The sequence below is a fragment of the Coffea arabica genome, chromosome 4e (assembly GCF_036785885.1).
Source record: "Coffea arabica cultivar ET-39 chromosome 4e, Coffea Arabica ET-39 HiFi, whole genome shotgun sequence".
Lineage (NCBI taxonomy): Eukaryota > Viridiplantae > Streptophyta > Magnoliopsida > Gentianales > Rubiaceae > Coffea > Coffea arabica.
In genome coordinates this window covers 16,124,613-16,267,005 of record NC_092317.1, presented here as the reverse complement: position 1 = coordinate 16,267,005, position 142,393 = coordinate 16,124,613, and the positions used below count along the sequence as shown (strand labels likewise).

The 142,393-nt window shown below is 42.4% G+C and overlaps 9 protein-coding genes and 3 long non-coding RNA genes across 16 annotated transcripts; 10 read left to right on the top strand and 2 right to left on the bottom strand.

Moving 5' to 3' along the window:
- Positions 1-12,775: 12,775 nt before the first annotated feature.
- On the top strand, positions 12,776-19,101 carry LOC140005507 (uncharacterized). The gene is made up of 4 exons (XM_072046508.1): positions 12,776-13,011; positions 13,208-13,414; positions 13,495-15,390; positions 15,462-19,101. The coding sequence occupies exons 1-4, from the start codon at positions 12,776-12,778 to the stop codon at positions 19,099-19,101; spliced, it is 5,979 nt and encodes a 1,992-aa protein (XP_071902609.1).
- A 3,600-nt stretch (positions 19,102-22,701) lies between these two features.
- Positions 22,702-28,624, top strand: LOC140005506 (uncharacterized). Its single transcript, XM_072046507.1, has 3 exons — positions 22,702-22,937; positions 23,018-24,913; positions 24,985-28,624. Exons 1-3 carry the CDS (start codon positions 22,702-22,704, stop codon positions 28,622-28,624), a joined length of 5,772 nt encoding a protein of 1,923 aa, XP_071902608.1.
- Positions 28,625-32,224: 3,600 nt separating this feature from the next.
- On the top strand, positions 32,225-38,147 carry LOC140005505 (uncharacterized). Its single transcript, XM_072046506.1, has 3 exons — positions 32,225-32,460; positions 32,541-34,436; positions 34,508-38,147. The coding sequence occupies exons 1-3, from the start codon at positions 32,225-32,227 to the stop codon at positions 38,145-38,147; spliced, it is 5,772 nt and encodes a 1,923-aa protein (XP_071902607.1).
- A 3,193-nt stretch (positions 38,148-41,340) lies between these two features.
- LOC140005504 (uncharacterized) lies at positions 41,341-47,652 on the top strand. Its single transcript, XM_072046505.1, has 3 exons — positions 41,341-41,570; positions 42,046-43,941; positions 44,013-47,652. Exons 1-3 carry the CDS (start codon positions 41,341-41,343, stop codon positions 47,650-47,652), a joined length of 5,766 nt encoding a protein of 1,921 aa, XP_071902606.1.
- Positions 47,653-51,252: 3,600 nt separating this feature from the next.
- Positions 51,253-57,175, top strand: LOC140005503 (uncharacterized). Its single transcript, XM_072046504.1, has 3 exons — positions 51,253-51,488; positions 51,569-53,464; positions 53,536-57,175. Exons 1-3 carry the CDS (start codon positions 51,253-51,255, stop codon positions 57,173-57,175), a joined length of 5,772 nt encoding a protein of 1,923 aa, XP_071902605.1.
- Positions 57,176-65,682: 8,507 nt separating this feature from the next.
- Positions 65,683-66,972, top strand: LOC113741547 (uncharacterized). Its single transcript, XR_003460647.2, has 3 exons — positions 65,683-65,883; positions 66,279-66,440; positions 66,522-66,972. It is a non-coding gene; the product is annotated as an uncharacterized lncRNA (long non-coding RNA).
- A 15,004-nt stretch (positions 66,973-81,976) lies between these two features.
- Positions 81,977-87,887, top strand: LOC113742344 (calmodulin-binding protein 60 A). Of its 2 annotated transcripts, none has more exons than XM_027270174.2 (7): positions 81,977-82,553; positions 83,114-83,192; positions 83,924-83,976; positions 84,063-84,553; positions 86,153-86,313; positions 86,767-86,973; positions 87,077-87,887. In XM_027270174.2, exons 1-7 carry the CDS (start codon positions 82,444-82,446, stop codon positions 87,638-87,640), a joined length of 1,665 nt encoding a protein of 554 aa, XP_027125975.1. In that variant the 5' UTR covers positions 81,977-82,443; the 3' UTR covers positions 87,641-87,887. The 2 variants fall into 2 exon arrangements, with proteins under 2 accessions (XP_027125975.1, XP_027125974.1); XM_027270173.2 differs by having other exon boundaries at positions 82,137-82,553; positions 83,119-83,192.
- A 2,407-nt stretch (positions 87,888-90,294) lies between these two features.
- On the top strand, positions 90,295-92,937 carry LOC113741815 (UDP-glycosyltransferase 74B1-like). Its single transcript, XM_027269458.2, has 2 exons — positions 90,295-91,022; positions 91,997-92,937. Exons 1-2 carry the CDS (start codon positions 90,384-90,386, stop codon positions 92,741-92,743), a joined length of 1,386 nt encoding a protein of 461 aa, XP_027125259.1. The 5' UTR covers positions 90,295-90,383; the 3' UTR covers positions 92,744-92,937.
- A 2,972-nt stretch (positions 92,938-95,909) lies between these two features.
- Positions 95,910-101,070, top strand: LOC113741745 (calmodulin-binding protein 60 A). 4 transcript variants are annotated; one of them, XM_072047726.1, is made up of 8 exons: positions 95,911-96,544; positions 96,677-96,767; positions 97,627-97,694; positions 97,817-97,926; positions 98,014-98,295; positions 99,526-99,686; positions 100,205-100,303; positions 100,442-101,070. In XM_072047726.1, the coding sequence occupies exons 1-8, from the start codon at positions 96,447-96,449 to the stop codon at positions 100,877-100,879; spliced, it is 1,347 nt and encodes a 448-aa protein (XP_071903827.1). In that variant the 5' UTR covers positions 95,911-96,446; the 3' UTR covers positions 100,880-101,070. The 4 variants fall into 4 exon arrangements, with proteins under 4 accessions (XP_027125158.1, XP_071903827.1, XP_027125159.1 ...); XM_027269357.2 differs by having other exon boundaries at positions 95,910-96,544; positions 97,817-98,295; positions 100,205-100,285; XM_027269354.2 differs by having other exon boundaries at positions 95,912-96,544; positions 97,817-98,295.
- A 6,466-nt stretch (positions 101,071-107,536) lies between these two features.
- On the bottom strand, positions 107,537-112,273 carry LOC140006077 (uncharacterized). The gene is made up of 2 exons (XR_011813672.1): positions 110,498-112,273; positions 107,537-107,759 (listed from the first exon to the last, which is right to left on the bottom strand). It is a non-coding gene; the product is annotated as an uncharacterized lncRNA (long non-coding RNA).
- Positions 112,274-121,653: 9,380 nt separating this feature from the next.
- Positions 121,654-127,649, bottom strand: LOC113741975 (uncharacterized). Its single transcript, XR_003460769.2, has 2 exons — positions 127,289-127,649; positions 121,654-124,002 (listed from the first exon to the last, which is right to left on the bottom strand). It is a non-coding gene; the product is annotated as an uncharacterized lncRNA (long non-coding RNA).
- LOC113741974 (calmodulin-binding protein 60 A-like) lies at positions 125,319-131,074 on the top strand. The gene is made up of 8 exons (XM_027269648.2): positions 125,319-125,446; positions 125,583-126,056; positions 126,172-126,274; positions 127,947-128,014; positions 128,130-128,620; positions 129,294-129,454; positions 130,008-130,100; positions 130,240-131,074. The coding sequence occupies exons 2-8, from the start codon at positions 125,959-125,961 to the stop codon at positions 130,774-130,776; spliced, it is 1,551 nt and encodes a 516-aa protein (XP_027125449.1). The 5' UTR covers positions 125,319-125,446; positions 125,583-125,958; the 3' UTR covers positions 130,777-131,074.
- The last annotated feature ends 11,319 nt before the right edge of the window (positions 131,075-142,393 follow it).

Genomic DNA, 142,393 nt, shown 5'->3' with positions numbered 1-142,393 from the left:
CAGGTTTCGAACCCGAAACCTGCTTAAGCGGAACCAAGCTGCTTACCACTTGGCCCAACCCCAGTTGGTTATACTATTCATTTTACTACCATCTATAAGCAATCATAAAACATTCTCCCATACATTATGGTTGTGATACAGCTAATCCTGACCCCTTATTTTAGGTGGTTGCAACCTAACAAACCTGATTAAGCTTCCGCAGCTATCCAGACCAGCTCCACCCCCAATAAGTACTTCCCCTAAACTTTTCTTGCTCCTCTTTTTCTTATCCTTGTTCAATCTAGTGCTCCTCTGAGGCACATTAGTTGGAGTATCTACTGGCAAATCATCTTCTTGTTCATTGACCTCTAAGGGTTGGGAAACAGTGTGTCAGCTTCCTGATTTCATTGTGGGGTGATGGGGATTTTTTCCTACTAGCCTCTCTAGCTCCTGTGGTCGCCTTTCCTGTGACAATTTATGGAAGAGTTAATTAGCAGTTGATGTATGAATTAGATCCAACGAGTTACACATGAGTAACCAAAACATATAACTTTTACATACCATATTGTAGAACCAATTACATTATGCATATTGAACTAGAGAATAAAGATGAGCTAATGATATTTGGCTCCACCAAGCAAGGGTCCAATCACTGTCCTATCAAAGAATTATGTCAAATAAAAATTTAATGAACAGTTTTGTTGAGGAATTCTCTTACCATGTCATCAACATATTCAGGCAAGAGCAAACCCAAAATATCGCCAGACAGTAGGAATTGACTTTTCTAGAATGATTTCATCCCTTTGTAAGCATGTGATAGACCGGGGAGTAGTTAGGTGGCACTCTATTTGGACATTGTATTGATGATTCAACCCCATCCGTTTTCCTCTTGTCACCTCGTCGTCGAGTAATAGGCATGCTAATCGATCCAATAATGAGAAGGCGCATCAAGTGTCTACGAACAAACTCCTAATAGCTATGGAACTCAGGCTGCAAGGAGTAAAGTTTTCGAAGTCAATGCTCGAAAATAGTGTATTAAATCTATCACTTATGGTATACGCAATTATGTATTATAAAAGATTTTTTTTCATAAAACTATTTATGCAAACATTGAGCCAACATATCTTGTTTAAACAAATAAAAAGGTAATACATGATATATATTCTTTGAACTAATTAAAACGCCACTCCAAATTAAATTGAACTCAAAACTAGTTTCATATTTTTTTTATTTTCAAAGATAGTACAAATAATATCAATTCCTAACCAAATCCAAAACTAATTTCATACTTTCGAACTCTAAAACTATTTCCATTCAAACTTGAAGCTTTATTTATCTCATACTTTTGAACTCTAAGGTTATTTCTATTCAAAATTGAAGCTTTATTGATTTATTTGACTAGTTAGTGATACATTCATAGAACTTTTATAACACATTTTTTGTTTTATTTAAATATCACCTTATTTTGGTCATCTCCAAGGGTTAAATGCAAAGCAGTATTTTGGTTCAAACCTATATGTATAAGCTTAATATGGATGCATTCATTTATTCCTCTTCACCAGCTATTGGATGTATACTTCATTACCAATTTAGTTTTTGCATTTTATAAGGAATTTTATGACTTTGATGTGGTCTTAGTTAAAGAATGAGCACCTTTGTTTGGTTTATCTTTATATCTTTCTCATAGGTTTTCTAACCTTCAAGTGATAGAATCAGAATTTTTATTTGGGAGTAGGGGGCAAACACCAAATATATGATATTGCGAGCCTGCCCAGTTTTAAGCTAAAATTTTATTAGTTTTGTTAGGTCAATACAATATTAAGAGAGAAGTACATTAAACACTGGTTATGAGATTCGTGGTTCAATTCTTAAACTCTTCTTTTGTAAGGTTTGGAGTCTCCCATGAACACTCAAGCTCTTTAAGTTCTTCTAAATTAGAAGATTAATAATAGTGCAACTTAGAAGACTAATAATGATGTAACTTTCTATTTAAACCATCTTTTAACGTATATTAAATTGATTTACATGAAATGAATCTTTTCAACAAAGATTATCCAAAACTACAGAATAAAGAGAAAAAAATGATCAATTGAAAATGTTCCAAGAGAAAAGATAAACTTTAGGTGAAAAGTTAGATTCTAATTGATGCAACATTGAAGTGAAATTTGTTCTTTTGCCAACTCATATCTCACACCTTAATTTTTCTATTTATTATACATTTTTCTAATATTAAAATTTTAGTTTGGCAAGGTGTTAGTTTTTTCTTTAAAGAAAAGTGTGGTTAATTCATGAAAATCTCTAAATGCGAAGAGTGCAATTATTGTGATTGTGTGTATTTATATAGTAAGATAGGTGTAACTTAGGTGTGTTAGAAAAAAATTCTTAATACTTTTAAAAGATTTACCTTATTTATTATCCAAATTCTTAGCTCCTTGATTGTTTACAAATTCTACCTTCCTTATTTACCGATTACGTAATTTATCTCATAGAATAGATAATTCAAAAAACTTGGAATGGTAGAGAGAAGATGAATAAAGGATAAACATGAAAAATATTTGAGGGGGCAAGAATTATAAAATGGGATTTTCTAATAGATTACCATGGGCATTTGTTAATATGGATGAGAAACAACCTACTTAATTAATGTATCAATTATTTCATATTTTGAAAAGCTATTTTAATGTATTCACATGCTAAATGACATACCTAACCTTTTCTCTAAAAATAGATATCACAAAATAAAAATTTCAGAAAATTTTTAGGGGAGGGAGGACTGCCCCTTCCCACCCCCTAAATCATCCTTGCAAGTGGTGGGATTTCATTTCTTATGGGTTTTCTAACATACAAGTGGAGTTTGATTTTGATGCTCTTATTCGGATGGTGACCAAGTTGGACATTGTTAAATGACCTCTTTCCAGTGTTGTTTGTTGAAGAGGCGATTTTTGGTTGGTAGCTGAACCGACCTGAATCAGTCCTCTCTGAGATGAGGTGAGGTGAACTCCTGGATCCGAAGTCAACCTCCTTGTCCGAAGTGAATGGCGGGGCTTCTCCCCTGGGATCACTCCGACGATCAAGTTAGTATGAGAACGAGAAATATGCTAGAGTATGAGCAAATGAACAGTGTATGTGAAGAGGCGATTTTTGGTTAGTAGCTGAACCGACCTGAATCAGTCCTCTCTGAGATGAGGTGAGGTGAACTCCTGGATCCGAAGTCAACCTCCTTGTCCGAAGTGAATGGCGAGGCTTCTCCCCTGGGATCACTCCGACGATCAAGTTAGTATGAGAACGAGAAATATGCTAGAGTATGAGCAAATGAACAGTGTATGCTTACTTGCTAGGAGTGTATGTGGGGTATTTATAGGAGGGTAGAGGACAGAGCGGAGAGCTCATGCTGGTGGGACCCATTCTCTGGTCATTACGGCTCTGTCCCGTGTCAGGAGGCCTGACTCTGACACTGTAGCCGCCTGAGTGTGATGACGGAGAGTATTGAGCAGGTTCCATTAAGAGTCTCCAGTGCTTTTCAGATAAAGCACTGGACCTGGGTGATATCAGGGGCCGTGACCTCATCAGCGTGCGGCCGAAGTGGGTGGTGCCGAGGTCACCTACACGGTAGGCTAGGGAAGTGGCCGAGCTCAGGGGTTATGCCCAAGATACGGATGAGCTCTGATAAGGGACGAGGTGAGTTCACCTCGGACACGCAGGATGGCCGAGGTGAGCATCCTCAATAAGCCCCCCAAGCCTCGGGTGCTCCGGGACTGAGAGGTGCCGAGGCTTCCTTGTGCCGAACTCATGAAGAGTCGGGGTCCTGAGACTGCTCCGGAAGATGCGGGGACTTGACACGTGGTCGAGTCAGTTGACAGGACGTGGTCAGAGGTAACCGTCGCGTCGTGAAGTGGTGGGACGTTTCGTGCAGAGGGTGTCAGCCGAAAGGACGGGCATTAATGAGGAGAGATGGACAGAAGGGCAGGTACACGGTATCCTGAATTCGAATCGTTGCCGCCTTTTCGTATTCTGGCTGCCTCTTCGGGTTCTGGCTCTCCCCTATAAATAGGGGGTCCCTTTCATCGTATGGCCCATCACTCTCTTTCTTCGCTTGTAACTTACAAAATTCGCGAGTGTAGCCGAAGTCAATCCATTAGCCGAGATCACAGCCGAAGTCATCGTCTTCGTCCGAGATCGTAGTCAATAGTAAGTATCTTTCTTTCCCTTCATATCGTCTTTCACTCATGGCCAAAACCGCTAAGACCCATAAAGAAACTGTGACCCCGAGCTACCAGACCGAGGTGAGGCCGGATCCTGAGGAAGAAGCGACGACGTCCAGCTCTGAGGGGTCGACGCAGGGTTCTGAGGAAGGATCAGCCGAGGTGAGAGCCGACGTGACGGGCTCGGAGTTGGAGTCGTCCGGGATCAGCGAGGGTGGTTCCGAGGTCGAATACGATACCGAGCTCGGGACCGAGATACCTCATGACGAGGGTGTCCTGGAGCCAGTCGCTCCAAAGGACGTGGACAACATCGACTTCGGTCAGATGCCGAAGTTTAGAAGTCGTATAGGAAGGGATAGGGCCACGAAGGTGATAAACAGGTACCCTTTCCGGTCGGGGTACGAAATTCTGCCGCCCGAGGCGAATGACACAGCCGCGAACCCCCCCTTCGGCATGGTGGCTGTCTACGTTCAACAGCTGGAGGCCGGGCTGAGGATGCCGACGTCGAGGTTCCTCCGGGACTTACTTCGTCACTTCCACGTGAGGATCACCCAGCTTGCCCCGAATGCGGTCCGCATCATTGTGGGGTTCGAGATGCTGTGCCGACATCAGGAGGTGACTCCCTCCGTCGACCTCTTCCGCCGATGCTATACTCTCAAGGCACACGGGACGGATAAAGGATGGTTTTATGTTGGCAATCGAAACAATGCTATCCCGATGTTGGTGATCGGTGCTCCCAGCTCGATCAAGAACTGGAAGCGCGACTACTTCTTCGTGTCCGGAGTGGACTTCCCGAGGGGTTTTTGGTGGAGGCCAATTAAGGCGAAGGCCGACCCCTCTGCGGGGGATGCCGAAGAGGAATCCTTCCAGAAGTTGATGAAGTCGGGACTTCGGCTGTTCAGCCATGACTACCCCGAAGCCGTGCTCGTGGATGGGGGGATAAGTCGAGCCGTGATCAATACTACCAAGCCTCCCTTCTTTTCCACTGAACTTGAGATACCTTGTAATTTTTCTTTCGTAGCTTTGCTTTCACTTCGGTTAAGGCATATGATAATATTTATTTTTGTGCAGTGACTAAACTGTCCGACCTCGTCGTCTCTGGCTCGTCCGAAGTGGCCAAGAGGCAGAAGAGGAAGAGCACTGACGAGACATCGGCACCTCCGCCAAAGAAGAAGAAGTCACAAGGACCAGCCGCTAAGACTTCGGCGTCTAAAGGCACTCCCACCAAGGTTGGCCAGAGCAGCTCGGCCACGGCGGCTACTGGGTCCACCTCGTCTGTGCCAGAGGGAGTTCCCCTTGGAGTTGTTACAACAGTCACACCTCCTTCTGGCCGAGGCAAGCAGCTGAAGCCTCCAGTTAATCCGGTGTCGGGGACCTCGCTATGGAATCGTTTCCATAGCCCCCCACTGTTTCCCGGAGACGATAAGACGCACCCCGGCGGGCATTGGTGTCCGGACTGGAAAATTTCGGTCAACGACAGGTGCCAGCATCCTCGGGTTGCCCAAGAACTAGTGATGCACTCCCCCTTGCCGAGGGACTTGGAGTTCATGAAGAAGCTGAGCCCGGCCGAGATGGTTCAAAGTCTCATGGTGTCCACAGCTTCCACCTCGGCCTTTGTGGCCGAGATGGCACACCGCTACTGTGCTCTGGTCGAGGAACAGGACACCGGCAAGTTGCAGAATCAAATCTCCAAGTTGGAGAAAAAACTGTTGGTGTCCGAGTCTGAGAAGGCCGAGCTTGAAAGGCGGCTTAAGGAAGCCGAGGTGAAGGATGAGGAGGCCGTGGCTACTATCAACAGTCTCCGATCGGCCCTCGAAGAGGAGCAGAAGAGGGGGGACGAGGTGAAGGCGTCCCACGAGCAAGCTCTCGAGGGTGCCGGAGCCTCGGCCGTAGACGCTTTTCGGAAGTCCGAGGCCTTCATCAAGGAACTCGGCCAACTACTTACGCCTAACTTCATGTTTGGCTTCACATCGGCCGTTGACGAGGCCGCAGCTCACCTCTCCTCCGAGGCCTTGGAGTCCTTAAAAAACCATACCAGCTACAATGAGGACTGCAAGGAGTTATGCGATCGGATGGCCGAAGGCATTCAGGCAGGAAGGAATTTGGCCGAAATCCAGGTCGAGTTCAACAAGTGGCTGTCCGAACTCGACGAGGTGTTCGAGGACGTGGAAGTGGAAGAAGCTGGAGGAGAGGACGCTGAGGGAGACGAAGCCGGAGGGGACGTCGGCAAAGAGCATGGAGATGAAGTTCACCCCGGCGGAAAAGAGGCCGAAGAGAAGGATGCCCAGGCGGGAGCCAAGACCGGGGATGGAGCCGAGACGGGGGTCTAGGCTCGCGGCTTTAAGGGGGTGGCCGAGGTGGAGAGTGCTTAGTAGCATTCGGACCTCGGACTTGTACTTTTGTAACGCTCTTTCTTATTGAATTAAAGCATATTTCTTCTCGTCTCAGTGCTTTAATTTCTTGCTTTGACTTCATCCCTTGCTTGTCCCCCTTATTTTTTAATAGCGTAACAACGATATTGAAGAATAACATAATAGCTGAAGTCATTACTTGATTAAAAATTCAGGCGTAATACAATCTGAGGTTCTCGGCGTGCCAAGACCTCGGCACTAATGAGCCATCTCGGTAACTCAGTTTACAATACCCCTTAGGGTCAGATTCCACAACTCGGTAAGGGCCTTCCCATTTCGGGCATAATTTCCCTTGCGGTTCAGCTCGGCTGACAGAGTTTTTTCTAAGAACCAAGTCTCCAGGCTGGAATCTACGATGTCTCACGCGGGCATTGTAGTAGTGTGCCAGTGTGTTCTTGTAAGAAGCTATCCGGGCTGAGGCGAGGTTCCTTCGTTCTTCGACGAGGTCGAGGTCCAGCTGCCTCTCTTCGTCGTTCACCTCGGCGGCATAGGCTGCCAGCCGAGGGCTAGGGGTAAGGATCTCAGCCGGGATGACCGCCTCGGCGCCGTAGGTCAGGGAGAACGGGGTCTCTTGCGTCGCTGACCTCGGCGTGGTCCGATACGACCACAGGACACTGGGGAGTTCCTCCACCCAAGATGACCCAACTCGGTCTAGTCGGGTCTTGAGACCATGTAGGAGAGTCCGGTTGAAGTTTTCTGCTTGACCATTGGCCTGGGGGTGGCCTACCGAAGTGAAGTGTTGTTTGATGCCGAGGTTCTCGCACCAAGTCTTGAACGGGTTCTCGGCAAACTGTCTCCCATTGTCCGAGATGATGACCCGCGGTATGCCGAAGCGGCAGATAATGCACTTTCAAAAGAATTTTTGAATGGCCAGCCCTGAGATGGTCCGAAGTGGCTCGGCCTCGACCCACTTGGTGAAGTAATCCACAGCGGTTACTAAGAATGTATAACCCCCGACGGCTTTGGGGAAGGGACCTATGATGTCTGTCCCCCATTACTCAAACGGCCAGGGTGAAGTAATGGGGACCATGAAGTTTGAAGGCTGGTGGCGCTCGGGTGCGTGGACTTGGCAGGAAGGGCAGCCGAGAACGAGGTCCTGGGAGTTTTGCCGAAGTGATGGCCAGAAATATCCCAGGAGCATAGCTTTCTTAGCTAGCATCCTGTGGCCGATGTGAGCCCCACATAGGCCCTCGTGGATCTCGTGGAGGACCTCGCGTCCTGCCTCGGGGGTGACACACCTCAACCATGGGCCGAGGTAGGAGCGCTTATATAGTTCTCCATCGCGGAGTGCATACCGAGCGGCTTTGCGTTGTATCTTCCTTGTTTCAGCTCGGTCTTCGGGAAGGACTCCTTGACCCAAGAAAAGGATGAACGGGGTCATCCAAGTTTCTTCAGAGTGCACGGGGCAGGCCGCCTCTTCCACGTATCCTGGTTCACTCAGGACCTCCACCAAGACGGTTTTGTTGAGGTCAGAGAATGAAGTGGAAGCCAGCCGGGATAAGGCGTCGGCTCGCTTATTCTGGGACCGAGGGATCCTTTGGAGTCCTTTGGATCCTTTGGATCCCTGAGCTTTAAATTCCCAACATCTGCGGGGATCCAAAGGATCCCTCGGTCCCAGAATAAGCGAGCCGACGCCTTATCCCGGCTGGCTTCCACTTCATTCTCTGACCTCAACAAAACCGTCTTGGTGAAGGTCGTGAGTGAACCAGGGTACGTGGAAGAGGCGGCCTGCCCCGTGCACTCTGAAGAAACTTGGATGACCCCGTTCATCCTTTTCTTGGGTCAAGGAGTCCTTCCCGAAGACCGAGCTGAAGCAAGGAAGATACAACGCAAAGCCGCTCGGTATGCACTCCGCGATGGAGAACTATATAAGCGCTCCTACCTCGGCCCATGGTTGAGGTGTGTCACCCCCGAGGCAGGACGCGAGGTCCTCCACGAGATCCACGAGAGCCTATGTGGGGCTCACATCGGCCACAGGATGCTAGCTAAGAAAGCTATGCTCCTGGGATATTTCTGGCCATCACTTCGGCAAGACTCCCAGGACCTCGTTCTCGGCTGCCCTTCCTGCCAAGTCCACGCACCCGAGCGCCACCAGCCTTCAAACTTCATGGTCCCCATCACTTCACCCTGGCCGTTTGAGCAATAGGGGACAGACATCATAGGTCCCTTCCCCAAAGCCGTCGGGGGTTATACATTCTTAGTAACCGCTGTGGATTACTTCACCAAGTGGGTCGAGGCCGAGCCACTTCGGACCATCTCAGGGCTGGCCATTCAAAAATTCTTTTGGAAGTGCATTATCTGCCGCTTCGGCATACCGCGGGTCATCATCTCGGACAATGGGAGACAGTTTGCCGAGAACCCGTTCAAGACTTGGTGCGAGAACCTCGGCATCAAACAACACTTCACTTCGGTAGGCCACCCCCAGGCCAATGGTCAAGCAGAAAACTTCAACCGGACTCTCCTACATGGTCTCAAGACCCGACTACACCGAGTTGGGTCATCTTGGGTGGAGGAACTCCCCAGTGTCCTGTGGTCGTATCGGACCACGCCGAGGTCAGCGACGCAAGAGACCCCATTCTCCCTGACCTACGGCGCCGAGGCGGTCATCCCGGCTGAGATCCTTACCCCCAGCCCTCGGCTGGCAGCCTATGCCGCCGAGGTGAACGACGAAGAGAGGCAGCTGGACCTCGACCTCGTCGAAGAACGAAGGAACCTCGCCTCAGCCCGGATAGCTTCTTACAAGAACACACTGGCACACTACTACAATGCCCGCGTGAGACATCGTAGATTCCAGCCTGGAGACTTGGTTCTTAGAAAAAACTCAGTCAGCCGAGCTGAACCGCAAGGGAAATTATGCCCGAAATGGGAAGGCCCTTACCGAGTTGTGGAATCTGACCCTAAGGGGTATTGTAAACTGAGTTACCGAGATGGCTCATTAGTGCCGAGGTCTTGGCACGCCGAGAACCTCAGATTGTATTACGCCTGAATTTTTAATCAAGTAATGACTTCAGCTATTATGTTATTCTTCAATATCGTTGTTACGCTATTAAAAAATAAGGGGGACAAGCAAGGGATGAAGTCAAAGCAAGAAATTAAAGCACTGAGACGAGAAGAAATATGCTTTAATTCAATAAGAAAGAGCGTTACAAAAGTACAAGGCCGAGGTCCGAATGCTACTAAGCACTCTCCACCTCGGCCACCCCCTTAAAGCCGCGAGCCTAGACCCCCGTCTCGGCTCCATCCCCGGTCTTGGCTCCCTCCTGGGCATCCTTCTCTTCGGCCTCTTTTCCGCCGGGGTGAACTTCATCTCCATGCTCTTTGCCGACGTCCCCTCCGGCTTCGTCTCCCTCAGCGTCCTCTCCTCCAGCTTCTTCCACTTCCACGTCCTCGAACACCTCGTCGAGTTCGGACAGCCACTTGTTGAACTCGACCTGGACTTCGGCCAAATTCCTTCCTGCCTGAATGCCTTCGGCCATCCGATCGCATAACTCCTTGCAGTCCTCATTGTAGCTGGTATGGTTTTTTAAGGACTCCAAGGCCTCGGAGGAGAGGTGAGCTGCGGCCTCGTCAACGGCCGATGTGAAGCCAAACATGAAGTTAGGCGTAAGTAGTTGGCCGAGGTCCTTGATGAAGGCCTCGGACTTCCGAAAAGCGTCTACGGCCGAGGCTCCGGCACCCTCGAGAGCTTGCTCGTGGGACGCCTTCACCTCGTCCCCCCTCTTCTGCTCCTCTTCGAGGGCCGATCGGAGACTGTTGATAGTAGCCACGGCCTCCTCATCCTTCACCTCGGCCTCCTTAAGCCGCCTTTCAAGCTCGGCCTTCTCAGACTCGGACACCAACAGTTTTTTCTCCAACTTGGAGATTTGATTCTGCAACTTGCCGGTGTCCTGTTCCTCGACCAGAGCACAGTAGCGGTGTGCCATCTCGGCCACAAAGGCCGAGGTGGAAGCTGTGGACACCATGAGACTTTGAACCATCTCGGCCGGGCTCAGCTTCTTCATGAACTCCAAGTCCCTCGGCAAGGGGGAGTGCATCACTAGTTCTTGGGCAACCCGAGGATGCTGGCACCTGTCGTTGACCGAAATTTTCCAGTCCGGACACCAATGCCCGCCGGGGTGCGTCTTATCGTCTCCGGGAAACACTGGGGGGCTATGGAAACGATTCCATAGCGAGGTCCCCGACACCGGATTAACTGGAGGCTTCAGCTGCTTGTCTCGGCCAGAAGGAGGTGTGACTGTTGTAACAACTCCAAGGGGAACTCCCTCTGGCACAGACGAGGTGGACCCAGTAGCCGCCGTGGCCGAGCTGCTCTGGCCAACCTTGGTGGGAGTGCCTTTAGACGCCGAAGTCTTAGCGGCTGGTCCTTGTGACTTCTTCTTCTTTGGCGGAGGTGCCGATGTCTCGTCAGTGCTCTTCCTCTTCTGCCTCTTGGCCACTTCGGACGAGCCAGAGACGACGAGTTCGGACAGTTTAGTCACTGCACAAAAATAAATATTATCATATGCCTTAACCGAAGTGAAAGCAAAGCTACGAAAGAAAAATTACAAGGTATCTCAAGTTCAGTGGAAAAGAAGGGAGGCTTGGTAGTATTGATCACGGCTCGACTTATCCCCCCATCCACGAGCACGGCTTCGGGGTAGTCATGGCTGAACAGCCGAAGTCCCGACTTCATCAACTTCTGGAAGGATTCCTCTTCGGCATCCCCCGCAGAGGGGTCGGCCTTCGCCTTAATTGGCCTCCACCAAAAACCCCTCGGGAAGTCCACTCCGGACACGAAGAAGTAGTCGCGCTTCCAGTTCTTGATCGAGCTGGGAGCACCGATCACCAACTTCGGGATAGCATTGTTTCGATTGCCAACATAAAACCATCCTTTATCCGTCCCGTGTGCCTTGAGAGTATAGCATCGGCGGAAGAGGTCGACGGAGGGAGTCACCTCCTGATGTCGGCACAGCATCTCGAACCCCACAATGATGCGGACCGCATTCGGGGCAAGTTGGGTGATCCTCACGTGGAAGTGACGAAGTAAGTCCCGGAGGAACCTCGACGTCGGCATCCTCAGCCCGGCCTCCAGCTGTTGAACGTAGACAGCCACCATGCCGAAGGGGGGGTTCGCGGCTGTGTCATTCGCCTCGGGCGGCAGAATTTCGTACCCCGACCGGAAAGGGTACCTGTTTATCACCTTCGTGGTCCTATCCCTTCCTATACGACTTCTAAACTTCGGCATCTGACCGAAGTCGATGTTGTCCACGTCCTTTGGAGCGACTGGCTCCAGGACACCCTCGTCATGAGGTATCTCGGTCCCGAGCTCGGTATCGTATTCGACCTCGGAACCACCCTCGCTGATCCCGGACGACTCCAACTCCGAGCCCGTCACGTCGGCTCTCACCTCGGCTGATCCTTTCTCAGAACCCTGCGTCGACCCCTCAGAGCTGGACGTCGTCGCTTCTTCCTCAGGATCCGGCCTCACCTCGGTCTGGTAGCTCGGGGTCACAGTTTCTTTATGGGTCTTAGCGGTTTTGGCCATGAGTGAAAGACGATATGAAGGGAAAGAAAGATACTTACTATTGACTACGATCTCGGACGAAGACGATGACTTCGGCTGTGATCTCGGCTAATGGATTGACTTCGGCTACACTCGCGAATTTTGTAAGTTACAAGCGAAGAAAGAGAGTGATGGGCCATACGATGAAAGGGACCCCCTATTTATAGGGGAGAGCCAGAACCCGAAGAGGCAGCCAGAATACGAAAAGGCGGCAACGATTCGAATTCAGGATACCGTGTACCTGCCCTTCTGTCCATCTCTCCTCATTAATGCCCGTCCTTTCGGCTGACACCCTCTGCACGAAACGTCCCACCACTTCACGACGCGACGGTTACCTCTGACCACGTCCTGTCAACTGACTCGACCACGTGTCAAGTCCCCGCATCTTCCGGAGCAGTCTCAGGACCCCGACTCTTCATGACTTCGGCACAAGGAAGCCTCGGCACCTCTCAGTCCCGGAGCACCCGAGGCTTGGGGGGCTTATTGAGGATGCTCACCTCGGCCATCCTGCGTGTCCGAGGTGAACTCACCTCGTCCCTTATCAGAGCTCATCCGTATCTTGGGCATAACCCCTGAGCTCGGCCACTTCCCTAGCCAACCGTGTAGGTGACCTCGGCACCACCCACTTCGGCCGCACGCTGATGAGGTCACGGCCCCTGACATCACCCAGGTCCAGTGCTTTATCTGAAAAGCACTGGAGACTCTTAATGGAACCTGCTCAATACTCTCCGTCATCACACTCAGGCGGCTACAGTGTCAGAGTCAGGCCTCCTGACACGGGACAGAGCCGTAATGACCAGAGAATGGGTCCCACCAGCATGAGCTCTCCGCTCTGTCCTCTACCCTCCTATAAATACCCCACATACACTCCTAGCAAGTAAGCATACTGAGGATGCTCACCTCGGCCATCCTGCGTGTCCGAGGTGAACTCACCTCGTCCCTTATCAGAGCTCATCCGTATCTTGGGCATAACCCCTGAGCTCGACCACTTCCCTAGCCTACCGTGTAGGTGACCTCGGCACCACCCACTTCGGCCGCACGCTGATAAGGTCACGGCCCCTGACATCACCCAGGTCCAGTGCTTTATCTGAAAAGCACTGGAGACTCTTAATGGAACCTGCTCAATACTCTTCGTCATCACACTCAGGCGGCTACAGTGTCAGAGTCAGGCCTCCTGACACGGGACAGAGCCGTAATGACCAGAGAATGGGTCCCACCAGCATGAGCTCTCCGCTCTGTCCTCTACCCTCCTATAAATACCCCACATACACTCCTAGCAAGTAAGCATACACTGTTCATTTGCTCATACTCTAGCATATTTCTCGTTCTCATACTAACTTGATCGTCGGAGTGATCCCAGGGGAGAAACCCCGCCATTCACTTCGGACAAGGAGGTTGACTTCGGATCCAGGAGTTCACCTCACCTCATCTCAGAGAGGACTGATTCAGGTCGGTTCAGCTACCAACCAAAAATCGCCTCTTCAATTGGCGCCGTCTGTGGGAAAGAGATAGCTATTAAAATGAGATCCACGCGCTCCAGAAGCGGAAGAGTTCCCTCAACTGGGGCTGGGCAGACCTCGGGTGCCCAGCAAGACCGCATATCTGAAGAGCCAGGGTCCCAAAGGACCCAGCCCAACAATGAGGACGCCATCGCCAAGATGGCCGAGTTTGTATCAGACAACCCTAACATTTTTGAGGAGCTAGGAAGGTACCTCAAAAGGCAGGGAAAAGAAAAAGCCGAGTCTTCCAAGAGGAGACCGACGAAGTCCCCTGAAGTGCCCTCAGGCGAGGACTCCGAAGATGGGCGTCTATCTCGGAGCACCTCCAGGCGAGTCTCATCCAAGGCAACCTCCAAGATTGCCTCCATCTCCCGAGCGTTTTCTCGGGGACTACTGGGAAAACGAGCCGAGGACCCACCTCGGCGTCCCGGAGGCCTAGCTTCTGATTACATGAGGGCTCCGCCCTTCACTGATGACATCAACGGGGAAATGGTGCCCCCGAACTTTAAGCTTCCAAATTTGCACACCTATGACGGTCGAGGTGACCCCGAGGATCACCTCCGCGCCTTCATCTCCGCATTCCGACTCTACTGCGTCCCCGACGCCGTGATCTGTCGGGCTTTCCCCATCTTCCTGCACGGGACCGCCCGGAAGTGGTTCTGGAGTTTAGAACCGGGGAGCATTACCTCTCTGGATGAGCTGATAGACCGGTTCATCCACCGCTTTGTGTCGTCTCGACCAATAACGAAAACTTCAGCTTACCTCTTGAACCTGCAACAGGGTCAGGGCGAGTCACTTCGCTCGTACGCCCAAAGGTTCAACGAGGAGAATGTACAGATACCTGACCAGAACGAGCAAGTAACTATTGCTGCCTTCACCAACGGGTTAGTAGCAGGGATCTTTAACACCGAAATCCATCGGCAGTACCCCCGTACACTCCGGGAGCTCTGGGAAAGAGTGGACCAGGGAATCCGAAGTGAAGATGTAAATCGCATGAAGCGAGAAACCCAAGCATCTCGTACGGGGCAAGATCCCCGGAGGAGGAAAGACACTGGCCGAGGTGAACCAGGCCCAAGTGGCACTTCAAACCAACCCCGAGACCGCCGAAGTGTCTTCGACCGAATCGTGAAAGGCAGATCGTCCACCTCGGACGCCGAGCTGACGCCCCTCAATTCGAGCCGGACCCACGTCCTGGCTGTGATGAGGCAGAATCACCTCGGCCGCAACCCTCCCGAAATTCCGGGGAGGAGAGATAAGAGGAACTCGAACCTCTACTGTGCCTACCACCGTGATGTAGGGCACGAGACTGAAGACTGCAATAAACTGAAGCGGGAAATCGAAAATTTGATCCGGCAGGGATACCTGAAGCAATTCGTCCGCAAGGATGGAGGCTTCAACCGAAGCGTCTCCCACCGGGAGAACCGAGGCCCCCGCCGAGACGACCGACGGGACACGAACATGCATTGCCGAGTTCCCGAAGATCGTAGGGAGGACAAGCAGCCCCCACGCGATGGCTCACCGGGCTACGGCCCCAACATCGCAGGGGTGATCAACACCATCGCGGGAGGACCAACGGGAGGAGACAGCCAGAACTCCCGGAAGCGGACCTACCGCCAGGCCGAGATGGAGGTGGCCGAGCCGAGCTCTCGGCTGTCCGAGGTCATCACCTACGGTCCCGCTGACCCCGTTCCTGCGGCCTCCAGCAATCATGAACCTCTTGTGATTGAAGTCCTCACCAACAACTACGTAGTCAAAAGGTCTACGTAGACCCCGGAAGCTCGGTAGACGTCTTGTACTACCGGACTTTCGAAAGTTTGAAACTGACCAGGGAGCAACTCACTCCTGTCAGGACTCCCCTCGTGGGATTCGGGGGACACGTCGTCCACCCGGAAGGCATGTTGACCCTGGTAGTAACAATCGGGCGTCATCCACGCTGCCGAACTGTGCCTGTCAGTTTTGCGGTGGTCAAAGCAGACTCCCCCTACAATATGTTGATAGGCCGGCCCACGCTCAATGCCTTGAGAGCCGTATACTCCACCTACCACCTGAGTTTTAAATTCCCAACATCTGCGGGGGTGGCCGAGATAAGCAGCGATGTGGGCGCCGCCCGGGAGTGCTACCTCGCCACCATTCAAGCAGCAGTCACCCCCCGGCCCTCACCGAGGTCAGAAGAAAAGAGGCCAGCGGTCCTCTCCATAGACTGCATCGACCCTCAGAAGGCAGAAGAGCCCAACAGGCTGGAGCCCGGGGATGAGGTGGAACTGGTGGTAGTGGATGAAGCGAAACCTGACCAAGTGGTCCAAGTAGGGGCTGGACTACCCTCACCCCTGAAAGAAGAAATGATCTCCCTGATCAAAGACCACCGAGACGTCTTCGCGTGGTCCGCGGATGAAGTGGTCGGAGTGCCACCCGAGCTCATGATTCACCAACTCAACGTTGACCCACAGGCTCGACCTGTGCGACAGAAACGAAGGCACTTCGGCCCCGAACGTAGTCAGGCCATATCGGATGAGGTCGACAAGCTCTTGCCGGCCAAGATGATCCACGAAGTTCAATATCCCGCCTGGCTGTCCAATCCAGTCATGGTCAAAAAGGACACCGGTGGATGGAGAATGTGTGTCGACTTCACCGACCTCAACAAGGCCTGCCCCAAAGATTGCTATCCTCTGCCGAGAATAGACGCCCTCGTCGACGCGGCGATGGGGTATGAAATCCTCTGCTTCCTAGATGCCTTCAAAGGGTACCATCAAATAGGAATGAGTGAGGAGGACCAAGAGAAAACGGCGTTCTACACCGACCGAGGTACTTATTGTTACACCACCATGCCCTTCGGGCTAAAGAACGCCGGGGCAACCTACCAAAGGCTGATCAACCGACTCTTCCAGAATCAGATCGGCCGCAATGTGGAGGCCTATGTGGATGACATCCTCGTTAAAAGCCTCGCCACTTCATCCTTTCTGTCAGACGTGAGGGAAGTCTTTGGTGTCCTGCGAGACTCGAGAATGAAGCTGAATCCCAAGAAGTGCGTTTTCGGCGTCACCTCGGGAAAATTCTTGGGGTATCTGGTTTCCCACCGGGGAATCGAGGCCAACCCCGACAAGGTGAAGACCATTCAGGACATGTCCCCACCTCGGAACATCCGAGAAGTCCAACGGCTGAATGGACGCCTGGCCGCGCTGAATCGCTTCCTGTCCCAATCAGCCGAGAAAGCTCTGCCTTTCTTTAAGGTGCTGAAAAATGCTGACCAGTTCGCCTGGACTGAGGAGTGTCAGGCTGCTTTCGACCAGCTGAAGCAGTACTTGCATCACCTACCAACTCTCGCTTCACCTCGGCCCGAGGAGAAGCTCTACCTCTACCTCTCCGCAGCCGACGAGGCTGTCAGCGCTGTGCTCATCCGAGATGAGGGCACCCAAGTGCCGGTCTACTACGTCAGCAGAGCCCTCCGCGGGCCGGAGACCCGATACACGCAAGTGGAAAAACTTGTGCTGGGGCTCGTCCACGCAACTCGGCGGTTGAAACCCTACTTCTTAGCCCATCCCATCTCGGTCAGGACCGACCAGCCCATTCGGCAAATATTGGTGCGACCCGAAGCTTCTGGTCGCCTCACCAAGTGGGCTGTCGAATTGGGAGAATATGACTTGTCCTACGAGCCACGCACCGCCATAAAAGCTCAAGCTTTAGCTGACTTCCTTGCTGAGCTCACTTTCACGGAAGGTCCGGAGTCCACCTCAGCCTTACCCGAGGTGTCCACCTCATCCCTGTGGACATTGTATGTCGATGGATCCTCTAATGGAGACGGCTGCGGAGCCGGACTGCTCCTGGAAGGACCTCAGGGGGAGGTTTGCTCTTACGCCCTCCGCTTTGACTTCCCGGCCACCAACAATGAAGCCGAGTACGAGGCTCTAATCGCTGGACTCCAGCTAGCCCGCAAGCTCGGCGCCCAGCAAATCCACGTCCGCAGTGACTCCCAGCTCGTGGTACGCCAAGTTATTGGTGAGTACGAGGCCAAGGATGAGACCATGCAACGGTACCTCTACAAAGTTCACCAACTCACCGCGTACTTCAAGTCATTCGAAATCCAAATGATCCCTCGGTCCCAGAATAAGCGAGCCGACGCCTTATCCCGGCTGGCTTCCACTTCATTCTCTGACCTCAACAAAACCGTCTTGGTGGAGGTCCTGAGTGAACCAGGGTACGTGGAAGAGGCGGCCTGCCCCGTGCACTCTGAAGAAACTTGGATGACCCCGTTCATCCTTTTCTTGGGTCAAGGAGTCCTTCCCGAAGACCGAGCTGAAGCAAGGAAGATACAACGCAAAGCCGCTCGGTATGCACTCCGCGATGGAGAACTATATAAGCGCTCCTACCTCGGCCCATGGTTGAGGTGTGTCACCCCCGAGGCAGGACGCGAGGTCCTCCACGAGATCCACGAGGGCCTATGTGGGGCTCACATCGGCCACAGGATGCTAGCTAAGAAAGCTATGCTCCTGGGATATTTCTGGCCATCACTTCGGCAAGACTCCCAGGACCTCGTTCTCGGCTGCCCTTCCTGCCAAGTCCACGCACCCGAGCGCCACCAGCCTTCAAACTTCATGGTCCCCATCACTTCACCCTGGCCGTTTGAGCAATGGGGGACAGACATCATAGGTCCCTTCCCCAAAGCCGTCGGGGGTTATACATTCTTAGTAACCGCTGTGGATTACTTCACCAAGTGGGTCGAGGCCGAGCCACTTCGGACCATCTCAGGGCTGGCCATTCAAAAATTCTTTTGGAAGTGCATTATCTGCCGCTTCGGCATACCGCGGGTCATCATTTCGGATAATGGGAGACAGTTTGACGAGAACCCGTTCAAGACTTGGTGCGAGAACCTCGGCATCAAACAACACTTCACTTCGGTAGGCCACCCCCAGGCCAATGGTCAAGCAGAAAACTTCAACCGGACTCTCCTACATGGTCTCAAGACCCGACTACACCGAGTTGGGTCATCTTGGGTGGAGGAACTCCCCAGTGTCCTGTGGTCGTATCGGACCACGCCGAGGTCAGCGACTCAAGAGACCCCATTCTCCCTGACCTACGGCGTCGAGGCGGTCATCCCGGCTGAGATCCTTACCCCCAGCTCTCGGCTGGCAGCCTATGCCGCCGAGGTGAACGACGAAGAGAGGCAGCTGGACCTCGACCTCGTCGAAGAACGAAGGAACCTCGCCTCAGCCCGGATAGCTTCTTACAAGAATACACTGGCACACTACTACAATGCCCGCGTGAGACATCGTAGATTCCAGCCTGGAGACTTGGTTCTTAGAAAAAACTCAGTCAGCCGAGCTGAACCGCATGGGAAATTATGCCCGAAATGGGAAGGCCCTTACCGAGTTGTGGAATCTGACCCTAAGGGGTATTGTAAACTGAGTTACCGAGATGGCTCATTAGTGCCGAGGTCTTGGCACGCCGAGAACCTCAGATTGTATTACGCCTGAATTTTTAATCAAGTAATGACTTCAGCTATTATGTTATTCTTCAATATCGTTGTTACGCTATTAAAAAATAAGGGGGACAAGCAAGGGATGAAGTCAAAGCAAGAAATTAAAGCACTGAGACGAGAAGAAATATGCTTTCATTCAATGAGAAAGAGCGTTACAAAAGTACAAGGCCGAGGTCCGAATGCTACTAAGCACTCTCCACCTCGGCCACCCCCTTAAAGCCGCGAGCCTAGACCCCCGTCTCGGCTCCATCCCCGGTCTTGGCTCCCTCCTGGGCATCCTTCTCTTCGGCCTCTTTTCCGCCGGGGTGAACTTCATCTCCATGCTCTTTGCCGACGTCCCCTCCGGCTTCGTCTCCCTCAGCGTCCTCTCCTCCAGCTTTTTCCACTTCCACGTCCTCGAACACTTCGTCGAGTTCGGACAGCCACTTGTTGAACTCGACCTGGACTTCGGCCAAATTCCTTCCTGCCTGAATGCCTTCGGCCATCCGATTGCATAACTCCTTGGAGTCCTCATTGTAGCTGGTATGGTTTTTTAAGGACTCCAAGGCCTCGGAGGAGAGGTGAGCTGCGGTCTCGTCAACGGCCGATGTGAAGCCAAACATGAAGTTAGGCGTAAGTAGTTGGCCGAGGTCCTTGATGAAGGCCTCGGACTTCCGAAAAGCGTCTACGGCCGAGGCTCCGGCACCCTCGAGAGCTTGCTCGTGGGACGCCTTCACCTCGTCCCCCCTCTTCTGCTCCTCTTCGAGGGCCGATCGGAGACTGTTGATAGTAGCCACGGCCTCCTCATCCTTCACCTCGGCCTCCTTAAGCCGCCTTTCAAGCTCGGCCTTCTCAGACTCGGACACCAACAGTTTTTTCTCCAACTTGGAGATTTGATTCTGCAACTTGCCGGTGTCCTGTTCCTCGACCAGAGCACAGTAGCGGTGTGCCATCTCGGCCACAAAGGCCGAGGTGGAAGCTGTGGACACCATGAGACTTTGAACCATCTCGGCCGGGCTCAGCTTCTTCATGAACTCCAAGTCCCTCGGCAAGGGGGAGTGCATCACTAGTTCTTGGGCAACCCGAGGATGCTGGCACCTGTCGTTGACCGAAATTTTCCAGTCCGGACACCAATGCCCGCCGGGGTGCGTCTTATCGTCTCCGGGAAACACTGGGGGGCTATGGAAACGATTCCATAGCGAGGTCCCCGACACCGGATTAACTGGAGGCTTCAGCTGCTTGCCTCGGCCAGAAGGAGGTGTGACTGTTGTAACAACTCCAAGGGGAACTCCCTCTGGCACAGACGAGGTGGACCCAGTAGCCGCCGTGGCCGAGCTGCTCTGGCCAACCTTGGTGGGAGTGCCTTTAGACGCCGAAGTCTTAGCGGCTGGTCCTTGTGACTTCTTCTTCTTTGGCGGAGGTGCCGATGTCTCGTCAGTGCTCTTCCTCTTCTGCCTCTTGGCCACTTCGGACGAGCCAGAGACGACGAGGTCGGACAGTTTAGTCACTGCACAAAAATAAATATTATCATATGCCTTAACCGAAGTGAAAGCAAAGCTACGAAAGAAAAATTACAAGGTATCTCAAGTTCAGTGGAAAAGAAGGGAGGCTTGGTAGTATTGATCACGGCTCGACTTATCCCCCCATCCACGAGCACGGCTTCGGGGTAGTCATGGCTGAACAGCCGAAGTCCCGACTTCATCAACTTCTGGAAGGATTCCTCTTCGGCATCCCCCGCAGAGGGGTCGGCCTTCGCCTTAATTGGCCTCCACCAAAAACCCCTCGAGAAGTCCACTCCGGACACGAATAAGTAGTCGCGCTTCCAGTTCTTGATCGAGTTGGGAGCACCGATCACCAACTTCGGGATAGCATTGTTTCGATTGCCAACATAAAACCATCCTTTATCCGTCCCGTGTGCCTTGAGAGTATAGCATCGGCGGAAGAGGTCGACGGAGGGAGTCACCTCCTGATGTCGGCACAGCATCTCGAACCCCACAATGATGCGGACCGCATTCGGGGCAAGCTGGGTGATCCTCACGTGGAAGTGACGAAGTAAGTCCCGGAGGAACCTCGACGTCGGCATCCTCAGCCCGGCCTCCAGCTGTTGAACGTAGACAGCCACCATGCCGAAGGGGGGGTTCGCGGCTGTGTCATTCGCCTCGGGCGGCAGAATTTCGTACCCCGACCGGAAAGGGTACCTGTTTATCACCTTCGTGGCCCTATCCCTTCCTATACGACTTCTAAACTTCGGCATCTGACCGAAGTCGATGTTGTCCACGTCCTTTGGAGCGACTGGCTCCAGGACACCCTCGTCATGAGGTATCTCGGTCCCGAGCTCGGTATCGTATTCGAACTCCGAACCACCCTCGCTGATCCCGGACGACTCCAACTCCGAGCTCGTCACGTCGGCTCTCACCTCGGCTGATCCTTCCTCAGAACCCTGCGTCGACCCCTCAGAGCTGGACGTCGTCGCTTCTTCCTCAGGATCCGGCCTCACCTCGGTCTGGTAGCTCGGGGTCACAGTTTCTTTATGGGTCTTAGCGGTTTTGGCCATGAGTGAAAGACGATATGAAGGGAAAGAAAGATACTTACTATTGACTACGATCTCGGACGAAGACGATGACTTCGGCTGTGATCTCGGCTAATGGATTGACTTCGGCTACACTCGCGAATTTTGTAAGTTATAAGCGAAGAAAGAGAGTGATGGGCCATACGATGAAAGGGACCCCCTATTTATAGGGGAGAGCCAGAACCCGAAGAGGCAGCCAGAATACGAAAAGGCGGCAACGATTCGAATTCAGGATACCGTGTACCTGCCCTTCTGTCCATCTCTCCTCATTAATGCCCGTCCTTTCGGCTGACACCCTCTGCACGAAACGTCCCACCACTTCACGACGCGACGGTTACCTCTGACCACGTCCTGTCAACTGACTCGACCACGTGTCAAGTCCCCGCATCTTCCGGAGCAGTCTCAGGACCCCGACTCTTCATGACTTCGGCACAAGGAAGCCTCGGCACCTCTCAGTCCCGGAGCACCCGAGGCTTGGGGGGCTTATTGAGGATGCTCACCTCGGCCATCCTGCGTGTCCGAGGTGAACTCACCTCGTCCCTTATCAGAGCTCATCCGTATCTTGGGCATAACCCCTGAGATCGGCCACTTCCCTAGCCTACCGTGTAGGTGACCTCGGCACCACCCACTTCGGCCGCACGCTGATGAGGTCACGGCCCCTGACATCACCCAGGTCCAGTGCTTTATCTGAAAAGCACTGGAGACTCTTAATGGAACCTGCTCAATACTCTCCGTCATCACACTCAGGCGGCTACAGTGTCAGAGTCAGGCCTCCTGACACGGGACAGAGCCGTAATGACCAGAGAATGGGTCCCACCAGCATGAGCTCTCCGCTCTGTCCTCTACCCTCCTATAAATACCCCACATACACTCCTAGCAAGTAAGCATACTGAGGATGCTCACCTCGGCCATCCTGCGTGTCCGAGGTGAACTCACCTCGTCCCTTATCAGAGCTCATCCGTATCTTGGGCATAACCCCTGAGCTCGGCCACTTCCCTAGCCTACCGTGTAGGTGACCTCGGCACCACCCACTTCGGCCGCACGCTGATGAGGTCACGGCCCCTGACATCACCCAGGTCCAGTGCTTTATCTGAAAAGCACTGGAGACTCTTAATGGAACCTGCTCAATACTCTCCGTCATCACACTCAGGCGGCTACAGTGTCAGAGTCAGGCCTCCTGACACGGGACAGAGCCGTAATGACCAGAGAATGGGTCCCACCAGCATGAGCTCTCCGCTCTGTCCTCTACCCTCCTATAAATACCCCACATACACTCCTAGCAAGTAAGCATACACTGTTCATTTGCTCATACTCTAGCATATTTCTCGTTCTCATACTAACTTGATCGTCGGAGTGATCCCAGGGGAGAAACCCCGCCATTCACTTCGGACAAGGAGGTTGACTTCGGATCCAGGAGTTCACCTCACCTCATCTCAGAGAGGACTGATTCAGGTCGGTTCAGCTACCAACCAAAAATCGCCTCTTCAATTGGCGCCGTCTGTGGGAAAGAGATAGCTATTAAAATGAGATCCACGCGCTCCAGAAGCGGAAGAGTTCCCTCAACTGGGGCTGGGCAGACCTCGGGTGCCCAGCAAGACCGCATATCTGAAGAGCCAGGGTCCCAAAGGACCCAGCCCAACAATGAGGACGCCATCGCCAAGATGGCCGAGTTTGTATCAGACAACCCTAACATTTTTGAGGAGCTAGGAAGGTACCTCAAAAGGCAGGGAAAAGAAAAAGCCGAGTCTTCCAAGAGGAGACCGACGAAGTCCCCTGAAGTGCCCTCAGGCGAGGACTCCGAAGATGGGCGTCTATCTCGGAGCACCTCCAGGCGAGTCTCATCCAAGGCAACCTCCAAGATTGCCTCCATCTCCCGAGCGTTTTCTCGGGGACTACTGGGAAAACGAGCCGAGGACCCACCTCGGCGTCCCGGAGGCCTAGCTTCTGATTACATGAGGGCTCCGCCCTTCACTGATGACATCAACGGGGAAATGGTGCCCCCGAACTTTAAGCTTCCAAATTTGCACACCTATGACGGTCGAGGTGACCCCGAGGATCACCTCCGCGCCTTCATCTCCGCATTCCGACTCTACTGCGTCCCCGACGCCGTGATCTGTCGGGCTTTCCCCATCTTCCTGCACGGGACCGCCCGGAAGTGGTTCTGGAGTTTAGAACCGGGGAGCATTACCTCTCTGGATGAGCTGATAGACCGGTTCATCCACCGCTTTGTGTCGTCTCGACCAATAACGAAAACTTCAGCTTACCTCTTGAACCTGCAACAGGGTCAGGGCGAGTCACTTCGCTCGTACGCCCAAAGGTTCAACGAGGAGAATGTACAGATACCTGACCAGAACGAGCAAGTAACTATTGCTGCCTTCACCAACGGGTTAGTAGCAGGGATCTTTAACACCGAAATCCATCGGCAGTACCCCCGTACACTCCGGGAGCTCTGGGAAAGAGTGGACCAGGGAATCCGAAGTGAAGATGTAAATCGCATGAAGCGAGAAACCCAAGCATCTCGTACGGGGCAAGATCCCCGGAGGAGGAAAGACACTGGCCGAGGTGAACCAGGCCCAAGTGGCACTTCAAACCAACCCCGAGACCGCCGAAGTGTCTTCGACCGAATCGTGAAAGGCAGATCGTCCACCTCGGACGCCGAGCTGACGCCCCTCAATTCGAGCCGGACCCACGTCCTGGCTGTGATGAGGCAGAATCACCTCGGCCGCAACCCTCCCGAAATTCCGGGGAGGAGAGATAAGAGGAACTCGAACCTCTACTGTGCCTACCACCGTGATGTAGGGCACGAGACTGAAGACTGCAATAAACTGAAGCGGGAAATCGAAAATTTGATCCGGCAGGGATACCTGAAGCAATTCGTCCGCAAGGATGGAGGCTTCAACCGAAGCGTCTCCCACCGGGAGAACCGAGGCCCCCGCCGAGACGACCGACGGGACACGAACATGCATTGCCGAGTTCCCGAAGATCGTAGGGAGGACAAGCAGCCCCCACGCGATGGCTCACCGGGCTACGGCCCCAACATCGCAGGGGTGATCAACACCATCGCGGGAGGACCAACGGGAGGAGACAGCCAGAACTCCCGGAAGCGGACCTACCGCCAGGCCGAGATGGAGGTGGCCGAGCCGAGCTCTCGGCTGTCCGAGGTCATCACCTACGGTCCCGCTGACCCCGTTCCTGCGGCCTCCAGCAATCATGAACCTCTTGTGATTGAAGTCCTCACCAACAACTACGTAGTCAAAAGGTCTACGTAGACCCCGGAAGCTCGGTAGACGTCTTGTACTACCGGACTTTCGAAAGTTTGAAACTGACCAGGGAGCAACTCACTCCTGTCAGGACTCCCCTCGTGGGATTCGGGGGACACGTCGTCCACCCGGAAGGCATGTTGACCCTGGTAGTAACAATCGGGCGTCATCCACGCTGCCGAACTGTGCCTGTCAGTTTTGCGGTGGTCAAAGCAGACTCCCCCTACAATATGTTGATAGGCCGGCCCACGCTCAATGCCTTGAGAGCCGTATACTCCACCTACCACCTGAGTTTTAAATTCCCAACATCTGCGGGGGTGGCCGAGATAAGCAGCGATGTGGGCGCCGCCCGGGAGTGCTACCTCGCCACCATTCAAGCAGCAGTCACCCCCCGGCCCTCACCGAGGTCAGAAGAAAAGAGGCCAGCGGTCCTCTCCATAGACTGCATCGACCCTCAGAAGGCAGAAGAGCCCAACAGGCTGGAGCCCGGGGATGAGGTGGAACTGGTGGTAGTGGATGAAGCGAAACCTGACCAAGTGGTCCAAGTAGGGGCTGGACTACCCTCACCCCTGAAAGAAGAAATGATCTCCCTGATCAAAGACCACCGAGACGTCTTCGCGTGGTCCGCGGATGAAGTGGTCGGAGTGCCACCCGAGCTCATGATTCACCAACTCAACGTTGACCCACAGGCTCGACCTGTGCGACAGAAACGAAGGCACTTCGGCCCCGAACGTAGTCAGGCCATATCGGATGAGGTCGACAAGCTCTTGCCGGCCAAGATGATCCACGAAGTTCAATATCCCGCCTGGCTGTCCAATCCAGTCATGGTCAAAAAGGACACCGGTGGATGGAGAATGTGTGTCGACTTCACCGACCTCAACAAGGCCTGCCCCAAAGATTGCTATCCTCTGCCGAGAATAGACGCCCTCGTCGACGCGGCGATGGGGTATGAAATCCTCTGCTTCCTAGATGCCTTCAAAGGGTACCATCAAATAGGAATGAGTGAGGAGGACCAAGAGAAAACGGCGTTCTACACCGACCGAGGTACTTATTGTTACACCACCATGCCCTTCGGGCTAAAGAACGCCGGGGCAACCTACCAAAGGCTGATCAACCGACTCTTCCAGAATCAGATCGGCCGCAATGTGGAGGCCTATGTGGATGACATCCTCGTTAAAAGCCTCGCCACTTCATCCTTTCTGTCAGACGTGAGGGAAGTCTTTGGTGTCCTGCGAGACTCGAGAATGAAGCTGAATCCCAAGAAGTGCGTTTTCGGCGTCACCTCGGGAAAATTCTTGGGGTATCTGGTTTCCCACCGGGGAATCGAGGCCAACCCCGACAAGGTGAAGACCATTCAGGACATGTCCCCACCTCGGAACATCCGAGAAGTCCAACGGCTGAATGGACGCCTGGCCGCGCTGAATCGCTTCCTGTCCCAATCAGCCGAGAAAGCTCTGCCTTTCTTTAAGGTGCTGAAAAATGCTGACCAGTTCGCCTGGACTGAGGAGTGTCAGGCTGCTTTCGACCAGCTGAAGCAGTACTTGCATCACCTACCAACTCTCGCTTCACCTCGGCCCGAGGAGAAGCTCTACCTCTACCTCTCCGCAGCCGACGAGGCTGTCAGCGCTGTGCTCATCCGAGATGAGGGCACCCAAGTGCCGGTCTACTACGTCAGCAGAGCCCTCCGCGGGCCGGAGACCCGATACACGCAAGTGGAAAAACTTGTGCTGGGGCTCGTCCACGCAACTCGGCGGTTGAAACCCTACTTCTTAGCCCATCCCATCTCGGTCAGGACCGACCAGCCCATTCGGCAAATATTGGTGCGACCCGAAGCTTCTGGTCGCCTCACCAAGTGGGCTGTCGAATTGGGAGAATATGACTTGTCCTACGAGCCACGCACCGCCATAAAAGCTCAAGCTTTAGCTGACTTCCTTGCTGAGCTCACTTTCACGGAAGGTCCGGAGTCCACCTCAGCCTTACCCGAGGTGTCCACCTCATCCCTGTGGACATTGTATGTCGATGGATCCTCTAATGGAGACGGCTGCGGAGCCGGACTGCTCCTGGAAGGACCTCAGGGGGAGGTTTGCTCTTACGCCCTCCGCTTTGACTTCCCGGCCACCAACAATGAAGCCGAGTACGAGGCTCTAATCGCTGGACTCCAGCTAGCCCGCAAGCTCGGCGCCCAGCAAATCCACGTCCGCAGTGACTCCCAGCTCGTGGTACGCCAAGTTATTGGTGAGTACGAGGCCAAGGATGAGACCATGCAACGGTACCTCTACAAAGTTCACCAACTCACCGCGTACTTCAAGTCATTCGAAATCCAAATGATCCCTCGGTCCCAGAATAAGCGAGCCGACGCCTTATCCCGGCTGGCTTCCACTTCATTCTCTGACCTCAACAAAACCGTCTTGGTGGAGGTCCTGAGTGAACCAGGGTACGTGGAAGAGGCGGCCTGCCCCGTGCACTCTGAAGAAACTTGGATGACCCCGTTCATCCTTTTCTTGGGTCAAGGAGTCCTTCCCGAAGACCGAGCTGAAGCAAGGAAGATACAACGCAAAGCCGCTCGGTATGCACTCCGCGATGGAGAACTATATAAGCGCTCCTACCTCGGCCCATGGTTGAGGTGTGTCACCCCCGAGGCAGGACGCGAGGTCCTCCACGAGATCCACGAGGGCCTATGTGGGGCTCACATCGGCCACAGGATGCTAGCTAAGAAAGGTATGCTCCTGGGATATTTCTGGCCATCACTTCGGCAAGACTCCCAGGACCTCGTTCTCGGCTGCCCTTCCTGCCAAGTCCACGCACCCGAGCGCCACCAGCCTTCAAACTTCATGGTCCCCATCACTTCACCCTGGCCGTTTGAGCAATGGGGGACAGACATCATAGGTCCCTTCCCCAAAGCCGTCGGGGGTTATACATTCTTAGTAACCGCTGTGGATTACTTCACCAAGTGGGTCGAGGCCGAGCCACTTCGGACCATCTCAGGGCTGGCCATTCAAAAATTCTTTTGGAAGTGCATTATCTGCCGCTTCGGCATACCGCGGGTCATCATTTCGGATAATGGGAGACAGTTTGACGAGAACCCGTTCAAGACTTGGTGCGAGAACCTCGGCATCAAACAACACTTCACTTCGGTAGGCCACCCCCAGGCCAATGGTCAAGCAGAAAACTTCAACCGGACTCTCCTACATGGTCTCAAGACCCGACTACACCGAGTTGGGTCATCTTGGGTGGAGGAACTCCCCAGTGTCCTGTGGTCGTATCGGACCACGCCGAGGTCAGCGACTCAAGAGACCCCATTCTCCCTGACCTACGGCGTCGAGGCGGTCATCCCGGCTGAGATCCTTACCCCCAGCTCTCGGCTGGCAGCCTATGCCGCCGAGGTGAACGACGAAGAGAGGCAGCTGGACCTCGACCTCGTCGAAGAACGAAGGAACCTCGCCTCAGCCCGGATAGCTTCTTACAAGAATACACTGGCACACTACTACAATGCCCGCGTGAGACATCGTAGATTCCAGCCTGGAGACTTGGTTCTTAGAAAAAACTCAGTCAGCCGAGCTGAACCGCATGGGAAATTATGCCCGAAATGGGAAGGCCCTTACCGAGTTGTGGAATCTGACCCTAAGGGGTATTGTAAACTGAGTTACCGAGATGGCTCATTAGTGCCGAGGTCTTGGCACGCCGAGAACCTCAGATTGTATTACGCCTGAATTTTTAATCAAGTAATGACTTCAGCTATTATGTTATTCTTCAATATCGTTGTTACGCTATTAAAAAATAAGGGGGACAAGCAAGGGATGAAGTCAAAGCAAGAAATTAAAGCACTGAGACGAGAAGAAATATGCTTTCATTCAATGAGAAAGAGCGTTACAAAAGTACAAGGCCGAGGTCCGAATGCTACTAAGCACTCTCCACCTCGGCCACCCCCTTAAAGCCGCGAGCCTAGACCCCCGTCTCGGCTCCATCCCCGGTCTTGGCTCCCTCCTGGGCATCCTTCTCTTCGGCCTCTTTTCCGCCGGGGTGAACTTCATCTCCATGCTCTTTGCCGACGTCCCCTCCGGCTTCGTCTCCCTCAGCGTCCTCTCCTCCAGCTTTTTCCACTTCCACGTCCTCGAACACTTCGTCGAGTTCGGACAGCCACTTGTTGAACTCGACCTGGACTTCGGCCAAATTCCTTCCTGCCTGAATGCCTTCGGCCATCCGATTGCATAACTCCTTGGAGTCCTCATTGTAGCTGGTATGGTTTTTTAAGGACTCCAAGGCCTCGGAGGAGAGGTGAGCTGCGGTCTCGTCAACGGCCGATGTGAAGCCAAACATGAAGTTAGGCGTAAGTAGTTGGCCGAGGTCCTTGATGAAGGCCTCGGACTTCCGAAAAGCGTCTACGGCCGAGGCTCCGGCACCCTCGAGAGCTTGCTCGTGGGACGCCTTCACCTCGTCCCCCCTCTTCTGCTCCTCTTCGAGGGCCGATCGGAGACTGTTGATAGTAGCCACGGCCTCCTCATCCTTCACCTCGGCCTCCTTAAGCCGCCTTTCAAGCTCGGCCTTCTCAGACTCGGACACCAACAGTTTTTTCTCCAACTTGGAGATTTGATTCTGCAACTTGCCGGTGTCCTGTTCCTCGACCAGAGCACAGTAGCGGTGTGCCATCTCGGCCACAAAGGCCGAGGTGGAAGCTGTGGACACCATGAGACTTTGAACCATCTCGGCCGGGCTCAGCTTCTTCATGAACTCCAAGTCCCTCGGCAAGGGGGAGTGCATCACTAGTTCTTGGGCAACCCGAGGATGCTGGCACCTGTCGTTGACCGAAATTTTCCAGTCCGGACACCAATGCCCGCCGGGGTGCGTCTTATCGTCTCCGGGAAACACTGGGGGGCTATGGAAACGATTCCATAGCGAGGTCCCCGACACCGGATTAACTGGAGGCTTCAGCTGCTTGCCTCGGCCAGAAGGAGGTGTGACTGTTGTAACAACTCCAAGGGGAACTCCCTCTGGCACAGACGAGGTGGACCCAGTAGCCGCCGTGGCCGAGCTGCTCTGGCCAACCTTGGTGGGAGTGCCTTTAGACGCCGAAGTCTTAGCGGCTGGTCCTTGTGACTTCTTCTTCTTTGGCGGAGGTGCCGATGTCTCGTCAGTGCTCTTCCTCTTCTGCCTCTTGGCCACTTCGGACGAGCCAGAGACGACGAGGTCGGACAGTTTAGTCACTGCACAAAAATAAATATTATCATATGCCTTAACCGAAGTGAAAGCAAAGCTACGAAAGAAAAATTACAAGGTATCTCAAGTTCAGTGGAAAAGAAGGGAGGCTTGGTAGTATTGATCACGGCTCGACTTATCCCCCCATCCACGAGCACGGCTTCGGGGTAGTCATGGCTGAACAGCCGAAGTCCCGACTTCATCAACTTCTGGAAGGATTCCTCTTCGGCATCCCCCGCAGAGGGGTCGGCCTTCGCCTTAATTGGCCTCCACCAAAAACCCCTCGAGAAGTCCACTCCGGACACGAATAAGTAGTCGCGCTTCCAGTTCTTGATCGAGTTGGGAGCACCGATCACCAACTTCGGGATAGCATTGTTTCGATTGCCAACATAAAACCATCCTTTATCCGTCCCGTGTGCCTTGAGAGTATAGCATCGGCGGAAGAGGTCGACGGAGGGAGTCACCTCCTGATGTCGGCACAGCATCTCGAACCCCACAATGATGCGGACCGCATTCGGGGCAAGTTGGGTGATCCTCACGTGGAAGTGACGAAGTAAGTCCCGGAGGAACCTCGACGTCGGCATCCTCAGCCCGGCCTCCAGCTGTTGAACGTAGACAGCCACCATGCCGAAGGGGGGGTTCGCGGCTGTGTCATTCGCCTCGGGCGGCAGAATTTCGTACCCCGACCGGAAAGGGTACCTGTTTATCACCTTCGTGGCCCTATCCCTTCCTATACGACTTCTAAACTTCGGCATCTGACCGAAGTCGATGTTGTCCACGTCCTTTGGAGCGACTGGCTCCAGGACACCCTCGTCATGAGGTATCTCGGTCCCGAGCTCGGTATCGTATTCGAACTCCGAACCACCCTCGCTGATCCCGGACGACTCCAACTCCGAGCTCGTCACGTCGGCTCTCACCTCGGCTGATCCTTCCTCAGAACCCTGCGTCGACCCCTCAGAGCTGGACGTCGTCGCTTCTTCCTCAGGATCCGGCCTCACCTCGGTCTGGTAGCTCGGGGTCACAGTTTCTTTATGGGTCTTAGCGGTTTTGGCCATGAGTGAAAGACGATATGAAGGGAAAGAAAGATACTTACTATTGACTACGATCTCGGACGAAGACGATGACTTCGGCTGTGATCTCGGCTAATGGATTGACTTCGGCTACACTCGCGAATTTTGTAAGTTATAAGCGAAGAAAGAGAGTGATGGGCCATACGATGAAAGGGACCCCCTATTTATAGGGGAGAGCCAGAACCCGAAGAGGCAGCCAGAATACGAAAAGGCGGCAACGATTCGAATTCAGGATACCGTGTACCTGCCCTTCTGTCCATCTCTCCTCATTAATGCCCGTCCTTTCGGCTGACACCCTCTGCACGAAACGTCCCACCACTTCACGACGCGACGGTTACCTCTGACCACGTCCTGTCAACTGACTCGACCACGTGTCAAGTCCCCGCATCTTCCGGAGCAGTCTCAGGACCCCGACTCTTCATGACTTCGGCACAAGGAAGCCTCGGCACCTCTCAGTCCCGGAGCACCCGAGGCTTGGGGGGCTTATTGAGGATGCTCACCTCGGCCATCCTGCGTGTCCGAGGTGAACTCACCTCGTCCCTTATCAGAGCTCATCCGTATCTTGGGCATAACCCCTGAGCTCGGCCACTTCCCTAGCCTACCGTGTAGGTGACCTCGGCACCACCCACTTCGGCCGCACGCTGATGAGGTCACGGCCCCTGACATCACCCAGGTCCAGTGCTTTATCTGAAAAGCACTGGAGACTCTTAATGGAACCTGCTCAATACTCTCCGTCATCACACTCAGGCGGCTACAGTGTCAGAGTCAGGCCTCCTGACACGGGACAGAGCCGTAATGACCAGAGAATGGGTCCCACCAGCATGAGCTCTCCGCTCTGTCCTCTACCCTCCTATAAATACCCCACATACACTCCTAGCAAGTAAGCATACTGAGGATGCTCACCTCGGCCATCCTGCGTGTCCGAGGTGAACTCACCTCGTCCCTTATCAGAGCTCATCCGTATCTTGGGCATAACCCCTGAGCTCGGCCACTTCCCTAGCCTACCGTGTAGGTGACCTCGGCACCACCCACTTCGGCCGCACGCTGATGAGGTCACGGCCCCTGACATCACCCAGGTCCAGTGCTTTATCTGAAAAGCACTGGAGACTCTTAATGGAACCTGCTCAATACTCTCCGTCATCACACTCAGGCGGCTACAGTGTCAGAGTCAGGCCTCCTGACACGGGACAGAGCCGTAATGACCAGAGAATGGGTCCCACCAGCATGAGCTCTCCGCTCTGTCCTCTACCCTCCTATAAATACCCCACATACACTCCTAGCAAGTAAGCATACACTGTTCATTTGCTCATACTCTAGCATATTTCTCGTTCTCATACTAACTTGATCGTCGGAGTGATCCCAGGGGAGAAACCCCGCCATTCACTTCGGACAAGGAGGTTGACTTCGGATCCAGGAGTTCACCTCACCTCATCTCAGAGAGGACTGATTCAGGTCGGTTCAGCTACCAACCAAAAATCGCCTCTTCAATTGGCGCCGTCTGTGGGAAAGAGATAGCTATTAAAATGAGATCCACGCGCTCCAGAAGCGGAAGAGTTCCCTCAACTGGGGCTGGGCAGACCTCGGGTGCCCAGCAAGACCGCATATCTGAAGAGCCAGGGTCCCAAAGGACCCAGCCCAACAATGAGGACGCCATCGCCAAGATGGCCGAGTTTGTATCAGACAACCCTAACATTTTTGAGGAGCTAGGAAGGTACCTCAAAAGGCAGGGAAAAGAAAAAGCCGAGTCTTCCAAGAGGAGACCGACGAAGTCCCCTGAAGTGCCCTCAGGCGAGGACTCCGAAGATGGGCGTCTATCTCGGAGCACCTCCAGGCGAGTCTCATCCAAGGCAACCTCCAAGATTGCCTCCATCTCCCGAGCGTTTTCTCGGGGACTACTGGGAAAACGAGCCGAGGACCCACCTCGGCGTCCCGGAGGCCTAGCTTCTGATTACATGAGGGCTCCGCCCTTCACTGATGACATCAACGGGGAAATGGTGCCCCCGAACTTTAAGCTTCCAAATTTGCACACCTATGACGGTCGAGGTGACCCCGAGGATCACCTCCGCGCCTTCATCTCCGCATTCCGACTCTACTGCGTCCCCGACGCCGTGATCTGTCGGGCTTTCCCCATCTTCCTGCACGGGACCGCCCGGAAGTGGTTCTGGAGTTTAGAACCGGGGAGCATTACCTCTCTGGATGAGCTGATAGACCGGTTCATCCACCGCTTTGTGTCGTCTCGACCAATAACGAAAACTTCAGCTTACCTCTTGAACCTGCAACAGGGTCAGGGCGAGTCACTTCGCTCGTACGCCCAAAGGTTCAACGAGGAGAATGTACAGATACCTGACCAGAACGAGCAAGTAACTATTGCTGCCTTCACCAACGGGTTAGTAGCAGGGATCTTTAACACCGAAATCCATCGGCAGTACCCCCGTACACTCCGGGAGCTCTGGGAAAGAGTGGACCAGGGAATCCGAAGTGAAGATGTAAATCGCATGAAGCGAGAAACCCAAGCATCTCGTACGGGGCAAGATCCCCGGAGGAGGAAAGACACTGGCCGAGGTGAACCAGGCCCAAGTGGCACTTCAAACCAACCCCGAGACCGCCGAAGTGTCTTCGACCGAATCGTGAAAGGCAGATCGTCCACCTCGGACGCCGAGCTGACGCCCCTCAATTCGAGCCGGACCCACGTCCTGGCTGTGATGAGGCAGAATCACCTCGGCCGCAACCCTCCCGAAATTCCGGGGAGGAGAGATAAGAGGAACTCGAACCTCTACTGTGCCTACCACCGTGATGTAGGGCACGAGACTGAAGACTGCAATAAACTGAAGCGGGAAATCGAAAATTTGATCCGGCAGGGATACCTGAAGCAATTCGTCCGCAAGGATGGAGGCTTCAACCGAAGCGTCTCCCACCGGGAGAACCGAGGCCCCCGCCGAGACGACCGACGGGACACGAACATGCATTGCCGAGTTCCCGAAGATCGTAGGGAGGACAAGCAGCCCCCACGCGATGGCTCACCGGGCTACGGCCCCAACATCGCAGGGGTGATCAACACCATCGCGGGAGGACCAACGGGAGGAGACAGCCAGAACTCCCGGAAGCGGACCTACCGCCAGGCCGAGATGGAGGTGGCCGAGCCGAGCTCTCGGCTGTCCGAGGTCATCACCTACGGTCCCGCTGACCCCGTTCCTGCGGCCTCCAGCAATCATGAACCTCTTGTGATTGAAGTCCTCACCAACAACTACGTAGTCAAAAGGTCTACGTAGACCCCGGAAGCTCGGTAGACGTCTTGTACTACCGGACTTTCGAAAGTTTGAAACTGACCAGGGAGCAACTCACTCCTGTCAGGACTCCCCTCGTGGGATTCGGGGGACACGTCGTCCACCCGGAAGGCATGTTGACCCTGGTAGTAACAATCGGGCGTCATCCACGCTGCCGAACTGTGCCTGTCAGTTTTGCGGTGGTCAAAGCAGACTCCCCCTACAATATGTTGATAGGCCGGCCCACGCTCAATGCCTTGAGAGCCGTATACTCCACCTACCACCTGAGTTTTAAATTCCCAACATCTGCGGGGGTGGCCGAGATAAGCAGCGATGTGGGCGCCGCCCGGGAGTGCTACCTCGCCACCATTCAAGCAGCAGTCACCCCCCGGCCCTCACCGAGGTCAGAAGAAAAGAGGCCAGCGGTCCTCTCCATAGACTGCATCGACCCTCAGAAGGCAGAAGAGCCCAACAGGCTGGAGCCCGGGGATGAGGTGGAACTGGTGGTAGTGGATGAAGCGAAACCTGACCAAGTGGTCCAAGTAGGGGCTGGACTACCCTCACCCCTGAAAGAAGAAATGATCTCCCTGATCAAAGACCACCGAGACGTCTTCGCGTGGTCCGCGGATGAAGTGGTCGGAGTGCCACCCGAGCTCATGATTCACCAACTCAACGTTGACCCACAGGCTCGACCTGTGCGACAGAAACGAAGGCACTTCGGCCCCGAACGTAGTCAGGCCATATCGGATGAGGTCGACAAGCTCTTGCCGGCCAAGATGATCCACGAAGTTCAATATCCCGCCTGGCTGTCCAATCCAGTCATGGTCAAAAAGGACACCGGTGGATGGAGAATGTGTGTCGACTTCACCGACCTCAACAAGGCCTGCCCCAAAGATTGCTATCCTCTGCCGAGAATAGACGCCCTCGTCGACGCGGCGATGGGGTATGAAATCCTCTGCTTCCTAGATGCCTTCAAAGGGTACCATCAAATAGGAATGAGTGAGGAGGACCAAGAGAAAACGGCGTTCTACACCGACCGAGGTACTTATTGTTACACCACCATGCCCTTCGGGCTAAAGAACGCCGGGGCAACCTACCAAAGGCTGATCAACCGACTCTTCCAGAATCAGATCGGCCGCAATGTGGAGGCCTATGTGGATGACATCCTCGTTAAAAGCCTCGCCACTTCATCCTTTCTGTCAGACGTGAGGGAAGTCTTTGGTGTCCTGCGAGACTCGAGAATGAAGCTGAATCCCAAGAAGTGCGTTTTCGGCGTCACCTCGGGAAAATTCTTGGGGTATCTGGTTTCCCACCGGGGAATCGAGGCCAACCCCGACAAGGTGAAGACCATTCAGGACATGTCCCCACCTCGGAACATCCGAGAAGTCCAACGGCTGAATGGACGCCTGGCCGCGCTGAATCGCTTCCTGTCCCAATCAGCCGAGAAAGCTCTGCCTTTCTTTAAGGTGCTGAAAAATGCTGACCAGTTCGCCTGGACTGAGGAGTGTCAGGCTGCTTTCGACCAGCTGAAGCAGTACTTGCATCACCTACCAACTCTCGCTTCACCTCGGCCCGAGGAGAAGCTCTACCTCTACCTCTCCGCAGCCGACGAGGCTGTCAGCGCTGTGCTCATCCGAGATGAGGGCACCCAAGTGCCGGTCTACTACGTCAGCAGAGCCCTCCGCGGGCCGGAGACCCGATACACGCAAGTGGAAAAACTTGTGCTGGGGCTCGTCCACGCAACTCGGCGGTTGAAACCCTACTTCTTAGCCCATCCCATCTCGGTCAGGACCGACCAGCCCATTCGGCAAATATTGGTGCGACCCGAAGCTTCTGGTCGCCTCACCAAGTGGGCTGTCGAATTGGGAGAATATGACTTGTCCTACGAGCCACGCACCGCCATAAAAGCTCAAGCTTTAGCTGACTTCCTTGCTGAGCTCACTTTCACGGAAGGTCCGGAGTCCACCTCAGCCTTACCCGAGGTGTCCACCTCATCCCTGTGGACATTGTATGTCGATGGATCCTCTAATGGAGACGGCTGCGGAGCCGGACTGCTCCTGGAAGGACCTCAGGGGGAGGTTTGCTCTTACGCCCTCCGCTTTGACTTCCCGGCCACCAACAATGAAGCCGAGTACGAGGCTCTAATCGCTGGACTCCAGCTAGCCCGCAAGCTCGGCGCCCAGCAAATCCACGTCCGCAGTGACTCCCAGCTCGTGGTACGCCAAGTTATTGGTGAGTACGAGGCCAAGGATGAGACCATGCAACGGTACCTCTACAAAGTTCACCAACTCACCGCGTACTTCAAGTCATTCGAAATCCAAATGATCCCTCGGTCCCAGAATAAGCGAGCCGACGCCTTATCCCGGCTGGCTTCCACTTCATTCTCTGACCTCAACAAAACCGTCTTGGTGGAGGTCCTGAGTGAACCAGGGTACGTGGAAGAGGCGGCCTGCCCCGTGCACTCTGAAGAAACTTGGATGACCCCGTTCATCCTTTTCTTGGGTCAAGGAGTCCTTCCCGAAGACCGAGCTGAAGCAAGGAAGATACAACGCAAAGCCGCTCGGTATGCACTCCGCGATGGAGAACTATATAAGCGCTCCTACCTCGGCCCATGGTTGAGGTGTGTCACCCCCGAGGCAGGACGCGAGGTCCTCCACGAGATCCACGAGGGCCTATGTGGGGCTCACATCGGCCACAGGATGCTAGCTAAGAAAGGTATGCTCCTGGGATATTTCTGGCCATCACTTCGGCAAGACTCCCAGGACCTCGTTCTCGGCTGCCCTTCCTGCCAAGTCCACGCACCCGAGCGCCACCAGCCTTCAAACTTCATGGTCCCCATCACTTCACCCTGGCCGTTTGAGCAATGGGGGACAGACATCATAGGTCCCTTCCCCAAAGCCGTCGGGGGTTATACATTCTTAGTAACCGCTGTGGATTACTTCACCAAGTGGGTCGAGGCCGAGCCACTTCGGACCATCTCAGGGCTGGCCATTCAAAAATTCTTTTGGAAGTGCATTATCTGCCGCTTCGGCATACCGCGGGTCATCATTTCGGATAATGGGAGACAGTTTGACGAGAACCCGTTCAAGACTTGGTGCGAGAACCTCGGCATCAAACAACACTTCACTTCGGTAGGCCACCCCCAGGCCAATGGTCAAGCAGAAAACTTCAACCGGACTCTCCTACATGGTCTCAAGACCCGACTACACCGAGTTGGGTCATCTTGGGTGGAGGAACTCCCCAGTGTCCTGTGGTCGTATCGGACCACGCCGAGGTCAGCGACTCAAGAGACCCCATTCTCCCTGACCTACGGCGTCGAGGCGGTCATCCCGGCTGAGATCCTTACCCCCAGCTCTCGGCTGGCAGCCTATGCCGCCGAGGTGAACGACGAAGAGAGGCAGCTGGACCTCGACCTCGTCGAAGAACGAAGGAACCTCGCCTCAGCCCGGATAGCTTCTTACAAGAATACACTGGCACACTACTACAATGCCCGCGTGAGACATCGTAGATTCCAGCCTGGAGACTTGGTTCTTAGAAAAAACTCAGTCAGCCGAGCTGAACCGCATGGGAAATTATGCCCGAAATGGGAAGGCCCTTACCGAGTTGTGGAATCTGACCCTAAGGGGTATTGTAAACTGAGTTACCGAGATGGCTCATTAGTGCCGAGGTCTTGGCACGCCGAGAACCTCAGATTGTATTACGCCTGAATTTTTAATCAAGTAATGACTTCAGCTATTATGTTATTCTTCAATATCGTTGTTACGCTATTAAAAAATAAGGGGGACAAGCAAGGGATGAAGTCAAAGCAAGAAATTAAAGCACTGAGACGAGAAGAAATATGCTTTCATTCAATGAGAAAGAGCGTTACAAAAGTACAAGGCCGAGGTCCGAATGCTACTAAGCACTCTCCACCTCGGCCACCCCCTTAAAGCCGCGAGCCTAGACCCCCGTCTCGGCTCCATCCCCGGTCTTGGCTCCCTCCTGGGCATCCTTCTCTTCGGCCTCTTTTCCGCCGGGGTGAACTTCATCTCCATGCTCTTTGCCGACGTCCCCTCCGGCTTCGTCTCCCTCAGCGTCCTCTCCTCCAGCTTTTTCCACTTCCACGTCCTCGAACACTTCGTCGAGTTCGGACAGCCACTTGTTGAACTCGACCTGGACTTCGGCCAAATTCCTTCCTGCCTGAATGCCTTCGGCCATCCGATTGCATAACTCCTTGGAGTCCTCATTGTAGCTGGTATGGTTTTTTAAGGACTCCAAGGCCTCGGAGGAGAGGTGAGCTGCGGTCTCGTCAACGGCCGATGTGAAGCCAAACATGAAGTTAGGCGTAAGTAGTTGGCCGAGGTCCTTGATGAAGGCCTCGGACTTCCGAAAAGCGTCTACGGCCGAGGCTCCGGCACCCTCGAGAGCTTGCTCGTGGGACGCCTTCACCTCGTCCCCCCTCTTCTGCTCCTCTTCGAGGGCCGATCGGAGACTGTTGATAGTAGCCACGGCCTCCTCATCCTTCACCTCGGCCTCCTTAAGCCGCCTTTCAAGCTCGGCCTTCTCAGACTCGGACACCAACAGTTTTTTCTCCAACTTGGAGATTTGATTCTGCAACTTGCCGGTGTCCTGTTCCTCGACCAGAGCACAGTAGCGGTGTGCCATCTCGGCCACAAAGGCCGAGGTGGAAGCTGTGGACACCATGAGACTTTGAACCATCTCGGCCGGGCTCAGCTTCTTCATGAACTCCAAGTCCCTCGGCAAGGGGGAGTGCATCACTAGTTCTTGGGCAACCCGAGGATGCTGGCACCTGTCGTTGACCGAAATTTTCCAGTCCGGACACCAATGCCCGCCGGGGTGCGTCTTATCGTCTCCGGGAAACACTGGGGGGCTATGGAAACGATTCCATAGCGAGGTCCCCGACACCGGATTAACTGGAGGCTTCAGCTGCTTGCCTCGGCCAGAAGGAGGTGTGACTGTTGTAACAACTCCAAGGGGAACTCCCTCTGGCACAGACGAGGTGGACCCAGTAGCCGCCGTGGCCGAGCTGCTCTGGCCAACCTTGGTGGGAGTGCCTTTAGACGCCGAAGTCTTAGCGGCTGGTCCTTGTGACTTCTTCTTCTTTGGCGGAGGTGCCGATGTCTCGTCAGTGCTCTTCCTCTTCTGCCTCTTGGCCACTTCGGACGAGCCAGAGACGACGAGGTCGGACAGTTTAGTCACTGCACAAAAATAAATATTATCATATGCCTTAACCGAAGTGAAAGCAAAGCTACGAAAGAAAAATTACAAGGTATCTCAAGTTCAGTGGAAAAGAAGGGAGGCTTGGTAGTATTGATCACGGCTCGACTTATCCCCCCATCCACGAGCACGGCTTCGGGGTAGTCATGGCTGAACAGCCGAAGTCCCGACTTCATCAACTTCTGGAAGGATTCCTCTTCGGCATCCCCCGCAGAGGGGTCGGCCTTCGCCTTAATTGGCCTCCACCAAAAACCCCTCGAGAAGTCCACTCCGGACACGAATAAGTAGTCGCGCTTCCAGTTCTTGATCGAGTTGGGAGCACCGATCACCAACTTCGGGATAGCATTGTTTCGATTGCCAACATAAAACCATCCTTTATCCGTCCCGTGTGCCTTGAGAGTATAGCATCGGCGGAAGAGGTCGACGGAGGGAGTCACCTCCTGATGTCGGCACAGCATCTCGAACCCCACAATGATGCGGACCGCATTCGGGGCAAGCTGGGTGATCCTCACGTGGAAGTGACGAAGTAAGTCCCGGAGGAACCTCGACGTCGGCATCCTCAGCCCGGCCTCCAGCTGTTGAACGTAGACAGCCACCATGCCGAAGGGGGGGTTCGCGGCTGTGTCATTCGCCTCGGGCGGCAGAATTTCGTACCCCGACCGGAAAGGGTACCTGTTTATCACCTTCGTGGCCCTATCCCTTCCTATACGACTTCTAAACTTCGGCATCTGACCGAAGTCGATGTTGTCCACGTCCTTTGGAGCGACTGGCTCCAGGACACCCTCGTCATGAGGTATCTCGGTCCCGAGCTCGGTATCGTATTCGAACTCCGAACCACCCTCGCTGATCCCGGACGACTCCAACTCCGAGCTCGTCACGTCGGCTCTCACCTCGGCTGATCCTTCCTCAGAACCCTGCGTCGACCCCTCAGAGCTGGACGTCGTCGCTTCTTCCTCAGGATCCGGCCTCACCTCGGTCTGGTAGCTCGGGGTCACAGTTTCTTTATGGGTCTTAGCGGTTTTGGCCATGAGTGAAAGACGATATGAAGGGAAAGAAAGATACTTACTATTGACTACGATCTCGGACGAAGACGATGACTTCGGCTGTGATCTCGGCTAATGGATTGACTTCGGCTACACTCGCGAATTTTGTAAGTTATAAGCGAAGAAAGAGAGTGATGGGCCATACGATGAAAGGGACCCCCTATTTATAGGGGAGAGCCAGAACCCGAAGAGGCAGCCAGAATACGAAAAGGCGGCAACGATTCGAATTCAGGATACCGTGTACCTGCCCTTCTGTCCATCTCTCCTCATTAATGCCCGTCCTTTCGGCTGACACCCTCTGCACGAAACGTCCCACCACTTCACGACGCGACGGTTACCTCTGACCACGTCCTGTCAACTGACTCGACCACGTGTCAAGTCCCCGCATCTTCCGGAGCAGTCTCAGGACCCCGACTCTTCATGACTTCGGCACAAGGAAGCCTCGGCACCTCTCAGTCCCGGAGCACCCGAGGCTTGGGGGGCTTATTGAGGATGCTCACCTCGGCCATCCTGCGTGTCCGAGGTGAACTCACCTCGTCCCTTATCAGAGCTCATCCGTATCTTGGGCATAACCCCCTCGGCCACTTCCCTAGCCTACCGTGTAGGTGACCTCGGCACCACCCACTTCGGCCGCACGCTGATGAGGTCACGGCCCCTGACATCACCCAGGTCCAGTGCTTTATCTGAAAAGCACTGGAGACTCTTAATGGCTCAATACTCTCCGTCATCACACTCAGGCGGCTACAGTGTCAGAGTCAGGCCTCCTGACACGGGACAGAGCCGTAATGACCAGAGAATGGGTCCCACCAGCATGAGCTCTCCGCTCTGTCCTCTACCCTCCTATAAATACCCCACATACACTCCTAGCAAGTAAGCATACTGAGGATGCTCACCTCGGCCATCCTGCGTGTCCGAGGTGAACTCACCTCGTCCCTTATCAGAGCTCATCCGTATCTTGGGCATAACCCCTGAGCTCGGCCACTTCCCGCCTACCGTGTAGGTGACCTCGGCACCACCCACTTCGGCCGCACGAGGTCACGGCCCCTGACATCACCCAGGTCCAGTGCTTTATCTGAAAAGCACTGGAGACTCTTAATGGAACCTGCTCAATACTCTCCGTCATCACACTCAGGCGGCTACAGTGTCAGAGTCAGGCCTCCTGACACGGGACAGAGCCGTAATGACCAGAGAATGGGTCCCACCAGCATGAGCTCTCCGCTCTGTCCTCTACCCTCCTATAAATACCCCACATACACTCCTAGCAAGTAAGCATACACTGTTCATTTGCTCATACTCTAGCATATTTCTCGTTCTCATACTAACTTGATCGTCGGAGTGATCCCAGGGGAGAAACCCCGCCATTCACTTCGGACAAGGAGGTTGACTTCGGATCCAGGAGTTCACCTCACCTCATCTCAGAGAGGACTGATTCAGGTCGGTTCAGCTACCAACCAAAAATCGCCTCTTCAATTGGCGCCGTCTGTGGGAAAGAGATAGCTATTAAAATGAGATCCACGCGCTCCAGAAGCGGAAGAGTTCCCTCAACTGGGGCTGGGCAGACCTCGGGTGCCCAGCAAGACCGCATATCTGAAGAGCCAGGGTCCCAAAGGACCCAGCCCAACAATGAGGACGCCATCGCCAAGATGGCCGAGTTTGTATCAGACAACCCTAACATTTTTGAGGAGCTAGGAAGGTACCTCAAAAGGCAGGGAAAAGAAAAAGCCGAGTCTTCCAAGAGGAGACCGACGAAGTCCCCTGAAGTGCCCTCAGGCGAGGACTCCGAAGATGGGCGTCTATCTCGGAGCACCTCCAGGCGAGTCTCATCCAAGGCAACCTCCAAGATTGCCTCCATCTCCCGAGCGTTTTCTCGGGGACTACTGGGAAAACGAGCCGAGGACCCACCTCGGCGTCCCGGAGGCCTAGCTTCTGATTACATGAGGGCTCCGCCCTTCACTGATGACATCAACGGGGAAATGGTGCCCCCGAACTTTAAGCTTCCAAATTTGCACACCTATGACGGTCGAGGTGACCCCGAGGATCACCTCCGCGCCTTCATCTCCGCATTCCGACTCTACTGCGTCCCCGACGCCGTGATCTGTCGGGCTTTCCCCATCTTCCTGCACGGGACCGCCCGGAAGTGGTTCTGGAGTTTAGAACCGGGGAGCATTACCTCTCTGGATGAGCTGATAGACCGGTTCATCCACCGCTTTGTGTCGTCTCGACCAATAACGAAAACTTCAGCTTACCTCTTGAACCTGCAACAGGGTCAGGGCGAGTCACTTCGCTCGTACGCCCAAAGGTTCAACGAGGAGAATGTACAGATACCTGACCAGAACGAGCAAGTAACTATTGCTGCCTTCACCAACGGGTTAGTAGCAGGGATCTTTAACACCGAAATCCATCGGCAGTACCCCCGTACACTCCGGGAGCTCTGGGAAAGAGTGGACCAGGGAATCCGAAGTGAAGATGTAAATCGCATGAAGCGAGAAACCCAAGCATCTCGTACGGGGCAAGATCCCCGGAGGAGGAAAGACACTGGCCGAGGTGAACCAGGCCCAAGTGGCACTTCAAACCAACCCCGAGACCGCCGAAGTGTCTTCGACCGAATCGTGAAAGGCAGATCGTCCACCTCGGACGCCGAGCTGACGCCCCTCAATTCGAGCCGGACCCACGTCCTGGCTGTGATGAGGCAGAATCACCTCGGCCGCAACCCTCCCGAAATTCCGGGGAGGAGAGATAAGAGGAACTCGAACCTCTACTGTGCCTACCACCGTGATGTAGGGCACGAGACTGAAGACTGCAATAAACTGAAGCGGGAAATCGAAAATTTGATCCGGCAGGGATACCTGAAGCAATTCGTCCGCAAGGATGGAGGCTTCAACCGAAGCGTCTCCCACCGGGAGAACCGAGGCCCCCGCCGAGACGACCGACGGGACACGAACATGCATTGCCGAGTTCCCGAAGATCGTAGGGAGGACAAGCAGCCCCCACGCGATGGCTCACCGGGCTACGGCCCCAACATCGCAGGGGTGATCAACACCATCGCGGGAGGACCAACGGGAGGAGACAGCCAGAACTCCCGGAAGCGGACCTACCGCCAGGCCGAGATGGAGGTGGCCGAGCCGAGCTCTCGGCTGTCCGAGGTCATCACCTACGGTCCCGCTGACCCCGTTCCTGCGGCCTCCAGCAATCATGAACCTCTTGTGATTGAAGTCCTCACCAACAACTACGTAGTCAAAAGGTCTACGTAGACCCCGGAAGCTCGGTAGACGTCTTGTACTACCGGACTTTCGAAAGTTTGAAACTGACCAGGGAGCAACTCACTCCTGTCAGGACTCCCCTCGTGGGATTCGGGGGACACGTCGTCCACCCGGAAGGCATGTTGACCCTGGTAGTAACAATCGGGCGTCATCCACGCTGCCGAACTGTGCCTGTCAGTTTTGCGGTGGTCAAAGCAGACTCCCCCTACAATATGTTGATAGGCCGGCCCACGCTCAATGCCTTGAGAGCCGTATACTCCACCTACCACCTGAGTTTTAAATTCCCAACATCTGCGGGGGTGGCCGAGATAAGCAGCGATGTGGGCGCCGCCCGGGAGTGCTACCTCGCCACCATTCAAGCAGCAGTCACCCCCCGGCCCTCACCGAGGTCAGAAGAAAAGAGGCCAGCGGTCCTCTCCATAGACTGCATCGACCCTCAGAAGGCAGAAGAGCCCAACAGGCTGGAGCCCGGGGATGAGGTGGAACTGGTGGTAGTGGATGAAGCGAAACCTGACCAAGTGGTCCAAGTAGGGGCTGGACTACCCTCACCCCTGAAAGAAGAAATGATCTCCCTGATCAAAGACCACCGAGACGTCTTCGCGTGGTCCGCGGATGAAGTGGTCGGAGTGCCACCCGAGCTCATGATTCACCAACTCAACGTTGACCCACAGGCTCGACCTGTGCGACAGAAACGAAGGCACTTCGGCCCCGAACGTAGTCAGGCCATATCGGATGAGGTCGACAAGCTCTTGCCGGCCAAGATGATCCACGAAGTTCAATATCCCGCCTGGCTGTCCAATCCAGTCATGGTCAAAAAGGACACCGGTGGATGGAGAATGTGTGTCGACTTCACCGACCTCAACAAGGCCTGCCCCAAAGATTGCTATCCTCTGCCGAGAATAGACGCCCTCGTCGACGCGGCGATGGGGTATGAAATCCTCTGCTTCCTAGATGCCTTCAAAGGGTACCATCAAATAGGAATGAGTGAGGAGGACCAAGAGAAAACGGCGTTCTACACCGACCGAGGTACTTATTGTTACACCACCATGCCCTTCGGGCTAAAGAACGCCGGGGCAACCTACCAAAGGCTGATCAACCGACTCTTCCAGAATCAGATCGGCCGCAATGTGGAGGCCTATGTGGATGACATCCTCGTTAAAAGCCTCGCCACTTCATCCTTTCTGTCAGACGTGAGGGAAGTCTTTGGTGTCCTGCGAGACTCGAGAATGAAGCTGAATCCCAAGAAGTGCGTTTTCGGCGTCACCTCGGGAAAATTCTTGGGGTATCTGGTTTCCCACCGGGGAATCGAGGCCAACCCCGACAAGGTGAAGACCATTCAGGACATGTCCCCACCTCGGAACATCCGAGAAGTCCAACGGCTGAATGGACGCCTGGCCGCGCTGAATCGCTTCCTGTCCCAATCAGCCGAGAAAGCTCTGCCTTTCTTTAAGGTGCTGAAAAATGCTGACCAGTTCGCCTGGACTGAGGAGTGTCAGGCTGCTTTCGACCAGCTGAAGCAGTACTTGCATCACCTACCAACTCTCGCTTCACCTCGGCCCGAGGAGAAGCTCTACCTCTACCTCTCCGCAGCCGACGAGGCTGTCAGCGCTGTGCTCATCCGAGATGAGGGCACCCAAGTGCCGGTCTACTACGTCAGCAGAGCCCTCCGCGGGCCGGAGACCCGATACACGCAAGTGGAAAAACTTGTGCTGGGGCTCGTCCACGCAACTCGGCGGTTGAAACCCTACTTCTTAGCCCATCCCATCTCGGTCAGGACCGACCAGCCCATTCGGCAAATATTGGTGCGACCCGAAGCTTCTGGTCGCCTCACCAAGTGGGCTGTCGAATTGGGAGAATATGACTTGTCCTACGAGCCACGCACCGCCATAAAAGCTCAAGCTTTAGCTGACTTCCTTGCTGAGCTCACTTTCACGGAAGGTCCGGAGTCCACCTCAGCCTTACCCGAGGTGTCCACCTCATCCCTGTGGACATTGTATGTCGATGGATCCTCTAATGGAGACGGCTGCGGAGCCGGACTGCTCCTGGAAGGACCTCAGGGGGAGGTTTGCTCTTACGCCCTCCGCTTTGACTTCCCGGCCACCAACAATGAAGCCGAGTACGAGGCTCTAATCGCTGGACTCCAGCTAGCCCGCAAGCTCGGCGCCCAGCAAATCCACGTCCGCAGTGACTCCCAGCTCGTGGTACGCCAAGTTATTGGTGAGTACGAGGCCAAGGATGAGACCATGCAACGGTACCTCTACAAAGTTCACCAACTCACCGCGTACTTCAAGTCATTCGAAATCCAAATGATCCCTCGGTCCCAGAATAAGCGAGCCGACGCCTTATCCCGGCTGGCTTCCACTTCATTCTCTGACCTCAACAAAACCGTCTTGGTGGAGGTCCTGAGTGAACCAGGGTACGTGGAAGAGGCGGCCTGCCCCGTGCACTCTGAAGAAACTTGGATGACCCCGTTCATCCTTTTCTTGGGTCAAGGAGTCCTTCCCGAAGACCGAGCTGAAGCAAGGAAGATACAACGCAAAGCCGCTCGGTATGCACTCCGCGATGGAGAACTATATAAGCGCTCCTACCTCGGCCCATGGTTGAGGTGTGTCACCCCCGAGGCAGGACGCGAGGTCCTCCACGAGATCCACGAGGGCCTATGTGGGGCTCACATCGGCCACAGGATGCTAGCTAAGAAAGGTATGCTCCTGGGATATTTCTGGCCATCACTTCGGCAAGACTCCCAGGACCTCGTTCTCGGCTGCCCTTCCTGCCAAGTCCACGCACCCGAGCGCCACCAGCCTTCAAACTTCATGGTCCCCATCACTTCACCCTGGCCGTTTGAGCAATGGGGGACAGACATCATAGGTCCCTTCCCCAAAGCCGTCGGGGGTTATACATTCTTAGTAACCGCTGTGGATTACTTCACCAAGTGGGTCGAGGCCGAGCCACTTCGGACCATCTCAGGGCTGGCCATTCAAAAATTCTTTTGGAAGTGCATTATCTGCCGCTTCGGCATACCGCGGGTCATCATTTCGGATAATGGGAGACAGTTTGACGAGAACCCGTTCAAGACTTGGTGCGAGAACCTCGGCATCAAACAACACTTCACTTCGGTAGGCCACCCCCAGGCCAATGGTCAAGCAGAAAACTTCAACCGGACTCTCCTACATGGTCTCAAGACCCGACTACACCGAGTTGGGTCATCTTGGGTGGAGGAACTCCCCAGTGTCCTGTGGTCGTATCGGACCACGCCGAGGTCAGCGACTCAAGAGACCCCATTCTCCCTGACCTACGGCGTCGAGGCGGTCATCCCGGCTGAGATCCTTACCCCCAGCTCTCGGCTGGCAGCCTATGCCGCCGAGGTGAACGACGAAGAGAGGCAGCTGGACCTCGACCTCGTCGAAGAACGAAGGAACCTCGCCTCAGCCCGGATAGCTTCTTACAAGAATACACTGGCACACTACTACAATGCCCGCGTGAGACATCGTAGATTCCAGCCTGGAGACTTGGTTCTTAGAAAAAACTCAGTCAGCCGAGCTGAACCGCATGGGAAATTATGCCCGAAATGGGAAGGCCCTTACCGAGTTGTGGAATCTGACCCTAAGGGGTATTGTAAACTGAGTTACCGAGATGGCTCATTAGTGCCGAGGTCTTGGCACGCCGAGAACCTCAGATTGTATTACGCCTGAATTTTTAATCAAGTAATGACTTCAGCTATTATGTTATTCTTCAATATCGTTGTTACGCTATTAAAAAATAAGGGGGACAAGCAAGGGATGAAGTCAAAGCAAGAAATTAAAGCACTGAGACGAGAAGAAATATGCTTTCATTCAATGAGAAAGAGCGTTACAAAAGTACAAGGCCGAGGTCCGAATGCTACTAAGCACTCTCCACCTCGGCCACCCCCTTAAAGCCGCGAGCCTAGACCCCCGTCTCGGCTCCATCCCCGGTCTTGGCTCCCTCCTGGGCATCCTTCTCTTCGGCCTCTTTTCCGCCGGGGTGAACTTCATCTCCATGCTCTTTGCCGACGTCCCCTCCGGCTTCGTCTCCCTCAGCGTCCTCTCCTCCAGCTTTTTCCACTTCCACGTCCTCGAACACTTCGTCGAGTTCGGACAGCCACTTGTTGAACTCGACCTGGACTTCGGCCAAATTCCTTCCTGCCTGAATGCCTTCGGCCATCCGATTGCATAACTCCTTGGAGTCCTCATTGTAGCTGGTATGGTTTTTTAAGGACTCCAAGGCCTCGGAGGAGAGGTGAGCTGCGGTCTCGTCAACGGCCGATGTGAAGCCAAACATGAAGTTAGGCGTAAGTAGTTGGCCGAGGTCCTTGATGAAGGCCTCGGACTTCCGAAAAGCGTCTACGGCCGAGGCTCCGGCACCCTCGAGAGCTTGCTCGTGGGACGCCTTCACCTCGTCCCCCCTCTTCTGCTCCTCTTCGAGGGCCGATCGGAGACTGTTGATAGTAGCCACGGCCTCCTCATCCTTCACCTCGGCCTCCTTAAGCCGCCTTTCAAGCTCGGCCTTCTCAGACTCGGACACCAACAGTTTTTTCTCCAACTTGGAGATTTGATTCTGCAACTTGCCGGTGTCCTGTTCCTCGACCAGAGCACAGTAGCGGTGTGCCATCTCGGCCACAAAGGCCGAGGTGGAAGCTGTGGACACCATGAGACTTTGAACCATCTCGGCCGGGCTCAGCTTCTTCATGAACTCCAAGTCCCTCGGCAAGGGGGAGTGCATCACTAGTTCTTGGGCAACCCGAGGATGCTGGCACCTGTCGTTGACCGAAATTTTCCAGTCCGGACACCAATGCCCGCCGGGGTGCGTCTTATCGTCTCCGGGAAACACTGGGGGGCTATGGAAACGATTCCATAGCGAGGTCCCCGACACCGGATTAACTGGAGGCTTCAGCTGCTTGCCTCGGCCAGAAGGAGGTGTGACTGTTGTAACAACTCCAAGGGGAACTCCCTCTGGCACAGACGAGGTGGACCCAGTAGCCGCCGTGGCCGAGCTGCTCTGGCCAACCTTGGTGGGAGTGCCTTTAGACGCCGAAGTCTTAGCGGCTGGTCCTTGTGACTTCTTCTTCTTTGGCGGAGGTGCCGATGTCTCGTCAGTGCTCTTCCTCTTCTGCCTCTTGGCCACTTCGGACGAGCCAGAGACGACGAGGTCGGACAGTTTAGTCACTGCACAAAAATAAATATTATCATATGCCTTAACCGAAGTGAAAGCAAAGCTACGAAAGAAAAATTACAAGGTATCTCAAGTTCAGTGGAAAAGAAGGGAGGCTTGGTAGTATTGATCACGGCTCGACTTATCCCCCCATCCACGAGCACGGCTTCGGGGTAGTCATGGCTGAACAGCCGAAGTCCCGACTTCATCAACTTCTGGAAGGATTCCTCTTCGGCATCCCCCGCAGAGGGGTCGGCCTTCGCCTTAATTGGCCTCCACCAAAAACCCCTCGAGAAGTCCACTCCGGACACGAATAAGTAGTCGCGCTTCCAGTTCTTGATCGAGTTGGGAGCACCGATCACCAACTTCGGGATAGCATTGTTTCGATTGCCAACATAAAACCATCCTTTATCCGTCCCGTGTGCCTTGAGAGTATAGCATCGGCGGAAGAGGTCGACGGAGGGAGTCACCTCCTGATGTCGGCACAGCATCTCGAACCCCACAATGATGCGGACCGCATTCGGGGCAAGTTGGGTGATCCTCACGTGGAAGTGACGAAGTAAGTCCCGGAGGAACCTCGACGTCGGCATCCTCAGCCCGGCCTCCAGCTGTTGAACGTAGACAGCCACCATGCCGAAGGGGGGGTTCGCGGCTGTGTCATTCGCCTCGGGCGGCAGAATTTCGTACCCCGACCGGAAAGGGTACCTGTTTATCACCTTCGTGGCCCTATCCCTTCCTATACGACTTCTAAACTTCGGCATCTGACCGAAGTCGATGTTGTCCACGTCCTTTGGAGCGACTGGCTCCAGGACACCCTCGTCATGAGGTATCTCGGTCCCGAGCTCGGTATCGTATTCGAACTCCGAACCACCCTCGCTGATCCCGGACGACTCCAACTCCGAGCTCGTCACGTCGGCTCTCACCTCGGCTGATCCTTCCTCAGAACCCTGCGTCGACCCCTCAGAGCTGGACGTCGTCGCTTCTTCCTCAGGATCCGGCCTCACCTCGGTCTGGTAGCTCGGGGTCACAGTTTCTTTATGGGTCTTAGCGGTTTTGGCCATGAGTGAAAGACGATATGAAGGGAAAGAAAGATACTTACTATTGACTACGATCTCGGACGAAGACGATGACTTCGGCTGTGATCTCGGCTAATGGATTGACTTCGGCTACACTCGCGAATTTTGTAAGTTATAAGCGAAGAAAGAGAGTGATGGGCCATACGATGAAAGGGACCCCCTATTTATAGGGGAGAGCCAGAACCCGAAGAGGCAGCCAGAATACGAAAAGGCGGCAACGATTCGAATTCAGGATACCGTGTACCTGCCCTTCTGTCCATCTCTCCTCATTAATGCCCGTCCTTTCGGCTGACACCCTCTGCACGAAACGTCCCACCACTTCACGACGCGACGGTTACCTCTGACCACGTCCTGTCAACTGACTCGACCACGTGTCAAGTCCCCGCATCTTCCGGAGCAGTCTCAGGACCCCGACTCTTCATGACTTCGGCACAAGGAAGCCTCGGCACCTCTCAGTCCCGGAGCACCCGAGGCTTGGGGGGCTTATTGAGGATGCTCACCTCGGCCATCCTGCGTGTCCGAGGTGAACTCACCTCGTCCCTTATCAGAGCTCATCCGTATCTTGGGCATAACCCCTGAGATCGGCCACTTCCCTAGCCTACCGTGTAGGTGACCTCGGCACCACCCACTTCGGCCGCACGCTGATGAGGTCACGGCCCCTGACATCACCCAGGTCCAGTGCTTTATCTGAAAAGCACTGGAGACTCTTAATGGAACCTGCTCAATACTCTCCGTCATCACACTCAGGCGGCTACAGTGTCAGAGTCAGGCCTCCTGACACGGGACAGAGCCGTAATGACCAGAGAATGGGTCCCACCAGCATGAGCTCTCCGCTCTGTCCTCTACCCTCCTATAAATACCCCACATACACTCCTAGCAAGTAAGCATACTGAGGATGCTCACCTCGGCCATCCTGCGTGTCCGAGGTGAACTCACCTCGTCCCTTATCAGAGCTCATCCGTATCTTGGGCATAACCCCTGAGCTCGGCCACTTCCCTAGCCTACCGTGTAGGTGACCTCGGCACCACCCACTTCGGCCGCACGCTGATGAGGTCACGGCCCCTGACATCACCCAGGTCCAGTGCTTTATCTGAAAAGCACTGGAGACTCTTAATGGAACCTGCTCAATACTCTCCGTCATCACACTCAGGCGGCTACAGTGTCAGAGTCAGGCCTCCTGACACGGGACAGAGCCGTAATGACCAGAGAATGGGTCCCACCAGCATGAGCTCTCCGCTCTGTCCTCTACCCTCCTATAAATACCCCACATACACTCCTAGCAAGTAAGCATACACTGTTCATTTGCTCATACTCTAGCATATTTCTCGTTCTCATACTAACTTGATCGTCGGAGTGATCCCAGGGGAGAAACCCCGCCATTCACTTCGGACAAGGAGGTTGACTTCGGATCCAGGAGTTCACCTCACCTCATCTCAGAGAGGACTGATTCAGGTCGGTTCAGCTACCAACCAAAAATCGCCTCTTCAATTGGCGCCGTCTGTGGGAAAGAGATAGCTATTAAAATGAGATCCACGCGCTCCAGAAGCGGAAGAGTTCCCTCAACTGGGGCTGGGCAGACCTCGGGTGCCCAGCAAGACCGCATATCTGAAGAGCCAGGGTCCCAAAGGACCCAGCCCAACAATGAGGACGCCATCGCCAAGATGGCCGAGTTTGTATCAGACAACCCTAACATTTTTGAGGAGCTAGGAAGGTACCTCAAAAGGCAGGGAAAAGAAAAAGCCGAGTCTTCCAAGAGGAGACCGACGAAGTCCCCTGAAGTGCCCTCAGGCGAGGACTCCGAAGATGGGCGTCTATCTCGGAGCACCTCCAGGCGAGTCTCATCCAAGGCAACCTCCAAGATTGCCTCCATCTCCCGAGCGTTTTCTCGGGGACTACTGGGAAAACGAGCCGAGGACCCACCTCGGCGTCCCGGAGGCCTAGCTTCTGATTACATGAGGGCTCCGCCCTTCACTGATGACATCAACGGGGAAATGGTGCCCCCGAACTTTAAGCTTCCAAATTTGCACACCTATGACGGTCGAGGTGACCCCGAGGATCACCTCCGCGCCTTCATCTCCGCATTCCGACTCTACTGCGTCCCCGACGCCGTGATCTGTCGGGCTTTCCCCATCTTCCTGCACGGGACCGCCCGGAAGTGGTTCTGGAGTTTAGAACCGGGGAGCATTACCTCTCTGGATGAGCTGATAGACCGGTTCATCCACCGCTTTGTGTCGTCTCGACCAATAACGAAAACTTCAGCTTACCTCTTGAACCTGCAACAGGGTCAGGGCGAGTCACTTCGCTCGTACGCCCAAAGGTTCAACGAGGAGAATGTACAGATACCTGACCAGAACGAGCAAGTAACTATTGCTGCCTTCACCAACGGGTTAGTAGCAGGGATCTTTAACACCGAAATCCATCGGCAGTACCCCCGTACACTCCGGGAGCTCTGGGAAAGAGTGGACCAGGGAATCCGAAGTGAAGATGTAAATCGCATGAAGCGAGAAACCCAAGCATCTCGTACGGGGCAAGATCCCCGGAGGAGGAAAGACACTGGCCGAGGTGAACCAGGCCCAAGTGGCACTTCAAACCAACCCCGAGACCGCCGAAGTGTCTTCGACCGAATCGTGAAAGGCAGATCGTCCACCTCGGACGCCGAGCTGACGCCCCTCAATTCGAGCCGGACCCACGTCCTGGCTGTGATGAGGCAGAATCACCTCGGCCGCAACCCTCCCGAAATTCCGGGGAGGAGAGATAAGAGGAACTCGAACCTCTACTGTGCCTACCACCGTGATGTAGGGCACGAGACTGAAGACTGCAATAAACTGAAGCGGGAAATCGAAAATTTGATCCGGCAGGGATACCTGAAGCAATTCGTCCGCAAGGATGGAGGCTTCAACCGAAGCGTCTCCCACCGGGAGAACCGAGGCCCCCGCCGAGACGACCGACGGGACACGAACATGCATTGCCGAGTTCCCGAAGATCGTAGGGAGGACAAGCAGCCCCCACGCGATGGCTCACCGGGCTACGGCCCCAACATCGCAGGGGTGATCAACACCATCGCGGGAGGACCAACGGGAGGAGACAGCCAGAACTCCCGGAAGCGGACCTACCGCCAGGCCGAGATGGAGGTGGCCGAGCCGAGCTCTCGGCTGTCCGAGGTCATCACCTACGGTCCCGCTGACCCCGTTCCTGCGGCCTCCAGCAATCATGAACCTCTTGTGATTGAAGTCCTCACCAACAACTACGTAGTCAAAAGGTCTACGTAGACCCCGGAAGCTCGGTAGACGTCTTGTACTACCGGACTTTCGAAAGTTTGAAACTGACCAGGGAGCAACTCACTCCTGTCAGGACTCCCCTCGTGGGATTCGGGGGACACGTCGTCCACCCGGAAGGCATGTTGACCCTGGTAGTAACAATCGGGCGTCATCCACGCTGCCGAACTGTGCCTGTCAGTTTTGCGGTGGTCAAAGCAGACTCCCCCTACAATATGTTGATAGGCCGGCCCACGCTCAATGCCTTGAGAGCCGTATACTCCACCTACCACCTGAGTTTTAAATTCCCAACATCTGCGGGGGTGGCCGAGATAAGCAGCGATGTGGGCGCCGCCCGGGAGTGCTACCTCGCCACCATTCAAGCAGCAGTCACCCCCCGGCCCTCACCGAGGTCAGAAGAAAAGAGGCCAGCGGTCCTCTCCATAGACTGCATCGACCCTCAGAAGGCAGAAGAGCCCAACAGGCTGGAGCCCGGGGATGAGGTGGAACTGGTGGTAGTGGATGAAGCGAAACCTGACCAAGTGGTCCAAGTAGGGGCTGGACTACCCTCACCCCTGAAAGAAGAAATGATCTCCCTGATCAAAGACCACCGAGACGTCTTCGCGTGGTCCGCGGATGAAGTGGTCGGAGTGCCACCCGAGCTCATGATTCACCAACTCAACGTTGACCCACAGGCTCGACCTGTGCGACAGAAACGAAGGCACTTCGGCCCCGAACGTAGTCAGGCCATATCGGATGAGGTCGACAAGCTCTTGCCGGCCAAGATGATCCACGAAGTTCAATATCCCGCCTGGCTGTCCAATCCAGTCATGGTCAAAAAGGACACCGGTGGATGGAGAATGTGTGTCGACTTCACCGACCTCAACAAGGCCTGCCCCAAAGATTGCTATCCTCTGCCGAGAATAGACGCCCTCGTCGACGCGGCGATGGGGTATGAAATCCTCTGCTTCCTAGATGCCTTCAAAGGGTACCATCAAATAGGAATGAGTGAGGAGGACCAAGAGAAAACGGCGTTCTACACCGACCGAGGTACTTATTGTTACACCACCATGCCCTTCGGGCTAAAGAACGCCGGGGCAACCTACCAAAGGCTGATCAACCGACTCTTCCAGAATCAGATCGGCCGCAATGTGGAGGCCTATGTGGATGACATCCTCGTTAAAAGCCTCGCCACTTCATCCTTTCTGTCAGACGTGAGGGAAGTCTTTGGTGTCCTGCGAGACTCGAGAATGAAGCTGAATCCCAAGAAGTGCGTTTTCGGCGTCACCTCGGGAAAATTCTTGGGGTATCTGGTTTCCCACCGGGGAATCGAGGCCAACCCCGACAAGGTGAAGACCATTCAGGACATGTCCCCACCTCGGAACATCCGAGAAGTCCAACGGCTGAATGGACGCCTGGCCGCGCTGAATCGCTTCCTGTCCCAATCAGCCGAGAAAGCTCTGCCTTTCTTTAAGGTGCTGAAAAATGCTGACCAGTTCGCCTGGACTGAGGAGTGTCAGGCTGCTTTCGACCAGCTGAAGCAGTACTTGCATCACCTACCAACTCTCGCTTCACCTCGGCCCGAGGAGAAGCTCTACCTCTACCTCTCCGCAGCCGACGAGGCTGTCAGCGCTGTGCTCATCCGAGATGAGGGCACCCAAGTGCCGGTCTACTACGTCAGCAGAGCCCTCCGCGGGCCGGAGACCCGATACACGCAAGTGGAAAAACTTGTGCTGGGGCTCGTCCACGCAACTCGGCGGTTGAAACCCTACTTCTTAGCCCATCCCATCTCGGTCAGGACCGACCAGCCCATTCGGCAAATATTGGTGCGACCCGAAGCTTCTGGTCGCCTCACCAAGTGGGCTGTCGAATTGGGAGAATATGACTTGTCCTACGAGCCACGCACCGCCATAAAAGCTCAAGCTTTAGCTGACTTCCTTGCTGAGCTCACTTTCACGGAAGGTCCGGAGTCCACCTCAGCCTTACCCGAGGTGTCCACCTCATCCCTGTGGACATTGTATGTCGATGGATCCTCTAATGGAGACGGCTGCGGAGCCGGACTGCTCCTGGAAGGACCTCAGGGGGAGGTTTGCTCTTACGCCCTCCGCTTTGACTTCCCGGCCACCAACAATGAAGCCGAGTACGAGGCTCTAATCGCTGGACTCCAGCTAGCCCGCAAGCTCGGCGCCCAGCAAATCCACGTCCGCAGTGACTCCCAGCTCGTGGTACGCCAAGTTATTGGTGAGTACGAGGCCAAGGATGAGACCATGCAACGGTACCTCTACAAAGTTCACCAACTCACCGCGTACTTCAAGTCATTCGAAATCCAAATGATCCCTCGGTCCCAGAATAAGCGAGCCGACGCCTTATCCCGGCTGGCTTCCACTTCATTCTCTGACCTCAACAAAACCGTCTTGGTGGAGGTCCTGAGTGAACCAGGGTACGTGGAAGAGGCGGCCTGCCCCGTGCACTCTGAAGAAACTTGGATGACCCCGTTCATCCTTTTCTTGGGTCAAGGAGTCCTTCCCGAAGACCGAGCTGAAGCAAGGAAGATACAACGCAAAGCCGCTCGGTATGCACTCCGCGATGGAGAACTATATAAGCGCTCCTACCTCGGCCCATGGTTGAGGTGTGTCACCCCCGAGGCAGGACGCGAGGTCCTCCACGAGATCCACGAGGGCCTATGTGGGGCTCACATCGGCCACAGGATGCTAGCTAAGAAAGGTATGCTCCTGGGATATTTCTGGCCATCACTTCGGCAAGACTCCCAGGACCTCGTTCTCGGCTGCCCTTCCTGCCAAGTCCACGCACCCGAGCGCCACCAGCCTTCAAACTTCATGGTCCCCATCACTTCACCCTGGCCGTTTGAGCAATGGGGGACAGACATCATAGGTCCCTTCCCCAAAGCCGTCGGGGGTTATACATTCTTAGTAACCGCTGTGGATTACTTCACCAAGTGGGTCGAGGCCGAGCCACTTCGGACCATCTCAGGGCTGGCCATTCAAAAATTCTTTTGGAAGTGCATTATCTGCCGCTTCGGCATACCGCGGGTCATCATTTCGGATAATGGGAGACAGTTTGACGAGAACCCGTTCAAGACTTGGTGCGAGAACCTCGGCATCAAACAACACTTCACTTCGGTAGGCCACCCCCAGGCCAATGGTCAAGCAGAAAACTTCAACCGGACTCTCCTACATGGTCTCAAGACCCGACTACACCGAGTTGGGTCATCTTGGGTGGAGGAACTCCCCAGTGTCCTGTGGTCGTATCGGACCACGCCGAGGTCAGCGACTCAAGAGACCCCATTCTCCCTGACCTACGGCGTCGAGGCGGTCATCCCGGCTGAGATCCTTACCCCCAGCTCTCGGCTGGCAGCCTATGCCGCCGAGGTGAACGACGAAGAGAGGCAGCTGGACCTCGACCTCGTCGAAGAACGAAGGAACCTCGCCTCAGCCCGGATAGCTTCTTACAAGAATACACTGGCACACTACTACAATGCCCGCGTGAGACATCGTAGATTCCAGCCTGGAGACTTGGTTCTTAGAAAAAACTCAGTCAGCCGAGCTGAACCGCATGGGAAATTATGCCCGAAATGGGAAGGCCCTTACCGAGTTGTGGAATCTGACCCTAAGGGGTATTGTAAACTGAGTTACCGAGATGGCTCATTAGTGCCGAGGTCTTGGCACGCCGAGAACCTCAGATTGTATTACGCCTGAATTTTTAATCAAGTAATGACTTCAGCTATTATGTTATTCTTCAATATCGTTGTTACGCTATTAAAAAATAAGGGGGACAAGCAAGGGATGAAGTCAAAGCAAGAAATTAAAGCACTGAGACGAGAAGAAATATGCTTTCATTCAATGAGAAAGAGCGTTACAAAAGTACAAGGCCGAGGTCCGAATGCTACTAAGCACTCTCCACCTCGGCCACCCCCTTAAAGCCGCGAGCCTAGACCCCCGTCTCGGCTCCATCCCCGGTCTTGGCTCCCTCCTGGGCATCCTTCTCTTCGGCCTCTTTTCCGCCGGGGTGAACTTCATCTCCATGCTCTTTGCCGACGTCCCCTCCGGCTTCGTCTCCCTCAGCGTCCTCTCCTCCAGCTTTTTCCACTTCCACGTCCTCGAACACTTCGTCGAGTTCGGACAGCCACTTGTTGAACTCGACCTGGACTTCGGCCAAATTCCTTCCTGCCTGAATGCCTTCGGCCATCCGATTGCATAACTCCTTGGAGTCCTCATTGTAGCTGGTATGGTTTTTTAAGGACTCCAAGGCCTCGGAGGAGAGGTGAGCTGCGGTCTCGTCAACGGCCGATGTGAAGCCAAACATGAAGTTAGGCGTAAGTAGTTGGCCGAGGTCCTTGATGAAGGCCTCGGACTTCCGAAAAGCGTCTACGGCCGAGGCTCCGGCACCCTCGAGAGCTTGCTCGTGGGACGCCTTCACCTCGTCCCCCCTCTTCTGCTCCTCTTCGAGGGCCGATCGGAGACTGTTGATAGTAGCCACGGCCTCCTCATCCTTCACCTCGGCCTCCTTAAGCCGCCTTTCAAGCTCGGCCTTCTCAGACTCGGACACCAACAGTTTTTTCTCCAACTTGGAGATTTGATTCTGCAACTTGCCGGTGTCCTGTTCCTCGACCAGAGCACAGTAGCGGTGTGCCATCTCGGCCACAAAGGCCGAGGTGGAAGCTGTGGACACCATGAGACTTTGAACCATCTCGGCCGGGCTCAGCTTCTTCATGAACTCCAAGTCCCTCGGCAAGGGGGAGTGCATCACTAGTTCTTGGGCAACCCGAGGATGCTGGCACCTGTCGTTGACCGAAATTTTCCAGTCCGGACACCAATGCCCGCCGGGGTGCGTCTTATCGTCTCCGGGAAACACTGGGGGGCTATGGAAACGATTCCATAGCGAGGTCCCCGACACCGGATTAACTGGAGGCTTCAGCTGCTTGCCTCGGCCAGAAGGAGGTGTGACTGTTGTAACAACTCCAAGGGGAACTCCCTCTGGCACAGACGAGGTGGACCCAGTAGCCGCCGTGGCCGAGCTGCTCTGGCCAACCTTGGTGGGAGTGCCTTTAGACGCCGAAGTCTTAGCGGCTGGTCCTTGTGACTTCTTCTTCTTTGGCGGAGGTGCCGATGTCTCGTCAGTGCTCTTCCTCTTCTGCCTCTTGGCCACTTCGGACGAGCCAGAGACGACGAGGTCGGACAGTTTAGTCACTGCACAAAAATAAATATTATCATATGCCTTAACCGAAGTGAAAGCAAAGCTACGAAAGAAAAATTACAAGGTATCTCAAGTTCAGTGGAAAAGAAGGGAGGCTTGGTAGTATTGATCACGGCTCGACTTATCCCCCCATCCACGAGCACGGCTTCGGGGTAGTCATGGCTGAACAGCCGAAGTCCCGACTTCATCAACTTCTGGAAGGATTCCTCTTCGGCATCCCCCGCAGAGGGGTCGGCCTTCGCCTTAATTGGCCTCCACCAAAAACCCCTCGAGAAGTCCACTCCGGACACGAATAAGTAGTCGCGCTTCCAGTTCTTGATCGAGTTGGGAGCACCGATCACCAACTTCGGGATAGCATTGTTTCGATTGCCAACATAAAACCATCCTTTATCCGTCCCGTGTGCCTTGAGAGTATAGCATCGGCGGAAGAGGTCGACGGAGGGAGTCACCTCCTGATGTCGGCACAGCATCTCGAACCCCACAATGATGCGGACCGCATTCGGGGCAAGCTGGGTGATCCTCACGTGGAAGTGACGAAGTAAGTCCCGGAGGAACCTCGACGTCGGCATCCTCAGCCCGGCCTCCAGCTGTTGAACGTAGACAGCCACCATGCCGAAGGGGGGGTTCGCGGCTGTGTCATTCGCCTCGGGCGGCAGAATTTCGTACCCCGACCGGAAAGGGTACCTGTTTATCACCTTCGTGGCCCTATCCCTTCCTATACGACTTCTAAACTTCGGCATCTGACCGAAGTCGATGTTGTCCACGTCCTTTGGAGCGACTGGCTCCAGGACACCCTCGTCATGAGGTATCTCGGTCCCGAGCTCGGTATCGTATTCGAACTCCGAACCACCCTCGCTGATCCCGGACGACTCCAACTCCGAGCTCGTCACGTCGGCTCTCACCTCGGCTGATCCTTCCTCAGAACCCTGCGTCGACCCCTCAGAGCTGGACGTCGTCGCTTCTTCCTCAGGATCCGGCCTCACCTCGGTCTGGTAGCTCGGGGTCACAGTTTCTTTATGGGTCTTAGCGGTTTTGGCCATGAGTGAAAGACGATATGAAGGGAAAGAAAGATACTTACTATTGACTACGATCTCGGACGAAGACGATGACTTCGGCTGTGATCTCGGCTAATGGATTGACTTCGGCTACACTCGCGAATTTTGTAAGTTATAAGCGAAGAAAGAGAGTGATGGGCCATACGATGAAAGGGACCCCCTATTTATAGGGGAGAGCCAGAACCCGAAGAGGCAGCCAGAATACGAAAAGGCGGCAACGATTCGAATTCAGGATACCGTGTACCTGCCCTTCTGTCCATCTCTCCTCATTAATGCCCGTCCTTTCGGCTGACACCCTCTGCACGAAACGTCCCACCACTTCACGACGCGACGGTTACCTCTGACCACGTCCTGTCAACTGACTCGACCACGTGTCAAGTCCCCGCATCTTCCGGAGCAGTCTCAGGACCCCGACTCTTCATGACTTCGGCACAAGGAAGCCTCGGCACCTCTCAGTCCCGGAGCACCCGAGGCTTGGGGGGCTTATTGAGGATGCTCACCTCGGCCATCCTGCGTGTCCGAGGTGAACTCACCTCGTCCCTTATCAGAGCTCATCCGTATCTTGGGCATAACCCCTGAGATCGGCCACTTCCCTAGCCTACCGTGTAGGTGACCTCGGCACCACCCACTTCGGCCGCACGCTGATGAGGTCACGGCCCCTGACATCACCCAGGTCCAGTGCTTTATCTGAAAAGCACTGGAGACTCTTAATGGAACCTGCTCAATACTCTCCGTCATCACACTCAGGCGGCTACAGTGTCAGAGTCAGGCCTCCTGACACGGGACAGAGCCGTAATGACCAGAGAATGGGTCCCACCAGCATGAGCTCTCCGCTCTGTCCTCTACCCTCCTATAAATACCCCACATACACTCCTAGCAAGTAAGCATACCATGAGCTCTCCGCTCTGTCCTCTACCCTCCTATAAATACCCCACATACACTCCTAGCAAGTAAGCATACACTGTTCATTTGCTTATACTCTAGCATATTTCTCGTTCTCATACTAACTTGATCGTCGGAGTGATCCCAGGGGAGAAGCCCCGCCATTCACTTCGGACAAGGAGGTTGACTTCGGATCCAGGAGTTCACCTCACCTCATCTCAGAGAGGACTGATTCAGGTCGGTTCAGCTACCAACCAAAAATCGCCTCTTCATGGTGACCTATAACCGGGGTTTGGAAATGTTGCGTACTGCAGAAGCTAAAAATGTGTTGGGATGTCACGAAATTAATATAAATATAAAGGGCCTAAGAATAAAACATTTGTAAGGAAGCGTAAGCAGTACTAATTACTAAACAAAGCCATCCTGGGACCACTGATTATGGGCATTACATCAACAAAATACTATCTATTTATGGGCATTTTATTCTGAATCATTGCATTTATGTAAAATACAAAATATTTTGGATAGCACGGATATTCACACTAGTTGTCCTTGTACTAAGTTTTATGGGCATTTTACTCTGAATCATTACATTTTGGATACTACTTTGATTAGAATTTAGTTTAAAGACATTCACTGGAGTTTGGACGTATCCAGAGAGCACCGATCGATGTATGTTCAAGCGTAAATTGAAATAAATATGCAACTTAAAATTTTTAAAAATAAATTACTACTGCATATCCGAAATTTACTTTTTGGAGAGTAGGTTTAGTTCATACTATTTTTCATAGTATTTTAAAATATATAAGTACAAAAAAATTTAAATTATACCTATAATCATGTATTATACGAGTATATTATGAGTACTTACTAACTAAGGTACTAAACTTTAATCATTAATAAACACATCTTATCGTTATTTCAAATAAACTTTCTAATACTAGTTTGAGATAAGTTTTAAAGTAAAATAGTGCATGCGTCCCATAAATCAATAAATCTTGATTATTAATCAAATTTGCCATGTTATCAGTAATAATTACTATTTATGTATAAAAACTTACTATTACTTGAATTAAACTTACTAAGGTATATTATGAGTGCTTACTAACTAAGGTACTAAGTTTTAATCATTAAAAAAAACATCTAAGTTTTAATCATTAATAAAAACATCTTATCATTATTTCAAATAAACTTCATAATACTACTTTGAGATAAGGTTTTAATGTAAAAATTGTACATGCATTCCAAAAAATGGTAAATTTTGATCCTTAATCATTTTTATTGCCATGTTATTAGTAAGAATTACTATTTATGTATAAAAACTTACTGTTATTTGAACTAAACTTACTCTTTTAAAAGTAAGTTTGGGATATCAAGTAGTAATCTATTTATTTAAAAATTAAGTTTAATATTTATTCCAATTTACCTTTGAGGTATAAAAGTTACTAATCTATTACACTTAACTTACTATTTTAGATAGGAAACTTACTTCCATAATTTTAGGTGTTATTTTATTTAGGTGAATAGGTCCAACAATAAATCAAATGATCGTTAAAAGTGCAACAACATGTTATATCAGGTAAAAACTATTTCGCTATCATAACTATCGTTTAGTATCTATATCTATATGTATTGCTGAGAAGGGTTTTGGATAAGGAGCTTCCAAAATTATCAAAAGTCTGAGTGCTATTTTAATAGAATTTTACATTTTTATAATTAAAAAATATTTATCTCTTAACTAATCATGTAACTGGCCCTACAAATCCTATAATCATGCTTATATTTTTTCCACATTTCCCTCATGTTTTTTCCACTACCCCATAAAATTCAAACTCCTAAACTTTAACTAACGGATAATAACCACCCCTGTAAAATGATATCTGCAAATTCCAATTCACATCTCACATTTATTACTGACACTTATCATATCACTTAGAGTAATAACTAACCGTTAATTTAAGAAATTCGGAACTACGAAAGTCAAATATCCAAAATTTAGGAGTCTGTTTAAATTACAATTTTCACAATTCAACGTATCTTATTGTCATAATATATTTTACTCTCACAATCATTCACAAATTATAAAGGCATTAAAAATAAATAATTTTTTTAATAAAAATTAATTCAAAGGTAGTTAATTCACACACACACACACACACACACATATACATACATATATATATATTCTCATAATGCATATATATATAAGATTATCAAATCGAATGCATAATATTGGTAAGTATTTCATTTTAAAATAAAAAAACATGCAATTACATTTATTTCTATCTATATATCATTCATTTTCTAATATAAATTATTATTATTATTTTAAGATCCATCTTTTGCAAAAACACAATTCTTGAATGATTTACAGTTTTTTTTCATACTTTGAACTATTGTTAGATAAATCTTAAATTTTAATTATGTTGGTATAATTTTTTTAACTTTTTTCAAATTAAAATGGTATAATCTTTTGATTTATTTTAATAATGTAAGCACCGTGCTACGATATTCACACTAGCTGTCCTTGTATGACCGAGCCTGAGAGTTTGAGCATGTTTTGGTTGAATGTTATAATTCAAAATTTAGGGTTTGGAGGGAATAGCTTATATCCATTGTAATCAAAACTCAAACAAATGTGGGGATAAACCTGATTGTCACAACAAACTATACAAATGTGGGGATAAATCTTAGTTAGTAAGTACTCATAATATACCTGTATAATAAATGATTATAGGTATAATTTAATATTTTTTGTATTTATATATTTTAAAATACTATGAAAAGTAACCTTGTAAAATATATAATAAAATTTTGTCTTATCATAAGTTTGTATTCATTTTCAATTTTTGAAAAGTTTGAAAGTTTGGATAACAATAACAACAAATCTTCCTAGTTACACGTAGAATATCACTTGTTTCTATATCACAATTTTTATAATTTAACACCTATGAATATAATAAAATAAAATTATTATTTTATAATACGATAAAATTTTATTATTTTCTAAGGTTATGTGAAAGGTCAAAATATTTTTCACAGAATATTTTAAAATATATAAGTACAAAAGAATATTAAATTATACATATAATCATGCATTATACAAGTATGTTACGAGTACTTACTAACTAATGTACTAAGTTTTAATCATTTATAAAATATTTTATTGTTATTTCAAATATGCTTTCTAGTATTAATTTGGTATAAGTCATAAAGGATTGAGTGATTTGAGTCAGTTGCTTCTGTGTTAATTTTGACTGTAGTTAACGAATTCAATGATTTAGTCCGTCTGCCTTAGGTTAGTGGGAAAATGGGTCACAGTTGGCTAGAATAAAATTGTAATAAACCCGTTTTCCAATAAAAAATCAATTCTTTATCACTTTCCTCCATTATAAGAACAAAGTACCCCTTTTTCTAAAAAAAAATTATTTATCGGATAAAATAAAAATAAACCCGTTTTTCAATAAAATTATAACTCTTTATGCCTTTTCTCTATTATAAGAATTGTGCACCCATTTTGCCATAAACAAATTTATTTATCAAATAAAAAAATTTGTTTATCGAAAAAATAAAAATAAGCCCGTTTCTCAATAAAACATCAACTCTTTATGGCTTTCTTCCCTTATAAGAAAAGAGTATTCATTTTGCCATAAACAAATTTGTTTATCAAATAAAATAAAAATAAACTCTTTTTTCAATAAAAAACTAGTTCTTTATGACTTTCCTCCATTATAAGAATATAGTACCCATTTTTCTAAAAAAATATTATTTATCGAATAAAATAAAAATGAACCCGTTTTTTCAATAAAACACCAACTCTTTATAGTTTTCCTCTATTATAAGAACAAAGTACCCATTTTTTCATAAATAAATTTATTTATTGGTTGAAAAAATAAATATATTTTTCAATAAAACACCAATTCTTTATAGTTTTCCTTCGTTCACTACAACAAAAAAGGGTATTAGCGACAACAACTTTAGGAAGAAGTAGAAAGGTTGACGCTATTAAGAGGCTTATAGCAAGGAAAAGGACAATACTTCACCAAAAATTGGAGCCATCATATACTCTGCGAGGGCAAGGACTTTTTTCGGTTAAAATTCTTGCCAAACAGGGGCGGAGCCAGAAAAAATTCTTAGTGGGGGAAAAGCAACACTAAAAATTTTTACCTACTCTTTTTCTAGTTTTTTAAGCAAAAAAAAAAAATCACCAACAAGTACAAATGATGCATATATTTCATGAAAAACATAAAAAGACAAATTCAAAATTATTAATGTAATAATAATTTTATTTCAAAAACAAATTAAACTATTTACAATTGCTCACTTTGAGTTTTATATTTTGATAACTAATTTGGTTGTTGAAGTAAGAATGACTCTCGGTTGTGGGGGAAAATGGGGGACTAGTGGAGGGAAGGGAAATTGGGAAGTGGGGATAAAGGAAGTGAATGATATGATTGGATGAATTGATCAAGAGAAAGAGTAGCTAGCTGCTTGGTTGTGGAAGGTAGTGGCTCTCGATTGTGAGGGGAAAATGAGGGACCAGAGGAGGGAAGGGAAATTGGGAAGTAGGGCCCAAAGAAAGTGAATGCTATGTTTGGTACTTGCTAGTTAAAATAAAAAGGTTTTTTTTTAGCTTATTTTAAATGGAATTTATGCCCCACGTATTTTTTTAGAATTTTAATTTATGAACTAATTTAAAAAATCACGTAATTCTTTCACATCCTTTCTGAAAAACCTCTGGAGGTACACTTAAAATTATATTAAAATTGTACAAGTACTATAGGAATTTAAGGGGGGCCCCACTATCCCCACCTTAAATCCACCCCTGTAATGCCAAAAGAAGTGCGGGAAAGCTTCCCTCCAAATACTGATTCTTGCCAAAAGAAGTGCGGGAAAGCTTCGGGAAAGCTTCCCTCCAACTCTACTGAATAATATAAGTACAGTCCAAGCCTCCAAATTTGTCTGAAACCCGTTGCTGATTTTTCCTCCTCTCAAAACTCCTCCAACCACCAAACTTTACTGTCCTTTTTCCCCTTCTTGATTCTTCCATCCCCAACGGAATCAAGCTTCATAATAAGAGGGGCTTTGTCTTAAAATCATACATTTTTTTGATTAGCTATTTAGCACGCCAGTTGACGGAGTAAGCGGAGGCGGTGGAGGACTCGATGACGACGTCCTCGTGAGAACTTCATCATCAGCAGTGCTGGTTATGCAGTAGCAAGCTTGTTGCTTCAACCCAAGGATAGACATAACGGCAATCTACTCTTTGACAAGTAAGCAGCTTTATGACCCGTGGCCAGTGTTACTGTCCAATTATGGTCTTGTTCTGCAAGTCCTTACCATTCCTGTGCTTCCAACACTTGCTTGTTATAAGATTGTTTAATTTCCCTTTTTCTTTCTCAGTCTGACCTGTAATTGCATCGTCATTGTCAACATACTTGTATTATTTCCTGCATCAGCTTGTTCAAAGTTAATTCACTGTGCTTCCTTTAGCTTCCCTGCTGTTTTCTCCCTTTATGCTCCACCTCCTGTCCTCTTCTTGACCACTGGTCAAAGAGTGAAATAATTATCTCACGCTTCAAGCAAATCAAGAAGTCGTGACTAGTAGCGTTACATAACTTGAAAGTTCTACTGGCATTTGTTCTCAGCCAAACTTTCATTTTTACAGCGTGGGGAGACTTGTTCACATCGATTTTGGTTTTATTTTGGAAACTTCCCCTGGTGGAAATATGCGATTTGAAAGTGCCCATTTTAAATTGAGTCATGAAATGACTCAATTAATTGACCCATCTGGTGCAATGAAAAGTGACACTTGGCATCTTTTTGTGAGGTAAGAAAGGGTGTCAGATTTTTCAGTTGCCATTTTTAAGAGATGGTTCTTACGCCACAATTTGGTTATTATGTTTTGCAGTTTGTGTGTGAAGGGTTATCTTGCTGCTCGGCGTTACATGGATGGGATTGTGAACACAGTCTTGTTAATGTTAGATAGCGGATTGCCTTGCTTTAGCAGGGGTGACCCTATCGGAAATCTTAGAAAGAGATTTCACCCTGAGATGAGCGATCGTGAGGCTGCCAATTTCATGATCCGAACGTGTACAGATGCCTAGAACGTGTACAGATGCCTACAATAAATGGACAACTGCTGGTTACGATTTGATTCAATATTTGCAGCAGGGTATAGAGAAGTGAGGAATTATTGTGTGGATCTTCTCCGCTGTAATTTTCCTATCATTTTGTTGCTCAAATCGTACAGGCAAATTTTTTGGAAGGATTGCGAGAATGTGTGTTAATAATGCGCTGAGTCTTTGTAGAGGTGTGTATATTCCTATTGTCTGTGAAAATGAAGAAGAAGATCTTGCACATTTGTTGTGGAATCGCTAGCGATAATCCTAAGAAGCTCTATACAAAGTACTGGATTTTTAAAAAAAAAAAAAAAATTTTGGGGGCGTGGGTGGGTTCAGAAATGGTTAGTTATACGCGTGGAAAAAATTTAAAGTGTTTAATGGTATATCTTTTAGTCACATTTACCTGTATTCTATCAATTGTCTGTTTTTGGTCACAATTAAAACATTGGTGATTGTATTTGTCTCTGTATAAATTTTCGGCTCCCAAAAACTAAGGGCATGACGGACCCATATTTGTTTCAGTTGAAATTTGAAGAATAAGTTTGATTGCGTGCCTAAATTTACTTGCAGAAGTGAACCGGACTGGAAAAAATATACTTGTATACAATTTTTATTTATAAATCATTAAATATTCAAAATGTGAAATCCAACTAATGATACATACTCCAGCTAAAGGTTTTTTTAGAACATAAATTTGGCCATAAACTAGGAGTGACAAACAATTCAAGCAGTTAACTTGTTTTTGATAGTTTGGAAGCAATGGCATGCTTGTCATCCTTTAATGATGTCCACTGAAGCACTTATCCTCAGGTTAAGTGTTACTTGTTGTAGGTGATGGGGATAGCTGATAAAGAAGCAGACTTAGTTCGAATAACAGTTCAAGGGAAGAGAGAGGCAGATGCATGTTATGATTTGATTTGAGTATCTTTGTGCTTTGTACTGTTGATAGTATTGGTTGTAAAATATTGTTGCTCGTTTTGTATTTGTAATGACAAATTGATTTGTTATTTCATATAAAATTTTTGCTATATCTCAATATTGACATTAATGATACCTCTTGCTAAAAAAATGGTTGAAAAAAAAAGTAGCAACTACAGTCAAAAAGCTGCTTTTGGCAACTTTCTTGCAAAAAAATCATCTTGCTGCATTTGATCGTCTTTGGTAAGGGGTCGATGGTTTCTAATTAAAGAAGTTACTTGTTTATGACAAAATGGACACTCTTTTCTTATAATGCAGAAAAGTCATAAAGAGTTGATGTTTTATTGAAAAATGAGTTTATTTTTATTTTATCCGATAAACAAATTTCTTTTTGCCTTCAAAATGGATACTCTGTTCTTATAATGGAGGAAAGTCATAAAGAACTGGTGTTTTATTGAAAAAACGGGTTTATTTTTATTTTATCTGATAAATAAATTTGTTTATGGAAAAATGGGTACTCTGTTCTTATAATATAGGAAAGCCATAAAGAGCTGATTTTTTATTAGAAAATGGATTTATTTTTATTTTATTCGATAAATAAATTTAGTTATGAAAAAATGGGTACTCTGTTCTTATAATGGAGGAAAACCATAAAGAGCTGGTCTTTTATTAGAAAATGAATTTATTTTTATTTTATTCGATAAATAAATTTATTTATGAGAAAATGGGTACTCTGTTCTTATAATGGAGGAAAACCATAAAGAGCTGGTCTTTTATTAGAAATGAATTTATTTTTATTTTATTCGATAAATAAATTTAGTTATAAAAAAATGGGTACCCTGTTCTAATAATGGAGAAAAATCATAAAGAGTTGGTCTTTTATGGGAAAGTGATACTTTACACAAAGTGACCGCAATTTGGTTTATGAAATAATCCCAAATAAAAATTTAGAATGAATTTATTTGTTTTGAAAGTTGTATAACGGTCGTTAAAACTCCAGAGATTGGCAAACAAATTTTGGGGTTCCATAAAGGCAGAGCGAAGAAGGAGAAGAATTGAGCTTTTTGTCCGTTGCAATTGTTCCGTTAAAAATGGCACTATTCGATTTTACCCATTTTTTGTTGGGTAAAATCGTTGGTTCTAACGATCAATTCTTCATTTCCCGTCAATTGTCCTTAATTGGCCAAAATTACGAAACTTTGAGGATGAAAAGTGCATTTTTTTCTATAAAATATTTAATCAAATGTTATTTCTTGTCTTAATTTTTGTTATGACTATATTACATATTTATTAAATAGACATACCTTTATAATTAAAGTTAATATTTGATATTTTAGGATGCCATATATTTAAATAGATGAAAATTATTTTGAATATAACATATTAAAATAATTTTATTTGTCAATCATTTTGGCCCCCCCTCCAATGAAAAAATCTTGATTTCGTCACTGCTTAGGAAGAAATTGGGGTCTATTGCTAATAAAAGATTGTGAAAATTTACCTTATATCCTAATTATTTGAAAAAATCTAATGAACAAATTTTGCAAAAAAAAAAAACCTTGTTTCTTACCAACAAATTAAGTAACTAATAAAATCACCTGTAATGTTGTTTTAACATATTTAATTTATGTTAAATACAAATTTTACCAGTTTCTCTTTCGTAAAAATATAAGTATAACACCTTTTCAATTTTAGTTACAAACATTTATTTATTTTACATAAATATAGTGATTCAGAATAAAATACCCATAAATAGCTAGTATTTTGTTAATGTAATGCAAAAAATTCATAAAGAGCTGGTATGTTATGGACGCAATCTTTTTTACTTTCACATATTTAAATTTTGTTAAATACAAAATCTACCAGTTTCCCTTTGGTAAAAATATAAGTATAATACTTTTTCAATTTTAGTTACAAACATTTATGTATTTTACATAAATATAATGATTCAGAGTAAAATACCCATAAATAGTTAGTATTTTGTTGATGTAATGCAAAAAACTCATAAAGAGCTGGTATGTTATGGGCAAAAACTTTTTTACTTTCACATATTTAAAAATTGTTAAATACAAAATTTACTAGTTTCCTTTTTGTAAAAATATTAGTGTAACACTTTTTCAATTTTAGTTACAAACATTTATGTATTTTACATAAATGTAATGATTCAGAGTTAAATGTCCATAAATAGCTAGTATTTTGTTGATATAATGCAAAAAAAATTATAAAGAGCAAGTATGTTATGGGCAATTTATTTTTTACTTTCAAAATCAGTTTATGCTAAATACAGGACAATCAGTTTACCTTTCACAAAAATATTAGTGTAACAGTTTTTCAATTTTAGTTATAAACATTTATTTATCTTACATAATTGTAATTATTCAGAGTAAAATGCCCATAAATAGATAGTATTTTGTTGATGTAATACCCATAATCGGGAGAATTAATTGGAATCCATTATTCCTCAGTCTTGGACGCTTTATGTAAAGTAGAGATATTTGTATTCAATTAAATATGAAACATGCAACAATCTGTCTTCCCATGAACCCAGTTAGAAAAATGAGAAACCAAAAGAAAAATAACTCAAATTTATTAAAAGTCCAAAAAGAATTTAGTACTTCCGCTCTAGAAATCCTCCAAATGACTATATATTAGAACAGCGATAATCAAAATAGATTACATAATTAAAAAACTTAATGTTTCAAACATTTATTTTCTTAAGTTTCACTTTTTAAAGGCTCTCAACTCGTTATTCAATAATGTCCATATGTTGCTTCAAAACCAAGCATGGCTGTGTTTAGTACTGCTTACGCTTCCTCTTCGGTGTTTTATTTCTAGACCCATTATATATATGTTAATTCCGTGACACCCCAATACATTTTCAGCTTCTGCCATACACAACATTTCCAAACCGGCCCGTGCCTGTTATAGGTCACCATTTGCTTTTGTAAACATATTCCTTTCATCATCCGTACATGTCAGTTTCTTTGACATATTCTTTACCTTTCCACGTGCCTGCTTCTTTGCCATATAATTTACTTTCCACACCTGTCTTTGAAATATGTGAATACACTACAGAATTTACCAATTAACTATTATAATTTTGGAGAATATTGGCTTGTGAATTTTAGGTGTATGCCAGCCATGTATGGAATTTCAGTTGAATGTAATTTTACGGTCTGTCATTTCTCTATGCTAATACAATTTTATTGATTCAATTTTCACATATCTTTACCCTATCGAAATTTCTTTTTCTGAAGAGAATATTATTTCGATAATAAATAGACTAAATGATTGGTTTTGAACAATAGATGTCTTTCACATCCAGTTAGAACGATAAGTAATCCCCTTTAAATGGCAGTTCCAAAAAAGCGTACTTTTACATCAAAAAAGAGTATTCGTAAAAATATTTGGAAAAAGAAGGGATATTGGACAGCCTTAAAAGCTTTTTCCTTAGGAAAATCTCTTTCTACTGGGAATTCAAAAAGTTTTTTTGTAGATAATGATAAGTTTGCACAAACTCTAGTTGCATGGAAGGACAAATGGTAGATTTTTACATCAGCAATGATAAGTTTGCACAAGTCTAGTTGCAAGGAAGGCCAAATGGTGGATTTTCACATAAGCAATGATTTTTTGTTAGAACTCATTGACAGCTTCCTTGATTAGTAGTATTTTTATGTGTAGTTTAATTTTGAGGTTGGTTAGAGCGACGCACTATCTTAACATTGACCCCTCGTTTGGTACATAGGAAATAGCCTAGAAAAGAAAAGTCTTTCCAATACTTGGTATGTATTATTTAAGTGCAAAACTCTTTCTTCCCTACAATGATCATTCCAACTTTTCTTATAATCTCATCATTTAAAAAAAATCTAGGCAAGATCTTTCTGCCAAAATCACAGGATGTCAGGTTTATCTTCATATGTGAGGCTAATTAATATTTAAATACAATTTTTCATAACAAATAATTTTCATGGGTTTAAAATATTTTTTTGTTTTTACTAGGAAACGAATGTTTTAAGATACTTAATCTTTTGAACAACAAGAATTGTTTTATTAAAAAATAAATTATAATTATTTGAGTTTATGTAATTATATTTTATGTTGCTAATGATATTTATGTTTTTTCTAATTATATAAATCTAAGTGTTAGAATGAATCAAGTATTGCAATCGAAGAATTTTGATATCAATTCGCATTTTTTAAGTAAAAATGTCAAATTTCATGTAAATAGACAAATACGATTATAGAGCACATAGAATAGAAAGGCTTAAAATATATTATGTCTTATGAAATTAATCACCATAGCTAGCAATAGCCAACACTCGACATACGCACGAGGAGAATCCGGTTTCTCATTCCTGATTAATGATAAAAAGGGATTGCAAGTATTTGAGGAATTAATTAAAGTAATTGAATTTTCATTTGTCATCATATTTTTGCTTGCTTCTCGACATACGTATACATGCAGTTGGGCCAAAAATACATACAAATACATTATTGTTCGGCCGCTAATATGTGTGCATAATTCGTTCATATTTACATTGCAAACCATCATATATGCGGCTAGAAAAGATATAAATTGAGATGTGTTGTTAGCCAGTAAAGAAATAAAGATTTGGTGACAAAATGCGATGGACGAATGCTGGTATTTTGCCAAAGAAGAACAAAATGCCTAAAAAACATGGACCTGAAATGACGGGGTTGTTGGAAAATCTCATTCGAGTAAAAGCAATTCCAAGCCGGCGGGGGGGCTGGACATGTCAGTTTCCCTTATCCGAATTTGTCTCCCTTTCTTGAATTTTTGCTATGACTGCTCCAAGCCCAAGGCATCCTCCGAGGCCACGCATTCATAGCCCAATCATGCTGAAGAACAGCCAAGGCCGATCAAGATCAGATTCATTTCAGTTGTCAGAGCAATCGCGCCGTATAACTGACGATTTAAATCAGTCGAATTTGAAACTAGCCGATCGAACTGATTGTGAAACACAGCTCTTATAAAATTAAAAAAAAAAAAATTATGTCTCTACATTATTGTTCTAGTGTTTACTTTCATTCTACATCATACATACACACTATTGGATGCCGTGCGAGATTGCAGATGACCCTCAGGGGTCGCAAGAGTATCAAACTTGTGATTCTTCAAGTTTCAACCAAAGTTTGTACGTGAGGCATATGCCAAGGAAGGAAGTTGCCTCGAGGCCTAGCTATCACATGTCATGTGTCAAACTACTCCACATATTAGTGGGGACAAAATGCCTTGGCTTGGAGTTCAGTTTTGGACCTGCATGAATGGGGTTCTTGATTGATATATCAAACCGTGACTGCGTGTACTTTAGCAAATAATTTTGGTGGTCCAATGTGATGGATTCGTGACAGAGTCAATAGGCTAGGATCCAATGTGAAGGATTCGAGCATGAATTGATAAAAAAAAAAAAAAAAATACTTTTACTTGAAAACTAGTTGAGCCTCAATCCCTGATAAGTGATAAGCCACATCTCTTGGTGAAAGAAGACAAGTGTTATTTCATGGACTGTATTGCTGATTTTTTACATCAAACGTGAAAAACATGTACCATTCCGGCTATGTTTGTTTCATTCCAAATTACATTATTGATTGATCTGACTTTTTGATTACAAATTATGTTACAATGGAACAAATTTTTGAAATTCCCAAGAAAAAAACCTTTTGGATCTTTTGCATGTTTACTTTTTCGTAATGGCATTCCACTTTTTGCATACGGAAGGATTCTTGGATGCACATCAAATAATTTCAATTTGAATTTGATTGATTTTACTTTTTGCACATGTAGCATGTGTTTAAGGAGTTAGTGTATTTAAGAATAGAACGATTAATCCATATACCGTGTGAGCACTGCTAACACGCTATTATATTTAGAGATAATTTTAGAAACCTCCAATGAGTTTTTCGAAAATTACTCTTCACTCCCCTGAGGTTTTAAATATTACACCTACCACCCTTATTTTGAGTTTTATTATAACAATAATGTCAATCCATATCGATAAAATGCTAAAATGTACTTTCATTCCCAAATCGCCCTTCCATAGCTTATAAAAAGTTGCAAATTTATTTGAAAAACAAGTGAAATTTATCTTGACAAATTACTAATGATATGCTATAGCGAGTTAGACAGGTCTCAACTAAACCATTAGGAAAATTGATATTTAAAGCTTGATGCTTGAAAATATTTATTGGCACAAGAATTTGAAATAACAAATTCAAATTTAAGGGCTTGAAATTATAAAAGAAAAGGGAATAGATGTATTTGGCATTTGCAATAAAGAAGTAGGCCATATTATCACAAATGTTTTTTAAGGCAAATTATTACACTTAAGAACATCAAAAATTAACTTCTTACCTGATGAGTAGAATTTGGTATTTTTCTTAAGTACTTCTAAGTACAAAATTTTATATTTTTACTTCTTTCATTGACTTTGATATGATGTTCGTCATAAATAATTTTGTAAAATCAATTTATTTCTTTTTTATTGCATTTTTCCAGTTCTTTTTTTTTATTTTAATCTATTATATAAGTATGCAAGGGCATCTTGGGAAAGAAAAATGCATTTCAAGCTTTTATATGATTTTTTAGATACATGGACTCACTTTGTCACATAGAAATTCAAAATGGAGGAGGAAAGTGCAATATTCAAAACCTTTAGAAGAGCCAAATGAAATTGTAGACTTCTTAAACTATCCCTTATATAAAAACTCACAAATTGGAGATTCGAACCCAGACACCAACCCTTAGGCTTGGTGGTCACTGCCTAGCACTTAGGTTTTGGTGAACCCTTGACTTTCCACCAAATTATCACCATATATGACTGTTTTTAGTGATAAAGTTTTTACTCCCATCAGTTCGGTGCGATAAAGAAAAAACAAAAGAAAATAGATTCGAACCTGAAAACTCAAACTTCTACAGTGTCGGTCTTCATTCTGCATTCTTTTTTTTTTTGTCAGCAACGATACATTTGTATAACCTACTCTATCCTAATCTAGGGGGAGGGAGAGCCTAAGGAGGCTGTTGTAGGGGCTAGTGGGTATACAGACCCAACTAGATCAAGGGAGCGCTATGGCACAACCCTTAGATTTTTTTCGCTGCTGGTGAGGTTTAAACCCTCACGAACAGCCCAAGGAGGGATTCCCTCCCTGGTGGCCCCTGAGCCATTGGCCCAGTGCATTCTTTGAACCCTCATTCTGCATTCGCTATTAGACCAATGTCTCAATGGTACACTTGCATTTGACAGGTGAGCCAACCAAAATCAAACATTGCTTTTTTTAGGTTTCCACTTTCCATCACGCTCACTCATTTAGCAAGGGAGGAAACTTCCTTGAAGATTCCGGTGACTTGTCCCTTCAGCAATTTATTTCCTTGTGGAAAATTGTCCACTGATTGGCTTGGAATTTTGGATAATGGCACAACAATTGCTGATCGTGTGATGACTACTCGGGAAATTCGATTTAACACCATGAATTTCGAACTTTGTCGTGAGGCGATTTGGAGCTGCAATAACTTATTGAAACGCACATCACCAATAGAATTTTGAATAAAAATACTTATTTAATACTTAATGTTTTCTTTGGATAGTGTATTATTTGAAATATTATTTGGAATAATTACTGTAGCACTTTTTGTGATGTGATGTATGTGAGATAAAAAGGTGATTGAGAATATAAAAAGGTAGGTTGAAAAATATGTTTGTGATGCAAGCAAAATATTATTTGAAATAATTGAGGTATCCAAACACTCATATATTAGATCATATGTAATTTTAAAATTTTTAAATATATTTATTTCTTTATTTAGTTCATAGGATAAAATGATTAAAATCACAAAAACTATTTTAAAAGCACTCAACTTGAACTTTTGTTAAAAGTGCTTTAAACATAAAAAACTTCACCTCCTAATTTTATGGGATGACGTCTGCCAAACAATTTCAAAGTACTTTTAGCACGAAAATGTAATTTTTTTTTATCAAAAGCACCACAAGCCTAAATGGGGTCTAATATAATTGAAACAATACTGTCATATTCAGGGGCGGATCTACGTATTGGCCTGTAGAGAAAGACACATTTTATTCCCTTAAAATGTGTAGAATTTGGTAAGTTTCAACATCTGCCAAGTACAAATATGTTTGCCGTACTAGTACTATAAAGACAAAAGATTTTAAACTTCTAGATAAATTTTTTTAAGTCACAAAGATTTTTTGCTGATGAAGTTCAAGAAATAAAACATCTAGTGATGATCTTCATTCTTCTGTATCACTAAAAGACTTAATAGCACGTTTTGCTATACATGCAACTAGATTCAAATACCGATCTTAGGGTGCTAATTCCTTGAGAAACAAAAGTTGGAAAAGTAGAGAATACATAAATAAAGAAAATGAAAACACAAATCTCGAGAAAAAGAAGAATATGCATCTTTTAAGGCAATGATATGTCAATACTGATCGTTTAGGGGAGATTTCAAGACTTAAAGGTTAGAAATTAATGATACAAAGCAAGGAAATTATCATTAGGCTTTTGAATACATAGAAAATTCTTGTACTCATATTTGCTTTTGTGCAAAACTCACGCCCCGTTTGACTAGTGAGTTTTTTGGATGTTTGTCTAAAACTTTACTGTAGATTACTGTAGAAGTTTTTTAAAAAATTTTTAAAGTGTGTTTTTTTTTAAAATATTTTGAAATGTATATTTTAAAATCTTTGAAAAGTTTTTTGAGATTACTGTAGCTAAAGTTTTTAAAAAACTTGTAACAGACAAACTTGGCAAAAAACTTGTCTGCTAAACAAGGCTTGAATGTCTTAATTTGACCTGACATGAGATTGGAAATTTGAAAATAATATTTTATATTTATATTTTTTAAAATGGACTTAGAGTTGTTAAAAGCAATTATCATTAGGCTTTTGAACACATAGAAAATTCTTGTACTCGTATGTTTGGATAGAGTATTATTTGAAATAATTATTGTAATATTTTTTGTAATATGATGTATGTGAGATAAAAAGATTGATTGAAAAATGTGTTTATGATACAAACGAAATATCACGTAAAATAATTCAGCAATCCAAACACAATGTATAATCTCAATTGACCTGACATGAGATTGGAAATTCGAAAATAATATTTTATATTCTAAAATTTCTATTGAAAGCATTGGCATACTTTAAAAATATTAAAATGGACGTTATTTTGGATGAAATGAGAATGTTGAATTTGAAAGGAGAAACTTCTACGATACTTCTTCATCTGAAACTAGCTATTCTCATGTGAAAATTTGACAGGTTTTTCACAATATACTTTTCGGACTCCAAATTCCAAGATTCACTTTTTACCATCACTTCACGTCTCCATTTTTTTACGGCCAGGGCACACATTACACGTGTTATGGTTTACATTCAAAGTTCTTTTACCGAAAAAAATCGGAAAAAGAGTGAAACTAATCTGTTATGGTTTAATCAGTTAATTAAATTAATCATTGCACTTCAGAATCATTTAGTTTGACTACTAAATGAACACTAGTTTATTAACACCAGTCAATTTAAATAATATTTATACTATATATAAAGGGAGAAGAAAGGATTTGGAATAAATAATTTTGATCATTTTTTGAACTTACAACTTCACTCTTAAAAGTTATTAATTTTTACTCTTATCGCCTAATCACGTTTTACCTTTATAACTACTCACAACCATCCTAAGTTTACTACCAAATTGTAAACTTTATTTCAATTTGATTTATGTAAAAATAAAAAATTTCGTATCAAATTAATTCATTTTAATTATTTCTAAATTGCACACAAGTTGGGTGCGCCCTTTAATACTAGTACAGAATAAAAGGTAGATATTAGTGGTGCACACTTTTTTAGACTGTCACAAGATAGTTGCTGTATAACCATTTCCCTTGAAAAAGCAACAAATTAATTTTGTACTTCTCACTTTTACATGAAATAGCACATGAGCTTCACGTTGCAAACTTATCCAACATTTTTTCTAGTCTATTATGAAAACAAGAAATCAAAAGTTCAAGAGTTATTCAAAAACCTCTCTTTAGGTTTCTAACAATTTTATTACGCACCCAAAACTTATGCCCACCTTCCCTACTCATTTTAAATGATTGTACTATCTTCACTAGATTAATTAAACTCCTTTGTTTGGTATGCTTATATAAAGAATAAGTTATATATATATATATATGTTATGTATGTATATGTATATTCCTTTTCTCTTCTAATTATTCCTTCCTTTTATATCTGGCTATCAAAACCATAGAACTACCAATATGAATGTCCAAGTCAAATTAATGATCTTTTTTTGACAAGTTAACCATGAGTTTGATTCACTATCATGTAATGTCAAATTAATGTATAAAGTATCCAAAATCGAAAGTTAGAGTGCAAGATAGGAAAGTAGCAGAAGTTTGAGGGCATAAAGTGGTGTTAATCCTAAAGATTATGCAATATCTAATCTGTCAAGACTCATACAAGAAATTTAAACTAATTTGGCTTTGTTCTCAACTAATTTTGAAAACCTAATTTTAACTTTTGATTTTCAAAAAACTGTTTTATTGTGTGCTCAACTAATTTTAAAAATATGATTTTAGATTCTTTGGGACTAAAAAACTAAAAATAAAAAATAAGTCTTGAGGTGTTTTTGGATTTTGATTCTAGTCTACTTTTTACTGTTGATAAAATGTGGATCAACAGTGCTAAGTTAATTTTTTTATTAAGGTAATTATTTATGGTACTTTAAATATTAGGGTTTACATTTACGATGATAAATTACGATTTAGGTTTACAAATTAGGGTTCAAGTTTTATGAATTAGGATTTCAACTTTATAAATTAGTATTTAAGATTTATTAATTTGGATTTAGCGTTTATAAATTAGGATTTTGACTTTATAAATTAGAGTTTAAGATTTATAACTTTGCATTTAGGGTTTATAAATTAGGGTTTTTGATTTATAAATTTGGATTAAGGGTTTTTAAATTACAATTTAGAGTTTATACATTAGGGTTCAAGTTTTATGAATTACGATTTCAGCTTTATAAATTAGTATTTAAAATTTATTAATTTGGATTTAGGGTTTATAAATTACGATTTTGACATTATAAATTAGAGTTTAAGATTTACAAATTTGGATTTAGGGTTTATAAATAAGGATTTAGGCTTTATAAATTAGGGTTTTCGATTCATCAATTTGGATTAAGGGTTTATAAATTACGATTAGGGTTTATAAATTAAGGTTCAAGTTTTATGAATTAGGATTTCAGCTTTATATATTAGTATTTAAAATTTATTAATTTGGATTTAAGATTTATAAATTAGAGTTTAAGATTTACAAATTGGATTTAGGGTTTATAAATTAGGGTTTAAATTTTATAAAGTAGGATTTGCGATTTATAAATTTGGAATTAGGCCCTGGGTTTAGTTATTATACTTTAGGGTTTCATAAAAAAATAAAAAAAGTTGGTCTTAGCCGCATGCACTATGCATGCGGCTATTAAAAAGTAAAAAAAAAAAAAAAAATTGGTCTTAGCCGCGTGCACTATGCATGCGGCTCCGCATGCCTATGTAGAAAAGTAGCATATTCAAAAAAAAAAAATTTTCCTTCCCAATTGCAAAAGAAGATTGATTTTTTCAGTAGCCGATAATGGTATTTGCGGCGACCCTTCAATTATCAAACATTCCCGTACAATACTACTTTTTGGACTTTTTCTCTCAATCGCATTATTTCTAGAAATTAGTCCATTTAATCATCATAAGAAAATTATTTAATTATATAAAAATTATTTAATTAACACAAAAATTCATATATGTAGTATATAAGTCTAATTTGGTCAACTTTTTGTGAAAATCAACTTTTTAAATTTTTTGAGAACACCTATGCATTCAAAATAGCTATTAACAATAAATGAGAATACATAAGTTATTTTGAAAAATCTAATTTTCAAGAATCGATATTACAAAATTAGCTTTTGAAATATTAGTAACCATATAAACAAGAAATTATCCTTTTGAAAATATACGACTTAAAACTATATGCATTTACTTTATTCTTGAAGTAGCATATATGTGTTTATATAATTGTATATGTGATTTGTAAATCATGTTAGTTAACAAAATCAAGCTATAGCTTTCCTCTACCAACCAATAAATTAACAAGAATACAAATTTCTCAAATCAAGAATTTGGGGTTAACCTGATAACTCTCAAATTAATCTCCAAGTTACTTAAATGGTACATTTGGTATTTACTCAAATTGATTTTGCTTTAATTATCAAAATATTCTAGTCAAAACCAAATGAATACAACCATACAAGGCCATACCTAAGCAATCAAGTAAAGTAACCACAAACACCCTTAAACCGTGAAGTGTATTTTTTGGTTATGCCTCTAAGCCACACCTAAATGATTGGGTTGTTGAGCTGATAACCTTGGATTTATTCTTAAGCCTTTCTTTCTCATTTACTGGTTTTAACCTCCTCTACATTAATTTCCATAAAACTTTCTTGAACTTTTGTGAGAGTTGCATTTTATCTCTTTCAACAATTTAAAAATGCACTTTGTATATATTTTATGTAAGTGGACAATAATATCATCAAATTGTCATTCTTTTTAATAATTTTTCTTCTAATGTTTGTTATTCATTGTTTTTAAATTTTTTTACGTCCCTTTCTTTTCCTTTAATTTTTCACCAAAATCTCCCCCATTTTCAATCAATTCATTTATGTGGTTAACTAATTTCTTAATCTCTACCTCTAATATTTTTATATCTTTTAATTTTTAGAATTTTGTCTCTTTCATGCATATAAACAAAATCCTTAACCTAGAAATTGTTTATGAGATTACAGCCTACATCAAGCTAATAAAGGTATGATTGTAGATGATAGATTGGCTCAAGTCGAAGTATTGAGAATAATGATTTGAAAGGTAGGATTTGCATCGTGAATTATGCTAAATGGTATTAAACTTTGATATTTTTGTTTGGAGAGGCATGAAAATGGCAAAAAAAACAGAAAGGAAACTGAATGTTGTGATGCTTTTAAGAGTTTGGTAAGCCAAGGTGATCTTGGTCTAGTGATTAAGGTTTAGATCTTAGGAATTAGAAGTTTTTTATTCAAATCTCCCTATCGCTCCTTATTTATTATGTTCCACCCTGCTTCAGGAAGGAAAAGATTAAAAAAAGAAAAGAAAAGCTTTATAAGTACCCCTCTTCTGCTAGGAAAAAGATAAAAAAAAAAAAAAAAAAAACTTTACGAGTTTGGTGGAGATAAAAGATGTGCAAAGGAAATGAAGGGAATAGGGAAACAAAAGAAAATAAAAAGGAACAAGAACTGGCAAAGAAAGAAAAAGAAACAAGAGAAAAGGGAAGGAAGAAAGAACTTGGATCTTAGAATGATGAATGCTACAATATTTAATATTTTTGAGGGTAGCCTGGACAAAAACATTAGTTAAAACTATGTACGACATCGCAACTAACTAATATCAATAAGAAGTTACCAAATAATTTGGTGGGTCATTTTTCATCTATTTATTATCTACTAAATTAAAAAAAAAAGACACACCATCATTATTTAGTTACAAGTGATTAGTACTAATGTACTATGTAATATGTCAGATGATGTACATGATGCATCCAATGGGCTCTCGGTATTTTAGTTAGTCAAGACATGAAGCATGAAACCACTGGTGGCCACCACCAACCTCTTAAGGTTTGGTGGGGTGAGAGGTCAAGGTTTCGAACCTTGCATTCCATCAATTGCCACATAGTGGCTCTTCTAAAAAATTCAGATGGATGCGTAGTATACCCATTTGATTCGATGGTGGTTCAGTCTCCATCTGCCCCCCATAGGTAAAAAAGGAATACATGAAACAAGGATAAATACCCAATTAAAAGTTGTCGGGGGCAAAATGCAACTCTCGAAAAGCGATGGGGTGTACAGCAATCAACCGTATAAATAAACCAATGTATTATTACATTTTCACCCAAAATAAAAAATAAGAATAAAAGAGCAAAACAAAATAATAATTAAATAAACAAAATTAAAAGTACAAGTAGGTGTACTCGGTAGCAAGGAAAACAAAATCCTACATTCCTACTTATAAATTTGATTTGAAGATGAAGCAAGCAGTTGAAGCATGTATTATTATACCTCAAGAAAATGAACAAAAACCGGAAAATTCAAAAACATGTGACATCAACGCGTATTTCTGGGGTCTACACTCTGCCGTACACGGTTTTGTGGGCCCCTACCTTCTTCCCTTCTTCCCTTCATTCCTCAGTCCTCTCCTCTATTCTGCAGCACAATTGCGGCATTTGCTGCCCCAGAAATGTACAATTCCAGCAGCAGCACGTACACCTAAAATTGGCACAGGTGCCATTAGCTTTTCTTTTACCGGCGGTGAAAGACTTACATACGATTGTATTCTGTTGGTATCCAACTCCTCCAGAACCAGCCAAAATTCACACCTTCCATACTTATTCGTACATAACTTTTTCTTCGTCTTCAATCATTGATATCTTTTGTCTTGTGGCTTTCTGTTCCACAGTTGATCAGTACTTTTTCACTGTTTTATCCAATTCTTGGTAATTTTAGTAGTATATATATGGTGGGTTTTTCTTGTCTTCCTCAACAACTGCCTTCATCATTGTTGTTAGTATTATTTGAGACAGCCCATGAATTCTCTACTGGTGTTAGGTGCTACTGTTTAGAATTGACAGAATTAGCCTCTGGGCTGTTGCTATTTTTCGGTTTGGAAGGTTTGGAAAAATGTCCCAGAAGCGACAACAGCAGCAGCAAGAAGAGAGTTGCAAGACTCAATCAGATGGTGATGACTTTGCCTCTGATGACAAGAGGAGAAAACTCCCTTCTCTTAATAGGTGAAATATGAGCAGCCCCTTTTGGTTTTTCGGTTCTTGACTTTTTATGCTTTCTATCTGGGACTTTATAAAATTGTCTGCTTGGAACTTATGTTTGTATGATGTATTTGACTGCATTTGCATTTACATGTTTAGTCTTAAGTTTGACTATCAGTTTGGGCTGCTTTCACTTAGGTTTATGCCCAGAAGTAACATTAAAGAAGAACAAAAGGAAAGGGAAGAAAGTTGGAAAATCAAACACTAGCTGCTTTTGGAATCAAAATTTACAGAAGATTTTCTTGAAATTATTAGGCTTGCTGCTTAATGGATATGATCAATTTGACTGCTACATATGAATTACGTACATAGGAAATGATTAATTGTGCTGTTCTATGAAATGAAGCTTTTTGGTTGCCTTCTTGTTCAAAATACGTGTAATGGGTGACTTGAGGATGTTTTCAAGTAATTTGAGGATAGGAATGAAGGTTCTTTCTCAGATGTTTGGGTGAGCATGGAAATGAGTATCTGGTTTGTGTCTGATATTTGTCATTCCTGACTTTCCTCTCGGTAATGTTTTATAGTGTAGCATCGGAGTTAATAACCTTGCGTAGAATGCAAAAATTGATCGAGCCAGCTTTGGAGCCAATGATCCGTAAAATTGTAAGCTCTTGTCCTTCAAGCAATTCCTGTCTAACAATTTCTCTCCTGCTTTTTACGTTGATGAAAAATTTTGCTTAGCAACTCTTCTTTTAGATTTAAGTCATTGGTTTTAGATGTTAAGAAGTCTTGGATTCCTGATACTCGAAAAAGGACGAATGGATTTATGTCTTAGTCAATTCTCTCTGGAGAGCTTATGCACAATCAATTTCAGGGTGTATTACATTCTTATATGACCAACTATCATGAAATGGTGAAAGTTACGGGAAAAGTTAGTTCTATGCCTCAGTTTCCAGTTTACTACATTTCTTGATGGCTAATATGTTCTGTCAAATCTTACTTTCCTCCATAGCAACATGCTTCATATGAAAATCTGATTTTGGTTAAGTTGTTAAAACAGCTGCAAACATTCTGGATGCTTTTTTGTTGAAGTGGACTTGCAGAAACAATGTGTTTAGAATTCAATTCAGAAATACATCTATGCATTCCTCTGCCTTTCAGTTCTATTCTGCTTTGATTTATTGGTTGTCTAAAACGGATTATGCCAAGAGATGGTGCAACTGTAATCTTCAGTATGATTTGAATATTTACAGATTCAATACTATGAAATAAACACCACTATGCAAATAGGACCAAGCACATTTTTATACCTTGCTCGTGGAGTTTCTTCCCCTTCGTTCTTTATTTACTTCTCCCAGAATGCTATTTTGTTGATTTGTTGCATGAACTCTCAGGTGAAAGAGGAAGTTGACTTGGCAATGAAAAAGTACTTGATCAGTATAAGAAGGTAAATATTGAGAGTTATGCTCAAAGTCTAGCCTATTACCTTTACTACTCTAAAATGCTAATTAGATGCATAATTTTTTAAAATAGGACTTGCGGGAAAGAGATTTGCCCTTCTGAATCAGGAAGTTTACAGTTACAGTTTCTAAGTGGCATCTCTCTTCCAGTTTTTACTGGAACACGTATAGAAGGCGAGGATTTTAACAATCTACAAGTTGCCTTAGTTGATCCTTTTACTGGGCAAGTTGTTTCCATTGGTCCTCAATCTGCTGCAAAAGCTGAAATAGTAGTTCTTGAGGGAGATTTTGATGGTGATGAAAGCGATAATTGGACCTTTGAAGAGTTCAAGAATAATATTGTCAGAGAAAGGGAAGGCAAGAAACCCCTTCTTACTGGGGATGCTTTTTTGACTCTTAAAGAGGGCATTGGTGTGGTCAGTGACATATCTTTCACAGACAACTCAAGCTGGACAAGAAGCCGCAAATTCAGGCTGGGGGCAAGAGTTGTGGACAATTCTGATGGTAACAGAGTGAAAGAGGCCAAAACAGACTCCTTCATTGTCAGGGATCATCGTGGAGAATGTAAGAATTTTAATTGCCTCTCTCTCTCTCTCACACACACACACTCTCTCTCATGCGCATTGCTTGACAGGTAAGCAGAAATATTTTCTTGTTATTGTTGTGCTCCTTTTTCTCAAAGGAAGCCTGCCAATGCCAGTGACATTCGTGATGAAAACAAAATTTGGTTCTGACTTTTAAAGAGGGTTTTTTTTGTTAAAATGTTATGGTTCAGGCTTATAGTTAACTCTTACGTTGTTAAGTCTGCAATTGCAAAGGAAGCGAAATTGTCGGTTAATGGGAAAGGCTCAACTTTGGTTCTCATTGTGTAGGCAATAACTGGAACTTCAAGTATTTATTAGTTCTGTGTAGTCTCCATTACTGAAGCTTTACTTTTAGATGTTAAATTCATCATTGGTTTTCTGTGCTATTTCTTTTTCCCATAGTTTTTAGTCACTGCTCTTCTGATGGTTGAAGATGATTCACGTGCTCTTTTTCATCACTCTTATGATGCATTTTTTCATGTGTGCATGTATTTTTATTTCTTTGATGCAAGTCATCAATTGCTGGAAGATGCTATCATCGGGAAGCAGCCTTTTTTTCTTTTTTGGCTGCCTCCATGATATGATCTTGTGTACTTTCCTACATTATATTTTTACTTGGTACTTTTGCATCTTCTAGAAGTTGGGAGAAGTTGACTGCACACACTAGTTATATATGTCTGATGACCTGTTGGTTTATAAAGATGAAGTAATAATAGAGCTTTTCGATATCACAAATAATTTCATTTGATTGAAACTATTTCAGATTTTCTTCAGTTGAAATAATGGGGATAAGTAGCTTGGCAAAGGTACAAATATTTGGTTCCCTCGATTCTAAGATCAATTGAGTCCGTCTGTCTTATGGAGCATTTGATCTTTTTTTTTTCTGTAGAGTACATCTTTGGTCTAAATTTAATAAAACTATAAAAGTACCTGTGTACTCAATGCTTCTAAATGCCCTTCCCTTTTCTTTTTTCCTAGAATGGTATTCTGTTCCTTTTTATTCTTGAACATATCCAATCAGAAGTATAGAGATGATGCTTATTTGTCCTGTATTCAATTTTTGGAACCTAATAACGGTACACTGTATAAACTCTGCATGTTTAATATTTTGTGCATTACTAAGTTGCTTGAACTTGAACCTCAATTATACTTCTAGAGCTATCTTCACTTTTCAAACAGCTTCTTGCCATACCCCTCTGGTGTTTAGAGACAATAGACATAATATGTATCTTTCTTTTAGGTTTATCTTGTCTGTGTTGCATATTGCAAGGCTTTTGCTTTATGCATTTTATTCTTTAGGAAACACAAAATCACCAGTTTACTCGTCATTAATTAGAAGTTAGGTGACTTAAGTTGCTATTAGTCATTGATCTTCTATCGTTTTCTGGTTCCTCCTGGATTCTTTACTCTCTTATCAGATGTAGTATTCTCTTTATTCTTTCTGCTAACACGTGAGATGTGCCTTAAACAGGACGTGATACAGATGAAATGTAATGCCTTAAATCCTTTTTTGTGCTTAGGTTCTTTCTCTTATGACTTGAGTTACATACTAATAACCGGCCTGGGTTTCTTTTTGTAGTGTACAAGAAGCATCACCCTCCTTCTCTGGCAGATGAAGTATGGCGCCTAGAAAAGATAGGAAAAGATGGAGCTTTTCACAGACGTCTGAGCAAAGAAAGAATCAAAACTGTGAAGGATTTCCTTACCCTCTATTTTGTTGATCCTGCAAGGCTTCGAAATGTAAGAATTTATTGGATTTCCTTACCCTATATATTGTTTGATCCTACAAGACTTCGAAAAAACAGTGATGTTTCATATAGGATTGTTCTCAAAATTTTTGCCTGCCTTTTCCAAGGGCCATTAAAAAGTCCATTCTCTGATATATTTGAGATGAAAATTGTTTATGAAATGTGATTGTTCTAGAGGTGTGTATAGTACACTTTCATTCTGTCTGTTGTTAAATTCTCATATGCACTGACATAGTGAGCAGTTGGATTTGATTTTGTGGAAGGTGCATCATTGGTTTCTTGGTCATGTTAAATGAGTAGAAAATTTTGTAGCTCCACATTGACATTTGAAATAGACTTTTTTGTGCAATGTGGTGAAAGTTTTCTTGCTTATTTGGAGAAATAGCTTTTTTCTTTGGGACGAAATAGCTTATAATGCACCTTTTGTGTATTCAAAATCCTGCAGATCCTTGGGACAGGCATGTCAACTAAAATGTGGGAAGTGACAGTTGATCATGCCCGGACTTGTGTACTTGACAAGGAATTGCACTTCTACTATCCGTCCGGATCTCAGCATAAAAAAGGTGTAGTTTTTAATGTTGTAGGAGAGGTGATGGGTTTTGTCTCTGATTGCCAGTATATTACCCATGATAAGCTGTCTGAAACAGAAATGGTACGAATATAAACTAAACTTCTTGCCTTTCTAGTACTGTTCTTTCCCCTGCTTAGCGTTTGAATGACTAATATTAGTTGGCCAATATCCAACTTTGCTGCAGGCTTATGCCCGAGATCTGGTGGCTGCTGCTTACAGGCACTGGACTGACGTGGTTTCAATTGATGATGAGGCCTCGCTTATGGATGGTTCTTTATTCTTGTCTACCATAGAATACTCCTCGAATCCTCCTATGCTCGATGGCAGCAAGGTTCTGAATTCTCATAAGAGTAGCAAATGTGATTATCCAGAACCAACTGCCTGTTCTGATATCATGCCATCCATGTATTCACTCGGGGGTTTAACCAACCTGGATGAATATGACCTGCCCATTATGGACTCTATGGAGGTTAGATTTGACCACCCTTTGAACATTCCTGGCCAAGTCACGAACAACACGATATGTGACACAGACTCCATGACTCAAGCTTTCTACGAGGATGAGCACCTACAATTTTTTGATTCTTCAAATTTGGGGCCATCCACTGGTCTGAATACTGCTGTTAGTTGCTTTCTGGGGCGTCCGAAGAGGAGATGGAAAATGCTATTCAGTGTCCTGAGATGGTTTTCGATAAGAAGGTTGGTTGCAAGAAAATCTAAAGTGAAAGAAGTAAAAAGATACTGTTAACAGCAACTGTTTGCTTTGTGCTACAAATGCATTTCCAGTTATCGGCTGTAGATTTTTTCTGGAAGGAACTGTCCCCTTTCCAAAGCAAAAAGAAAGGGTACTAGTTGAATAGTTTTGCTGCCTGAATGTATGTATATTGAGTGCAGTTCTGAGATGTAGTGGGGACATGTACATTCCTTGCAAACAGTAATGAAGCACTGTTTGCTTGAGATCGAGAAATAAGCCTTTTTCTTGACGTTGCTCTTTATATTGTCGATCCTCCGTTCCCATCTTCCAGGCATCTCCTCTGTTTCTTCATGTCTACTCCCTCCGTCTCACCAATTTTGTCACACTTGCTAATGGACAAAGTTATTATTCTAGAGGGTTAATTCTGATAAATTCCCTCGAAAATTGCACAGAATTAAAAATTTTTGTGATTTAGGGAGCTATTTATTTCAGAAGAATTTTCATCAATGGCAAGTAATTAATAATTTGATAATTAAGAGCTTGTTGGGTTAATTCAATCACCGCAGAAATCATGTATGTGTCACATGACTGATTCAGCCAAATATTGGACTGGTTGACCCTAATTGTACTAGATTGAGAAAATTGTAATAGTATGAGGGGTGGATTAGTTCAATTAAACATTAGGGGGACAATATGAAGAAAGGCATTTTTCTAAAGGTTTAGTGAAGTTAACCCTATCTTAAATGATCAAATTTTGTTCATTATTTTTTAATCTTATTGTCAATAACAATTCAACAGTTCAAGATTTATTAACAACTTTTTCAAACCCATTAATCATGTGACGGCAAAAGTGTAAATAAAATAAGACTCTCTCTCTCGACATGAAAGTGGGTTATGGAAAAGAGAGATCAAATTATGAGAAAGGTTCTTGTTCAACCCCAGATCTTTTTTTTTTTTTTTTTTAATCTGATGTAATGTAACTAATCTTCATGACTTGATGGAACCAAAATTCCGAGGAATACAAAGCCACTTAAATTTGTTTTTTTGTGGCCAGCTACTTCAATACTTAGCAGGGACCAGCAGACCATTGGTTCAATAAATTGTTTTTGCATCTGAGAATTCTTAAGTAAAATTCTCCTTACAACAAACATAATGACAAAGTTGCACACTTTTATTTTATTTTATTTTTTAATGTCTGTCAACTTTAATTTATCCTGTACTCAGATTCCACTGAATAATGACAAACATAATTGTAGATGAATCCACATCCAAACACAGCAGATTCATCCCAAATAAATCAAGTGCCTAGACTCACATATAATTTGAGAGCTTACATGGGGAAAGAATAATTACAACACCTCTCTTTCTAAAGAAAACAAAAAAGAAAAATAAAAAAAAGAAGAAAATTTGCTCATTCCGTCCTTGAAGTACAAAATAAAAGAATTCTTAAAAAGTTTATTGATGATTCATCGTCAACCATAACTTACACACTAAAAAATAAATATATTAATGAAGTTCAGACCCGAAACGGGGAGAGAACTAGAAGAACTTTTAGTTTGCAGTTCAATCAATTCGACTGGTTCAATTCCTGTTCAAAGGTTTAATCATGTTTTATTTGTTTTAGTATTAAAAAAATTTGAATACAATTGAAATAATTTTTTTAAAAAATAAAAATTTAGTGAATTCCGATGGAACTTTTCAGTTTTTATTGGTCCAACCGATCTTTGATCGAGTTTAATCGGTTTAATTGAATTTTTGGATTAACTATTGAACAAGATTGAAGACATGATCGATTTGCGGTTCAACCGATCAAACTGATCGAATCGATCCAATTTTTAAAGCATTGAAATATACACATTTAAACATAAATTTCCCACCTATCGAGTTTCATTGTATATAACCAAGTCCTTTAAGTCATTGGCCAACACAAAGGCATTTAAAGTTTTTATGGGGTAGGAAGTCAATGTTTTAAATATTGTCTTTCATCAATTGCCATTTTATGTGGTTTTTTCAAATTCAGTGAATGCTAAAGGGCATCCGTCCAATCCAGAGGTAGTTTAGTCCCCTTCAGTTCTTAATGACCTAGTTGGGTCTATTCCCTTTTTCACAATGTAAGAGTAGGAGCAAGTGTGAATGTATATTATTGAGACGGCCAATGAAAAAAAATCAAAATAGAGTAGAAGATATAACAAAATCAACTCTATACAGATACTAGAAGAATAAGAAAATGAAATACGAACAACCGAACTGGTGTTAATGGATCTACTTTCATACGAATTCGAAGTGAATATCTTTCGCCCTACCATTAAACCATAACTATTATTCATTGTGCTTTCCCGGAAAGGCATGGGAAATGGCTTTGCTTGGACTTTAGAATTGATACATGGATCCTTTCTTGTTTTCGGCTGTAGATTGTTGACATTTGACAAAAAAAAAAAAAAAAGAGATTTCATTGTATCTATAAATGTTGATTATTTAAAGCAAGGTGATCCATTCAAACCTCAAATTTGACAAATTGTTATGACCCTAATGGTTGATTCCTTTGACCACAAAAAAAAAAAAAAAAGGTTGATTCCTCGTAACCTTTCTCAATTTGCCACTTGGCTTTATTGCCACATGGTTGGATTTTCCTTTCCACTTTGGGAAGAAATTCAAGATATATACCTTCATAACAAAACTTTTTCTTCTTCTTTGTCCGTTTTCTTTCCTAAGAAAGTTGGACATTTTTCCAATTCTCTCAACCCGACATTTTTCCTCTTCTCCTTTCTCTACTAGCTAACACAGAATTACAAGGCAGATGGAGAATTCAAGGGGTCATGTTGTTGTCCTCACGTATTCTGCCCAAGGCCACATTAACCCTCTTCTCCAATTTGCCAAATGCTTAGCCTCCAAAGGACTGAAAGCCACCTTTGCCACTACCCCCTACACAGCTAAATTCATCACTGCAAAAGGTGTACAAGTCATGCCAATCTCTGATGGCTTTGACGATGGAGGATTCAGGGATGCTCCCAATGTTGCAGACTACCTTGAATCATTCAAAACAGTGGGTTCAAGAACTCTAACTGAGCTCATCTTGAAGCTGAATCAGACTAGTGATTCACCTGTCAATTGCCTTGTATACGATTCATTGCTTCTTTGGGCGGTCGACGTGGCAAAAAAGTTAGACATTTTTTCTGTTGTTTTGTTGACAAATTCTGCCTCTGTTTGTTCTTTGTATTGGCAAATCCACAGAGGATTCCTCCCCTTTCCTGTTGAGAAAGATAAAGTTCCTCTAACCATCCCTGGACTTCCTCCACTTGGGCTTGACGAGTTGCCTAGTTTTCTTGCTTTCCCTTCTCATAATTCTGCATACTTGGAATCAATCATGAGGATATTCGCAAGGCTGGATGAAAATGACTGGGTTTTTGCTAATTCATTTGAGGATCTGGAAAATGAGGTACCGGTCTAAAATGATTTTTTTTTTCTTTTTGTCTGAAATGAATTTATGTTTTACATCAACATATTTACAGTGCTGTGTTCTGCATTACTTTTATGTGAGAAAAGGTTATTCATGGAAAATGATAGGTCAGTCATGACAAGTAGCAATAAGTTTATATTGTTTTTTTTCTTCAGCAAACTAAACCATTTTATTGATCAGAGAAAAGTAGCGATATTTTGAGATAGACAAAGGGAAATTTTGGTAAACTTTCAATTGGTGTGTGTTCTTTTGTTGGAAAAATCAAATTGGGATTGGATTTAGTGAAGGGATTTCCTTAATTTTGATCCTTATGCCACTATTGATGCCAAAAATTTAATGGTAACAAATGCAATGGAGCATAAAATCTTATTAGTTACATAACTTGGTCAAAAATAATGTCACCAAGCATCACAACCCCAGCTTTATGGTGAATGCTTTTTTCTTGATCCTGGAAAAGTTGATGGGAGTTTTTTAATATATATGAACAATAGGCATGAGAATGAAACAGCCAAACTTTTTTACTGTCAAAACTTACTGTTCTTGATTAAGCTTTTCACCTTCACGCGCAAAAAAAAAAAAAAAAAAAAAAAATCAAAGAAAAGCTTTTTACCATGAAACTCCTAGTCAACGAAGATCATGAACAATTTTAAACGGTAGATTTTAGCTTCGGAATCTGCACTCCTTAGACTTGTTAAATTTCAAGACATCAAAATATTGTGGAAAGATGAAATTGCTCCTCATGGAGAAATATGGCATCTCATTTTTAATTGCTTATTTATTGTAAAGAAACATGGAATTTCTTCAATGGGATGGATTGAATAAAAGCTAGCATGCTCACTATGAACAATTGCTTATCGCACTTCAACTAACCAAGATATAATAATTGACCAAATATTGCTATCGTTGTTGGTTATTGACACAATATATTATATTTTGTTTTGATGCTCCAAAAGTTGGCTAAGGTCCTGACAGGACTTTGGCCAGTACAAATGGTTGGACCAATGGTACCATCCGCATATGTAGAGGGGCCAATAGCAGGAGACTCAGATTATGGAGGCAGTCTGTGGAAGCCAAGTGACCACTATTTGAAATGGTTAGAGGAAAAGGCACCAAAATCAGTGGTTTTTGTGTCATTTGGGAGCATGGCAGATGTTGAAATCAAGCAAATTGAAGAAATTGCCTGTGGCTTAAAAGGCAGCAGCCATCACTTTCTTTGGGTAATCAAAGACTCTGAGCAAGAAAAGTTTCTTGCTGAATTTCTACAATCAAATGATGAAATGGGATTTGGAAAAATTGTGAAGTGGTGTAATCAGCTGGAGGTATTGGCTCACAAATCTGTAGGGTGCTTCATGACACATTGTGGCTGGAACTCAACACTTGAAGCAGTAAGTCTTGGGGTGCCTATGGTGGCATTGCCACAGTGGAGTGATCAGCCAACAAATGCCAAATTTATTGAAAGTGTTTGGAGGGTAGGAGTGAGAGCTAAAAGGGATGATAAAATGATTGTTACAAGAGAAGAAATTGAGAGGTGTGTAAGGGAGGTAATGGTTGGAGAAAAAAGTGATGAAATTAGGATTAATGCCTCTAAGATGAGAGAGCAAGCTAAAAGGGCAGTTTGTAATGATGGGAGCTCAGATATTGCTATCAACAATTTTGTTGAAGTGTTGATCAAAGGGAAGGGAACTAAGCTTAATCAATAAGATAACCATATAACATCATCTGGTTTCAGATAAATAAGTTGGAATCAAGTATAGTTTTCTAGATATATTTTAGTAGCTAATGTTGTGTTTACATGTCTGTACCTTGTATGTGAGGCATGTATGTGTATTTCACAGTGTTTTACATTATAAAAAATTTGTGAAGGAAATAAAAGTACCTTGAAATTTATGATAAATATGGTTCAAGTAATTTTCTCAGTGAGATTTTTTCTTTTTCTTTTTTTTGGTGGGGGTGTGAATTCATAAACAACTGTGGACTGTAATTTTCTTCACCTTAGTGCCTTTCTAGCCCAAGGGTCCACAGGGCTGAAGCTCAAGCTGGGGTTAAATATTTTTAGGATAGTAATATGGTTATAGCCCTTTATTTTTGATGACATTTTATAGTGGAGGCCCAATTCATCTACTTCATTCAACTTGAGCTCGTTGTCTAACATTTCACAGCCACCTTGGCGTCGAATTAAAGACAAACAGACAGGTAAAACCAATGCATGGGAGAGAGATGTGTCAAATGATAAGGTGGAAGGAATTGTAAATAAGAGATTTTATATTTAAAACCTTCTACTTATAACAAAAAAAAGAGATAAAAACAATGAATAAATGGCAAGAATCATTAACACAAGCGTAGATGATAGATATGCTAGCTATATTAAGGATTCGTCTCAATATCTTGTATATGTTTTGTAAAAGGAAGCAACCCTTTCGGTTTTTGATAATTGGTGTTTAGCATATTGCTATTTGTACAGGTCTACAAGATGACTGGTATGTTAACTCGGTTTGGTTTGTGACATGACTTCTCATTTGTTTCCCTTTTTTAAACATTTTTAATTGGGATAATACCAGATAGTTCCCTTAAGGTTTCTCTTAATTTCACTTAATATCTTTAAGATTTTAAAAATATCACTTATCTCCTTTACTTTTGTTATTTGTGTAGCAAAACTTTTAAAACCCTAAACTATTCTTTTACTTGCTAAATAAAAATATTTCTAAACCATTTTGTTCAGTTTAGAAAAATTATTAGTAGTACTACCACATCATATTGCTATAACCCATAAAAATATAAATTTGAAAAATAAAAAAGATATTTTCAAAGAAGTACACTTACACCAATTTAACTCTATATGCTCAAAACTGATTTCTTATGAATTTTATATATTTTTTTGAACCTTTTCTCAAACCATGTACAAATTTTAAATTGCACTGATCATTATAAAAATTGACTCAAAATAATCAAATAAATCATATCCACTCTATCACATCACAAAATATAAAAGCTAAACAAAATTCGATTTATTATAATTTACAAATAAAATATTGCATGGTCATCCAAAAAATGAGTAATAGAGAATGTTGGAGAAAAAAGAAAGAGAACAAAGTGACTTTTGTTTCTTTTTTTTTATTATTCTTGAGCTCCATTTATTTGATATATGAATTATGTAACAAGTGAGGGTTAATATAATAGTCTTTTTACAATTATTAGGGGTCAAGTGATACTAGGAGAAATCTCAAGGGAGGTTTATGATATTATCCCTTTTTAATGCTACCCTTTACCCTAATACCAGATTATGCAATAGTTAAGGGAAAATAGTCAAAGAAGTACAGCCGGAAAGCTTTTACCCTAACACACGCACACACACACATACATATACACACACACACAAACACACACACACACACATATATATATACATACATATGTACATATATATATACATACATACACACACATATATATATATGTAGATGATGTAACTTCTCATTTGTTTCCCTTTTGTAGATGATATTATCCCTTTTTAATGCTACCCTTTACCCTAATACCATATTATGCAATAGTTAAGGGAAAATAGTCAAAGAAGTACAGCCGTAAAGCTTTTACCCTAACACACGCACACACACACATACATATACACACACACACAAACACACACACACACATATATATATACATACATATGTACATATATATATACATACATACACACACATATATATATATGTAGATGGTGTAACTTCTCATTTGTTTCCCTTTTGTAGATGATATTATCCCTTTTTAATGCTACCCTTTACCCTAATACCAGATTATGCAATAGTTAAGGGAAAATAGTCAAAGAAGTACAGCCGGAAAGCTTTTACCCTAACACACGCACACACACACATACATATACACACACACACAAACACACACACACACATATATATACACATACATATGTACATATATATATACATACATACACACACATATATATATATGTAGATGATGTAACTTCTCATTTGTTTCCCTTTTGTAAACATTTTTGAACACTACCCCTTATCCCAGCACCAAATTATGCAAAAGTTAACCTTTCCTTATAAATATTGATTCTTCTCTTTATAATATTCCAAATTTTTTCAACATAAATAGCGATTATGTGTAATAAATTTATATCAATTTGTGCCAAAATTTGTAACTTGGCAATGTAATAATGGATTAATTCGATGCAAGTGTAAAGTAACGGTGCAAAACACAATACTTCATGAAATATATGCATAAACGTTGATTGCCAAAGTTCTTTTACATGCATAGTTTCTTTCCCCGGAGTAATATTTAATGTGAATTTGCATGTTCCGTGGAAATTCATGTAACTCAACGACCTCAACCGCTTCAGTCCAAACATCGAATGTTTATGCCACTTTTGTACTTTTCAGATGATATCATATCGTTGTCCTTTCCACATCAGGCGATCGGTTTTCACAAATTCAGCATGGGATCATTGCAAGAAGTTACTTCATCACTTCCTAATTTTTTAATAATACTTTTTTTGCCCTTTCCAAAGTGTCTATACTGTCTAATAAATCTCACATCCCTAATTTCTTAAAGAAATCTTGCAGTTTTCTGCAGCATTATTTAGCAATTTTTTTCCTTTAATTTCATATCTTCATTTTAATTTTTTTAAAAAAAAAGCAAAAGGAAAGAAGTAGTTAAAAGATCTAAAGTAGGCGTTCAAATCCAATAGAATACCTTCTTTTGCATTTTCATCAATAAGTTCTTAATAGAGAGCAAAAGGAGGGATCATAATCCAATAATAGCATTTTTTTGTCTAGTTGGATTGTACTACAGAAATCCATATTCAATTCTTTATTAAAATTAACATCAAATCGTACTCATCGATGGCGGGCTACCTCAAGTTGGGAGTTGAAATTCCAAATTTGTCGGTGGTCAATTAGTGCCTTTGGAAGCTTAGCTGAAATTCCATGTACTCCCAAATCCCAGTGATCCTTTATTCTTCAAACCTCGGTAGATTTCCGACAAATTTCTGGGAGATAACACAGTCCAATTATAAATAAACACTGTACAGAGACAGCAGCACACAGCAGCACAGAACCCTCGTGGCAGTTGAAGTACGGACAGTTTAACGATTTTTCCACAATGACACGGCCTTTTGTCTTTAGCTGTTTTGGTCTCTCTATATATGCAAGTCAAACAAGCAAACTGAATCAGCATTGCCACAATTGTTTGCTTAAAAGAAAAGAAGCTTTTTCTTTTGCCATAAAAGGCCTGCAAGGCAAACTTCTTCTGATATTCTTGAAATTGTGAGAAGTTTTGATTTTCTTCTGATTTTGAGAATTTCTATAACGACCCCATCTGGGTTTTGTTTGGATTCCTTGACAGATTCACCAAAAGCAGAAAAAAAAAGGAGCGAGAAGAATGTCACAGGTCTGGCGGACTGAAGAAAGCAGCAAGCCTGGATCAGAGGAAGGAAACTGTTCTAGTTACGAGGGGTTGGCTGTTTTGCGCTCAAAGAGGTGAATGAAGATCAAATTTTCTTTAATTTTGTTGATGAATATACTTTAGTACTGAAATTAGTTCTAATTTTTGTACTGTGCTTGTGAATTTTTTGTTCGTTCTGGGCTTTTGCTGTCTAATTGAAATGATAGGTTGGAAGAACTTGAGGATATGGTGAATCAGAAATTCAACAATATAAGAAACCTTCAGGAGCAAGGATTCGAGGAGATGAATCAAAGAATTGTAAGTTTGATTTTGGCCAAGAACATATTTGTGAGCTGCATCATGTAGAAATAGCTTATGATATGCATATGATAGTGATTTCATGATTTGGTTTGGAATTGAGCCTAACATATTTGAAGGTATTTTCTCGTTCTCAGCTGTCTGCCTTTTTTCCCCACCAAAGTTATGAACGTTTGCGTCTTTTTCTGTTCGTTCTTTACTTTTGTACTCTAATAGGGATCTCTGGAAAAGGAAACGTATAATGCTTATAAGAGTTCAAAGGTAGCTCTGTACATCTGTGCATTTCTTGAATAGTGAACTTGAAGCAGTAAGAAACAAACAAAAATTGGATAATTATTACTTTAATATAGATAGTTGCTAAAAATTGAAGATTATTACCTAAAAGATGAAGAGAACCACTTGCTGACTAGCTGCTTATTATTTCTGTCTCTTCTATTTCATTTTTTCTCATTGGAAATCCCAAAGGTAGTATCCAAGTACTTGTACTACTTATTATGCTCCATGTTGGTCTGTACTTGTCATCTGTTGTTGAAGTCTTTGCTTATGCTATATATTCAATCGTTATTGCAAACAACAAGAAAATTTTCCAGCAAATCGAAAAGCAAGATTATTTCTTCTTTCTTGCAAATCAAAGAAATTTTTTGCTTTCTTGCTTGATGAATATTCTTCTTATATCTACTCGTGGAAGTATATTTATTTCCCCAAAAAATTTTGTTGCCATGTGAGCAGAAGAGCTTTTCACCTTTGTATCTTGTTCGGCTGAGATCTAATAAAATCCCAAATTTGAACTCTGCCAATGGATGTATGATAATATTGAGATGCTTCTGGTTCTGATTTATGCTTCTTGCATCAATTGAAGCTTGCTATTGGTCAAAGAATAGATAAACATGAAGTGGCTGTGGAGAAGCTTTTGGTTAGTAGTAGGAGGTAAGAAGCAAATTGAAAGCTCCATTTGGACTTTCCTGGCACATGATAGTTGTATAGTGTTTTCTCATTTACATTGTCTATGTAAGTATCACAGCTCAAACATGTCTGTGCTTCTTGTCCAGTAATCTTGAGAAGACAATACAGGACACCAAACAAAGATGCATGAAGTTAAAATTCAACAGCAATATCTCCGTTCCTATTCTAACTGGAGAGCAAATCAAAGGAGAAGGAGGTAACAATTTGCAACTTTCTCTGATTGATAATTGTACAGGAGCAGTTGTTGACTTTGGACGAGAAGCCTCTGCTAAAGTGGAAATAGTTGCTCTCAAGGGAGATGATAAAGGAGATGCTTGGACAGCTGAACAGTTTCAAAGTAAAATTGCTCGAGACAGGAGAGGAAAACAATCTGTTCTCGCAGGAAATTTGCAACTGGAATTGAATAAAGGAATTGTGTCTTTGTCTGATGTTATGTTTAAAAGTTCTCAACACTATAACGGCGGCACCTTCAAGCTAGGGGCTTGGGTTGTTGATACTTTTGATGGCAGTCGAGTAAAAGAAGCGAAGACAAATTCTTTCAAAGTCCATGACTATCGCATTAAATGTAAGAGATCCTAGTCCTTTTTTCTCTTTTTTTTTCTTCTTTTTTTCTCTCTCTACTATGTCATTTTACCCAATTCAAATGAATCATTGTCAAAGGAATGGCTGCCATTATACTAGAAAACTGCTTTAAGATAAAAGTAAATAGGCACTGTGGACAAGGCATTATTTCTTGTAAAAACTGATCTGAGATGTTGATATAAGAGTCAAAAGATGAATTAATGAGGCCTGAAGTTAGGTTGTCACTTGAGATTAACACCAGAAGAGACCAAAATCAAATGAAATACTGTAGAAGAGATAAAGTTTTTAGTTGTTGAAAGTGTTAGGATCCAAGCGAGGAACAAATAATTATTGAAATATCAAGTATAAAACAATTTAATGGCAAACAAGCCACAAGTATAAAAGATAGACGATACACAATATTTAACGTGATTCGACTCCACCATTTAGCCTACGTCCACAGAGAGAAATCCATTCTTTATTATGAGAGGAAAATCCTATACAAGAATACAACTTAAACCCAAGTTCAACCTTTGTATACCATCTCTCATCTTCCAAGAACCCTCTCCCACTTCATGTATAAGGCTACATGTTGTCCTTGTGTGTCTCTTTGTAGTATACCAATCCACCTATTTATAGAGAACATTATTTGACCAAAACCCAAACAACAACAAGAAACCAATTCTAATTCCTAAACTTGCATAGAATAGGAAATAACTTCTAATCCTAAACAAAATAGGAAATTTCTTGGCTACTATTTCAAATAACTAAAACCAATTAGAAAACTAGTTATTTCCACACAAAACAAGAAACTTGTTTAAAAGAAATTAAACCAATTTCCTAACCGAAAGGAAATGAAAAGAGGGTTGAGAATCATGACAGTTGGAGAATGCCTATAAATGTATGACAGGGATTGACAAAGACCTATTGGATTGCTTTTTGATTTCCTAGAGGATTTGTGAATTCCATTTTTTTTCCTGAAAACAAAGCAATATTGTAAGCTTTTCTGGTGGCATATTTTTTAGCTGATACTTGTAACTCAGTTCTAAATTGGAAAAATATTTGTTCTCTGGCACTTCTGTATTCTTTGACGTATGAGGTGTATCTTCTGCTGAAAAACAGGACATAAACGATCTAGCATCTTGAGAACTATCCTGTTTTGCAAATCAAACAAATAGAAAACTTGGATGACGAGTATAAGAACTTCTGCATCTGCTAAATGCTGTTTCTGCAGATAACCAGAAGCATTACCCCCCATCTCCATCTGATGAGGTTTGGCGGTTAGTGAACATTGCGAAAAATGGTGCTACCCATAAACGTCTGAAGAGGGAAAAGGTGAACTATGTGAAGGATTTCCTGACTCGACTCTCAAAAGACCCGCAAGAGCTCAAACGCGTAAAGTTCATTCCTTTACTTAATTTATACAGGCACTCTGCAACAAATTATTGGGTGCATACATGATTCACCATATCTTCTTGTTCAACATGACCAGTTTAAACATACTATTTATAGCATTATGACTATGTCAACTAGTAAAACTTTACATACCTAAAACTCTATCACTGTCCTCTTTCGCCACCAGCTTTTATATTTGATTTGTCCTTATCACTGAAAATGAGAGCTGCTCTCTCGCATGAAACTCTGCTACTACTTACTGGTAATCTACAAGGTATGTGCTGTCTAGGATAATGTTAAGATAGCAAATAAATGCCCAAAAAGAAATGCTACTGTAATAACACTTCAGCTAGATGCTGGACCCCTTTTCTTTCCTTCAAACCTAATGCTTGTTATTGCTTTTTTGTAAGCTAACCTAACAATAGTTGAGTGGATGAAGTTCAAGATCTTGTGAATAGTTGGAAAGTTTCTTACTCTGCATTTTAGAATTAATGCATGTTATTTTGTACAACTGACAGCTAGTACGTCTACCTGAACCGAAGTGGGAGGCCACAGTGAGACACGCTAAAACATGCAAACCTGATAATATAGTTGGACAGGTTCCTGCCCCTGCACCAGTATGTGTAACTATGTTATATAATCTACCAGAAGAGATTACAGAATACTTCATAAAAACCAATTTCACTTTCTCTCTCTTTTCCTTTTCCATTTGTTGTACCTCAATCTTATGGCAGTTTATGAATATGTATTGACAGGGTGATGCTTGCAATATGTTAGTAGCATCTGTACATCAAGACAAAGGAATCCCTTTTGATGGTAATATCATGCCATCCATGGATTCACCTGGGGTTTTAACCGGCCTGGATGTATCTGACTTTCCCATTGTGGACTCTATGGAGATTATATTTGACCACCCATTGAACATTCCTGGCCAAGTCACGAACAACATGATATGTGACATAGACTCCATGACTCCAGCTTTCTACGAAGATGAGCACCTACAATTTGTTGATTCTTCAAGTTTGGGGCCATCCACTGGTCTGCATACTGCTGTTAGTGGCTTTCTGAGGCATCCGCCTCGTAATGGTCGGAGGAGATGGAACATGCTATTCAGTGTCTGGAGATGGTCTTCTTCTATAATAAAGTTGGTCGCAAGAAAATCTAAGGCGAAAGAAGTAAAAGGATACCGTTAACAGCAACTGTTTGGTTGGCGTTACAAATGCAATTCCAGTTATTAGCTATGGTGTAATTTCTTTTTTATAGATTCTAAGTATTACTTTGATGTTTTTGTGTACCCTTTTTGTGATGTGGGTGTTCTCTTTGATGTTATTTGAGTTAAAATTTTCAATTTTTTTAATTAATTCATTGCTCTCCTTCATTTGACTTTATGATTTTATTTTCAGTTTTAGTGGATTTTTTTCCAGTTTTTTATGAGTAAATGATTGAAGTGCCATTTCAGTTAGTTGTTAATGATTATTAGTGCTATTTCAATTAAAACACTAATTTTTAATCTGGCCATTATTTTTTTTTGCTTTCTGGTTTACTTCACATAGGTGTTAGTCATTTAAATTAGACAAAATTTATTTGTGGAGAGATTATAATTAAGATGGATGTTTATGATATTGGGAATTTGATTCTTGGAGCAGATGAAGTGTAAAGTTAGAGGTGGCGATAATTTTGTAGGCGAATGTATAGTATATTCTTTGCTCTTTGCATTTTTTTCCATGTTATTTCTGTTAATAATAGAGTATTAATGGTCTACCACATATACAATTTTTTCTGTCTATCAGTTCATTTTTTGACAATTGAAATTTCATTTGTAAAGACAATTGAATTCTTCTTTTTCTTTTCTTTTCAATTATTTTTTTGGGCAGACTCTAACACAAAGCAAACTTGACAAAAACTCCATTATTCTAATAGCACCTTGTTTTGGTATCAATAGTAATAATTTGATAATTTGAAAGTTGAATTAGATTGTGACTAATAAAAAATTTTAGATTGAAATAAAAATGAAGATGGAATGCAAAGAGACATATTAGATTGGAGTGTTTAATTTTGTTTAAAGTCTTCATAACTCAAATTTAATTAAGTTTTCAATTTATTTCTTCACGAGTGCTATAGTTATTGACTACCATTAGAGTACAATAAATTTAATAATTAGGGAGACGGATATCTTGAGCATAATAGAAAATTAAGGGCATGTTCTCAACAGATTCTGTTTTTGTAAAATTGATTCTTGAAAATTAGATTATTTAGAATAACTCATGTGTTCTTATTTACTGCTAAAAAGTCATTTTAATAAATACATAGGTGTCCTTAAAAAAAAAAAGTTAAAAAGCTGATTTTTATAACCATTTTACCTTATATGAAATTTCGTCCTTCTTACACTCTAATTTAATTTACCTAGACCCACTGTACTTTTATAAAGAGTACAGACAGATAGATAGGTATGTATTTGAGTGCTTTACATTATATAAATACTAGTTCTTAACCTATTTCTTGAACGGGATTACATACAGTTTATTAAAAAATTTGATAAATTTAAAATTTTAAAAATTATAAATCATATTATGTGTAAGTGTTGGAGATATTTTAATCCTTTTAGGCATCAACTAGCTATTGTTGATGAAAATAAAACAGTTAAAAGTTAAGTAATTTCCAATGTAAATTGCTAAGAATTTGCTCAAATTGAATTATATTAAACACAGTAATTACAAAATTTAAGGGGGTAAAATGGTGGGAAAAGATAGGCATGATTCTTGTTAACAATTATAAAAAATTTAGAAGCTAACGCTCAAAATTATTATCAAAACAAAAACACTCCCAAAGGTGGCTAAATTAAATATTAAACACAATTTATACTAAAATTAAGGAGAAAAAGTGGGTGGCAGTATAAGGGATTGACTCTTGTTAACAACAATAAAACTCTTAAATTATTACCAAAACTAAAACACTTAAAGACTGTCCAAATGAAATATTAGAAACAATAAATATGAAAATTAAGGGAAAATGGGTAAAAAAAAGATGGGTTTGATTACTTTTTTTTAAACAAAAGTAGAACACTCAAAATTTGATAATATGAAAAATAAGGATAAAAAATGAACAGAAAAAGATGGGATTGATTCTTGTTGACCTTGGTCCCTAACTTTTGATGATTACAAAACAAATGGATGTTGCTAATATCTCCTCAAAGGCTTTTTCAGAAATGAAACAAATCAGGTTCAAAAATTAAGCACATTTGAAAAAGACAGAGTATGCCGAACCTGTCGGACGATCAAGAAGACAGTACCGGACGTCCGATAATCATTGGTCCCTAACTTGGTCCCTAACTTTTGATGATTACAAAACAAATGGATGTTGCTAATATCTCCTCAAAGGCTTTTTCAGAAATGAAACAAATCAGGTTCAAAGATTAAGCACATTTGAAAAAGACAGAGTATGTTGAACCTGTCGGACGATCAAGAAGACAGTACCGGACGTCCGATAATCATTGCACAACTTCGGACGCATGCTTCGGACGTCCGATAGGATCCTTCAAAGTCGACGAAACCGTCGGACGCTGAATATGTCTCCACCGGACGTCCGATAGAAACGAGATGAATTCTCAAATCTCTTTGTTTGCTGTCGGACGCACAAAGAGCTTGCACCGGACGTCCGATAGAATTGAAGAAGATTTTTCAGACTCACCGCCTGCTGTCGGACGCAAGCATCGGACGTCCGACAGTATCAGACGCAAGCATCGGACGTCCGATACTCCAACGGCTAGTTGACTCTTCCGCTACTTTCTATCCGTTGGAAGCATTAATGAGGCACTTTCTTGATCCTATATAAATAGTGGTTGGTCAGATACTTCAAACAATTTTGACACACTGAAGATACAAAAGATCTAGAGTGATTTTAGTGAGAAAATACTCTTCAAAGAAGATTTGTAGTCTTAGTGGTGTGAGGTTCATTGTAAGCTTTTCATTTGTGAGTGAATACTTCATGAGTGTAGCTCTGTGAGGGTTGTCCTGAGGGATAGTAAAACGTCCTGGCTTGACCGAGTGGAGTTCGGGGCAAGGAGGAGGTGAACCTTCCTTTGTACACAAGAGTGATTGTTATTCATCAACTTGAAGTAGCTTGTCTGAATTAATCTACAAGCTCAAGAGGAGTTGGGTAGTTAATTGGTTTGCAATTCCTTCCTTTTTATTTACTTACTGTTACGTTTATGATCTTTGCATTGTTTATCTCTTTTACTTGGTTGTCTTCGATCCTTACAATTGGTATCAGAGCTTGGTCTCCTAGAGATTAAGCTCAATCGGCTTGGGAGTAAAAATGACAACCAATAATGCTATGTTTTTTGAAGGACATTATGTGATTAGACCACCTATGTTTAATGGGTCAAATTATGTGAGTTGGAAAGAAAGAATGATTATTTTTTTGTAATCTATTGATATTGAATTGTGGTTTATTATTAGTGAAGGTCCATATGATGCCTCTCTTATAGATGAAAATACTCATAGATCTAGACCAAAAACAAGAAGTGAACTGACTGCTATAGACGGAACTCATCTCACCTTAAATGCTAAAGCCATGAATGTGTTATATTGTGCTTTAGACTCAAATGAATCTATTAGAATCAAAGGCTGCAAGTCAGCCAAGGAAATTTGGGATAAACTGAGAGAAATTCATGAAGGTAGTGAGAATGTTAGATAACAAAAGAAATCCATTCTGGTTACCAAGTATGAATCGTTCAAGATGGAACCTCATGAAAACATTGATGAGATGTACTGTAGATTCAATGACCTCATTAAGGACTTAGAGATGCTGGAAAAAGAATATTCTGTAGGTGAAAAAAATAGAAAAATCATGAATGCCTTGTCCAATGATTGGGAAAATAAAGTGACTGCTATTGAGGAGGCTAAAAATTTGAATACTATGCCTATTGAATCTCTTATTAATTCTCTAACCTCTTATGAGCTGAAACTTAAATCCAAAGTGCAAGAGGAGGAGGATGCGAAAGTAAGAAAGAATATTGCTCTGAAGGCTTCACAAGATGAAGATGATCCAGCCTCCGTGAGTGAAGATGACATGGAAGGTAATGATAGTGATATTGCACTCATCACACGAGGCTTCAAAAGAATACTCAACAAGAGAAAATTCAGAAAAAGTGGACCTAGCAACTCCTTCCCGAATCAGTCCAACAATTTGAGAAACAAAGGGAAGATAGAGTTCAATAAAAAGCAAGCAGATAAATGCTTTGAATGCGGGCAACCTGGACACTATGCAAGTGAGTTTCCAGTGATGAAGAAGAAAGAAGGAAGAAAACCAAGATTCAACAAATTTCAATTCACATGGAATGAGTGCAACTCCGATGGTGAAATTGAAGAGGATGAAGAATCTGCTCAATTGACTTTTATGGCCATTGGAGATGATGAGGTAACATCTTGTAACTCTCAATTTGAAAGTGATGATGAAACTGATGATGATCTTGAATCTTTCATTATAAAATTGCATGATAGTTTGAAAGAATCCTATACTAGAAACAAGGAGTTAAAATAGAAAATTAGTTTTTTGCTTCAAGATAATGCAAATCTTTTTCAACAAAATAACAAGTTGAAAGCTGAAAATGATTACTTCAAAAAGAGTGAGACTGCTTTACACTTTGAGCTTGATAGAAAAATAAAACTTTGTGAATTATTCAAAAAGGAACAAGGTGATTTGAAAAGAAGAATGGATGGTCTAAATGAGTTGGTTAAACACAAGAAACAAGTCTGTTTTCAAAAGAATATGTTGAATTCTAATTCCAACGAATTTGCTATTTAGAAGAGAAGACAAGTAAGATTTATTAAATCTGTTCATATAAATAACTCTTTAGTTATGTGTAATTTCTGTTGTCAAAAAGGTCACATGAAAAGTGATTGCTATGTGAGAAAAAATATGAAAAAAGGCATGAAATGCATGTGGATAGTTAGACATGATACTAACTCTAACAAGTAGAAGATTTTGGTAAGATTGATGAGATTCTTGTTCATAATGCTTTTCTCTTTTGATGTTTCTGATGTTTTGAACTAAGTTTTTATTGATCTTTTACTGAATTTGTATGATGTCAAAAAGAGTGAAAAAAGAATAATGCTGATCTGATGATGATTTGCTGTGATTGCTGTCATTTCTCTGTTTTTATTTGAATTATTGGATTCCCTGTTATTGTTGCTGTTTTTGGTAGCTAATTTTTACTTTCATCTTATGATGACAAAAAGGGGGAGAAATGGATGCTATGTATAAGGGGGAGTTATTCTGAAATTATAAGTTTAGATGCATTGTGTGAGGGGGAGCTTATGCTTATATGCTCAATTTTTTTTCTTTCTTTCATCCATTGTTTTGTCATCATCAAAAAGGGGGAGAATGTTGACCTTGGTCCCTAACTTTTGATGATTACAAAACAAATGGATGTTGCTAATATCTCCTCAAAGGCTTTTTCAGAAATGAAACAAATCAGGTTCAAAGATTAAGCACATTTGAAAAAGACAGAGTATGCTGAACCTGTCGGACGATCAAGAAGACAGTACCGGACGTCCGATAATCATTGCACAACTTCGGACGCATGCTTCGGACGTCCGATAGGATCCTTCAAAGTCGACGAAACTGTCAGACGCTGAATATGTCTCCACCGGACGTCCGATAGAAACGAGATGAATTCTCAAATCTCTTTGTTTGCTGTCGGACGCACAAAGAGCTTGCACCGGACGTCCGATAGAATTGAAGAAGATTTTTCAGACTCACCGCCTGCTGTCGGACGCAAGCATCGGACGTCCGACAGTATCAGACGCAAGCATCGGACGTCCGATACTCCAACGGCTAGTTGACTCTTCCGCTACTTTCTATCCGTTGGAAGCATTAATGAGGCACTTTCTTGATCCTATATAAATAGTGGTTGGTCAGATACTTCAAACAATTTTGACACACTGAAGATACAAAAGATCTAGAGTGATTTTAGTGAGAAAATACTCTTCAAAGAAGATTTGTAGTCTTAGTGGTGTGAGGTTCATTGTAAGCTTTTCATTTGTGAGTGAATACTTCATGAGTGTAGCTCTGTGAGGGTTGTCCTGAGGGATAGTAAAACGTCCTGGCTTGACCGAGTGGAGTTCGGGGCAAGGAGGAGGTGAACCTTCCTTTGTACACAAGAGTGATTGTTATTCATCAACTTGAAGTAGCTTGTCTGAATTAATCTACAAGCTCAAGAGGAGTTGGGTAGTTAATTGGTTTGCAATTCCTTCCTTTTTATTTACTTACTGTTACGTTTATGATCTTTGCATTGTTTATCTCTTTTACTTAGTTATCTTCGATCCTTACAATTCTTGTTGACAAAAATACTCTCAAAAGTTGACAATACGAAGATTAAGAAAAAATGGATGATTAATTCTTGTTAACGAAAATAAAACACTCAAAAGTTGAGAATACGGAAATTGAGGGGAAATTTGGGTGGAAAAATGATGGGTAAACAATAATACAATACCCAAGAGCTGCTAATACAAAAATTAAGCAAAAAAAAAAAGTAAGTGTTTGATTATTGTTAACAAAAATAAAATGCTCAAAAGTTGGTACTGTGGATACTAAGGGAAAATTTGGGCAGAAAAAGGATGAGTTAACAAAAATAAAACGCTCAAAAAATGACCAAAATAAATTGTAAAACATACACACCTGACCAAAAGTTAGGACGTTCATTTGGCATCACATAAAAGTATCCAATTCAGCAAATTACCATATACATTTTATTATATATACATATACATACATGCACACGTGCCCGCGCGCGCATATATGATTATATGATTAGATGAAAAATAATACAATTACCTTGAAATTTATGATGCACACTGCTGAATTGATTTTTTTGAGTGAATTTATGAACAACTGTGAACTATGATCCTCTCTACCATAGGTCCAATGCTTAAATTCGGTTAAACATTTACTGGACAACAGGACAGGCCCAATTCTAAAGCACTATCAAGTCCGTTTTCGCTGATGATTTTTTTTGTAGAGGCCAATTCATCCACTTCTTACGACTTGACCCGCCTGCCCCGCTACAGCCGCCTTCGTGTGGTACCACAGAAAAACAATTAAAAACCATGAATTAATGAAAAAAAAAATTCTTTACACTGAATGGGGATTGATGTATGCTATATGCGCAGAAGATATATTATAAACATGAATAGAAATCATGTATCACGGTTTTACGTGCTCATACCAAAAAAATTGGTTGATAATACAAGAAAAGTTAGTCCAAGATATATTGCTATCATTTTATTTGACATATGTGAAATTCCTCCGTCCCTCTCCTTGTTTTTTTAAATCCTATGCCTCCGCTATTGAAAAAAAAAATGTAAATTGGATAAAAATCAAATGAAATTCAAGTTATGTTAAGCATTAATTCCTTCAAGTTTCCAAAAAAAGAAAAGAGTTAAGTCTCGAGAATCACTTAAAGGTGTTGGGGCAACGTAAATTGGTAAGTAATTATGGATTAATTCGACGCATGTATCAAGTAAAGGTGCATAACACTATATTTTATGAAATACTTATGAAAAATTGCTTTTTAGTGTATATAGCATATTTATTAAACCCAACCCAGTAAGGAATCCAGCAGAGGGACTGGGTCAATGGAACACTGATTTAACTAGTGGGTCACTAGTTAAACTGGCGAGTATTAATTTAATATTTATAAATATAAAATAGTAATTTTAATATACATAAAATATATAATAAAGTACTTTTAGATACTAATTATTATACTTAAAAAGATATATAATAAGTATATAGATATTAATAGAAGATTTAACTTCATTTTATCGTACTTTTAAATAAATAAATAAATAATATAATCAAGTATAAAACAAAATTTATATTGCTTGTTTTAAAAAATATAGTATTATTTTTTCATTATTTTATTTTTGGTTTAAAAACAAAGTAATTTTCTAACTAATCAAATATTGTCAGTTTAAGAGTTATTAGGACTAATTGTATAATAAAAAATAAACAAGTTTATTAAAAAAATATTTAGTTATCAAATAAAAACTAAGCAAATGGTAAAGTCTTATAAATATTTAAATGAAGATCCAATGTGCAAAACTTATCAAAAGCATATACACATTTTGTTTAAAAAAGAAAAACCCACAATTATATAAAAAAAAAGAAGATAAACAGGTTCAATTGAAAAACCGAGCGGGTTCCTGATTGAACTGCTGGATCAAACGGATTTGACCGGATCAATTGCTTGTCCAATCAAATTGAAGACAGCCCGATTTGATGCTTGGATCATCGGACTGACCGGTTCAACCGTCGGATCGGGCCGAATTTAATAACTATGCTGTCGCGCCCCATTTTTCGCGATGGAAAAATAAGAATAAAAATAGGTATTTATAAAAGATCTGATTTTCATTTAAAAATAAGTGAAAAGGGACCTAAAATGGGACTTAAAAGAATGCGACAATTTGGGTCCAAAATTTAGTCTAAAAGGGTTTTTAAGAAAAAATAGGAGTCGCCACTTGGTATGGAGTTTTGGTGTACCAAGTCACCCAAAAATAAAGTAAAATAAAATAAAACCCTTTTTGACAACTCCAGGTCTTTGAAAACAAGAGAAAATGGGTTCGGGAGTCACGGTTGAAGAAAGGGAAGGCAAAGGTTCAATTGACTCAAACCTAAGGCACCCTTTCAACCTAGTCTAAGCTAGTTGCGAGGTTTAGTCAAAATTTTCCTAATCAAACCCTTAATTTTATCATATTTGGATGTCTCCTACATGGATGCAAATCTAAATTTATAAAATATCGGAAGGGCCAAAATATCCATTCAAGGGTTTAATTGAACCAATCACATTAATTGCGAAGGCCAAAATGATTCCTTGAAAGTGTCACAAGTATGCGAATGATAAAAATAAAAATAAAGAAAAGAAATTAAATTATATACATAGATATAAGTGATCAAAGATAAAGGGAATGCAACATAAAGGGTACGGGAGACAAAAACTCGTGACATAATTTTCTTATACATGGATTAATAGGGTATTTAAACTAAAAAGTTATAATCACCCATTTTCCATATTTGAAAAATAATTATCCTAACATGAACAAGCAAATGAACTAGCTTAAATGAGATGCAATTCTAAATGGCATGATTAGCATCTATAGTGGGTAAGGGATAATATAATAAGAAATATCATGCAAATGAGAAAAGATCCTAAAAATAAAAATATGCATGAAAATGTAGTGAATAGCACACAAAGATGAATCTAACGCAAGACGGCCTAAAGGGTCTAGCGTTGGACTAACCCATTTCTAAAAATCCTTACTAGCGTTGGACTAGCAAGTAAGCGAAGAGAGAAGCCACAACTAGCGTTGGACTAGTGTGGTGACGTTATGCATTAACAATTCATAGTGAAGCAAATAAAGCATAAATTAAAACAAATAAACACATAAGAGCACGTAGCACATAACACGTAAACATAATATCTAGATGCCAAAATCCTAAGAAAAGCGGATAAAACACATAACACATAAGCCACATAAACACGCAACCTATCTATTACATCGGGGAGCGCCTAACTACAATCTAGAAGGGAAAAATATAATAAAACAAATCTAATTATCCTATCTATTACATTTTTGAGGTATTTAAATGCCTCTTGAATCATTGTAAAAAATTAACTAAAACATACGTAAGAAAATTTGAATTAATATTTAAATCAAATAAATAAAGCATATAAAAATATAAACACATAGGAACACATAAGAGCACATAAGAGCACGTAATTGACATTGAAATAATAAAAATAGGGGTACCTCCCGTTTGAAGTGGTGACTAAATGGAGTCAAATTGTCCTATTTATACTCACAATGAACAAAAGAATCATGGCACCAATTTAATTGAAAAAACTAATAATAATGAAAATTCACCTCAATATGTCAAACGTAAATAAATTTAAGAATATCTAAAAATTACAAATTGAACATACTCAAAAGTAACATAATTAGCTATTAAAGAAAAGAAACAATCATAATAAAGAGAGTCAAAATTCATCAGGGACTGAATTGCAAAAACTGAAAAACTTTTGGGGACAAAAATTATATTTTTCCAAAGTTTAGAGGTCAAAATTAAATGAAAGATAAAATTCAAGGACCAAAGTGAAATTAATTTAAGGACCCAAGTGAAACAAATTTAAAATATTCTGGGCCGAAGTGAAACTACTTTAAAGATCAGGGGCCAAAGTGCAAATCGTAACCAGATCTAGGCAAGAACAAGGGCATCGGGCCGCTCTTTTTATTTTACTTGGGCCAAACCTACCTAAGCCCAACTGAAAAACCAAGCTAAAACACACAGGCCAGCCCGTATTTTTATCCCTCAAGCCCAGCCAAAAATACATGGGCTCCAACCTCGTAGCTCAACAGAAACCCAAAAGAAAAAATAAACTAAAGCCCGATCACAAGCCCACAGAAAAAAATTGGCCCAAACCCCTTTTTTTTTCTTCTTTTCTTTTCTTTCTTTCTTCTTCCTTCGGTTCTTCTCCTCCTCTGGCCATCCGAAGCTTACTTCAGTTGGTGGCCGCCGGTGGCGCCACCGCCGGCGACCTCTCCGGTCACCAAAATTTCTCAAAATACACCCCCTCACTCGATTTTTCGCGTAGGTTCCGTTTTCGGAATTAGTTTTTACAAAAGATGATCCAAAAGTGGCCAAAATATCAAAATACAGTCCAGTTTTCATTTTTTAAAACACCCAAGTCACCACTAAAAATCACAAAATTTATACCACAACACTCCCTACAACCTCTACAATACAACTATGATCTTAGCTAACCGGAAAACAACAACAAAAGACTACATTAAGGCAAAACAGTCCCTAAAATTCTTTTTGGCATTTTATCAAATATTTAGCATACATACAGAAATATTACTTCTCTTTCTTCAACTTTGCTCAAGCCATTTCCCAAATTTTGAACAACACAACAACAACAATAAAAGACAGCAAAAGCCACAAAATTAAACGATAAAATGTGGGGTTGACATGGTTAATAAAGCTGGAAAAATACCTCCACTCCCGCAAGAGCTTCTTCGGTCAAAATTTTGAAGGAATTTCAGCACCTCACACTCCAATTGCTTGTTGTCTTCATTTCCTTCCTTCACCTTTCTTTGCTCCGAGGACAGGTGCATGTGAGATTGAGAGAACCAGAGATGGAGCCAAGAGAAGATTGAGGGAGATTTTTCTTCTTCTCTGTTTTTGAGAGAGAGAGCCGAGAGAGTCAGGAGTCCTTTTTTTTTTTTGTTTGTGGCTTCTCTGATGCGGGAGAGAGCCGAGAGAGGAAAATTGAGCCAAAAAGGTGGAGTGTTTTTGTTCACCAAAATGATTTTCTTCCCCTAATGAAAAGAAAGGTGCATGGGCTATCAATGATGAATTTTTTACCAAAATGGGAAGAAATGTTAATGAGGATGGAGTGTAAAAATGGGTTAATAGTGGTTCTGATGAAACAAAATGATTAGAATGATTTTTTTTATTTTCTTAATTTTCCTTCTTTTGTTTTGTTTTGTTTGTTTTTTTTTTAATTTTTCTTCTTTTCCTAAAACAAACCTGCAAAAATGAGAAAAATGCAAATTAAAATGCAAGAAAATAAATAACTCATTAAATAGAAAAATTTTGAAAAAATATTAAAAATTGACAAAAATTTGGTGTCTACAGCTTGCCCCTCTTTGTCTAGAGTTTCAAAGAAATTTAAGACAAAGACGTAGACACCAAATTGCTTACCTGTTTCTTTTAACTGCACTTGAGCTAAAATAAACAAGCCAACACTTGGCTGAAATTATTGAGCAAAATGATGCAATAACATTACAGAAAGCACGTGATCGAACTCATGTAGAGTTGCCTACGTATCCCGCCATGGGAATCAGGTCAAACGTAGTTCAAATGCAAGTGAACCACAATGAAACAAGTGCATTGACCAACTGTGATCTTTGCAAAGTCGAAAAAGTCTGAGTTATTAGAACTTCTAAACATGAAATACAAAATGAATGAGACAACACAATTATTAATCAAAACAGTCAAGAAAAATAACTTCCCATAACTAGAAAAAGATGCGCGGAGGGACGCGATTACGCTTCAACAGAAAATTAAATGTTATTGCTTAGAATGGGGGTAGAAGGGTGCGCGGTGAACGCTGAGACTCACCAACAGAAAATTAAATTGATGCGCGGAGGGACGCGATTACGCTCCAACAGGAAATTAAAATTGTCAAGAAGGGGGATAGAAGGGTGCGCGGTGGACGCTGAGACTCACCAACAGGAAATTAAATTGATGCGCGGAGGGACGCGATTACGCTCCAACAGAAAATTAAATTGATGCGCGGAGGGACGCGATTACGCTCCAACAGGAATTTAAATTTGTCAAGAAGGGGGATAGAAGGGTGCGCGGTGGACGCTGAGACTCACCAACAAGATTTAAATTGTCAAGAAATAACAGATTGGTGGGATAAAACCCTAATCCAATAAAATAAAACGGTCAGTGGGATAACACCCAAACATGCCGAATCCCAACATGATATACAAAAGACACGTTAGTGGGTTGAACCCGATGCTAACGGATGTGAAAAAAAACATAACACACGTTAGTGAGTCAATACTCGATGCTAACAGTGATAAAAGACACGTTAGTGGGTTGGACCCGATGCTAACGGATATGAAAAAGCAAAACACACGCTAGTGAGTCAATACTCGATGCTAACGGTGATAAAAGACATGTTAGTGGATTGGACCCGATGCTAACGGATATGAAAAAATAAAACACGCGTTAGTGAGTTGTACTCGATGCTAACGGTGATAAAAGACACGTTAATGGGTTGGACCCGATGCTAACGGTGATAAAAAGCAAAACACACGCTAGTGAGTCAATACTCGATGCTAACGGTGATAAAAGACATGTTAGTGGGTTGGACCCGATGCTAACGGATATGAAAAAATAAAACACGCGTTAGTGAGTTGTACTCGATGCTAACGGTGATAAAAGACACGTTAGTGGGTTGGACCCGATGCTAACGGATATGAAAAAGCAAAACACACGCTAGTGAGTCAATACTCGATGCTAACGGTGATAAAAGACATGACACACGTTATTGCATGAAAAAGTTCTTGAATACTTATCTGAAAAATCATTTCAGAAATTGACTCAATTTGAATCAATTTTGTTCAACCAATCATCTGCTTTGCATTTTGACATTGTGGCTCAAGTTGGTGGATTTGTAATCTTCTTTTTTTTTTTTTTTTTTCAAATGAAAGAAACACACACATTTTTTTTGTTTTTTTGAAAAAAAACAAAGGTGACAAATTCTAAAACTTGAAGAATACCAATGACAACTCTCCTTTCAAGAGATTTGAGAGGTACATACACATGTCACTGTCCTCTCGATTTTAAAAGACCTTTTTTTTTTTTCACAAAGCCGATTTAAAATGCATTACCAAAATTGGAGCTCATTCCTCTTGATATTTGCCCCAGTGTAAATCATGTTTAACGAAGGCCACATTTTTCATGCTTTCGAAAAAACAAAAAGAATGATCATATGATACGAATACCATGTGATTCCTTGTGCTCCTTTTGGCCCTGAGAACTATGCAAGCATGATCTTTTGATGTCAAAACTGCTCCTCAAGAGTTGTGCTGCAACTTATTTTGAATCTTCTCAATTTTCTAGCATCAGTCAGCCATACCTCACTTTGTACCACAAATCAACTTTTCTAATGACCAGATTTGAATGAATGGCTCTTGACAAAGAAAGATGTCACATTTGATCCCTTCGGATGTCGTCCATCTTGATGACCTTAACCCTTCGAATTTTCACTAAGATCACCCCCCTTTTCCTTTCCCCTTCCCCCTTTTTTTTTCTTTTTTGTTGTTGTTTTTTTTGTATCCTTCGGATTTTCACCTAATGAACAAATCTTGTCGACAACCTTTATCAACTCAGAAATGTGTTCTAAGAAAAGATGGCATCAGTGCGACAATCCTTCCCATGCAAAAATAGTGAAGGTGTATTGACATCATTTGCCATTTGATTAAGTGATTTTTATTGAAAATACCACTAAGGCGGAGGTCGAGACTTTATGATTTTTATGATGGGGTCATGCGGGGTGTAGAAAAAATGTTAAGGCTTCAAAGAAAAATCTTCAAAGAGGTTTCAAAAACCCTAAGACCGCATTCTATCAATATTTGCCCCAGTATGAGGGTATTAAAATCGAAAAAATTGCCCCAGTTTGGCTTTTGACTTCTTTTTTTCTTTCTTTTTTTTTATGACAAATGGGAGATAAAAATTTACCCCAGTATGGGGTTTGCAATCTTTAGGAGGGCTATCAAATGAAGGGTTAAATTATTCTGGAGGTTCAATGGGGAAAACTAGGGATAAGATGTTCAAAGAGAAAAGAAGAAGGCTCGCCTTTGATCTGCCATAGATGGTATTTCAAAAAGAAAAATCACATAATCAGATAAAGAATTTATTACACATGTCTGAATTGATTGGCAGAGGAAAGACCTGTCCATCCAGTTCTGTAAGAATGGACGTTCCTCCGGATAGCACTCTTTGAACAATAAATGGCCCTTGCCAAGTCGGAGCAAACTTTTCTTTAACCTCCTCTTGAATCGGAAGAATTTACTTCAAAACCTTATCCCTCACTTCAAATAAGCGAGATTTGTCTTTCTTGTCATAACTAACGAACCATCCTTTGATGATAGCATTGTCCATGACAAACATTCAACTTCTTTTTCATCAATCAGAGACAGCAACTCATTGTGCTCCTTAATCCATTTGATTTCTTCTGCCTGAGTCTTTGTCAAAATGTGCAAGGACGGGATCTCGGTTTTGGCATGTATTACCACTTCCATTTCAGCATAAGAGGACAAGGTGTTGCCCCAACTTAGAAATGTAATCTCCAATGAAATGCTCCCAGAGTTCAATTGCAAAATTTGCAAAATCGAAGGAAAAACTCTTTTTCTTTTTTTCTTTTTTTTTTTTCAATCCCTTTTTTTTTATTCTCTCTTTTTTTTTATTTTTCCATTTTTTTCCTCCTTTTTTATTATTCTCTTCTTTTTTTTTCTTTCATTCCCCCTTTCTTTTCTTTTCTTTTCTCTTTTCTTTTTTTTTTCCTTTATTCTTTCTCTTTTTTTTTTCACTTTTCATTCCCCCTTTTTCTTTTCTTTTCTCTTTTTTTTTTCAAGTTGGCTGCTAAAGTATGTACTCCTTTTGAGCAAATAGCCGATCCTTTACTTTGCAATGTAGCATTATTGCTCCATTTTTATTCGTGACTAATCTCCAAATTTGCAAGTTGAATTGCACTTTTTCCTCGATCTCAACCATAAACACCTGCATAAGGAGAATTTTTCAAAGCACTTGAATTTTTCAATTTTCAATTTTTTTTTGTTTTTTTTGTTTTTTTTGAGTAATGATATAACAATTAACATTCATGCAAAGTGTTGACTTATCAAGATTTGAGAAATATACTTGACCTTGGACATACCCTACAAATGTATTAAAAATTTTACCTCAATTTGAACCTATTTGACAAAATCTCACAGATATATTACAAAAATTTTTGCCCCAATTTGGGTCTATTCTAAAATTTTATTCGAGTGATTCTCCATTTATTCGGACAAAACAAGAAAACTGTGTCTTCCAAAATTTAAAAAACTAACATGCAATGTGAGTTGATGTACAATAGAAAAAATGCATTTTTCCACAAAAACTTTAAATGCCATGTAGAAAGCTCCATGATAAATCTCTCAAAACAAAACCAAATTACAAAAGATCTCTTCCTCTTTTTGGGATCGATATCGAGGGAAAAGGGTCCTCTTCTCGTTGGCTCATCTTTTAGGACCAATCAAATGGGTATTACTCATGATTTTGAGGTGACTCAGGGAGATGGTATGTCAGGATCTGTCTTGCCCAAATTGTATCCAACACATTCAATATCACATCTTGGTGAAAGCAAATAACTTATCACTCTTATTTTTTGAGAAAACTCAGTCAACATATAAGCTGTATAGGCTTGTAATATATGGATAGAAACGATAGCTAAACATATGAAAACAGGTTATGGTCTTATGATCATGAGTGATTGGTAGATTCCTTAGAGACAATATTTTCACTTCAAATTGTCATGAAAAATAAGTCAACAATGGACTTTATGAACTTGTAATGTGGCTTGACAACGATAGCTAAAAAAAATAAAATTTTCAAGGACAATGCACTTAAGATCGCACTTCTTCCCAAAATTTGCCCCAGTTTTGGATTTAAAATCCGGGACACCATTTTGACTCTCTTTTTTTTTTAATCAATCACTAGAGGGAATTCAACATTGGATGTCTTCACATTTTTCTTTTTTTTTCATTTTCATCATTTTTCATTTTTTCACATTTTTCTTTTCTCTCTTTTTCTTTTCTTTTTTAATTAATTATATATATATTTTTTTACCAATAATGATATCCCAATGCCAATGATAAAATTGAAAACTCCCTAATTTGGAGTGTAAATGGCCCCTCTTTCTTTTTGATAATGAAGACCAAATATCAATGTTAGAGTCAAATTCCCCCAATTTGTAGCATTTTCTCCCTTCTTCTTTTTTTCTTTTTGAAATCTCCTTCCCCAGTGTGGGGGTGCAATCATAAGTGCTTTTGAAACGAACCACCAATTTAGGTTCAAATGAGGATGCAAAGGATAAGAGTGTTTAGATGGTAGAAACGATGGCCAAAACATCATTCTTATTTCTCATGACAACCAAAGTAAAGAATAACCCGTTGGAAAAACCCATTTCCATTTGACATTCGAAAATTTTTCCGTGGAGGGTCATGATCATTGAGGCTTTTATTTGAAACGAAACTCTATTTTTTGAAGTCTCAAATGGGGAAATAAATGATAGAATCTGTATAGATAGAGAGACGAAAGTCTAAAGTATCATTCCAAATTTTCAAAATAAAATAAGAATTAACGTACATTTTTGCTTTCACTTAGATGTGGATTGAATCTGGTTAGACACACCGAACATTTTCACGGAAAAAATTATCTCACTTTGAAACTAGTCAGCCAATGCGACTGATCTTGGAGGTTCAATAAAAGTGGACAAAAAAATGAAAATGAAAAGTGTTGGGGTTGATCTTTCATGACAAGCTATCAAATTTGAATGACCCCTTTTATTTCCAACTATCCTCATTGAATAGTTTAGGCCACAAATCTAGTGTATGCAAAGAATTTTGGGAATTTGACATGCACTCATGAATTTCGAACAAGAAGTCGAAAAATTTCAATTTAGCCTTATTCCTTAAAATCTATCATGAAATCTCTTAATGAGCAAATAAAGAATGAATATATACAAAACAATAATTGTCTAAATAAAAACTTTATTATTCAAATGTTTGAAAATTTTTTTGGTCAAATATAATACATGTGAGCAAATAAAAATCTCTAAAGAATACATTTTCAAATATATACACACTTTCTCTTTCTATCTTTTGAGACAAAATATATTAGAAACAATGAATCAAAAGATTTTTGAGATACTTTACACTAGCGTTTTCAAATGGATTTTTCATTCATTTTTTTCATCATCATTTTTTTTAACATTGTAAGATCTGCCCAAGAATCAAGTAACATTTCTAATTTTCAAAATTTATCAGACCAAAAATATTATCAGATATATGAAAAATATTTTTACCCTGTTGAAACAACTTTTATAAATGCAGGGGAGGGGGAAAAATTAAAAGCAAAATACCCAGAGTTAGTAAGCAAAACTGCAAAATCGGTATGCATGTCCTATGGTGGAACCCTTTTATGCCAAGGGTTGGCCTAGTATGAAAAATGCAATCCTCTGGAGTAGGCACCATACAATACCTGATGGATCCGATCGACTTATTGAGATTCAATGAAAAGACATTTTTGAAAAAACTGAATAATTGAAGTGACAAGAGACAATTTGTCCTAACAAAATGAGGACAAAGTCCGAATGGATTGATTGCTTTGATTGACACATAAAATGATATCAAAATCAATTTAGTGTGTAAAACTTACTTTTGAAAGGATTGAAATGTCTCGACTAGTTTCTTCGGTGAACCATAGATCGAAACTTTAAAAGAGAATAAATAGGTTAAATGAATCGAATGAAATTGATGGTTAGTTCAAAAATTGACTGAATTATCCTGAAAGTGAATAAAACTGATCCAATGGATTGGATGAAATTGAAAATTTATTCAAAAAAAATAAAATAAAAATAAATAAATAAAATTGATTAAATGAATAATGAATTGAATGGAATTGATGATTAATTCAAAATTGATTGTATTGTCCTAGAAATGAATAAATTGATCAAATGGATTGGATAGAATTGACAGTTTATTCAAAAATCGACTGGATCACTGACCAAATGAACAGAATGAAATTGATGATTTATCTAAAATGAAATTGAATGAAAATGAAATTAAAAAAAATGAGCAAAATTGTAAGGATCGAATGATCTATGAAAAAATCGATTCAATCATCTTAGATGTAAAAATGGAATGAATGAAATTGATGATTTATCAAAATCGATGGAATTGTCTGCCCATTGGTAGTTTCAAAAAATTCATTGTGATTCATTAGTCTATGAGCCTTCAGAAATCAAGATTTGGCCTTAACATACTTATCATCTCAACAATGAGGAATTTGTAAATTTCTTCAACTTAATGTCCTTTACGCAAGGGATTTTTACCAATTCTAATAAAATGACCAAAAAGTGATTATTAAAGGCTCATATTCTAATGCGTAAAAACTGTTCCATCATTCTCAATGCCGTCACACGGAAGGGATCGAATCCTACCTTACCTTGTGCACTACCCCTTTGGATGGTACAAAAAATATAAACGTGCAAGTCTCATTGGATTATATATCCGAGACAAAAGGTGGCTTATTCCTAACGCGGGATCCCCTATGCGGCATTCCCTCTAAAGTTGATATATGATGCCAGTTTATTAAAGCGGTTAAATATGCAATGAAATAATTGACATATGATCTAAAAGTGCCCCATTTAAATGCCGGGGTAAGCCTAGAATGACATGCATATATATACATAGTATTAATGCGATAAACTAAAATTTAAACGTGCTATTTACAAAGGGTGGTCTGCCTTAACGAATACCACGTCAGGACTCTTATTTCTAAGGTTTGTGAATGCAGTGGAGACAAAAACCAAGAAAAATTAGTTCAATCAGATAAATTCACATAACACATTGTAGCAAAATAATACACAGAGATAAAACAATAAAAAGAAAAAGAGGGATTGGATCCCTCCCCTCGTGAATAGTGTCCCTAATAAGGTAAGACAGACTCTACCTTAGGTAAACTATCATGGATGCATGAGATATTGGCTTACTAATGCATCTAGACTCGATAGGGTTTAGGTCCCCGAACCTTCAGACTTGGAAACCAAAGGTCATCAACCCCAAGGTTCTTTGTCGGTGGCTCGAACGATTCCCCAGACATTGCTACGCGCACGTCGTGCCACGGCCACATGTCCAAGTGAATCTATCAAAAATCCTTAATCTTCGATTAAAAGCTAAAGGCTATCAACCCAAAGCTTAAAATGGAAGATTGAGTGACCCCTCGGATCATGCTACGCACACGTCGTGTCGCGATCACACGTCCAAGTGGGTCGCCTAATCCTAACAGGGAAGAGTGGCGTGACAAGCCACTAAAAGAAAAATAAATAAGGGATAAAAAATAAAACGTATGCACGTATGCTAGTGCTCGATTTGGAGGGGAGGGATCGAGAACCAATGCGAGGCTCTAGGGTAAAATTCCCCACCCCAAATGCAAAGCGCGATACATATAAGTAAATAAATAAATCATTCATCACATATACGAGGAACAATAAACGAATACGAGGGTGAAATGCAAAATATCCTAAAAGAAAAAAATGCAACCTAAAACATCCAAATATGATAAATATAAGGGTTAAAAAGAGAAAAGACGACTAAACCAAGTGCTTGGACTCTCTTACGTTCCCCAGTGGAGTCGCCAAGTTGTCGCGCCCCATTTTTCGTGATGGAAATATATAAGAATAAAAATAGGTATTTATAAAAGATCTGATTTTCATTTAAAAATAAGTGAAAAGGGACCTAGAATGGGACTTAAAAGAATGCGACAATTTGGGTCCAAAATTTAGTCTAAAAGGGTTTTTAAGAAAAAATAGGAGTCGCCACTTAGTATGGAGTTTTGGTGTACCAAGTCACCCAAAAATAAAGTAAAATAAAATAAAACCCTTTTTGACAACTCCAGGTCTTTGAAAACAAGAGAAAATGGGTTCGGGAGTCACGGTTGAAGAAAGGGAAGGCAAAGGTTCAATTGACTCAAACCTAAGGCACCCTTTCAACCTAGTCTAAGCTAGTTGCGAGGTTTAGTCAAAATTTTCCTAATCAAACCCTTAATTTTATCATATTTGGATGTCTCCTACATGGATGCAAATCTAAATTTATAAAATATCGAAAGGGCCAAAATATCCATTCAAGGGTTTAATTGAACCAATCACATTAATTGCGAAGGCCAAAATGATTCCTTGAAAGTGTCACAAGTATGCGAATGATAAAAATAAAAATAAAGAAAAGAAATTAAATTATATACATAGATATAAGTGATCAAAGATAAAGGGAATGCAACATAAAGGGTACGGGAGACAAAAACTCGTGACATAATTTTCTTATACATGGATTAATAGGGTATTTAAACTAAAAAGTTATAATCACCCATTTTCCATATTTGAAAAATAATTATCCTAACATGAACAAGCAAATGAACTAGCTTAAATGAGATGCAATTCTAAATGGCATGATTAGCATCTATAGCGGGTAAGGGATAATATAATAAGAAATATCATGCAAATGAGAAAAGATCCTAAAAATAAAAATATGCATGAAGATGTAGTGAATAGCACACAAAGATGAATCTAACGCAAGACGGCCTAAAGGGTCTAGCGTTGGACTAACCCATTTCTAAAAATCCTTACTAGCGTTGGACTAGCAAGTAAGCGAAGAGAGAAGCCACAACTAGCGTTGGACTAGTGTGGTGACGTTATGCATTAACAATTCATAGTGAAGCAAATAAAGCATAAATTAAAACAAATAAACACATAAGAGCACGTAGCACATAACACGTAAACATAATATCTAGATGCCAAAATCCTAAGAAAAGCGGATAAAACACATAACACATAAGCCACATAAACACGCAACCTATCTATTACATCGGGGAGCGCCTAACTACAATCTAGAAGGGAAAAATATAATAAAACAAATCTAATTATCCTATCTATTACATTTTTGAGGTATTTAAATGCCTCTTGAATCATTGTAAAAAATTAACTAAAACATACGTAAGAAAATTTGAATTAATATTTAAATCAAATAAATAAAGCATATAAAAATATAAACACATAGGAACACATAAGAGCACATAAGAGCACGTAATTGACATTGAAATAATAAAAATAGGGGTACCTCCCGTTTGAAGTGGTGACTAAATGGAGTCAAATTGTCCTATTTATACTCACAATGAACAAAAGAATCATGGCACCAATTTAATTGAAAAAACTAATAATAATGAAAATTCACCTCAATATGTCAAACGTAAATAAATTTAAGAATATCTAAAAATTACAAATTGAACATACTCAAAAGTAACATAATTAGCTATTAAAGAAAAGAAACAATCATAATAAAGAGAGTCAAAATTCATCAGGGACTGAATTGCAAAAACTGAAAAACTTTTGGGGACAAAAATTATATTTTTCCAAAGTTTAGAGGTCAAAATTAAATGAAAGATAAAATTCAAGGACCAAAGTGAAATTAATTTAAGGACCTAAGTGAAACAAATTTAAAATGTTCTGGGCCGAAGTGAAACTACTCCAAAGATCAGGGGCCAAAGTGCAAATCGTAACCAGATCTGGGCAAGAACAAGGGCATCGGGCCGCTCTTTTTATTTTACTTGGGCCAAACCTACCTAAGCCCAACTGAAAAACCAAGCTAAAACACACAGGCCAGCCCGTATTTTTATCCCTCAAGCCCAGCCAAAAATACATGGGCTCCAACCTCGTAGCCCAACAGAAACCCAAAAGAAAAAATAAACTAAAGCCCGATCACAAGCCCACAGAAAAAAATTGGCCCAAACCCCTTTTTTTTTCTTCTTTTCTTTTCTTTCTTTTTTTCTTCTTTTCTTTTCTTTCTTTCTTCTTCCTTCGGTTCTTCTCCTCCTCTGGCCATCCGAAGCTTACTTCAGTTGGTGGCCGCCGGTGGCGCCACCGCCGGCGACCTCTCCGGTCACCAAAATTTCTCAAAATACACCCCCTCACTCGATTTTTCGCGTAGGTTCCGTTTTCGGAATTAGTTTTTACAAAAGATGATCCATAAGTGGCCAAAATATCAAAATACAGTCCAGTTTTCATTTTTTAAAACACCCAAGTCACCACTAAAAATCACAAAATTTATACCACAACACTCCCTACAACCTCTACAATACAACTATGATCTTAGCTAACCGGAAAACAACAACAAAAGACTACATTAAGGCAAAACAGTCCCTAAAATTCTTTTTGGCATTTTATCAAATATTTAGCATACATACAGAAATATTACTTCTCTTTCTTCAACTTTGCTCAAGCCATTTCCCAAATTTTGAACAACACAACAACAACAATAAAAGACAGCAAAAGCCACAAAATTAAACGATAAAATGTGGGGTTGACATGGTTAATAAAGCTGGAAAAATACCTCCACTCCCGCAAGAGCTTCTTCGGTCAAAATTTTGAAGGAATTTCAGCACCTCACACTCCAATTGCTTGTTGTCTTCATTTCCTTCCTTCACCTTTCTTTGCTCCGAGGACAGGTGCATGTGAGATTGAGAGAACCAGAGATGGAGCCAAGAGAAGATTGAGGGAGATTTTTCTTCTTCTCTGTTTTTGAGAGAGAGAGCCGAGAGAGTCAGGAGTCCTTTTTTTTTTTTGTTTGTGGCTTCTCTGATGCGGGAGAGAGCCGAGAGAGGAAAATTGAGCCAAAAAGGTGGAGTGTTTTTGTTCACCAAAATGATTTTCTTCCCCTAATGAAAAGAAAGGTGCATGGGCTATCAATGATGAATTTTTTACCAAAATGGGAAGAAATGTTAATGAGGATGGAGTGTAAAAATGGGTTAATAGTGGTTCTGATGAAACAAAATGATTAGAATGATTTTTTTTATTTTCTTAATTTTCCTTCTTTTGTTTTGTTTTGTTTGTTTTTTTTTTAATTTTTCTTCTTTTCCTAAAACAAACCTGCAAAAATGAGAAAAATGCAAATTAAAATGCAAGAAAATAAATAACTCATTAAATAGAAAAATTTTGAAAAAATATTAAAAATTGACAAAAATTTGGTGTCTACATATGCTACGTAGTGTATGCCTCACTATTGACACATGAACTCTGAGTAATACTTTTATGTGAGTTTGCAGGTTCCATGGAAAGTTCTTGTAACTCAACGTGCTCAACTACATTTCAAAAATCAAATGATAAAGCCACTCTTGTATTTTTCAGATGATGTCATTTTTGTTTCCATATCATGTGAAAGGTTTTGACAAAGTCTACCTTGGATCTTTACAAGAAGTTACCTCATGCCGTCCTAATTTTTTTATTAATATATATATATATATTCCAAAAACGATTGACCACACCATTACAACTGTGTCTTGAGTAAAGTGTCTATATTGTCTAATAAATCTCAGGTTCTCTAATATCTGTAAGAAATCTTGCAATTTTCTGCAGCATTATTTAGCAATGCTATTCCTTTAATATCATATCTATCATATAAAGAAAAGGCAAAAGAAAAGAAGAAGATATTACTTTCAAGCTTGGAGTAATCAAAATCAAATAGCTTCTTTTTCATTGACATTTTCATCAATAAGTTCTTGATACCTAGCAAAAGGGAAGGGATCTTAATCCATAAGGGTTTTGATTAGCATATTCTTTCTAGTATATATATATATATATAACTCTTATTAGAGTTAACTAAATTGATCTCTACATAATCATCAGACAAGTGTGATTGTTCTACAGAATATCGGATATAGTAAGTGATGATCCTACATTGAAAATTTTGTGAAGATGAAAAGGTTTATAGTATTTTACATTCCAATAAATAAATTTTGATGGTCAAAAATAATTATGAAACGAAATTTCAAAATTTCACTTGCATTTGTCTTGCTTGACTATTAGATTAATATATATTGGTTAGTGGTCAAAAGATTAGTATTTGGACCTTAAGTTAATATTTTGTTTCAATTAACAGTTATGTTAGTTAAATATTAGATTGAGACATCCAGGATACAAGTTGTACTTTTCATTCTCCTTCTCCTTTGATGAAAACAGAAAATTTCTAATTCAGGAGAGTTTCTTTATTTCGCAGTAGAAAAACTCTAGTTTGGCTGTGTAATTCTTGGAGGGAATTGGGAATTGTTGCGTACACGGTAGCAATATAGTGTGGGCAAATTTCCTTTAAAAAATTAAATCTATCTTAAATAAAACTAAACTAATCTCTACGTAATCAGAAGACAACAAATCCTAATCATTAATGGTGGGCTACGTTCACGCCTAAGCCTTAATCGAAACTAAACTAATCTCTGTTTAATCAGCACACAATAAATCCTAATCATCAATGACGGGCTACAAGAAGTTGAGGGTTGAAATTCCAAATTCGTCGGTGGTTAACTAGTGCCTCAAGAAGGTTAGCCGAAATTCCAAATAGGCTTATCTCCAAAGTCCAAACGAATCTTTTGCTTGTCAAATCTCCTTAGATTTGAGTTAAGTTTCTGACTAATTTCTAGGAGATATCGTACTAAAACCAAGGATCAACACTGCAGAGAGGAGAGACACGTAAGGGACAGTAGCACAGGACACTGGAACATAGATTTTGTGGCAGTTGAAGTGCTGACAGTTTTAATGATTTTTCCACAACGACACGGCCTTTGGTCTGTACCTCATTTGGTATCTATATATACAAGTCAAATGGGATAACTGAATCATCATTTCCGCAATTGTTTGCTTAAACAAGGAAGCTTTTTTATGCCATAACAGCCCAGCAAGTCAGGAAGGCAGATTTCTTCTGATATTCTTGAAATTGTGAGAGGTTTTGATTTTCTTCTGATTTTGAGAATTTCTGTAACGATCACATCTGGGTTTTGTTTGGATTCTTTGGTAGATTCATCGATAGCAGGAAAAAAAAAAAGAGTGAGCAGAATGCCACAGGTTTGGCAGACTGAAGAAAGCAGCAAGCTTGGATCAGAGGAAGGAAACTGTTCAGGTTGCGAGGGGTTGATGGTTATGTGTTCAAAGAGGTGAGTAAAATTCAGATTTGCTTAAATTATCACTGATGATTTTTGTTTAGTACTGAAGTTTTTCCAATTTTTGTGACCATGCCTGTGAATTTATGTTTGTTCTGGGATTTTGCAGTAAAATTGATGGGATGGAAGAACTTGAGGATATGGTGAATCAGAAATTGAACAGTATGATTAGCCTAGTGGAGCAAAGATTTGAGGAGATTGATCAAAGCATTGTAAGTTTGAACTTGGCCAAGATCAAATTAATTAGCTGCACCTTGTACCAAAAAGCTTATGATTTTCATATGGTAGTGATTTCATGATTTGGTTTGGGTTGACTTCAGCTTAGTTGCAGGTAGTTTCTTGTTCTCCGCTGTCTGGCTTTTTGCCCCAATAAAGTTAACGAACGTTTGTTTCCCTTTTCATTTTTCTTAACTTTTTTACTTTAATTGATATCTTTGGTAAAACTTAAAAGGAACATATAATGCTTATAGGTCAAGGAGTCCAATAGACAATAGTTGCTAAAAACTGAAGACTATTACCCCAAAAAATGAAGAGAATCACTTACTGAATAGCTACTTATTTTCTCTCTCTTTTATTTCATTTTTCCTTATTTGAAATCCCAGTAGTAGTATCCAAATGTTTAAACTACCCATTTACGCTGGAGACTTCATGTTGATTTATACTTATCATCTGTTGTTGAAGTCTTTGCATCTGATATAGATTCTGTTATTACCGAAAACAAGACATTAGCAAATGGAAAAGCAATATTGTTTCTTTATTCTGGGAGATCAAAGAAACTTCTGCTTTTCATTATTGGTGAATATTCTTCTCATGTCTGCTCATGGAGTATATTTATTTTCCCCCCGAAATTTTGCTGCCATGTGAGCACATGAGCATGGTTCACCATATCGGCTGATTCAGAGTTGACTCGCCTGAGTCATAATCGGAATGGGAGGCATCGATACAATATCAACACCTGAATCGCTGTTTGACTGGGATGACTCGATTGACTCAACCGATATTGATTGAGTCAACTCAAATCGACAAGAAATCGGCAAAACTCACCGAGTTTGGCCAAGTCAAATCGTGAGTCGGATAACCAAAGTGCCGGACAACAAACAAATCAACCAGAAGCAGAGTCAAGAAAACTATAGAGTAGCGTAGACATAGATAGGGAAGAGAGTTTCAACAAATTCTCCCTCCCTAACTGCTAAAGAAGCGAGTATTCTGAACAAATATTTCATCACCTGGACTTCAGAGAATGCCAACTCTAGCTGGTAATCAAGTTTTCTCATCAATCTCTACTGATATATCCAAGATCGTTTCGTACTCGAGGCCATTTTGCAAAAATTTTACTGGTTCTCAGATCCGTCTTTCAAGCATTGCTACTCGGGCTCGGATTTCCAGTGAATCAACTTCTCAACCACTGCAATGGTGAACACCCACAAGTAGAGTGGGAAAGTGGGTTTTGAGGAGGATAGTAAATGGATGGAAAAGTAGAGTTAGGGAAATCCATTCCCAATGGATATGCAGGAAAGGAAGAGAAGTGGATTAATCGGAGAAGATGAGAACCTTTTTTCGGGTGGAAAGGAAGACGAGGATGCTTATATGTGGGGATTGGTTTTAGGCTTAATTACAAAGTGCCCCCTGTGATTATGAATCAGTAGCAAATTTCCCCTATATTTACAAAAATCATTTGCTTTTAATACTATAAATCAATAACAGTGTCACTTTCTTTAAATTCTTATGTTAACTAAGGTTTTTATCAACTTTAATTTGATAGTCGTAATGGTTATAGTATTTTTTTATTTTTATTAATTTTTCTATTTTCTTTAAAAAGCCTTATATGCTCTAACTTGCATATGACTTGATATTTAATCGATATGTTGTATGCATCAATTGTAGCTTGCCATTGGTCAAACGGTAAAGAAACTTGAAGTGGCTGTGGAGAAGCTCTTGGTTAGTTGTAGGAGGTAAGAAGCAAACTCAAAGCTCCCTTTGGAAGCACATGATAGTTGTTCAGTGTTTTCTTATTTACATTATCTATGTAAGTATAACAGCTCAAACATGTCTGTGCTTCTTGTCCAGTAATATTGAGAAGACAATACAGGACACCAAACAAAGATGCATGAAGTTAAAATTCAACAGCAATATCTCCGTTCCTTTTCTAACTGGAGAGCAAATCAAAGGAGAAGGAGGTAACAATTTGCAACTGTCTCTGATTGATAATTGTACAGGAGCAATTGTTGACTTTGGACGAGAAGCCTCTGCTCAAGTGGAAATAGTTGCTCTCGAGGGAGATCTAGATGATGATGATGAAGGAGATGCTTGGACAGCTGAAGAGTTTCAAAGTAAAATTGCTCGAGATAGGGAAGGAAAAAGATCTGTTCTTGCAGGAAAGTTGCAACTGAAATTGAATAAAGGAACTGTGTCTTTGTCTGATGTTAAGTTTAGAAGTTCTCAACGCTATAATGGTGGCATCTTCAAGCTAGGGGCTTGCGTTGTTGATACTTTTGATGGCGGTCAAGTAATAGAAGCGAAGACAAAATCTTTCCAAGTGAATGACTATCGCAAAAAATGTAAGTGATCCCAGTCTTTTTTCCCTCTACTGTGTCATTTTACCCAATTCAAATTAGTCATCGTCAAAGGATTGAATGCCATTATAATAGAGAACTGCTTTGAGATCAAAGTAAATAGGCACTGTGGACTTGGTATTATTAATTGTAAAAGCTGATCCGAGATGTCAATATAAGAACCAAAAGATGAATGAACGAGGCCTGAAGTGAGGTTCTAACTTGAGATTAGCACCAAAAGAGACCGAAATCAGATGAAATACTGTAGAATAGATAAAGTTTTTAGTTATTGAAAGGAAATAAAAAGATGGTTGAGAATCATGACAGTCGGAGAATGCCTATAAATGTATGACAGAGATTGACAAAGACCTATTGGATGGCTTTTTGATTTCCCAGAGGATTTGTGAATTCCATTTTTTTTCCTGAAAACTAAGCATATTGTAAAGCTTTTCTGGTGGCATATTTTTTAGCTGATACTTGTAACTCAGTTCTAAATTGGAAAAATATTTGTTCTCTGGCACTTCTGTATTCTTTGACATATGAGGTATATCTTCTGCTGAAAACAGGACATAAAAGGATCTAGCATCTTGAGAACTATCCTGTTATGCAAATCAAACAAATAGAAAACTTGGATGAAGAGTATAAGAAATTCTACATCTACTAAATGCTATTTCTGCAGATAACCAGAAGCATCACCCCCCTTCTGCATCTGATGAGGTTTGGCGGTTAGAGAACATTGGGAAAGGTGGTCCTATCCATGATCGTCTGAAGGGGGCCAACGTGAACCATGTGAAGGATTTCCAGACTAGACTCTCAGAAGACCCTGAAGAGCTCAAATGCGTAAAGTTCACTGCTTTACTTAATTTATACGGGCACTCTGCTGCAAGTTATTGGGTGCATACATGATTCACCGTATCTTCTTGTTCAACATGACCAGTTTAAACATACTATTTATAGCATTATGACTATGTCAACTAGTAAAACTTTACTTACCTAAAACTCTATCATTTTGCTCTTTCGCATTTGTATATTCTTAAGGAGACTAATACTTGTCTATGTAGCTATGCCACCAGCTTTTATATCTGATTTGTCCTTATCACTGAAAATGAGAGCTGCTCTCTCGCATGAAACTCTGCAACTTCTTACACTAATTGGTTATCCACAAGGTATGTGTTGCCTAGGATAATGTTAAGATAGCAAATAAATGCCCAAAAAGATATGCATGACCATACTAAATTACTGAAATAACTCTTCTGCTAGATGCTGGACATTTTTTTCCTCAAACCTAATACTAGTTGAGTGGATAATATGAAAGTTCAAGATCTTCTGAATAGTTGAAAAGTTGTTAATCTGTATTTTAGAATTAATACATGTTATTTTGTACAACTGACAGCTAGTAGGTCTACCTGCAAAGAAGTGGGAGGCCACAGTGAACCACGCTCAAGCATGCATACCTGATAATATGGTTGGACAGGTTCCTCCACCAGTATGTGTAACTATGTTGTACAATCTACCAGAAGATACCACAGAATATTTTATAAAAACCAATTTCACATTCTTTCTCTCTTTTCTTTCCCACTTGTTATACTTCTAGTTTATGCCAGCTTTTGAACATATGTTGTCAGGCTTATGCTTGCAATGTGTCAGTAGCATCTGGAGATGAAGACGAAGGAGTCTCTTTTGATGTTGGAGATCCTCTTCTGCAGATCATTTCTCCCTCATCTAATATTGTGGAACTTCTAAGTTCTCCAAGGCTAGAACATTTTAGGGGTCAAGATACTGTGGCCACTGAAATGGGTGAATGTGATCCTACAATCTTAAACAACTCTTTTGAATGTACCCTTTCTTCTATCCATCACACTAGTTTTGGTAAAGTTGAAAGTCGTAATACTAATTGCACTGATAATGTGGAGATCATGAATAGGTTGCATTCAAGTTCACAGGGTCTGGGATCTTTTTCCCCAAGTGACAGTCCAGTTATCGACTTCGATGAAGTTAAAAATTGGCTAGACGAAGACCCTGGTGTGGGATCATGTACCAGCCACAACCAGAAGAAGAGTTGGACCTTATTGTTTACAGTCTCAAAATGGTTCTCAAGAAGAAAACGAACAACAGCTTTTGAGAGGAATCATATTCAGAAGAAGCAAAGAATCTGTTACTGAGCCAAGTTTGCATAGTTTGCCCAGAACATTAGACTCGATAACTGTTGGATACTACAGGGAAAACTTGTACAGAGTTTGAATACTTATATGATCATGGATGTAGAACTATATTAGGAGTAGAGGGATATCTTCTGACAAGGCTTGAAAGAAACGTACAGGACGGCATTGTCAGATATGGTTCTTGCAATTTGGTGAATGTTTAATATCTGTAGCTTTGGCCCTTCAAAGAACAATCAATATAGAAGTCTTCATACATGTTAACTTGTTAAAAATGTTACAGATTCTATCTTGGGATAAACTTGGAGCCACCATCGCATCTATTGATATATATATATTTATATATTTATATATGCACAACATATATACCAAAACATTTCGAGTTATATATTGCATATCTTAGCTCAAAGTGCTTCAAGTGCATCTTTCATCGATAAAGTCTAAAATGCAGAAACTTATTTTGAATAAAAAATTGTCATAGTACCTGATGATGACCATAGATGGATGCAAATCAGCAGCCAATAACACCTTTTTTTTTGTGAGTCCTCTCTCCAACTGAATCAGCACCATTCTGAATGAACTCTTCTAAATTTGCATGTGAAGAGAACATAGCACAACCTACAAGTTTCAAAATTTCAAGAAACCCACCACTATTGTTCTTGTGTACCTTGATCAGCAAAGCATGAACTCTTTTAGAATTTTTTTTATAAAAAAAATTTGAAATCTTTTCGTAATTTCTAGTGTCCATTTTGCATGAATTTCATTAAGAAAACAGTCTGTATCCTAAGTGATCACATTCCTAAGGATAAAATACACTTTACTGCCATGTGGTTTACTAATTTTTCATATAAACTTCTTACAATTTCAAAAGTTATAGACTAAAGTGTAGATATGATAGAAATGATCCTCCGTGATGGAACCCAAGGAAATGTCAAGAATATTCTTATTTAAAAACTAAAATGGTTGAAGTGACGAAAATATATAAACTTAATGTACTTGATACTTTAACCCTGTATGATTTTATGTTTTACTACATAACCCCTTTATATTTTAGTATTTTATCATGCAACTCTCTTATGATTTTTAAATTATATACATAACCCTCTATGGTTAATTAATAATTTCAAACTTCACAAAGGGGTACTTTTGACATTTTAATTGATTTCATTATGAAATGCAAAATTCTGTGAATTTGACACTTTAGTTTAAATTACAAGGGGTTTATATATAATTTTTCAAATCGCAAGGAAGTTATATGAAAAAGCACTAAACCACGAAAAAGTAAAGTGTATTTTACGGGCATTCCTAAATTTCATGCTCAAAATATTGTTACTAAATTTCAAAGCTTAGCCGACCTTTAACGACTTTATGTAAATGTAGGAAAGTTCAGAAAGGGAAACTTTATGATTTCGTGTCAAAGCCCTAGAGTCCATTCGTGGATCTAACTAGAAATAAAATGAAAGGAAGTAAGGGGGGGGGTTGGTTTAATTACCGCATATTCCTTTAATTTCTTTTACCTGGATAAGTATCATCACTAATATGTTAAAATCTGTTATTAGACTTCATCATAGAGCATAGTTTGCTCAACTTAACAAGCTGTCATACGTTTAAATCGCTATCTCAAGTTTCTAGGAACTAAATACTTATTTTGTGGTTTTTGGTCACCAAACTGGACATATGTGAAGACTGAACATATAAAATTACTTACTCTTAATTCTCTTCTCTTCTGCTTCTTCAAAAATATTAGTTAGTTCTATACTTACTTTCAAGCGTAGGTGATCATTGAGAAGGAAGAAAGCCACGTTGGATTTGTCTTGGAGCTAAAGTTGGCAGTTAAAAATAGCAGGTCTTCTGTATCAAAATCACAACTCTCCAAATGGTAGATTTTCTTATACTCTAATTTTGTACTTTTGATCCAGATGATTTACGCAAGCCATGTTTCTTCGTATCAGTAGTGGGATTGGAACGCATGATTTTTTGCGAAAAAAGTGATCCATTCTTACTAATTAAATTAATTTGTTTTGGCAACCTTTCATTGTTGATGTGCATGAAAGGTTACTATATACTTTGTTAGGAAATTGGTTTAATTTCTTTTAGTTAAAATCCTTATTTTGTATGAAAGTAAATAGTTTTCTAATTGGTTTTAGTTATTTAAAGTAGTAGTCAGGGAATTTTCTATTTTGTTTAGCATTTAGAAGTTATTTCCTATTTTGCATAAATCTAGAAATTAGTATTGGTTTCCTATTGTTATTTAGTTTTTTGACCAAGTAATGTTCACTATAAATATGTAGATTGGCATTCTACAAAGACAAGAAGAAAAGGGGTGAGAGATTTCTTAGTAGGTGAAAAGGTTATACAAGAGTTGTGTTTGGGAATCAAGTTGTATTCTTGCAATATTTTTCTCTCATAGTAAGTGTAGACACCATTTTTACCGTTTTATTTATTTTTAGTTAAATTTTATTTTATTTTTATTTATTTGTTTTACTTCTATCTCTTGGAAAAAAAATTATTTTTAGAAAAATCAAAATGGAAAGAAAAGAAAAAGTAGAAAAGAAAAGAAAAAGAACCAAAATCTGTTTTTGTAAAAAAAAAAAAAAAAAATTTGGTGAAGCCACGTGCGCGTGCAATGCACGCGTGCCAGCCAGCCTCCATGGCTTCGTACCAGAAGCCATGGAGGATCAAGGACAAAATTGCAGAGGTCATTTTTGGTCTCCAAATCCATTTGTTTTTGTTTTTTTCCTTTTCTCCAGTCATTTGCCACCTCATGCCCCAAATCCATATCAAGATCTTTCTAGAAAAATGCCATCTAATGGCTCAAGATTTCTGAAGAAAAACCCAACTCTCATCCTCACCCTTGAGGTAAGGGTTTAGGGGTGTTTGTGCTTATAAAAGGCTCAAAAACATGGCCAAGAGGGAGGAGAGAGTGGAGGGGCGGCTGAGAGAGCAAAAAAGGAGAGAAATCAGAGAGGAAAAAGAAAGAAAAAAGGTAGAAAAATTTTCGACAAAAAACTGAGCCAGGGTTGGAGATTCAGGGACATTCCTGGCCATTTTCCGAACTGATAAGAACTTATTTTGGAAAGATTTCTCTTTCTGGGTAATCTACGTTGGTAGGGGAGGAAGTTTCCTGTTGAAGTCTTTCAAAAAATACCACCACAACACCTTCAAATCCAAGCTCAAAGTCCCCAGGTTCAGAGCTCTTGACCAAAATCTGCAATCTGGGTTTTCGTCCTTGGGGGAGTTTGCTCATCTTCCTACGGATTTCCATCGCAATTTCGACTCCATAAGGAGGTTAAGGGTAAATTCAACCCCAGTTAGCTACTACTTCAAGGAGGTAACATCTTTTATTATTTCAAATCCTCTTATGTGCTCCTATGTGGTTTTATGTGTGTAATTGCATGTTTTTGAGTGCTTCTTCATTTATTCATTCGTTTTATTCATTTTTAAGTTTCATATACTTAATTTAACTTTGATGATTATGTGAGAGGCATCAAAATGCCAAGTTGTAATAGATAGGTGTTGAAGACATGTATTTAGCTAGCTTATATAATAGATAGGTTTTAATCTTTGTTAAAAAATGTATTTAGTTAGATAAATATAATAGTTAGGTTATTATTTTTAGAATTCCCCCTTTAGATTGTAGTTAGGGCCCCGAATGTAATAGTTAGGTTCTTATTTGCTTTTATTTGCTTGTGTATTTACATGCTTATGTGCTTACGTGTTTTACTCGCTTTCTTAGAAGATTTGCATCTAGATATTATGCTTACATACTATGTGCTCTATGTGCCTACGTGTTTACCTGTTTTAATTATGTTTATATGATTTCTTATGCTATAATAAATGCATGACATCACCACACTAGTCCAACGTTAGTTGTGGCCATTTTCCCTAATTTCTCCCTAGTCCAACGCTAGTAAGAACTTGTAGAAATGGATTAGTCCAATGCTAGACTCTTTAGGCCGTCCACGCGCTAGAATCACATGCTTGCGTAACAATCACTACATTTCATGCATATTTTCTATTTTTTTTAGGATCTTTACCATTTTACATGATATTTCCTCTATATGTATATCACTTATCCCTATGTGCGAAACGTGACATTTAGACTTGCATTCCATTTAAGAAAAATAAGAAATATGTTAGATCATTTGCTTGATTAGATTAGGAGAGCACCCTTCAAATATGAGATATGGACGACTATGGCTTTTTAGCTTTAGCACGCTCGTATTTTTTCTATAGAAAGGAAAATTGAGTCATGAATTTAGTCCCCCGTACCCGTTATGTTACATTCCTACCCTTTAGGGCATGTATATTTATATATTATAATTCTTCTTTTCTTTGATTCTCATCTTTGCATATTCGTGATCTCTTCGAAAAATCATTTTGGGCATCACAATTAATGTGATGTGCATCGATTAAATTTTGAAGAGATATTTCGACTCTCCCGATATCTATTAGGTCTAGATTTACATCCATATAATAACATCCAAATGTGATAAGTTTTATAGGTTAAATAAAGAAAATTTTTGACTAAATCACGCAACTAGCTTTAGTTAGGTTGAAAGGGTGTTTTGGATTTTATCCTTGCTTTCCCCTTCTTCAACCGTGACTCCAGAACCCTTTCTTTTGTTTTCAAAAATCTGGAGTTGTCTAAAAAGGGGTTTTGTTTATTTTTTATTATTATTAAAAAAAATATTTTTGGGTGACTTGGTACACCTTAACTCAATACCAAGTGCGACTCCTATTTTTCCTAAAAATCCTTTTTAGACTATTATTTTGGGCCAAAATCGTCGTACTTTTTAAGTCCCATTTTAGGCCATTTTTCTTTATTTATTCTCTAAAAATCAAAAATTTATTTTTACTCAAAATTAATTTTTATAAACCCGTAATCTTATTTTTTTTTATTAAAAATGGGGCGCGACAGTAAGAACATGTTTTTCTCTCCATAGACGTAGGTTCAGTAACTAAGTTGAACCCCATTAATTTTTGTGCGTTACTCATCGTTCATGCTAGTTATTGTTTTCTGTTAATTTTTTTTCTTTTTCTATCTCAAATAGTTGACTTGATATTCTAACAAGTGGTATTAGAGCTCCATTGGGGTTCTAATTAACTATTTGAGATTGAGTGTTTATGCAAGCATAAGAGTTCTTTCCTTTATGTTCGGCAAAAATTACACCATGGCATTTGGAACTATACAGTTTCCGATTCAACAGTTTAATGAAACTACAAGTTTCACTCTTTGACAAAGAAGAGTGAAGGATGTTATAGTTCAACAAGACTTGGCAAAAGTGGTGAATGCTAAAAACAAGAAGTTAGAGAGCATGAGAGATGATGAGTTTGAAGAGTTTGATGAAAGGTGTGCAAGCACGATTCGTCTCTATGTTACGAACTGTGAGGACCCAAAAATTTTCTTATTTATCGAATATTACAAGTTTGCTTAAATATTTAATTACTCATTTTCTCCGAATTATTTATTTCGACCATTTAAAAATTCATTTATATGGAACGACGCCTCTTTTATATTTTAAAGCGTTTTGTTAGAAAATTCACTTTGCGAAAATTCGTTTAGTTCGGAACAACGAGTGCACGTCTTTCGAGGTTATACTTGAATCAGGAGTGTATCAACATTGGAGAATTAAGAATGATCAATAGTAGATTAAGAAAGGTTAATTGAGAAATTAATACTAGATTCCTGTGAGGACTCGCAAAAATTTATTATTTTAAATTACTATTCCGAACTTATTCAAATATTTAATTGTCTGTTTGCTCCGAATATTATTTTTTAACCTCTTGAGATCTAATTACATTGATCTATGACTTACTTATATTTTTAAAGTGACTCATTTCAAAAATTAATTTTTGAAACTCGAATAATGAAAATAGTGAAATGTGTTTAAAAATTTTAGCCAATTGAGAGTACCATAAGCTCGAAAAATTTGAGACATGTACAATGGTTCTAAAATAGGTAATTTTAGGTTTAAGTACTCAAGTGATAGTTAGTGGTACGATCGTTATAAGAATTTCTTGGAGGTTTCACTCTTTCGCGCTTAAATTGGAGATACGCGTTTTCACGCGTGCGATTTAATTAAGGGACTTTAGACCCTTATTTTAGGGTAATTAAGAGTGAATAATATTAATATGAATGTAAGTGCATTAGAGGTTTAGTGCACTAGTGCAACAAACTTAAAAGGAATCGAGCACAAAACGCGCGCGTACGCGCACTATTTACAATTGACTTTTGTGCACCTAAACTCTTAGTCTTCAAACTTTCTTAGCAAGCTAAAAATCAGACCAAACACTCCTCTCTTTCTCACAAAGGCAACCGGCTACAAGGAGGAACAAAAACCATCCAAAGTTCTTCAACATTCTACTCCAAATTCTTGCACCAAATCATTACCAAATCCTCTCAAATTTTAACTCTACTTAGCTTAACATTTGGAGAGTCCATTTAGCTACAAAAAAGAGGAGCTTTCCACGGTTTTTCTGAGCTGAGAAAAGGGCCAAAATTCTGCTAGGTTCATCAACCAAAGTAGGTAATGATCCACTCTCAAATTCTTGTCCTATGGAAGTTAATTTACACTTATGAGCTTGAATATTCATGTGGGTGGCTTGTATTATTGAAAAATTTTGAAGGTGGGCTCTATTAACTCCCATCTTTGTCTTGGGAGCTGATCTCATGCTTGATGATGGATTTAATGTTGGTTTAGTGCTCAAAATGGTAGATTAATGGTATATTATTAGTATAAACTTCAAGGAGTGCATGGGGTAAAAAGTTCCGATTCTGCCCCTGCTTTGAACGTATCTATTTCTGCGGAATTTCGGGGATTTAATGACTAGTATATGATGTTTATATGTTGTATAGATGGTGTATAAAATTTCATTGAGAAATATTGAGGTTTGGTTGGTCAAAGAAATTATTTTCGTGAAGCTAGTAAACCTGGAAACTGTTCCCGTAATGCTCAGACCAGCTTTCTTGTTTCGTCCATAACTATGTGCTCCGATGTTGAAATTGAGTGCCGTTAGCTGTATTTGAAACTAGACATTCCCAACTTTCCAACGGTATAAAATTCACATTCTGGTTCCATGTGTGTGAGCCGAACCAACCATTTAAAGTTGGCTGTTCTGTTTCTCTGTTTTCCTGGAATGAAATGCTAAAGCTGCGACTTGAGGCTCGAATTCGAGCTAGTTGTGTGCTGAATTTCAAAACAATTTCTTCTGTAAAATTATAGTTCTATGGATGTATTTTCTAACTCCATAAACCATGCTCAATTATGAGTTAAATTGAGTGAGTTGTGATCAAAATATGGAACCTGCCCTGCTCTTGAAAACCCTTACTTTTGGACATAATTGATGCAAGGCTTGGTGTAGACTTGCTAATTGAATTTCTTGGTGTTAATCACCCACAAATGTTGTTTTGGGATGCCCTTAGACCTTTTCTATGTAAATGGACCATGGTTGAGGTACCCTCTAGGTTAAACGTTTTGAAAACTGCAAAACGGAACTTACAAGGCAAATTGCCTTGGAAACTTTGAAACTTTGGTGATTTAGTTCACCAACTTCCCGTGCATATTTATTCATAAAATTTGGTAGAGGAGTAACCCTCATATGGTAGTATGTTCGTACCAAATTTGGTGCTATTCCAAAGCCGTTTCAATGTTCAATCAAACTTCCAAAGTTCATGATTTAAGCTGAAAAACCCTTGTTTATCAAGAAAATTTTGGTAACTTTGGGTCACCATATCTCGGTGCTCAAAACTCCATTTATCATTCCGCTTATTTTGTTATACTCTTGGATTGCAACTCTAATAGAGTTTAAAATTTCAAAGGCTAGTTCAAATCGAGTGAATTTTGCTGAATTTCCAAAGTTGGCCAAAAACCAACTTAAAACTACATTGGTAACTCAAGTTACCAACTGTGAGCCAAAATTTGAGTGCCTTCCACTTAGATTTATGGAAAGGTGTCTTCTAGGAAATTTTAGTACTTTGGAAGACGTTTCGAACGGTACTAAATTTACCAATTTTTGACTTGTAGAAAATAAGTTATGATTTTTCAAAGATTGCACTAAAAATCGAAAACTTTGGAACTTTCAAAAGAAATCCGCGCGGGAACTATTCTACCAGAATCCGGCCGGATTGTGATGTGGCCCGCCTCCTTCCGATTTCGATCGTTCGTTTTGCAATCTTTTTACTTGTACTTGCTTCCGTCCAATGATTTCAAGAATAATAATCCGATTTTACTCAAGTCTTGTACCCTTTTGCGAATCCAACTTCAAAGACAAACTCAAACGAAATTCCCAAAATATTTCCAAACCCTACTCGTGTTCAATCTTTCTCACCACTTGGGGACCTGTAGTAATGGTCTACTATTCGTTGTTCAGGCACGCACGAGGACTTTCAAGAGGATCTTACGGTGGAAGTTTGAACTCTCGGTTGAATCTACTTGCTCGCTTAACTTGGTGAGTGTCAAGTGTGTGTCTACTTGAATTCTATGGATTTGATTCATGCTTGGCTTGTCGAATTACATGCTTAGCCTCCTTGGTTTTGAAACAAAAAAATGTAGTCGGGTGTGTATTTTATCGCACTCGTTCTCATTTGAAACAAATGACTCATGCTTAACATGATTTACCTGGTTTACATGACTTGAAATACCTGCTTAGACCTGTCGAATGCTTTATTACATGACATGGTGTGCTATGGCTGCATACGTCGTTGGAGTGAATCTCCTCGACACTTACATGATACATGGGGGACGCCCAAACTCATAGGCCGACCTTGGGACTCGAGCCGGCATGGGCTTGGTCGGGAATCTTGGGAAGCCATGAGAATCACATGATAAGCTTGATCTATTTGAGAGATCTTGCTTGGCATACTAGTGGAGTATAGCCTTATAAATGTCGTGCGGGCCCGAAACGGTGTAGGGTGGACGGATGAGAAGTAAGTGGTGATCTACGGTTTGGAAATATCAACCCGGATGACGGAGAGTCATCACGGGAAGATATACGAATGAACTGGCAAAACAAGTGGAACTTAGCTCCTGAGAGCTACCATATCCTTGAATTGTTTCTGTTTACATTTCGTTGGCTTTATGAATTACTTGTAATTTATCACTTGAATTGTTATTTGGGCTTGTTACCTGAACAACGTGCTTGCATGTGTGTTCTTGGCCTCACGAGCGTTTTGCTCACCCTGTAGATTTGTTTTCTTTAACAGGATTGGACTCGGAGAAATGTTGGAGAAACCCCTCTTGGCGTACTTTTGTTTTAGGGGTTCCGTTGCACTTTGGGGCTAGACTTGTGATTGATGTATATTTTGAATATTGATATATTTCGAGATCCCGATGTAATGATTGGGCAGATGTTGAATATTGATAAGTTTGAATACTTACGCACTGATTGTATTTATGATATTTAATTGTAACGTCTAGTATTGTATTAAACTTGGACGGAAATTGCTTGAGTTCTGGCGAGAGTTGGGCAGGCGTTCCGCGGATACCCTTTAGTTCGCCTTAGGGAGAAGTGGGGGCGTCACACGGACAACATTAAAAATAATGTGATAGACGATGAAGATTCTGCAGCAGACCTCTGAAAAAAATTGAAAAAGCTTTATTTGGCTAAAAGCTTATCCAATGACAGCATTTGGAGCAGCAATTTTATACACTAAAGATGGAGGAGGGTGGTAGCCTCAAGGATCACGTGAATATGTTCAACGAAATTTTGGACCAATTCTAAAGAGTTGGTGTAGAAATTGAGGAAGAAGATAAGACCCTTTTATTTCTTACCTCAGTTTCTGATTCTTACAAAAGTGTCGTGACGACCTTGTTGTATAAGAAGGATACTTTAGAGTTTGAGAATATGCAGTTATCTTTGTTGGATCATGAAGAACAAAAGAAGTCAAAACAAGATGTAACACAAGAAATTGTGTTAATTATTCGAGGTGAGAATAAAAAAGGGAAAAAAATTTGGCAGTGAATCTAAGGCATGTGATTCAAAGATCAAGAGAAAGGGTGGAGTCTAGTGTTTTGGTTGTCATGAGTTTGGATATATCAAAAGATATTGCCCTCATCGAAAGAGAAATGATGAGAAGGAGTATGATGATGTTTGCTGGATATATATCGGGTGGAGATATTTTCACAATCTTCAAAGGTAATAATACTTCTTCTTGTGATGGCTGGATTTTAGATTTTGGATGTGTTTTATATGTTTGCTCTAAGTTAGACAATTTTGATACTCTCCAAAGAAAGAAGGCATGTTTTGTGTTTTTGGGTGATGGATCTACTTGTGAAATCAAAGGTGTTGGAATGGTGAAAATTAAAATGCTGAATGAAGAAATTCTTCTTTGGATGGTGTGACTTATGTCCCAAAGTTACGAAGGAATCTAATTTCTTTGAATCAGTTAGACTATGAGAGCTGCCACTTTTCAGCTGCAGGTGGAGTTTTGAAAATAACACATGGCGAGACAGTCTTGTTGATGAGAAAGAAGTATGATAATTCATACCATTTGATTACCTCAATGGGTTGGGAGCATAGGTAAGGAAGGGGATCTAACAATACTTCCAAATTGCAAATGGTGGTAAGAGGAAAAATTTTGCTATGAAAAATTTTCTAAATTCCAACTAGATGTTGGACTCGATTGGCTACACACGTTTATTTGTCATTTGAATCAATTGAAAACAAGACCATATTGATTCGAGTATATAGTTAGGCACTAAGGCATTTGGTGGTAAAAAGGCAAATAGAGTTTTTTGAATGGTTTATTGTGTTTGCTAAAAAAAAATTCGTCAAGATGGAGATTTATTAAAAAATTGGCTTAATTTCTTCTTGTTAAGATCCTTATTATGTGTAGAAGTAACTAGTTTTCTAATTGATTTTAATTACTTGAAATAGTAGCCAAAGAATTTCCTATTTTGTTTAGAATTTAGAAGTTATTTTCTATTTTGTATAAGTTTAGCAATTAGCATTGGTTTTCTATTATTATTTAGTTTTTTTGACCAAGAAATATTCTCTAACAATAGGTAGATTGGCATTTTACAAAAACACACAAAAAAAAAGACGAAAGAGTTCTTAGTAGGTGAGAAGGTTATAAAGAGTTGGACTCGAAAATCATATTGTAATTTTGTAATATTTTTCTCTCAAGTTTTTCTCTCCATGGATGTAAGTTTGGTGATTAAGTTGAACCACGTTAATTCATGTGCATTGCTCATCGTTCATGCTAGTTATTGTTCTCTGTTAAATTGTTGTTTTATCTTTTTCTATTTCAAACAGTTGGTCTGATATCCTAACATACTTTACTGAGGTGGAATCAGAACGCAGAAGCACCTACTCCTAATGCAGCAGCCAAGCTTATGAGGTATCCCAATGCTATATACAGACATCATGCTTTTACATTGAATTGCTTACTTTCCTAAAATTTTCAGCTTTTCTTCACCTTCCCTCACCTAGGACTATTCATACATTAGAGATTATAAGGGCACTTTTGAGGAATACTTTAATTTTACTTATGACTTTCCTATATCCAGTGGGTGCATTGCATTAGAACTAATATATTTTCCTGGTAAATTGGGAGGGATAAAAAAAGAAACTTGACCTACTTAAATGATTAGATATAGAACTAAGCTTGGCTCCAATC

Coding starts and splice junctions, on each gene's coding strand:
- LOC140005507 (XM_072046508.1), top strand. CDS start 12,776: ATGAGGTCACGGCCCCTGACATCACCCAGGTCCAGTGCTTTATCTGAA. Junction 13,012..13,207: donor CCCACATACACTCCTAGCAA/GTAAGCATACTG, acceptor GACATCACCCAG/GTCCAGTGCTTTATCTGAAA. Junction 15,391..15,461: donor AACAACTACGTAGTCAAAAG/GTCTACGTAGAC, acceptor GAAACTGACCAG/GGAGCAACTCACTCCTGTCA.
- LOC140005506 (XM_072046507.1), top strand. CDS start 22,702: ATGAGGTCACGGCCCCTGACATCACCCAGGTCCAGTGCTTTATCTGAA. Junction 22,938..23,017: donor CCCACATACACTCCTAGCAA/GTAAGCATACAC, acceptor GAGTGATCCCAG/GGGAGAAACCCCGCCATTCA. Junction 24,914..24,984: donor AACAACTACGTAGTCAAAAG/GTCTACGTAGAC, acceptor GAAACTGACCAG/GGAGCAACTCACTCCTGTCA.
- LOC140005505 (XM_072046506.1), top strand. CDS start 32,225: ATGAGGTCACGGCCCCTGACATCACCCAGGTCCAGTGCTTTATCTGAA. Junction 32,461..32,540: donor CCCACATACACTCCTAGCAA/GTAAGCATACAC, acceptor GAGTGATCCCAG/GGGAGAAACCCCGCCATTCA. Junction 34,437..34,507: donor AACAACTACGTAGTCAAAAG/GTCTACGTAGAC, acceptor GAAACTGACCAG/GGAGCAACTCACTCCTGTCA.
- LOC140005504 (XM_072046505.1), top strand. CDS start 41,341: ATGAGGTCACGGCCCCTGACATCACCCAGGTCCAGTGCTTTATCTGAA. Junction 41,571..42,045: donor CCCACATACACTCCTAGCAA/GTAAGCATACTG, acceptor GAGTGATCCCAG/GGGAGAAACCCCGCCATTCA. Junction 43,942..44,012: donor AACAACTACGTAGTCAAAAG/GTCTACGTAGAC, acceptor GAAACTGACCAG/GGAGCAACTCACTCCTGTCA.
- LOC140005503 (XM_072046504.1), top strand. CDS start 51,253: ATGAGGTCACGGCCCCTGACATCACCCAGGTCCAGTGCTTTATCTGAA. Junction 51,489..51,568: donor CCCACATACACTCCTAGCAA/GTAAGCATACAC, acceptor GAGTGATCCCAG/GGGAGAAACCCCGCCATTCA. Junction 53,465..53,535: donor AACAACTACGTAGTCAAAAG/GTCTACGTAGAC, acceptor GAAACTGACCAG/GGAGCAACTCACTCCTGTCA.
- LOC113742344 (XM_027270173.2), top strand. CDS start 82,280: ATGGTGGGTTTTTCTTGTCTTCCTCAACAACTGCCTTCATCATTGTTG. Junction 82,554..83,118: donor AAACTCCCTTCTCTTAATAG/GTGAAATATGAG, acceptor TTTATAGTGTAG/CATCGGAGTTAATAACCTTG. Junction 86,974..87,076: donor AGCTGTCTGAAACAGAAATG/GTACGAATATAA, acceptor ACTTTGCTGCAG/GCTTATGCCCGAGATCTGGT.
- LOC113741815 (XM_027269458.2), top strand. CDS start 90,384: ATGGAGAATTCAAGGGGTCATGTTGTTGTCCTCACGTATTCTGCCCAA. Junction 91,023..91,996: donor TTGAGGATCTGGAAAATGAG/GTACCGGTCTAA, acceptor ATGCTCCAAAAG/TTGGCTAAGGTCCTGACAGG.
- LOC113741745 (XM_027269354.2), top strand. CDS start 96,447: ATGTCACAGGTCTGGCGGACTGAAGAAAGCAGCAAGCCTGGATCAGAG. Junction 98,296..99,525: donor CCATGACTATCGCATTAAAT/GTAAGAGATCCT, acceptor CTGTTTCTGCAG/ATAACCAGAAGCATTACCCC. Junction 100,304..100,441: donor AGGTTCCTGCCCCTGCACCA/GTATGTGTAACT, acceptor ATGTATTGACAG/GGTGATGCTTGCAATATGTT.
- LOC113741974 (XM_027269648.2), top strand. CDS start 125,959: ATGCCACAGGTTTGGCAGACTGAAGAAAGCAGCAAGCTTGGATCAGAG. Junction 126,275..127,946: donor AGGAGATTGATCAAAGCATT/GTAAGTTTGAAC, acceptor CATCAATTGTAG/CTTGCCATTGGTCAAACGGT. Junction 128,015..128,129: donor CTCTTGGTTAGTTGTAGGAG/GTAAGAAGCAAA, acceptor CTTCTTGTCCAG/TAATATTGAGAAGACAATAC.